Genomic DNA, 144,179 nt, shown 5'->3' with positions numbered 1-144,179 from the left:
TTATTTTTGTTCAACACAGCAAATATATCATCAATATACCGAATCCAAATTCTAGGAAAATATGGTAGTATTTTGTAACTAAAATTCGAAGTGACTCATGAAAATATTTGCTATGAAGCAAGGTAAAGGATTTCCCATTTCTGTTCCATCAGTTTTAAAATAAAATAAGTTTTTCAATTATTTAGGTAATGATGATATTTTGTTTCTCAACATAACAATAACCCTAGTAGTAATATACAACTAGTTCGCAATGATGTTGTGTAATATCTTAAAATTCACATGCTAAGCAAAACGACCACAGTTTAAAATGTTCAATTCAATTTTAACATTCTAAATATATCGATCAATTTAAGAAGTTTCTTTTTTTGGTAAGACACAGATATGAGTGTTCATGGAGGTGCTTGTAATTTTCCTCTGGCTGTCTATTCTACAATATATGGAGAACGAATAGACTCACCTTTAGACCTGAGATTTTGTATGGAGTTTCATTGTTATATAACCAGCTTGGAGTTCGTTATGACATATGCTCACTCCATGGGATGTTCAGAACCTAGAATGAGCAAAACCATCTGTTCGTAAGATATCTCGAGAATTCATTGAATAGTAGAGTTGAAATATTAAATAGAATATTAGTAAATACTATTACGCACGTGTACTATAGCGTACTCCTGCATTATAGATTATAATTAATACCAATTCATTCTATAATTTCAAATAAAAGTACAACTATAAAAATACTAAATAAAACCACAAGTGAACTATGGACAATAACCATAAAGATACGTAGCAAGAGGACGATGACGGCCACATTTGTCCGAGTGCACACAAAATTATAAATCTTATTACGAACTATAAAGAAAACAACGTATATATATATATATATATATATATATATATATATATATATATATATATATATCTTTTCTTATATGTCACAAAAATATTATAAGTGTACACTCACTACAGAAAACCTGCAGAAAAACATCACTCCCTAGTGATGCAAAATGTACACCATGATAATAACGGAGTCAGTTTCTTAAAATTACCTACGAAACAACATGTAATAAATCAGGAACGTAAAAAATAATAAAGCGAGAAGCACAAAGAAGTTGCGTAATGGCAAACAAGACTGAATAACAGAGAAAAGTATATGAATAAAGTACACCGCACAGGAAGAAACTGGGGGCGAAATGACGAAAACTCGGCTAGAGTAACAAAACATCAGACTCAAAGCCAGTTGGTAGACCTGTTCTCCCTGCACTGTTTTATGTGTAAATTGTGGTAACCCTGTCATCCCCTCGTCTATGTCTACCCTTCCTTATTTCGTTATCTCTCCACTTACAGATACCTTGATCTATGGTCTATTTAGCATAAAATATAAATTTCATATATTTTAATAATTGTTGTTCAACATGATTTTCAGCTTAAAATAATGTTTTTTAGAAATAAATATATCCGCTTTGAAAAATGGTTAAAATTAGTTATAGATTGTTTTAGGTAACAATCAAAAGTAAATATTACCCGAAAATAATTTATTCGTTAAGTTTACATTAGACTCCAAGCTCTCTTTCCAGTTCTCGTTCTTCAAAAAAATACTTGAATTTTTAATTAGTTATTACAATCATTACATATCCTGATTAGACAATTTAATGGTTCAAATTGTATGAAGCCAATAAATTGCAATGACTATCAGTTTGTTGACATAGTTTCATGTCAGATATGGTCATATCAATAACTGCAAATATTAAATATAAACTTATTCAGAGAAGTACAATTCAATATGTTTTATTGCAGGAAAATGTAAAAAAATTGTTAAGGTGACGTACAGTATACTTAATTGTACCCGATATGCTGAGGAGTCTTAACAATTGCTTATTTACAAAGTTGGTTAGTCGTTAATAACTAAATGAAATATTAAAGGATTAGAATTTAGATCGTTACGGGTAAAAGACTGCTGGAAGGTTCCTATGACTTTCCAAAATCATAACAGAGTGTTTATTATTCATATATAAAGTGGATATCCACGGTTTGTACTCTCAATTTGTATTTCCATATCCTCAAGCGATAGCTAATTAGATTCAATTTAAAAGGTGTCCTCTAAATATATACTATTACATACAAGTATAATAAGGTATCTCCGTCCCGTGTGTGTGTGTGTGTGTGTGTGTGTGTGTGTTTAAATCTAAAATGTTAAACAAACTTACCTTCAAACTTACTGAACTATTGTAATACAATACTATCAAAATCTATATGGAAATTAACTGTATAATCAATAAATAATGTATCTCCGTCCCGTGTGTGTGTGTGTGTGTGTGTGTGTTTAAATCTAAAATGTTAAACAAACTTACCTTCAAACTTACTGAACTATTTTAATACAATACTATCAAAATCTATATGGAAGTTAACTGTATAATCAATAAATAAAAATCTTGCTAAACATTTTAGACTGTACATTTTATTTTGAAATACAATAGAAATAAAAAAGAAGTATTTTTTTCATTTTTAGCTTTTAACCCTAGACATTATGTTAGATATTACAGTGCGTAAAAAGGCTGAGTCTGATCTGGTTTTAGTTCAAAATAAACGCAATTTAGTTTATAAATCCTGAGTCCATACTCAGTTTTCAAATGATAGTTTTCACTTGAGGTCTGACAACCCTTTCATTACGTACCGTACAGGAGCTGGTGGCTTAACGTGTAATCCGGCTAATTGGGGGTCGGACTTTGATGATGATTTGATTTGCTGAGTGTATTGGAAAAGGTTTACTGTGTCCCCTGATAATGTATACAATGAGTATTTCCATTCTTAAACTAATTGCTTATTTATAGTTTTTTTAACCTTTATTTAAAAAATACATAAATATTTATTAGTTTTGAAGCTGTACTTGTATTTAGGAGTAGAAGCCATAAGCAACAATACGTATTGTTAATTAAATACTAAGTTAGAAGAGAATATTATAGTAAATTTAAATAAAAAAGGTATTCCAGTTGAGATGAAATCTGTGAAATAATTAAAGAACACCCTGAACACTTTGATGTGAAAAAATACTTAATATTAGATAATGACTTCCTGTTAAGGTATTTTTGAACCTTTTCAACAAACGCTACAACAAACTTGTTTCGTATTGCCTAAGGCAGAGTTTGCGTTTCAGTAATTACTGCTTTCTGGCCGATAAAAAAATTAACACAATATAACTTGAAAAATAATGTTAGTTCCTTTTTCTTACAATTAGCTCGGATATCGTGAGACATTCAGAGAACCTCAACACCAGCACTTGTATTATCAATTCCTGTTGGTGACATGTAAGAGTCAAAACATGATTGTACAGGAACAGAGCAGCGTCCTCTTCTTCTAAGGTTATGTGACAGGAGGCGGCCCTACATTCAATATTATCCATCCTAATAATATATACCTCTGAATAATACAGTAAGGTCCTTTTAGACCTTAAGAGGTTATTCAGCTTCTTTTCCCAAGTAAAAAATGGGTATTATATTGAAAACAAGTCTTGAATACACAATTTATTGGCTGAAAGATAGCGAAGCCTATCACTCTACGTGGTTAGAACAATTTACTTCTGTCCGTCTGCATGATATCTAGACAACGAACTGACCTATAGACTTGAAACTTTCATGAACTTTCATTTCTATAGGCAACACTATGTTGGGTGCATAAGGTGCATTTCACTGCACGTGATTTGTTCTAAAGATTACTAATAATTTTACATTAATCTTATGCGCAACTATGATGGCAACGAAAAAACATCAAAATAAATAAACGTATAAACAAATTTCAGTACAATCATACAATATTTTCAAATATTACATCTTATATATACTAGTAGAGTAAATTCAGTGTTAATATATTGTTGTACCCTCCCTAGATCACCGGAACATACTGTAACTCAATGAACAAAAATGTGAATTTATCATGTGGCAAGATATCTTGCGAAAGATTGTATCCATATAATTTAATGAGAGACAAGAATGAGTTGCAATAATACAATATCTAATCATAGAATGTAATCTAGCGTCTTTGAAGCTCATCACTTAGTTCATTGACCAAATTTCTCATATCTCTGCTGGGTAGAAGTAAACATCTCTTTCCTGTAAAATGCCTGTCTATTTGTCTACAGGGCATATTAATAATAAAATAAACCATAGTCCTACAATTTTGCATGCAACCTCAGCAAACTCAGCGCAGCCTTCACCCGGCACTTCGTGTTGCGTACTCTTATTTTGTTGGTTAATAAATTAGTATGAAAACATTGTCAAATGTAAGTAAGGTATTCGGCTACTGTAAAAATTGCTTAAGGCTGTACAAGTCGTGCCACTTTAAACTAATAAATTATGGTATTTTATTTAAAAAAAAAAACTACTCACGTGTTATTGTTTTAAAGGATTACCGACATTGTTCCTATATCGTCATTTACGTACTGCTCTTGGGGTTTATGTTCTTTCTAGAAGTATATTGCTCTTCTGCATGCATGTAAATACTATGAAGTTGTCAAAGTCAGTACACGGTTATAAAAAAATACAAAATAGTTTTATTACAGGCTTTTGAAATAACTCAAAAATGGAATTTAAATAACTTTAAATCATAAACTACAATTTTTCAGTTCAGACTGAATATCAATTAAGGTTTTATATAAATTACTCATGAAGACCCACTGAGACAGGAAATGAGACAAGATGGGAAGTATTTGCTGTAACTCTTCACTGACTCCAACATTAGACTCTGAACATACTCGTACGTACAATACTTATTTCAACCTCAAATTTTATTCATAACATAAGTTTTGTTCTACCTTGATTGCTTGCAATTTATTTTAATTTGCATTTCGAAGTGCCTAGTATAAATATTATTTTTTTTTATAAGTAATGCTGATATTCTATTGATAATTTTTAAGTCATTTTGAATACATAGCAAGAGCGATGATTAATCAGAGAAACAAGTTTTAGTGATATATTGAAAAAAACTAAAATCATAATGCTATCAAATAGAGATAACTTCCGTGAGATTCAGCTACACTGTGTTTAACTAATTTGTATTTAAAATATTTTCTTTACTTTAAAAATAAATCATTCTTACTTAAATATACATACAAACACTGTATATTGGCCATTAGCAACAGAGACGTAATTATTTCGTTTTAATAAAATATCAAATGAGTCTATTAATTATATAACTTAGTTTACTACAACGTTTAAGAATCTATAAAAAAATTAAATTGTAATGTAGTTTGTAATTGAACTGGTAGGATCATTTTGAAAGATGAGTGCTATTTTTAAGATTTTTATTTGTGGAAGTTCATTCAAACTTATCCTAGGTTAGATTCCCTAGATCCTATACAAATAAAGGGGAAATTTAAAGAGGAACCGTGCGCAGGAGAAACGTGGCCAGGAACCTTATATAATCAAATACATTAATTATTGTTATTATTCTGAATTGTTTTTGTCTCCAACAAATTTTAAGCAAAAGTGTTAAACAATATAGTCTAAAGGTCATAAAATAATTGTATATATACTTACAATTTTGCATTAAGCTTATTTTCTATATAGTCAAATCATAGCGTTCAATAAAGTTCAATAATAGCGTTTCACTACATGGGTTTGCGTAAGCGCTTGCGAATTTTTGTTATAATTGTCTTATGGGTCATAAAAATGTCCACTAAAAATCACAAACTTCATGATGAGCAAACAAACTGAGTGCAGTCATATGTTATTACGGTAACACATGTAGCCTAGCCATTCGCAACATATTGTGAGAAACATTTTATCTGTAGACATCAAGTTTTGAATGAAAATTCATTTCTATATGTACAATAATGAGTTCAATGGTGGTGCATTTCTATCCATAGGATCTGGATGATCGTCTGTTATCACTCAGTAGGATAACACAATTTTTTTCTGCCGCGGGGAAGAAGAATTTCATCTCTGTATAACTTTATGTTTGTGTATATGTCTAACAACATTATATCTCCAGACTTAAATTATCTATAAATTTGGAATTAATTATACAATCTCAGCGAAACCTATATAGCGGTTCTTTGTAAAATCCAGTACATTTTTTATTTTTTATTTAAAATTGTAATAAAAAAAAATAGTCCTTGCAATATGATCTGTTTGAAGGTAAGTTTTATAAATTCAACCTATGAATATAGTTACTGGGTCTTTTTCATACATGTTCCCTGGATACTAAATTATTCCTGAACTGGCGTCCCCTTCATTACCCTTCGTACAGGAGCCGTGGAATAGTCCTGTACTGCAGCTGATTGGGGGTAGGACTTTGATGATGATTTGATTTGTAGAGAGTGTTTGGACCGTCACTCACGTCCCGTCTGTTTCAATGCACAACAAATTCTCCTTCCTTTCAAATATATAATAAAGTAAATTATTGCCAGACCATATAGTTTTCTATCAATTTTACTGGAACTATGAGTCGCTTTTAGAGCACAATTATTACTGTGATAGTAGTAAAATAAATTAATAGGTAGATCAAAACGAATTTATTTCTATTCCAATTATAAAATTTATCATAATTTTTCTTCTAATTATCTTATTTATAGTATCATAGAAATGAATTTTGCATCTTAACAGCTACACCCTTAGTATATCAGAGATTGTTTTGTCTCCTATGACGACAGTTTAGTTGTGTGTCATATCTTACTGAACTATAAGCGTAGGATTCTTTTTCTTTTCATTTTATTTATTTATTTAACAGTCATAACGGAACGTGTAATGTTATGATGAGGTAAATCTTGAAGACGAGTCAGAAGACGCACGCAATGATTCTGTGTTGTGGATGTCTACTATCAAATCCAATCATTCCCAAAATATTTTTTTGCTGCTGACGTTTCTCAAAACTGATGAGCCTCGATATTTTTATCAGCTATATTATGTAAAGTGGTGGGGGGGGGCTTACGTTGGTTTTTACATTCCAACATTTCAGTGTAATTTGTAATTTATATTTAGCCAATATTCTTCTTTAAGTCCTATTTAGTATATGAAAAGTTCAATAACCAATTTACCAAGATATATTGAGTCATTGCTTGGTAAAATATATTGTAAGAATCTCTTTGCTCAATGGTCTTCACAGATTTTCAACATATTTCCGTGAAACTGCAGTTGCCTCCCTTCTATTACTTCCGAATTGTTGCTGTAATTTTAAAAAAATACTAGGCTTTTAATTAGCCATTTCAGTATTGAAAAAATGTATATTATAAGAAGACAAATGTGCTTTTATAACATTTTAGTATTATTAGTTTATTTCTCTCTTCTAGTCCTGGTAAATATATTCCAAAATAAAAAAATCACCTTTATATTAGAGAAAAGTATCCTTTTATGCTACATACATTTATATAGGATCTCTTAGACAACTCCAAATACTAAAATATGTATTGGAAATAATCGTAACTAATTTATTTTTATAAGTAGTTAAGTGCTATTCTAAAAATATTAAATAACACACATTTTTATTTGAAAATTGAAAGTAATAATATCAGTTAAATTACATTACACTTCACATTGTGAATAATAACAGTCAATTTGTTTAGTTTACGAAGGTAAATAATACAGGAACACGTTACCTTCATTTATATGAACATTGAGGATATTTATAATGCATTATAGCTCAATTCATAGAGATTAGAATATATTAAAATGGATAAACTGTTAATACACCCTACACGTTTGATTAGTGAGTCTATTGGTACTAATAACTAGAGCTTACTACTCCCGGACTGGGAATCCCTTCATTACGTACCGTATTCTGTACCGGTGGCGTGTTAGCTTCTGTAACCAAGCTAATCAGAGGTCAGATTTGGAATATTATTTCCTGGGTGTTTTGGAACCGTGTTTTACGTGCCACTTACATCTGCTTTATTTAAGACGTATCGGTTAGTAAGCTATATTTTTATGAAAGCAACCAAATACGCAACATCATTTTTACTTGGTAAAAACTGTATTTTATACTAAAGACCTCAATCAGGACTTATAAAAAAAAGCTTACAAAATATCTCTGTGGGGAAGAAATTTAAATAAAATAATAATACCCTCTTTCACAAAATCACTGTCCACCTATCTAAAAGGGACTATAGCCCGGACATTACCAAACTTCAGTAAATGTCATCGCCAGAAATTCTATTCCCGAATCCTGTTTATGACATGTGGACTATACGTGGAAACGACACACACTTATAAGTTCTTTTAAAGGATGAAATATTTCGAAATCATTTTTCTATTACACAATGAATTAATCATGGCAGTTGTCCGGCGTTCTCTTTAAGTAAATTATACAGTGGTTTGTCTTTTTAGTTAAACTGTTATTGCGTGTTGTTTAAATTTCGCTGTTTAAAATCCGCCTTATTATATTAGTCCTAAAAAACTTTTTAAAATTATTAGAGAGAATTTCATGTCTATTACGAGTTTGAAATTCAATAGAAAGCACAGGCAGCATAGATTTACAGTAATCACTTTATTCGGCCAATCCGAGCGTGTATACTTTAGTCCTTTGGTGGAATCCCAAAAACATTAGGGCAGAGAAATTGATTATACAATATCAGTCTTCTAAAAATAGAAGCCATGAATTCATAAGATCAGCTTTTAGACCCAGCAAAATGTAAGTAATAAAAAGCGAAAGATACAATATTTTTGTAAAATTGTAAATATAATTTGTCATTAATTCTTCAAGTTCTTGAATAGTATTTGATAAGGAAAGTTATTAATCATTCTATCTAAACCTTATACTAGAAAATACTTATTTCTGTTTGTCTAACTGTCTGTCTGTACGAACTAAATCATAAGAATAGACAGACCTATAAACTTCCAATCTAGATTTTTTGAGCCTCAATTCTATAAAGACAACATCGAGTTCGATAATTATAAGTGTCACTTTCTGTAATTTAGCTGAGTTTTAGCAAACTTGCGCATATTGGTTTTCTGGGTATCTCTAATGTTAAAGAGAAAATCTCCAGAAGTAAATAAAAGTTTACCTAAACTCAGTACAATCATACATATTAAAACTTGACATAATAACATATGTAGCTTGACTGTCTACAAGATATATAAATAGAGAAATCACATGTACACGGACCGCACATGCAACATCAGCAAACCTTGTTACGTGAACCTGGTTTAATTATTACGTTGATTAAATTATTGTATAATCGCCTTATATAACTCGTGTAATTTAAACCATTTATAGACTATTTATTTGACTGTCGCTTGACTGCTTATTAATTTTAAAGCTGTTAGAATGTGTTTTACCAATAAAGTACTTCATACCTTACAGATATATTTCGTTGGTCAGTTCAATAATGTATAACTCTTTTTTATAACCAAGAAAACTAGGACAAATGCATACTTTCAACCCATTTTTATTTAGTACATTTAAGCACTTTGGTACATGTTGGAAGTAAACTATTTTTTTTTATTTATTATGGATTAAATCAGCAATTAAGTTTTAATTTACACCTTACATACAATTTGATTCACGTGCACAGTATTTACTACACTACATATAAAGTCTTAAATTTAATTTTATACCTTCGTTCATATATTTTAGCTTATCGTAACAATCTGTCTTGGAAAACGTGCAAAAATCGCTTGACATACATAGATATCAATTTTTGTATATTCGTTTTGCAATAAAAGTTCCAGTTCTGTGTTTATTTATTTAAAGAGGGTTACAGTAGAATAACTGTATTTTATGTAGGACTTAAGTAAAACATTAACATTTATCTAAAAGAAACTGAGAAAATAAAAAAAGCAAAGTTATTTTAAATATTAAGAATGAATGTATTATCCATGTCATATAGATTTTATCACCGTTTACAAAAATGGCTCCAGGGATGGGGAGTGTAGCAGTTCCTAACGACCCCTTTTTATAATATCAATATATCGTATAAAACAAATATGCTGTATAAATAAAGAAAACCTATTATTTAGCAAATTATAAAGGTATAAAACTGTGCGGTAGCAGCAAAGGTTGACGGAGTTTCAGGTGAAGTTTGACACTGCAGAGTTTGTAAATGTACACCAACTCAGGTGACAAACTAAAAGTTAAATATTTATTTTTTATTAAAGCAAATCAGCCAAACAATTGCCACAAAACAACAATAACAAGTTAAGTTTTGTGGTATATAAGAGAAACACAAATACTTGGTTCCACGGAAAGTGGACCCACGAATTTGAGTACGTTTACTATTTTTATAATGTAATTGAAGTTAGGGTTTTCCACATATTTGGCCAAACCCTTTTTGATACTGTATGATATATCGTTTTTTTTAATTTATACACACTTTATGGACATAATTTTATTTTACATAAATCATTACGTTTATAGCCCAAAAATGTGTTATAGAAAAATATCAGATATCAGAGTTTTTACACTAAGGTTATATATATAACATCACTGTGTAATAGGACAAAGCAACTTTCTCCTCCATGTCATTCTTAGAATATAATCTAAAGTTAAAGAACTATGTGGAGGATAATGTCCATTAAAATATAATATAAAGTCGAAGGAATATAAAGTAAAGTAAAGTAAAGATGTCTTATTTTACTAGGAATATCGAGGTGCACACGCCATATTCAGGCATACGCTCCCTTATTCAATAAAATCTTACAAGCATCAGCATTCCTCCTTCTGTATCATTGCCCACATTACTTTTAAAATTTCCGTTTTGGAAATCCTAAAAGGGCTCTTAATTCAATTTAGGCTATTGAACATCGCAATTGTCGCAGTACATTTCAACCACTTTCATGGCTTTGAGTACTTTTTGTACACAATAAATAAGACGCATCTTAAGCTTGCCGATAAAAAATTCATATTGCTGACAATATGTTTCATCAAATAATGATTATATCTGCTTTTACCTATATATTTCAATTATAGAGAAGTAAAACTATATAGGTGCTTTTCAGCTTATGTTTTCAACCTTAGTATATTAACCCAAAGTAAGTTGTGGCTGGTTTTCATTCCCCAGTTTAACCTACAATGGGCATGGCAAAACCTGATGATTTACTTAAATCTGAGCAACCTAACAGATTTCCAGGACCGGTACATCACTTATTGTACATATTGAGATATTAGGATAACAATGTTGTTTGATAGGTCTAGTCTACTGCGTAGAATGAATTTTGTAGCGGGAACTTTCTCAGTGTTGATGATTTAGGATCTTGCTAACGTAAACATGAGGAAGTACCATTCTCCTATCCTCTATAACTGAAGAGGCTAGAGCAGACCTAGGATCTTCTCCTTCAAAGGTATATGACTTATATATAGAGCTCGGTATCCCTCTTCATGGGATTCCAATACTATGCGCTCCATGTCACCAACCTTAACCATTCCGCAAATTCTATCACTCCAAGGAAAGCGTACAAGTCTTTACAGGACTAAGTGAAATGGGGGCTATTTCCTCAGATTCTTGCCCTATGTAAACAAAATTAACCTTATATTATTTGTGTCAAAAAATATAATTAGGTTATAGTTGAAAGTTTATATTATGGTGAGTAGAAAAATTAAACAAAATTAACTTTTAAATTTAATTATTTAGTTCACAAGTAGCTTGAAAAGTTGAAAAGGTAAGAAAGAAGCACCTGAAAAGTTATAATTCATAATAAATATGTTGGCCCAAAACATATTTAGTTGTAACATTCAACATTGGTAAATGTACGTGATTCTGTTTGTTGTTAAATAAAAAATACTAAACTAATGTAATTTTATTGTTGTTAATCACTTAGGAAAAGGATCTGAGAAACCTTACATTTTACATAGTCCAAAACAGACCTTTTCGTTTGTTTCCAGAATGGCAGGAGATTCAGGATGTATGGGTGTATGGGTAGAGACCTCCTGTCAAGACTCATGAGGAGGAATGGCATGCACATAGTATTCTAGTATATGTCACCTTACAAGAAGAGGAATCAGCTCAGTTTCAGTACCTCTAGTCAAAGCGAGTAGGGAAGACACTCCTTCATGTTCAGGCTAACAACATCCTTATAGAAATAAAGGAACCCTATTTACACTAACAACCATCCTTCGTAATAGACTAGACTTGTGTCCTGATCCTTCTACCGCAATTTTTTGACATTAGTCATTAGTGGATGCCGCTCCTGAACTTATTTTAATTGAATTACAAGTGCCTCTACAGTGCAATTGAGATAGATTGAATACAGCAATATCTTAAAATTCGTACTTTAAAAGTCCTATTTTATGTTCAAAACCACTTCTTATAAGGTTTACATATTTAAAATAATTAAAAAAAGGCAGCATATGGTAATAGTTATTGAATTAGTGAAATACTGGTTTCGAAAAGATCAGTCAATAAATAGCAAGTTTTATTTATTTCAATCCATCTAGAATATATCTAAAATTTTACTAAGTAATTTTTAACTAAAAGTGTTTACGCTTTAATTGGAAAAATAATTTATATTCAAAATATTTCACCCAAAATAGTTTTTTCATTCTAATAGTTTAGTTTGTTTACCTTAAATGCTGTCTTTCAAATGGTATGAACTGCTATATGTGAACTAAGAACAAATTATAAAAACAATAGTAATATTATTGAGCAACATGAATATATTTATTAAATTGAGTATTAAAACTGTTAAAATAAAAAATTATTAAAATACAGTAAAATTGAGTTGTAGGTTAGTATTTATAAAAATGTATCATAGCTGTGAAATGTTTATAAAACTCAGTTTCTCCGCCGTGCTTTGGGATCGTATATAAAAATCTTATTGTACTCATTTGTGTAATATATGAAATTACTAGAACAACACATCTTCTTGTATGTTGCACTGTATGGCTGATATCTGAACAATGCAAGAGGAGGAAAACTAGTTCTACTTCTTAATCTTCCAGTCATACTAAGATGATTCAACTTTAGGTTTTAAAACCCCTTTAACGATAAATGAAGCCCACGCAATCCAACAGTCACTCTTCATTGTCAACACCTGTTGCCTAGCCCTTTTTACTCCAATATCTCGACCCTTGCGGTTAGTTATTAGCAGTATTTTAACGCCCATTGGTTTGCCTAGATGTAAGTACCACGGTTCTTTTTTTACCGAGTGTAGATGTACTTGCATGTATAAACCTACCAGATGTGAACCCTCATAGGCCAGTCAAACACATTTTAATGTACACTATTGCTTCAGTACATACAAACTTTTTAAAAGTATAGCCTACAATAGCCTAGTTATAACATAATGAGTAACCATTTTCTTATTTAATTTGTAACCCATTGCAACGTAACCAAACACATTTTTATTATATAATCCTTATTATATCATTTGTTTTCTATATATTTCTGTATTTTTTTCTTTAGACTAGTTTTGTACACATAAACATTTTACAGTTAATTGAAAATATAGAGAGTTAATTTAAATGCTATAAAGTACAGCTTATTTTTAATTACTCACCATTCATATCTAAATTATGGATAAATATATAAAAGAATTGATGTTAAAAATAAGAAATGTAAATATATTACTCGTGTACATATAGGTATTTAAATCATTGTGAAGGAGTGTCTAAACTTTGGAAAGGAATACATAAACCTGTTAAGTATAAAAAAATAATAATAGCCTAAAACATTATTGTAAACATTAAAGTTCAAAGGTAATAATTAATTTTCATTTCGTACAAGATTAAAACGATGCATATAATATCTTTTTATTCTGACTGTACTAAAAGGAAAATATTTTGTCTCGGTTAATTTCACAAATGAGATGGTAATTTTATTAAATTATTGTATTTTGCTGTATAACAAGGAACATAGAAATTAAGGTAAAATTTACCATATTCCATAATGATGGCGAATTACATTCTAGGTTTTACTTTGAAGACATATTTTATTACATTCGTAAATTAATAATTAAATAGGTTGAGGTAAATAAATAAATAGAAGGAAGATCTCATTTTTTAATAAGGAAAGTCTTTGGATTCTTCAGTTAATGATGAGTCAACCCACTCTTCTTAACAATACTACAAGTGCTCTTGTTCTTACACCGGTTTCAATTTACTTAGCTCTTTTTAATTTAATAAAAAAAATTATTAAGGAGCTCTTTCTATGCTAAATTTGTATTAAGTACGAAAAACTTAGTATACTGGTGACAGAAATATAAACTTAACGATTCATTAATACACTTGATTTGTAACATATTACACAAGTTTAATACTGGTGTCTTCTCATAATTGTTTCCGGCTGAATATGATTTGAATAGTTTTAAGCTTGTGTAAGTTGTCTGAACACCGAAGCCTGGGGGTGAAAAAGTTATTCCCGCATTTCTGCCTGCCTCTACACACGACATCTCGAGAACGAACTAACCTACATGTCATTTTGAACGAAGCTTCATTTGTATATAATCAAAATTAAAGAGAAGAGAAGATATACAGTTTAATAAGTTATGCCTGAGTGAAAATATTATTCCAAATTATGTTCAATTAAAAAACTAAATCTACATCAAGAGCTGCACTAAAAGCATTAAAAAGAGGGAAAATAATATGGATAAAAGAAGAAATTAACAGTTTATATGCAAAAATGAATATAATAGTCAGATCAATTGAAGATATTAAAACAGAAATCAAATTAACATTTCACCAAGAGACCATTGAAGAAATTGATATTAATACACAGCAATGGATCAAACCTATTATTTTAAAGAAAAAACAGGTTTCATCTTAATAAGATTAATGAAATTGATTAACTCACAGGAAGACAATAATTCAAAAAACTATACATTTGATGATAATGAAGATTTCTACCCAAGAATAAAAAAACTTATCATCTATCCAATTTAATGTTGAGGAATTGGCCCTATTGGACAAAATCACTCAAATATAATATAAATCTGGACCATAAAATTCAAACAATCAAAGATGATCTAATCAATTTAGAAACAGCCATAAAGAAAACAGACACAGAACTCCAAGAACCTTTCCGATACAATCTTATCCATGAACTAAACAAAAGTAATTTAAAAGTACAAAATCCTAAATCAATAAAAAACGTCAAACAATGATATGAAGTTAGTAACATCCATATCAAGAAAACTAAAAGAAAATAATTGTATAATATCAAAGGCTGACAAAGGGAATACTGTAGTAGTTATCGACAGTCAAACATATCAAGAAAAAGTTGAAACATTCATTGACAGCAACAAAATTAAAAATTTAAAAAAAAGGATCCAACTCAAGAATACACAAAACTTATAAATGCCACAATAAGTAAATGCAAAAGTTTATCAAAAGCAGAACAATACCAACTCAAAAATGACAAATCCAAAAAGCTCCTACTCTAAAAGGTCAACCAAAGACACATAAACCAGATATTCCAATTAGACCAGTAGTAAACTTTCGTAACTCTCCTACTTACAAGGTATGTACATTTTTAAATAACAAAATAAAGACCCACATACATTTTGAAAATAATTACATTATATCAAATTCAAGTAATCTGGCAAATCAAATTCGAAATATTCAAATTCCGTTAAACTCTTTCTTCGTTTCTTTTGATGTTAAAACAACATGTACTCAAACATTCCAAAACAAGAAACAATTCAAATCCTAAAAGATAATCTAATAAAATACAGTAAACTAGATATGAATGAAATTAAACGATATCTTATCATTGACAAAAGCAACTGTTAATCAAAATTATTTTCAATACAATAAGGACTTTTACAAACAAGAAGATGGGTTGGCAATGGGATCTCCTCTTTCAGGCCTTCTTGCAAATATATATATGCAACATTTAGAAAAGAACAAAATAATGAGTGACACTACTAATCCATTAAAAGACAAAATAATTTATTGGTTTAGATATTGTGGATGATATATTATGTCTTTTCAATGGAGATGAGAACCAGGCAGAACACTTTTTAACATTTCTCAATTCTATATCACCAAACAATTAAGTTTTCTAAAGAAATCCAAAAAGTCAAAATTAACTTTCTTGATATAAGTTATTTCTAATCTTAATGGAAATCACTCATTTGAAATTTATAGAAAAACAACCCAAACAGATCTTCTAATATCATCATCCTCTAACCATCCTTGGAAATCCAAATTAGCAGCATTTCACTCAATGGTAAACAGAATGTTTAAATATACCAATGAGTGATGAAAATAAAATAAAGAAATAAAATAATAAAATTACCTAGCTGTCATAAATGGATATCAACCCCAAATGTAGACAAAATGATTAAGAAGAAAACAGAAAAATTAATAAAACCAACAAAATACTACCTAATCATAATACTACAGAAATTCAAAAATATATATGTGTACCATTCAATACTAAATTAAACAAAGCTGTTCGAAAAAATCCTTTCAAAATTCAAAATTCTCCATCAGTCACCAAACAAAGAAATAATAATACATTTAAACTTATTGAAAACAAAGTCAAACCAAAATGATGTCAAACAGGAATTATACAAACAATCTGGAGTATACAAAATTAACTGTAGTGACTGTGAAAGCTATTATATTGGGCAAAACTGGAAGAAATTTTAATAAAAGGTTTAAAGAACACATACAAGCTTTAAAAACAAATAACATGTCTACAATAAAATCAAATTTTGCTGAACACCTATTGGAGACTGACCATAACTACACAAATATTGAAAAGAACATGGAAATTTTAGATATCGAATGGAAAGGAGAGAAATTAAACACAAAAGAAGAATTACATATTTATCTAAAATTATAATAAAGATCCTCATAACATTTTAAATATTAATCTAAAAAATAAGACAAATCCAATTTTTGAAAAAATTAAAATATTGAATACAGATTACTAATAAGAAAATTACAACTGTGTCATTTAAATTTTAACATATGTTTAAAAGGTCCACATGTGTATATCTAATTGTTTATTATTTATTTATTTAGAGGTTAATGTACACTGAAGATGGTTTAAAAACCGAAACACGTGTATGTAATAAAAAGTTTTTAATTTAAAAGGGTTTTAGTTATTTTCATTACATTAATCAAAATTAAATTTGATGGTAATGAATGATACTCCATAGGGTTTGGCTGAGCGTTATATTGGTCATTATTATATTGGTCATATCGGTAATCGTAATAGCAATGAGAACATTTCAAAATAAAGAAATGTCTAAACAAACAGAGTACTATCATTTGATATTTAAACTTGATATTTAGAAACTCATACAGCATAACTACACGCAAGGTATCTAGAACTGATATCACACGTAGAACTAAAATTTTAAATTAACCTTCATGTAATTTGACAAGATTTACTTCTATGATGGTGCTTTTTCATACATGAGATTTTGCTGAGCGTTATTGAAGTTATTAATCCGACACTGAACACAATATATATTTGAAATAGATTTTAAAATCCTCAGCTTTCCGATTGTAAAATATTTTCTGCATTAAGGGCAGTCTGACCGAAGAAATTTTTTGTGTGTGATTTTTAGTTTATAACACTTTATTTTTCTTTAGAATCTCCTCTTTCTAACGTTATATAACACATATGGTACAGAAAATTCTAAGTAAGTGAAAAAAATTATTTAAAATAACCTTGCACACCAAAAAGTCGATCCAGCCCCGCTACTATAGTCAGACTCATAAAAGCAACCCGTGAAAATGATACCTATGACCACACCAAGCACTTCCATTTGCCTGATGTGATACTTCAAGAGATCAAACCTATATTCAGGGATCTTGCCAAGCCAGAACTGTTGCAAAAATGTCTCAGAGGTAAATCCCAAAACCCCAATGAATCTTTGAACAATGTTATCTGGAGTAAAATACCTAAAAGAACATTTGTAAATCTTGAAACTCTGAAATTTGGTGTATTTGAAGCTGTTTTGACATTCAATAGTGGACAATTAGCTAAAGTAAAATTAATGGAACACTTATTTTAAAATATTTATATATTAAAATTTTAAATTTTTAAACACAAAATTTTTTAAAATTCATAATTTATTTATTAAAAGAAAAAAACTAAAAACCTCTCCTATGGCACTAGAAAAATACATGATCTTCAAAATAAAACCAAAAGCAGTAAGCTATCTTAAATAGTCTTCAAGTTATGCAACATATAGTTAACATTGCGTTCTTATGGGAGTCGGACTCCCCTTAATCTATATCAGTTCGGGAGACATCTCCAAATTAAATAAACTTTAATAATTTATGCTGAACTTATCTTTAGTGAAGCTTTGTTATTTGACACGTAAAGTATGTTAAAATTAGTAATGTTATGTAATTAGTAATCATTTAATTAGGTAATTAAATTAATTACTGAAATTCTTTCATTTAATTAGGTAATAATTTAATTAGGTAATGTTAAATTTAGTTTATTATTACATTACCAGCATTGTCCTTATAGGTAAAGGAGTGGCTTATTGTTCATTAGTACCATAATGAACATTTTATTTATGATTATTCTTATTTAATTTATGTGTACTGTATGTTTCAGAAACTGTAGGTCATGAACTATCAACTCATGTTCAGCTATAATTTTCTCTAAGTAAGAGGCTGCATAATCTTAAATGTATATTTATACCAAAGTCTTAGTGGAATAAAAATAAGATGGTATTCTCGTAGCAACATACTAAAGCTAACTGGTTAAAAGATGCAACTTATCAAATTTAATGTCATTTTAAAGTTTGATGAAACAAAAAACAATTAATTAGGATACTCGGAATACAAATTTTGCTATATAAACAGTTCAATGTTGCAATCTATGTAGTCCATAGAATATCTTTGTAAAATTAATTTTTATAAAATACCTTTATACGAGTATAGTAATGTAAGACGAAAATACAGAAATGTAGAACTTCTTTAAAAAGTTAATTATATCCTGAAACTCTTTTGCCAAACATTCACTGAACATATTTTCATGACAACACCTTTTCAGTGGGAATTTACCAATAGGTTCACTAACAAAAGTGTCGCACATTAGAGGGTTTCAGATTTAAATGTCTGACTATTAGCAACTCGAGTGCAGATATTACACGACCATAGCGGGCACTATTAGGGATTTTCCTCAAATAAATCACGAATTGTGTTGCGTTGTAACGTAGTATGTTGTTAGCTACGTTGCACATAATTAAGTTACTCAAATTCAATAAAAGATATTTTTACAAGGATAGTTACGAGATTGTTATTTTTGTTGAATTTTGGTGTAACAATTATCAGTAAACCGACAGAAATTAGTTGAACATTGTTTTAGGTTTGTAGGTTTCAACCCATTCGGGCTTAGGGAACAAAGAAACTACTCCACAGAATTTTTGACAAAGACTTTCCGTTCTCATTATACTAAATTCATTTCCTATCATTTTTTATTAATACTAGACTACGTAAAACATATTATATGCTACGCAGCTATTTATTTTAACTGTTCTATGAAGATTATCTCAAAAACAAATAAACTTGCTAAACATTTTTAGTAGGAATGGCTACTTACTTTTGATAACTAGTTGAAATTCGAAAAGAAACAGATTTCATCTTTTTAAAAATTAAATATTTTACTTACTCGCTAGAGAGCACAGCAGTTTAAATAAATAAATAAGGACTTTATTTTGGAGCGGTTTTCAACAATAATTGCTGGTTTACAAAACGACTCATGTCTTATTATAGTTCTTAAAAAATTAAAAGCTTATTTTATAGTTATTAATAAATAAAACATAATATTAGACATACAGTTATATATGGCTATATCACCTTGTATTGTACATTAAATACTTGTATATATTTTCTTTGTATGTCGTTTCAGATACACCCTGGCCTGTTACGCTGGAGGACAGGTCATTATATAATTTGGGAGCAAAGTACGCAAATCGCTTTCTTTCAAATTCACGGCGAACGCGAGGCATCTCCAACACTTGATCCTGTATAGTACTGCGAGATCGGACTTGAGACCTGCTTTTTAGTTTTTCTCTCAGATATCCCGGCCTGCCAGTGGTCAGGATTCTGTAAACCAGGCATGAGGAGCGCAGGGTACAAGTATCAACTACAGTCAACAAACCCAGCGATCGTCGAGCCTCCGAAACATGGTCAAACCTTCTTAAACCACATACATACCTTACACACATATTTTGGACCCTCTGTAATTTTTCTAAATCTCCTTTAGCCACAATGTTGCCATAGACAGGGAGGCAATAATCGATCACAGAGAGCACAAGAGCCCGGACAAGGCGAAGCCTGGTCTCTCTAGGAAACATGTGCCTATGCTTGTATAGCATTCTCAGTCGACCAAGTGTTCGCCGACAAACAGCACTTACATGACCAGATAGTGTGAGGCCACTATCAAGCATGAGGCCCAAGAGCTTTGAGGATTCACACTCCTTCAGTCTGACACTGCCAAGCAACACCTCACCCACTGTCTCCGAACCCACATTGGAAGGAATCGACAACACACTACACTTTTCCTTGTTCAGTTTAATCCCATGCCTCTCAGACAAATCATGGACAATGCTTAAGTCAGCATTCAAAATGGAAACTGCTGAGTCAGCTCTTCCGGCTTCATATGAAACACACAGTTGAGCATCATCGGCGTATGAATACAAGCGACTATGTTGCAAGTCTGAACCCATAGTGGCGGAAAACAGGGTGAATAGAATGGGCCCAAGGCAACTTCCCTGTGGAACACCAGCAACTCTACTTAAAGATGAGGAGAAATCCATCCCAATTTTAACCTTTTGTCTCCTATTCACCAAATAGGAATCAAACCAAGAAACCACCTCTGGTCGAAAACCATAAAAATGCATGACAGCCAACAACATCCTGTGGTGTATTGAGTCGAATGCATGTGAAAAGTCCAGCATTGCAAGAAGAGATGCTTTCTTATCCGCCATTGCGTGAAGCAACTCGTCACAAACGAGCAAAAGCGCAGTTGCAGTGCTATGGTCCTTCCTGAACCCAGACTGTAAGGCTGGAATGATATTCTCCGACTACAGAAATTGTACCATTTGTGAAACAACCAGCTTCTCCATTATCTTCGACAGGGCAGGCAATACCGAAATTGGACGCAGCTCGGATACAGATGAAGGTGCTTTGACTTTGGGAAGAGACAGTACAATTGCCTCCTTCCATGCATCCGGAAAAGTGGAAGTGGCCAATGACTGGTTAGCTAAATGTGTTATGGCATCAATACAATACGGACTTATCATTTTAATCATTTTTATTGATATGCCATCAGCTCCAACTGCCTCTGATGTGATGCTATTCAAAGCCTCCTGCACTTCTCTCCTTGTAACACTCCTGAAATAGAAATCACAAGTGACACTCTCTGATTTGTTTCTTTCATAGAACTGTACGCAATCATCATTTGCCATGATACCTAAGCCCATACTAACGAAATACTTATTGATTTCTTCCAAATCTTTTACAAAGTTGGGTATGGCTGGATCGAATGGATCAGTGACACCACTTGACCTTATTTTAGTCCAAAAGTCTAAAAAGTTTACCAGTTTGTTGAAATTCCGCGTTTTTACTTGTTTCTTTTTGGAAATTATATCACATTAATTTCAACTGGTAAGGCCGCTACTATTAAGTGAGTTAGTAGCACCGTGCTTACGATCAGTAATATCCTTAGTGTTTTAAGGAGTAAAGTCCGAGAAAGAACAAGATTTCACAACGCAAAACCTTATAAACGATTGTTTTGGAAAGTTGTATGAAGTTATTAAAAATGTCCCCCTTACATCGGAAGCAGTTAGGAAGTAGGTAGTATTTTCCCCTATACCGCAACAGGCTTCTCGGTCCTACATATGTGTGTATAGTTTATTCATAGGGACAACAAAGCAAACTTATCTCATTAAAAATACCTTAGACCGAAGGATCTTATATTCTGTAAGATTTCGTGCAAAATATAGAGTGCTTTACTGAAAGTTGTTAGTAACTCACGATTCATAATAGACCAACTAATAAGCACCGTACAAACACTCCTTGACTTTTCAATGGCATTTTATTGTGGAAACTACATACTATTAATGGCAAAATTTTGGATCTTACATTTTCCAGAAAATGTCCTGCAGTTGCTGTGGACAGAATGCGGTGTGTACGCTAAAGTGACGTTTCATCCAACTGATTGAGTATTATGTGTGGTGTTCCTTTGGGTTCCGTACTTGGTCCTCAATTATTTGTATTGTACGTTAATGACTTAAGCTCGTTACTGGTAAAATCCAAGTCCCACATGTAATCCTTATTTGTAGGATAATATCCATAGAGAGTCTTCCTAGGTTCGTGGCGTCCTAAAGGAGCTCTACCTGGGACGGATGATTGGGACGGGGACGGCATAGATCTCTTCGCTGCGTTTGCACTGGCATAAGTATTGTGTGTGAAGTGATTACGTATGTAATATGATATTATATACGACGACATTTTCATTATTGCTTTGTATGTGAGAACGTATTTAAGCATACTTTCACTCACTTTTCTAACATTATAACATCTTGTAAGTGTATATTTTTCAATAATGTATTTTTAGTTGTTAATTTTAATTACATTCGAATATTTAGTGATCTTGTTATGTGAAGTAAGACAGTTTTATGTTAGTGTCTGTTTGAGGTTAAATGTAATAAAGGGATATAAAACTCAAAATTTACCTCTAATAAAGAATAATTTCATTCGTTCATTAATTCATTTCATTCATGCGTTCAATTTATTCTTTGAATGTCTAAACAGAAATCATGGGTTGTTGAAATTTCCCTCGAGCAAATCAAATTGAATTAGAATTTTGCATCCTATGTAGCTTTGAGTGAATGGGAGTAAAGCTATCAGAATAGATGGGAGTTCAGTTGAGAAGAATAACTGAAGAGAGACAACATTACACAAAAGATGTGCTTGAATCCTCCGCATCTGTTGGCAATGTTTGCCCCGCAGTGTCTCAGATCTCCGCGACCGTTTCCACAATCTTAATCTTCAAGCATCTTATCTTTAGAACTCTAGCTTTATTTAATTTTACATCTTGCTCGGCTTTGTTCTAGCTCTTTTATCATCATGTTTTATCTTGGTTTACTCAAAGTAGTGCAGGAGAATGTATTGTTTAGTATATTGCAGTAAATTGTACTTTTTAGTTAATTTTATATTCTATTTCAATAGTAATATTGTATGTTAATGGTAATTTGGCTATTATTCACAATTACTCTCTTTCATTAGATTCAGATATACCGGATTCTAGTGTAACTTGTGTTGAATTCAGCCACAACTTCGTTCAACTAACTTAATAATTCAAAATAGATATTAATGCCAATTATTTTAGCTTTTGACATTATTTAGACCCCATAATGTTAGTATACCTATATAATAGTCCTATTGGTAGGATATAGATGAATCTTAAAACAAATAAATTAGGTTCTATAAATATAATAGCTGTCAAACTTTATTTGACAAGAAAATTTATATATGGGCCTTTGTGACTGAGTGTTTCTAATCGTTTTATCAAAGGGATCTAAATAATTAATTAATTATTTGGCTCTATAACGTAACCAGATTGCCTGAAGAACCAGGTCTTTTGTGGAAAGTGATTTGGCGTGTAATATTAAAGTGGATATGACAGAAGTTTAGTTTAATTAAGAGAACTCTGATATAATATTAATGATCGCTGAAGGCTTTAACCACAGAAGCTGCATCTGACTAAAGGCTTGAGTAATACAGCGCTACGTTGAACAGTTTCCATTTAGAGTTAGCGTTTGTATGTTCCTGGAAGCATTTTTAAGCATAGGATGGGGATCCGTATATTAGCATCTTTGTTTAGACCAAAATGTTCCAAAAAGTGTATTCTAAACTTGTGATGAAACAAGATGCAAATATATCATTCACTTTTTTCTAGAAAAAGATAAACTTTAGATAGTCTTTAACAGACTGGCTGAATCTGGTTATGTTAGGGATTGGAATGTTCTAACTCATCGTAATCACTTCGATAAAGACTTCTTAAGGAGAAGTGCTGAATTGCATGCCCTATATTTTCAGTGTTTATGTACTGAGTAACAGGATGAAGATAAAATGTCCAAATCCATAAACGAGCTAATTGTTATGTACGGGAGACTGCTGCACTCATATTTCAAATGTTCTACCAAAATATTTTGAAGCGGTGCCAATGATCACGATAAATGCAACAGAGTTATGACATAATATATTCTGAAATTAAAAATATTCTGAAAATACCTTTAAGCTACGGCTTAGGGATTTCAACCTCAACAGTTGCTAAGCCAAACAATAATTTTTTACAAGAACTTTTAACTTTATAACACCTAAAATTTGTAATAAATATCAAAAAAACATAAAAAATGTATCTAGAAAAAAACATTCCTTGTGAAGTTAAAAAGAATTGTTGCTTGAAACTTATGTTCAAATAATGCTCATGCAGCAATGATTACAAAATGTGAATATATTGTATAAATAAATATTGAGATTTATTTTATATTATAAAGGAGTGTTTTTCTTGGTAAAATAACTAAACTACAGGAAAAATTGTATTGTATTACTTATTTTATTATTACTATTTAATAATAATTATTTTATGTTTTCTATTTTAAAAGATATATATATTAAATATTATACTTAAGAAACGACACAGATTTTTTAGTTTTAGACTACTTTATAAAAAAATATTAGTACTATTTTTGACTTATTAATTAAATATATTATTAGTAATGGTTGGACCCACTAAATAGGCTTAGCCTTAAAGACCCTAAATTTTCTCAAATTATGTACTGTATATATTGATATTTAGTTGTCAAATTAGTGATGAATTAAATGTTTTATTCATTTTATTGTCTACAACTGTTACATTATTTAATTCATGTTCTATAAGTATTTATATAAATAATTTAAATCATATTATTCTTCAGGTCAGACCTGGTTCCTAAGTAATTATTTTTGTAAATCATCTATACGTATATATGAGAAAATAAAAATTATTATTAACTATACAGTTAAGTAATAACTTATTCACAAAGAAACATCAGCTCCGAGGTAAAAATATTTTTTTAAATCTCTCTTTATTTAAACTAAATAAGGCAATTCTCTTTTATCAAAATGTAAATACAATAAAAAGCCAGTTGTCAGGTATTTTGTCTCCCGATTACATGTTGATTAGCAATAGGCATATAACACTGAAATATCAAAATAAATAGTAAGATAACAAATGTTTTAAAATAAATACATATTAATGTATATTAATTTTAAACCCAACTTAATTATCAATTTGATAATGATATTATTGTACGTGTAACAACTAATTCTCTCCCAAAGAGTAATGAAATTGTTATTATGAAATTCTAAACTAATTTAAAATATACATTCAAAGACATTAGGTATAACTTAAGTTTGTGAATGAAACTCAGAACAAATTTGAATGTTTGTAAGTACTATGCATTATTCTTCTAAACAACTTTTCGGGTATGTCTAACTTTATTGCCACAAGGTGATTTATCCATCCTTGCACTAAGTGCACTTCCGAAGTTCTGTCAGGAGCTCACCACTCCAAATAATGGATCGTGAACTAAATCACTGTTGTTGAAAGAATGCCTCGGGTAACTAACAAATACTCTTTTGAAGACGGGCTACCTTCAATAATTGAATCGTGAACTAAATCACTTTTGTGGAAATGTAGCTTGGGATAACTGACATCTATGCTTTCGAAGACAGTTACAGCTACGATACCCTCTTTCGGTGAATGTTTCCCAAGGCGTTCTAGGTACAATACACATTTCATTAATGAAAGGTAAAAGTAGAATAAAATATATAGGACCTAAGGTAAACTATAAAATGTTTGCGTCGGTGTATATAAATTTCTGCTGTGGTTCTATAAATAAAGATAAAAAATTACCGTGTTTACCTGTTAATATGAATTTTAAATCTATATACTTCAGAAAATCATGAGGATATAAGAGTCTTTTAACCAATTTGTTTACTTAGCGTTGTTATCATGAATTATTCCTTCATTTAATACAAAGTATTCATCTCATGCAAATTATATTATCTTATTATTCCGAGTGGTAGAATTAAAAACATCTTCTACCTAGCATTCCAATGAAATATATCTTTTCTTCCAAAATGAATAGTTTTCTTTCGTCGTGGTCGGGTCTTTGACACTGATCCAAATCAAAGACATCAATATTGATAATATTGGAGAACTAACATATAGGCGAAGTTACAATTCAATGGGTAGTTTAGTAACATATAATTGCCATTGGAATTATAAAGGGATAATAAAATATGTATGGTTTGAGTTTCAACTTTTCGAAGTACTAGAAAAATGAAATTCGACACAAATGTGTCATAAAGGAACATTTACTACTTTTCATTAAGATATTGCTTTTAAAATGGAGTTGCAAACCTAGAAGAACTATATTTTCTTTTCGAGCTTCTGAATGTTCTAGAAATGCACAACTGCTATAGGATGTGTACTTTTTTATTCATCATCTAGAAAAGAATACAATACACATACGTTATATTCTCAATAAACAAAATAAACATTTTTATTGAGATCAACTTAAAAATAGGGTTGCAGAACCTAATGAGTTTTTAAACTTGTCAACTTTCACTGTTCTTTACAGCAGAAATTTGACACAGATGTGTATTATGTTCTGAAAATACTACTAGCACCAGAAATTTCCTAGGCCGGAGGTAGATTGCAAAGGTCGGTAGTACACACTTTTTGACCGGAATTGACTTTTAAAACTAATATATACAAATACTGGATTGATCAGAATAATACAGCAAACGTTAATATAGCGCACATATACCCTAGACTGGAGGAAAATTACAATAAGATTGTTGACTGAAATAGACGTTTAGCCAGGTACAGGTACGACCGCGATGAAACAACATAGACCGGAAGTAGATAACTATAACCAAAATTAAACGTTATTTGACTGAAGCAGAATTTCCTGCCTGACCTATGTCCATAATTACTTGATTAGAATAAAAATGAAATTGCTACTATGGTGAAAGAAATTATTTGTATCAGAATCAAGGTTATTTGACGAAAGAAGAAGTTTTAGACCCTTGCGTAAATAGTTTTCTTGAAATGCGCAAAAATTACAACGCTTATCAGCACAAATATATATATATATATATATATATATATATATATATATATATATATATATATTGATCTAAAATATCTGGAGGCGCTTTTTGACAGCAAAAACTTTATATGTTTTATTTATTTATCGAGGAAACAACGCTATCGCGTTTCCGGCATTGGAAATGACTTTGACAACAAAATAGCTCACTTCAAATGGATGAAGACGCTTTTTTACCAAAAATTTTTTCAGTCCTATTTATTATATATTATCTTAAATTGGACAACAATGCACAGATTTCTATAACTTAAAGTAGCTTAGATTTGAATAGCTGGAAGAGACTCTTTTTACAGAGGAATATTTTTACGCTTTCTTTAACGGCACAAGAACGAAAGTACTACTTAGGCACCTTGAATGTCTCATACCGGATGTAGATGGCAATGACTGAAAATAAACACTATTTGCCTAAAGTAGGTTTCTCGGGCTGAATATTTCTAAATTTGTGTGATTATGACAACAATACAAACTCTGCTATGGCGTGAGAATAATTTATTAGAAGCATTTATGCTTTTTTATGGGCTAAATATGAAATAAATGAATTTTTAATTGGAATTTTTAACCTCTTATCAATGGATTCTGGAGTTATATTTACCCCACTACTTCTTGAGTGCCTTCTCTGAGGTTACTATGAACAGTATTCCTCAACTTAGGCATAAAATAGTTCATGTGTTATTGAAATTATTTCTGCTATTCACTCAAATACTATGGAATGTTATAAGTTAAAAGTAATAACTCTATGTGACATTTCAAACGCAACTGCACTACATTAGATTAACAACTTTAAATCTTTTTTGAGTCATTAATTTACCTTATTGGCTGAATATTAGTATACCAACTGCAATTTAAACAATATCAAACATGTTTAAATAAAAATATTTATTATTTAAAAGGATAACACAACATATTGAAAACGTTCCTCACGTGACGAAGAGGATAGATTCTAATGTTCGAAACGTTCTATTGTGCCTTTTGTAACATATAAAGATGGCAAATGTCCTAATTCAATTATCCTTTTAAATCATCCGTCATCAATAAAAAACTTTAAACAAAGAATTATTATTTACCATTCTTTAAATTATAAGAAAAGCTTTATTTGCAATGTGAGATGTCATATTTATTTCACTTTTTTCTTATTTCAAGCTAAATTACTATACAAATTACTCACTTTTTTAGAAAAATAATTAGTAGTTAATCTTCTTATCCCATTCGGGTTGATGAAAATCTTATTAATATCATGAAAACGTTGAACGTTATAAAATTGAAAACTATAAAAACATTATGGTCTATGAGTTAGGCTCAAAAACATTACAAGATTTGATACGGAGTGTTCTATTAAAGATTGTTACTTTGGCCACCAATTTTGAAAGTGGTGAGTTGGGTATTTCTGAAGAGTGACCAGTTATTCAATTTTTATAATGGAAATCTCCAAGGTTTGATATCTACTCTACAATATTTGAGGGTCTTAAGTATTCGTTATTTCTGTTCTTCATGTTATATTATCGTTCATTATAAAACATAAAAATCATCTTTGAATAATATGATCATATAAAATAGGAATGAATAAAAAGCTTTATTAACCGTTTAGTTCTACGATTATGACTTACAATTTGATGTTTTAGTAATTTTATAATAGTCATTAATTTAAGTGCATGTCTCTAAAGGTGCTTTCTGCGTAAACTGCAGCTAACTCATCATTTACGATAGTTTATATAGTTTAGTGTCCTATCTCTTGTAGGACAGATAAATGTAGCCATTAACTGAAAAATAAAAAGCGTAATTGTTCCACAGATATTTATTTATCAGTTCATAAAAGTATTGTTTTATTTCCGACTCCGTCCGTCAAAGTTTACAAACAAGTTATAAACAAACAACTTACTTTAGTAATTAACCAGGCTTTACGCTCTAATACTTTATTGTGGATTCATGTTTCTGGAGCTGTTGGATTATTTCCTTTATCTGGTTTACGGCTTCGTTGTTTTACTACCAAACAAAAAGGTTTTGTTGAAAAGAAAATTATTTTTTTAATTTCCATGTGCCAAATATTTTTTGAACTATAAAGTAGTTAAAAAAACTACTTTATAGAACTTGGGAAATGTATTTTTATGAAGTCCAAATTTGGTCTAGTCCTGTAAATAATATATAATACAAACAAATCTAATTTTCTTGATTATCGCAAGTCATAGCGATATTAAATTTAATCACTGTGGTTATAAATAGTAAAATAAAATCAGTATCGTGTTAATGAGTTGCAGTTTAAAGGTGTGTTTAAATGTTCGTAAAATAATATTAAATACGCAAAGCGATGCCGCATGAAAATTAGTCAGTAAAATGTGCTGTTTTGTAGGGTCTAAGGACGCATGGTCTAAGATACCTTGGGTCTGAGCGACCGTATGTTCAAAACCGATTAGGGCTGTGGCTCTTTAACCTAGAGGCCACGGGTATGGGAGGTCAATGCAACTTTGCAAATTAGTCAGAACTGTATACCGTTTAAATTTCAATGCAAGGGATAAAACACTTCATCGGCATAAAAACAAGACCTTGAGCAGTTTGCCTATGATGGGTGTATTTCTTCACCATTTTAATGTAGCCAGTATAGAATTTTAAAACTGAATTTCTCGAAAACATTTAAATAAAGCTTCGTAATTTTCATTTTAGGCTGGTCTGTGAGAGAGTAAAATCTTCAAAAGCTTAACAAAATATTACATGGAACATTAGTTGGCTGAGAATTACTGAGCCTACAACTCGGTTAAACATCACATACTGCATCCAATCAAAGTGTTAAAGTTTTAAACAACGAGTATATAATCCATGTGCTATTTAAGCCTCCATTAGCCGTGTACGTTGTACTACCAATTCGATTATTCGTGTTCTTTTTTACTAAGAAACTGTTACGTTTGATTACTGATGCCACAAAGGCGAATATGGTTACTAGCCTACTTCTTATTGTAACAGTAAGCTATCCAAAGCCGACGGTTATACCACGCTTTCACTATGCTGTAAGAATTTGGTATATGACTTCATTTAGACAAGACACGTACAAAAAATATTTAAATACCTGTAAAAGTATTGCTATTTCTTGTTTTGTTTCTAAATAAAGCACTTTTTCATTTAATCTAAAACAGTTGTAAAACTAGTTGTCGACGATGTCGGGACCCTGCACCAGCTCCATAATCTGTTTGTGTGTCAGCTTTTGTACAAAGATGTTGGTGAGAGAGAATGTGCAGTAGGTTAGAGAACAAAAAGGATATATTTTCAGGTCAATTAGCTGTTCTTGTTGAACTATGTTGTTGAGCAACTGACTGACCAACTAGAAATAGTCGCCAGTTGACAGCTATTAGCAGCATTACAACAATTAGCTGATTACTAATCATCAATTAAACATTAGTAACTTGATTCGTGTATTTGCGATTTTGGGTGGTCCAAATTTACAGACATTCAAAATGAAGACGTCTTTAAATATATAAAACAGCCCAAAAAATCTCGGCAATGACAGAACAAACGTAAACTAACGGAAGATTATCGACTGGAATGCATTTTCCCTATAAGATACGGACACGTTGGTGCATCCAAATGTGTATCTCATAAACTAATGGAAGGACAACAATACACTAACGATTCCAATTAGTTTTAAGTAGGTAGGTTATTTTGGGTGGAGTTAACTTTAAATACGTAAAGCGCATAACTTGATATGTTGAGAATGAATTGAACTATAAGCTTTGAATTTGTAATATTTTCCGATCCCAAAGGATACTGTACATATTCCTCATCTGTCTGTCTATGTATGAGATTTCCGATGGATCTAAAGAACGAATTTGGCTAAGAACTTCAAATTTTGTATGTGACTTCATTTCTTTGTAGTGAACGTCATATTGTGTAGTAATTAAAATGCTAAATATCCTTTTACCAATATAAACAATTCTTTGAGCTCCTTTAAAAAGACAAATGTACAGATTCTCAATTAAAGAATTCTAAATTTTTCTTTAAAAATCCTAAATACGGGGTGACAGTAAGTAAAAATTTTATTTCTGTCTTTCCGTGAGTCACATTTCAAGAACAACCTGACAAATAAACCACAGCTTTTATAAAGCTTTACGATTAGCAAACTTTTGCAAACTGCTTTCATAGGCATCCGTTCTAGTGACAAAAAAATTACAGATTTTTGTCTAAAAAGCAAATATGGCATTTGGACACGTAGCACAGTAACACATGTAGACTTACTCCTGTACCCTTACAATGTTTCATGCAACTCAGTGAGGCTGCTACCACGCACGTGGGGTGGTGTTCTGCTACCTTGTATTATAATAATGTCTGGAGGCAGCATTGCAGTATGGTCTAAGACTCTAAGACATTTGACTTTGGATTTGTGACGGTAGCTTTTGCTCAGTTTGTTTCGTAAAATTCTCTCCCATTCACATAGTACTTTTATAACGTACATAATACGTCTAAAAATGAAACTGCGTGCCCCTTTTTTAAATAAAATTGGTTATACATTAAACTCACTAAAATTTAGTTTTTCCTCCATTCTTTTCAATAAACAGTCATGTGCTTCCTGTCAGATTTTTTTCTAGATTTAAAAATATTAAATTATTTTCAAGGCACCCAACAATACTTTTAGTACAAACGTTGTTCAAACTATTTATGACTTCAACACTTTCATACATTATTTTCTTTAATTTGTACTGTCACTATACTAATTTACTGTATTTCAATTTTTTCATATAATCTAAGAATTAAAATGCATAGAACGTGAAGTATTCATTTAATGGATATCAGTAGAGAAAGATATCTCTAAAATAAATTGATTTATATAACTGATTCAGTTTAATCAACTCAAACCGCTAAATTTAAATTAATAAAATATATAGCAAATAACGATAATAAAATACGCAATTTTAAGATTCATCCACTTTGAGACCATATATCAAAGTTTATCCAGTGACTTCCACCTATAGGTACAACCCACTTGACAGTATATTCAGCTTTCATATTGTTTTATCCCTCAGTCAAATCTCTAGCTCGCGTCATCTATATTATGTAAATTGAACAACTGTCTATAAAGCGATGCTACAAATTATTGTCTTATACACCCCTGGTAGTTATCACTGCTCTTATGTTATACTCATATATATATATATATATATATATATATATATATATATATATATATATATAACGGCCTCTTGGCCTCTATCCAAGGCACATTAAACATATAAAGTAAAATTTGGTCTCAAATGTACAGACATTCCTCAGTCAGCACGTATCCTCTATACGCCTGTCATTGTAAAGTTATTACAACCAAAACACCACTTTAATTAACAATAATACTTGAAACAAAAGCATGATAAATCGCTTCCTTAATATTTTAAAGTACAGAGTCTTGAAATATACCAATACCTATGGGATATTTATGTTACCTATAAATTCATGTTTATGGGATATTACATACGGTATAAAATGTGCGGTCTGTAAAATTTGAAGATAACTAAAACTGATGGGAATCTGTCAGAGGAGAAATACCTGACGACAAAAAAAATGGAAGCTTCCAAAACTTGCATTTGTTTGATTAATTGTATATTTTTAATGATATTATTTAACTTTGAAATGTTTGAATGTACTTCAAAAATTAATTTGAGAAACAAATTTTTTTGCAAGAAAACCGTTAACATTTATATGCCAAAATTTGTTTGTCAACCTGTCAAACAAACCAATACCAAAAACTGTCAACTACGATTGGGAAAAATGTATTCAGAATAGGTTTATTGGCCTCTGGCATAGTTTAGGTAGTTTTAACGTACTTTTAGCTGTGCAATGCAGTGCAATAAAAATATATGTTGCAAAAATGTATCATAATTGAATTAGTTTGTTCTATTTGTCGGCTTCTAAAACAAATACGTTTATTTTGCAATTGCTTTTGTTGTAAGAGGTTTTATATTAAAAATTTATTTGAATTTATAGCCAACCTCTGTTACAAGTTAATGCATATGCGAGTTGAAAGCGTAGCGAAACGATGTTTTAGTAATCACACGTTTCTTGACATCAAATTTTGTTAATGGTTTTTCAAACTAAAGGAGATAACAGACACAAAATACTAATCACCTAGGTACACGCAGTGTGTAGTAAAATACTGCAATGTGACTATCCCCCATGTTTTAAAACGGTATATGTGAAAGCTACAATTTCATCAGCCCAGTTCGATGCCCACGGGGACATTTTCATCAGAGTTCTTATTTTGTTAACGTTAATTAATATTTTGATTAAAAATATAAGCTATTATTTGCTTTTAACATTGTTGATTTCGTCTGATAAATCCTAATAACTATAGATATATCGTGTTTCTCAAAATTGTCATGTTTCCTTCATTCTTAGCAAGTAATATGCAATTACAAAGATGTAATCATATAAAACTAACAACAATAGATTATTGTTTATTTTATACTGGACTGTATGGTGGTGGCTTAAATTTTTGGTTTATTATGTACTCTTTTTTATGTTACAATTTAGAACCTTTTCCAAGAATATCTAAAACTTTACGATAAAAAATCAAAGGATATATGTCCATTTTACTCTAAAACCATATTTGGAGTGAGTAAATGTTGCTTCGTTCGCATAACATTTTTATACTCCTTTCCTTCTTCATTATTATTATAAAAAAACTATTCTCGTTCCTTAAAAAAGAATTACATTTTGCAACGTCTGTCTGTACACTGCTCCTAGCAAAATCTCTGATTCTTACATCAAAGAACACAAATAAAATGCGAAATAATCTTATTTTGTCTTGCGTCTTTTAAAAGCTTTTGTAACATTTGTGTGACTTCAGAAAGAATAAATTCGGCGAAATTAGGTTTAGATGTAGGAACCTAAATGCTTACAGCTTCAACTAGAATTTTTGGACTGTTTACAAGCCGTAACAATAAACAGCGCGAAGTTCACAAACAATTTGACATTGAACGTTGAGAAATATGAGATTTGACGATATTTATCATGAATGACAGGACCTAGACAATCTCATGCTGATGGACGACACTAAAGGAAGCCTTAACTAATTTTTATAATTTTTGATGAAACATATATCAAGAATTATTATCAATGAGGATTCCTAATATTTACCGGACTATTATACGATATATGAGCTATAAGATTGATGTTCAACATATCGTAATGTTTGTAAAAATATAATATATTTGTTTTTTATCATAATTTATGATTTTATCTAACATACTTCTAAGTTACTTTACATACATGTGAGAAATGTATCATTTTCAATAGGCTAAGTGTCATTTTCACTTCACTTAAATCAAATTTTACTAACGCCCACCATTGTGGGTTGAGCAGGGCGTCTGCCCGGTCATTGGTTGTGGTTCGGTCATCTTTAAGCCGATGACCCCAAGCTAAGTGTTTGAAAGGGCTTTCAACTGCTAAAATAAAACATCCTTTACCCTTTTCATTCATATAAATTGCTTCAAGATGGTGGCCGTTCAAGTTTAAAAAATGTTTGTTCTTTCCTACCCTACTAGACATCGGGGTTATAAATCTTGATTTTAACATTTGGGGTTCATCAATGTTATGCAGTGACAGCTCAATATTGATAAAATATCAGTCTAAAATTGGTTCTTTTATTCATAGGTAAACCATAGCAGTCGAACTCTGATGTATTACAGTACATCACGTGACTTTATATACTCTAAATGACGTCACGTTCAACTCGCAGCCACAATAAGGTTATAACTCCAAGCTCAATCAGGACTCAGACCACGTACCTTATCCACAGTTATTGCCGCTTCACGCCACTATTTTATTACTTTCCCTTATCTAATCTGACACTATAGATGCGGCTTTAAATTTGCAAATATTTTATAGCTACAATGTAGAAAATATTAACATAGCCTACTAACGAAATACCAAAATAAGTTATATAGGGAACATTTTCTTACAACACTTTGTAATGTGGTTGTACTGCAGATATTCAAAGCTTTGTGCTTAATGGACACGCGTTCTGAATATAGTAAATTATCTCGTACGTTTCAACTACCATGGTGCAGAATTAAATTTGTGCAGGTAAGTTCCATACTTAACATGAAATATTGAAGTGAAACTAGAGAGTGTCCCTTAACTCATCTGCGTGAGCTGCAAACAGAATATTTAAAAAATACTAACGTTGCTGCACACTATTTCATGTACTAACAAGACAGTATACGATGTTAAAGAAAGCTTTATATGCTGGTCAGGAAAACAACATATCTCATAGCTAGGTTCAGATATAACCGTTATTTTATGGATACGAGTTCATTCATCGAGTGAAATGTTGAAGGTTATGTTTAAGAATTGTTTCATTATAAAATAACACTCCATTAAAATTTATAATAATTGTCTAAAGACACATAAACACAACGAAATTGTAAAAATTAGATTGAGTTTTCTCCTGGTAAAAGGGTTTTTGATGGATTTAGGTGAGACGATTTCCAAGCGGTCAAGGTAGTATGAATTTGCGATATCTAGTTGTAGAATTGAATCCTGTCTGTGACCGTTGCAACATTTACTTATCAGTACTACCAACCTTGCACTATAAGAACCCTTCTCCGTGCAGGATAAATATGATTAAAAAGGAATTATTTTGAAACTTGGCAAAATAAAACACATTAACCCACTCATAAACTTTACGTTTGCCGTTTTCCTAACTTGTTCATATTGAATTTAATAATACGTACAAAAAAAGCAATACATGTTTAATTCAAGTTTAAAGAGCAGATTTAAAAAAAAAAAAAAAACTCTTTTTGCGGTTCACCAGAGAGAGACAGAATCGAGTAAACCCATATTTACGGATGGGTGATCTTTGACAGAAGCGCGGAAAGGGGAGGAAAGTCCTCTCCAGGCTGAATATCTACCACATTTATCCTCAAATATCAATTCTTGTTAAACCCAACGTGAGAATCTCGCATAGATTTAGGTAATCTTTTTTCAAGCTCCTCACAGAAAAGAGAATACATTTAGTTTTTAATGTATTCTCTCTCTGCCTTTGCTTGATGAACTAATATTACTTCACCTCTAAGGTTTTAGTGTAATCTGCTCCAACATTCTGTTTGATGGTGCGGTTACGGAATAAAACATTGTATTGAGGGCTCTACTAATGAGATAATGTTTTATGGTTGTATTTTCTATACTAAAATGTTATTGTAATATTTTGTTCGTATTTTTCTTTTAATTGAGACTTTCAAAATTATTTTGATAAAATCCTCACATCACATCCCAATTTTATATCACAGATTTGATGTTCAATGTATATGTAGAGTATAAAGGTATGAGTTTATTTTGCAACCCAGGTTACGAATTATTTTGCTGATCACTGCAATGTGCTTATTTTACGTAATGTATTTTACCTTGTCTAAAATACAGCAAGATTTAAAGGTTTCCAGTTGACATTTTATTCTCGCGCTCTTATGGCTATCCCAAAATATACACTTAGAATAAGGGGTTCCTGTACCATTTTAAAAACCATTCAAAAATCAATGTAAAGTATTTTTTAAGCTCCAGAAATGAATAGAACAAACCTGAAATCTTACATTCTTTTACCGTAGAAATGTTCCATACTTTAACAACTAATGAAATATCTCTAACTATTTCATTGTTAAACTCTATATTTCTAATACGAACACAAAATGTTCCATACTTTAACAATTACTTTAACAATTAATGAAATATCTAACTATTTCATTGTTAAACTCTATATTTCTAATACGAACACAAAATGTTCCATACTTTAACAATTAATGAAATATATATATCTACTATTTCATTGTTAAACTCTATATTTCTAATACGAACACAAAATGTACCATACTTTAACAATTAATGAAATATCTCTAACTATTTCATTGTTAAACTCTATATTTCTAATACGAACACAAAATGTTCCATACTTTAACAATTAATGAAATATCTCTAACTATTTCATTGTTAAACTCTATATTTCTAATACGAACACAAAATGTTCCATACTTTAACAATTAATGAAATATCTCTAACTATTTCATTGTTAAACTCTATATTTCTAATACGAACACAAAATGTTCCATACTTTAACAATTAATGCAATCTCTAACTATTTCATTGTTAAACTCTATATTTCTAATACGAACACAAAATGTTCCATACTTTAACAATTAATGAAATATCTCTAACTATTTCATTGTTAAACTCTATATTTCTAATACGAACACAAAATGTACCATACTTTAACAATTAATGAAATATCTCTAACTATTTCATTGTTAAACTCTATATTTCTAATACGAACACAAAATGTTCCATACTTTAACAATTAATGAAATATATCTAACTATTTCATTGTTAAACTCTATATTTCTAATACGAACACGTTTGGAACGTGACGGTAAAGTGACTAGAAAGACCGACATTGGACAACAACCGTTGTCAAAACCTAATTGTGTTTCACAAGCAAAACGTGTTCCCTCGAATTATAGTTTTGAATCTTAATTCAGCTCCTTTCACAGTACTATCTGCTGTGGCATAATTCTGATTTAAAAATGTATGATTTTCAGTTCTATTAATATTTTTCTGCTACTACTGCAATATAATGCAATTACATAACAAATAACAGTTTGTTAGAAAGATTGTGTAATAGATATGTAATATTTCTATAATATTAAAGGAATTTATACACATATAACAATATCTGTAAACTTACTATTCCTTCTTCCTATTTGAGAAAATGAGTTAAGTGATCTTTGGGAGATAATTGTTTGTTGTAAGGACAGCATATTAAGGGGGGAAATGCACTTTTTGGATAAACAATTCGTAATTTTGTATTCCTTAAAAATATTCCTTGGTTTATGCTGATTAAGAATATATATACTTTAATATGCATATCATATCATTTTATGTTAAAAAAAAATAGTTTTTGTAAAAAACGTGCATTACTTTTGGTATTATTTCATGCCAGATTCCAGACGCCACTACTCAGTGCTAATGCCATTATCATACACAATAATTATGACCTCTAATATCATTTCTTGGGCTGTGTGGTTGGCTAACCTTATATTTACACATATCATACTGTATGTTTATTTATTTTCACTGTGCAGCTGTTTGCTACGAGTATTTATGAAAATGTTTTTTGTTTGTAATCTTACTTTTCATAGTTTGAAAGTTTTCATAACACTTTTTGTACAGTAATTGTGTTTAAATTCTTCTACAAATGTTGTTTTTTGTTGAGGAATAGTGCTCTCAGTCGCAAATATGCTTAGAACTAAGAAGTTCAACAAACGCAATAAGTTCAAAGGAAAAAAGTATACATCTATTGTTGAGTCTTCTAGACCTACTTTTAATTCACTCACAACTACAGCGGAGAGTAGACCTCAGAAATCTTCTAGTTCTAAGAAACTTAACAATAGTCAGCTTTGAAATGGGATTTTGTTGATTGTGATGTAATGCGATTTTTAACATAGATTTACTTTCAAAATTAGTCAATGGATTTACTAAATGTAAACATTGTGAAATCGAAGGCACTGTAAACACAGTGCTTCACAGTAACGTTTCTAATGGTTTGGCTCATAAAACCATAATTGGATGCTCTAACTGTGAACAAAAAGAAACAGGAATGAATTCTGGCATTATTAAGAATTTCAATGATATCAGTCTCACATACACCTATGCTTTGAGATCAATCGGAAAAGGATTAGCTGCCACAAGAATGTTCTGCTGTAATGAATTTGGCTCCCACGAATGCAAGATTTTCAAAAATATAATGAAAAGCTATTATCAGCTGCCACAGAATTGTGTGAAGCCTCAATCAGAAATGCAGCAGTACAAGCAACTGAGGACAATGATGGTAGTAAGGACATAGCTGCAGCCTTTGACGGGTCCTGGTACGAACGCGGCCACACCTCTCTGAACTGTGCTTTGAGTGTGACATCCTTTTACTGGACAAATTTTAGATTGTAAGTGTTTTTCCAAATGTTGTACTTCTTGTGTTCACAAAAGTATAAAAGGAAATCCTGCAAAAGAATAATCTCATAAGTCTTAATATTGTAATTCTAACTTCACGGGTTCTAGCGGAGGCATAAAAGTGGAAGGGGCTAAAATTATTTGCGCAAGATCTGAAACAAAGTTAGGGGTAAGATATACACCTAGGATATAAGGACTCAAAGGGTTTAATGGCTGCTTTTAAAGTGAACCTTATTGCCCAGATGATAAAATGTCCAAATTTGAGTGTGTAGACCACGTTCTAAAGAGATTGGGTTGTAGACTACGGAAGCTACGTATAAAAAATTAGGTACAAAAAGGTACAAAACTTAGTGATGTAAAGTGTCTCAGCGGAGAGGGAAGATTAACAGATGGTCACTTTAATAACTTTCGGAGGTACTATGGGTTGACAATAAGAAATAACTTAGGCAGTACAGCAGAGATGAGGAAAGCAATATGGGCCACCTACTTTTATCGCTTGTGTACTGATGAAAAGCCTCAGCATTCTCTTTGCCCTAAAGCGCCGAACACCTGGTGTGACTACAATAAATCTGCCATGAGCCATACCCTTTAAACATACAAAGACAAAAATTCTATTCCTGAGTCAGTCCTTCTGGAAATTAAGGCTATATACAAGAAACTCACAAATACTTGAGTGGTGCCTTCACGGAAGAACACACAACCCGAACGAGAGTTTTAATGAAAAGAATTCCTAAAACTGAATTTGTAGACCTAAAACTCTAAAGCTTGGAGCTTCAGATGCTGTTCTACGTTTCAATAAAGGTCCAATAGCAAAAACAAATGTATTTCAAAGACTGCAACTAAAACCCGGAAAGTTCATGGTCAAAGTCCTTCAAGCTATTGACAAAATTAGGCTTATCAAGGCAGAAAGGAAGCAGAGGAACAAACTAAAGAAAACAGAGTGAAGAGGAGGCTTCTTAAGAAGCAAAAAGATAAACATGATTAGAACTACTCACCAGAAGAGTTTTGAGTCATGGTAAGTGAAGTTGTACTTTTAATGTCTGATTTCCGTAACCTAATTTTTTTTTAATTGGGTACAATTATCTGCTAAGCCAGCAATCCAAAACACCTAAATTTTTTCTGGTTATTTGTTATTATGGTACCAACAAAGTGTACTAGAATCTGTAATATATACCTAAAATTCATCTTGTAATAAAAGAAATGTCAAAAATAATTTTTATATTTTTATATAAAACAGTTCAGTACAGTTCTGTTTGATATTTTTTCTTGAAACTAGTATATGTTATGTGTCATATACTCAACAATATATGTTGAACATATCATGACAATAGGTCAGGTAGTTTTAAAGCTACCGGTACCTAACTATCTCGTTAATTCCGCATTTATAAAGCATTGAGCTGTAAAAGTGCATCCCCCCTACCCTTAAGTCTGTCTTTCTTACGCTTAGTAGACCAAGTTCACGTACATTTCTCTTATAAGCTTGAAAATCTATAAATTTAACATTTTGCTGCATACGTTTATTTAATTCTAATTGTTTAACGGTATACAGGTATATATTTCAAATTTTAGTTTGCATCAGTTTTTAAACTATTAAAGCCGTTATTACGAGAGCTCAGAAGAGAATAGATATTTTTTGAGTTAGTATGTATTTTAAGACTTTCACATTAAAGAAATACTTCTTTTGAAATGTACTTTAAATATGCAACCTTTTGCTACGTTTTTAATCCAGCTGGCCAGCTAAGAAGCAGTTTCATGTTTTGAAAGCTAATCTAAATTGTTTTTCAAATCATGGAATTGTAAATATTAAAAGTAGTATTGTATCTACTTATTACTCTTGACATTGAGATTTATTATCGCACATGTACAATTTTTTTAAGTTCAAAACTCTGTTAAACCTAAATTATACAACGACCGTTGTCTAAAGCGAAATGTATTATACTCGAGAAACGTGCTCGCTTGATTTTCAACTTTAATTTTTAATTCCAGCCACAACTCCGTCTGCTGTTGTACCATTTCATTATTTATAATTCCATCACAAATAATTTATCTTTAATGTATCTACTACCGTCATAAAACCATAATAGCTAAACATTTAAGGGGAAATATTCACGAAACATTGAAACCAATTCTGGACATAATAGGAAATTTTCTATATGCAATGAGGAAAAATAAACTGTACAACTTCCTTCTTGACTGTTACTTGTGACATATTTGATGGTTTGGACGTGCGTCAGGAAGATCTGATCTGTTGTTTAGAGTGTTTTAATACTTCTGAAAATGTAACTTTTTAGGTTTTACTTTGATAATTCCCAGTTATATAATAGACTCACTGGGGGGGGTTCAACTTAGTCCCTTCCCTAAGAGGAATTTAGAACAGTTAAATTTTAACTTCAAATATATACAGGTTTTTAAATTAAGTATCTATTTTTTTATAATACGAATGAGAAACTGAAATAAAGTTATGAGTATAATTTATAAATATTTGTTAAAGGAACATACAAACTGAGTTCATAACATTACACCCTGTATAGCATTAAAACTTTCTTTCATTAGTATAAAATATAACTTTACTGTCCACATTTATTATATTTATATTTGTATACTTGATTGTATATTGAGATTGAGCTAGCTGGCTGCACAGCACTGTATTGACGACTACATAGAGACTGGTGATTACTCACTGTTGGCTGAGAGAATTTAATATACGCCTCAATACATTCTAAAGAATGATTTCTCACATCAGATGATCGGTGGCGTCCTTTCCCGCGTTGATACCCTGTTATCATTTAAAAATATGAATCTTCACCTGTGTGTGCGGGCACAAGTGTCTCAAAACTCTTTTTAATTTTACCCTGAGACTATATACTTCATAAAGAAGTTTTTATAACCCCCTGTAGCCACATTATATATTGTGGAATTGGACATCTATTGTTCAGGACAGATGTTGATGCCCATAAAATCGCTTTTCCCCCTCAATTCCAGGGACCCTTTAGATCAGCTGTGTTTATATCTGTGGTTTCTTTTCGGAGGATGAGACATCACAGCGTGTCATTTTAATTTACACTTATGTTCTTAATTTTTTCTTGTCTATGTTTTTCTTTAAAGCAAAAATAATATAATTAGTCTATGCAGCATTCATTGCTCACTGAACCACATGCTTTAGTCTCAATCTAATCACCACCTGTGGTTTATAATTTATAATAATAAAATACCGATTACTTTACGTTAGATACAAATATTTATTACTTAACAAAACTGTACAATGAATTTTTAAGCCCCTCATAATTATTATTAAATTAAGTAATATCTATAATAACGTATTTCCAAAATTTGAATATAATGCACATGTATGAAACAGTTATCACTCATGAAACAAAGTGAACTTGTCATCTGTTTCATAAAAATATATACCTTATCATTATTTGAAACTTTACTTAGTAACAGCCAAGCTATATAAGCAGCTCGCATACGAGACTATGTTTAAATACATAAAACTTAAATGGATGTGGTTGCATTGACTACAGCTGTTTGCATTTGTGGCTCCAATGCAATTTAACTTTGAAAATCGATCATATACCACTGGAATATCTATAAACAGGAAATATCATGAATAAAATTACTTATAGACTTGTCGTTTTGCATGCAACCTCAGTGAATTTAGACTAATTTTAAGTCTATGAAGTAAAACTATTAGTCTAAGTTGAGATATTTGTTTAGAATATTGCTTTTCAAACAATTAAGTTTAAAGCTTTACCACTAAAAGCTTTAAAATTCCGATTAAAAGTAAAGCAAAATATCATAATTAACCCTCTATACCCAGTAGCTATTACCCCAAATCCAAACCTTACTTTTAAATATTGCAACAGGCACTATCTTAAACATAGAATTATCTTCTCACCAAAGAAGAGTCTCTCACAAAAATACTAAGGCTTCTTGAATATAAAAATCTAGTGAACCGTGTAGCACATTAGCATTTCCGCAGAGTTTCATTCTTAAATCATTACAGCGCTATATCAAGAAAACTAGAACTCAAACGAATTGACAGTAATAACTAAATACATAATAATAACAACAAAGCGTAACACTTTTGAACTAAATGATTTGCTTTTCCACTATTCCAAACTTACAATTCTACGATTTTGTCCATTCCTATTCCATCTCTTCAGTTGTTATTAAAAAATACTACAACGTTTTCTAACAACACAAATCTTTTTGAAATTGAAAGTCAAGATAACTTACTTCCTTACAATTGAATGTCATTTACGTGGTTCAGTAGCTTAAGTATCTGTCTCATTATCCATTAACTGGTGTTAACACCTCATTACCGATAATTTCCATAAGTTAGTTTTCTTCTCCGTAAAGGCGACATTTTAGCGATCTTTTACGACTTAAAGTGACATTATTGTTCCTATATATATTCTCAACTTTATTACTGCAGAACCTCTTTTCTTTTCTTTTAGTTACCACCAAAATTATTATTGATTACGAATGTTTTACATCAAAATATATAGGTATGTTATTACACTGGCACTAGTCTATAATCAAACCTGTTTTGGCGTCCTTCTCCAAAATTGCAAAAATTTCATAAAATGAAAACTAATTGCATGAACTGGATGAATTGCGAGGATAATACCATCTCAAGAGTAATTTTGGAATATCGAACTGTATACTATAGCTAGAGAAGTATTTGTATTCGAAGGAGTAGTTTAGGTAAATTCATTTTTATGCGATCCGAATTTTGTTATAGAAACTGTTTTGTTGTAAATCTGTTCTGCTGCTCCAATATTTTACCGGGAGCACTCTGGAAGCGCTGGGGCGGGATCTCAGGCTGACGGAGTTGATGAAACGGGAGGCGGCAGTGAGTGTGGCAGAAACGCCTCTTTCTGTTTTAGACAATATGATTGTCAATATGCAATATGATCTTCAATATGCTCAAGGGCATCTTGAAGATCATCGTGAATTTTGATTACAAGATTGACAATCTTCGAAATGCGTTACAAGGTTAGATGAAGAAATGACATTCTACATGTTGAAAATAAAGTCTGAATTCAAAGTTATAATCAGTGTTAGAAAAAACTCAATACCACACCATTCTTTTAATGAAATAACATAAAATTGATCATCTGTATAAACTGTAATTCTTCATTCAAGATGGATGGTATAAGAGGTATACCTTATTCATGGGTATTATTTGACTGAAAATGCTTTTATAGGATATCCATAGACTTAATTTCACATTTTACGTTCACCAAAAACTATAGAAATTAGAAAAGGGAGAGATTTGAAGAGGTTGTAATGTTCCGGCCAGATTGTAAGCAATCGTTGCTCAATAAAATTATGGTATCAGAAACTTTTATTGGATTCGTATGAGAAATAAAGATGCTTTGTGATTTTCAGATGTGATTATTGTCATCTTTGCATACATTTTGTATTTCAAAATCTAATTAACGATATTTAATGTATTTTTTGTATACATTGCAGAACACTAACTTCTAAAAATGTGAGCAATCTTATCGTTGCTTTATTGATTTTAATGTCAAGTATCAATGTCTAGATAGTAGTTTAAAGCTTGTCAAATATTTCATTAAAGTTATTTAGTAGAAGATTGAATTTGTTAAAAATGTCTCTCATCACACAATCCTCTTAGGCGAGAGAAGAACGTGGATATTTTCAAAGCAAAAAACATATAACAAAAAAGTATACATAATAGGCAATATAATATATTATGTCAATATTGAAATTAATACCCGAAAGCGATATGAACCTTTTTCTAACCGATATGAACCTTTTTCTAACCGATATGAACCTTTTTCTAACCGATATGAACCTTTTTCTAACCGATATGCACTTTTTTTAAACCGATATGCACTTATTTTAAACCGATATGCACCCGTTTCAAACCGATATGAACCTTTTTCTAACCGATATGCACCTATTTTAAACCGACATGAACCTTTTTCTACCGATATGCACCTTATTTCAATCGATATGCACCCGTTTCAAACCGATATGAACCTTTTTCAAACCAATATGCACCCGTTTCAAACCGATATGAACCTTTTTCTAAACCGATATGCACCTATTTCAAACCGATATGAACCTTTTTCTAACCGATATGCACCTATTTCAAACCGATATGAACCTTTTTTCAAACCGATTTGCACCTATTTCAAACCGATATGTACCTTTTTCTAACCGATATGCACCTCTGACTCATGTTCAGTATATTGGAATAAATTATACACTAATGTAATTGATGTGTTGTTTTTAATAAAACAAAAACATATATCATAAGTTTCTCAAATGAACAGTTGAAAAATAATAACGGTAATTTTATGAACATTTAAGTAATAACAGTGATAAATTATTAAAATATATTTAAACTAACGATAGATAATAATTAGATAGCAAGATAAATTTGGAAACTATAAACAATTAGTGACAATAAACATACTAAAATTGTATTCAAAATAAAATACATAAACCTATTACTATTCATAAGACTTACGTTATACATTAATACTATACATTAATTATGGAAAGCGTTATAACTGTAAATGTTACAGGAAAATGTAGATAAAATTAATATTATCCAAAAGGAAAACTAACTGCAATAAACTTGTAGCCTTACCTCGATACAAAGATTGAGTAGGTAAGTATTATTTCTAAATCTACCCTTGATTTGTAAACAATGACATATTTACGAGTTCATAAGCATGTAGTATTACACCTGGTTTAATATCATGGAACTACTTGCAACTACGCGATGATATGAAGTAAAATAATTACATTCAAATAAAAAATACTTAAATGTAGTACACTTCATGTAATTCTTAAATATCAATATTAGTTGTTTATGGAAATCTTGTTGTTACAATTTTGTTAAGGGTGTCTAATGTATGTTATTAATCTGATTTTTCTAGATAATTCAGCATCAGTATATCATGGATCCTTTTGTTGGAATACTCACATGTGCGCTAAACATCACGGCCCTCTCAGAAAACGACGATATTCCAAGAAGTGTAATTAAGATTAAGCGAACAGGAGAACCAACAAAGGAGATTCTCGACAGGGACATTATGCAAAGCTCTTGCAATTACATTTGCAAACTTACAGTGCGTATCATTATGCAATAACACGCTTTGAAAATATAGAATTCCCGTTTATCATTGTCATATACTTATTGTTTGTACTTAAAGTTAAGAGGAATCTATTTGCACATCAGGTTGCTGTTTATATGTAAGATTATATTGCCTTGTTAATGAAAGAAGTATATTTTAAGTTATGATACTTAAAGTTAATACCAAAACACATTTGATATCAATATATCAGTAACACATTCAACTCCTTCTTAGGCCATAGTTGAATGAATGAATATGCATATAATACACTGTAATCAGTACTTTTTTACTATAATAGTTTAATTATAATGATGTGTGAACTTTTTAATTTTCTTTATGAATATTTAAGTATGTTAATTTAACTAAAAATCCGTGTAAATGTATGATATTTTTTATAGATTCAATCATTTAAAAGCTATTTATTAAATTTTATATTACGTGAATATGTTATTTGTACTAACAGTTTTCATAGAGTGTGAAAAAACTTTGGTTTCGAGATATTTGTTCGGAATAAATTTGCAATACGTCAGTGATTTATTTTATTTTAACATTTTTTACTTGCTTTGTAAAATTTTAATTTTAAATTGGCGCCATCTTAAGACAAAATTGTTCACAGTTGGTAACTGCCAACATCTTAACGTCTTTATCGGTTGAGGTTAGTTAATAAACCTATACAATACATTATCTAGTAGCAGTTTCAATTTTTTGAATCGACTATACAGTAAATTACGAGAATCACAGTGTTTATTACTATTCCTGAAATATTACTTGGGGCCTATAATATACAACACAAAACTCTGTACAGCTGGTAACTGAAAACCTTATATTATTTATAAAACACTTAATCAATATAATTATTGTTAACGATATGAGAATTTTAATATTTTTTGTTTTCCTCTACGATGCACAATAATCGACTCGGCTTTTATATCAATAATAATCAATCTATCCAAAAATGTAAATAGATGCCTTGTTTAAAAATGAATAGTTATGGAAGAATGTTTAAAACAGTAATTTATTACAAATTTATATAATATTTATAATAATGTTTTGTTTGGGCCAATGTGGAGGACTGAACTAGTTAAATATTTTGCACAAACTTGAACGCCTGTTTCGTAAAACCTAACAGACTCTCTAAACAATGTGCGAGAACCGATTCAGCTAGAAGGTGATTATTAGTCTATTACTGATTACAGCAATTATCATGTTTTAAAATGATTTATAAAATGTTGTATATGACTATTTAACTGGTGCTCTCTAAAAACGTTGGAATACATAACCGTATTTAAGCAAACATCACTGTCAATTACATGACCATTATAAAAAAACCGTCGCCGTTTTCCTTTTCTAGGCAATAAAGAAGATATAAAATATTTCCTATTTTACTTTTATTACAAAGGGTCCTATAATACCCTTAAGATGTCTTCGCATTCAAGACGTTTGTATATATGTATATTTACACTCAGGCAATATATTTACTAAAATAATTCACAATATATACTCGAACAGATACAATTTCTACTTATACTAAGTAATTACAACTAGGTTTTATATTTTCACTTTTTCGATATCTTTTAAGGTTTCAGTTTTGATTAGAATTGTGAAAAATAGATGTTTATATATCAGTAATTTTGCTTCATAGTGTAAAACAAAAAGTCTTTTAGAGTTCTCTTTTCATCTACAATAATCATTGTTCAACGAGGTTTTATTTATTTCTTAATCACTATGGTTTTCGAATAACGGGTGTACAATGTTTTAACTAGTATACAACGTTACGGAAATAATTATTAACACGATAAATAACGTAGCATTTAAAAGATACTGAACTTCGTGCATAGGCAGTATTTGTAAATACATTGGATGAATTCGTTGATCAGTCTTAACAGATTAAATGTTTAAAGACGGTGGTCATTTTCCAATTTTCCTGGGCAGTCATACAGACAGACGGACAGAAATTAAATTAGTCTAACTCCTAAAAAGATAAAACTAACCGTCACTCAATAATATCAATATCATGTGATATTTATCACCAGTGCATAACTCGTAATTCTATTCATATGTATTACACATTCCCTCGATTCTAACGTAAAATATATATATATATATATATATATATATATATATATATATATATATTACTGCATCGATAATTTCTGTCTATGATGCAGTAAAATAAAACTGTCGTCGCTCCAAAAACTCCATGACATTAACTTTTGAAAGAGAACTAGAGATCAGTTTAATCTCTCCACAAGAGCATCCAGTCACCAAGTTATTAAGCACTGCTTTTTCCGAGGCAATAACATTCTCACGTCATTTTTTAAAATGCTCTGATTATTAAAGGTAATCTAATACCTCTAAAAATGAAGCAACATGGTATTACAGTATAGTGGCTCGGCACTTAAAAAGTATAGCAAATAATTAGCAGTATACAGAACACTATCGACCCTTTGTGTTTTTATTGATCTAATTTTATAATGTGAGTTCGAATTCTATTGGCTGCGGATTCCTTAATTGTTAGTATTATTTATTTGTCATAATTAAAACCATTTTAATTTAAAAGCTTTGTTCTAAGTTCTTTGGTTTATTCCAAATTTTAAATTTTGGAAATAATTTTTTAATTTTTTTAAACTAAGCGTTACTTTTAAGATAACAACAGTATTAACTAACTATATGCGAATAACTAGAATTAATATTTTAGAAGTAAATGTAATATTCATTTACGTATTGTAAACCACAGATGCCACTAGGTCATTGAAAGTATAAAAAAAGTAAATAAAGAATTTGTTTACTTTGACTTTGTATGTAAGCAGGTTAAAATATAAAGAGATACCTTTAATGAAAATGCTTTCAAGGTTTACTCAAATAATTAGTATTTCCTGTAGAAAGTGAATTCTTATTAATTATTTCACATAAAACACCTTGAATACCATTTTCTGTGTTTTAAAGGTTCGTTTAAAATAAAAATCCGTTTAGCACATTTCATTCATTAGTTTGAAAAACGACTAACTAAAAAGAATAATATTGTATGAATTACAATAGTAGAATGAACTATTAATTCTATATAATCTTTCTACGACGAGTAATTATTTCTTGAATTAACCGTACAAATATTTATATTACCGTATAATAAATTATATTATACTTCAAAGAATAACATTAAACATAAGAGTACAATTGGTAATGTAATATAACACATGGTCACGCATACAGTTTTAAATTTTTAGATCTAATCCTTTTCAAAATAAACTTCAGGTTCTATACAAGTGCTACATATTGGATGATAATGTTTCAAGAGAATATTTAATACGTAAGTTGTGTCACCGTAGAGTATGGTTAGTTCCAACGCAAAGGATCTTTCGAGTGTTATGCCTATAATTCTTCAGGCGATACTTTCCCTTTACTGTATTTCTCCTGAATTAATAAAACTAACCTTTTTGCTTTAAAATTTCAAAGTTAATTGAGTGCACTACGATGTGATAGACACGATCTCTGTGCGGGGGAGCAACAGAATTTTCTACACATAAAGTAAGTATGGTGAGAAGGGTTGATTCTATGTGATTGTTGAGTTAAGTTCCAATTCACCCTCCTCTCAGTGCAGCGTCTGGGATCTGACAACGTCTATCGCATCGTAGTGCACTCAATTGTGCACCTGATCGGACAATGAGGATACCTCTTCACCTATATCACACTAAACCTTTTGTTCTAAGTGTCTCTGACGTCAAAACGATGTAAGGAATTCATTTTAAGTTTCATCGTTACCGAACTATTTTGGATCTCTCGGAGAAACGTGACTCCAGATTTTAGGGGTCAAGTCTGTAACCGTGTCAAATCCCAAACGCTATACTAAGAGGAAGATGAACTGTAGCTTAACTCAACATTCACATTGAATAAACTTTTCCCACCATACCTAATTTATGTGTATAAAACAAGATACAATAAGTAAATTCTCAGAAGCTCAGAATAGAACAAACAAAAATAGCTAAATTTAAAAATTGAGCAGTTATTAATTTATTCTGGTTACAACAGAAAAAAAGAAACAAAGGCACTTTCGCATTTATAATACTACCAGACATTAGGGAAATTCAGGATTATTTATACACTTTTTTGGATAATTGTGATTACACTAGGACAGTGTAAAAAAGGTTCTCGATCACGGTAATATTCGTCTATAATATTTAAGATTATATGCTTATACAATGTTTCCGATATTTCTGAGTTTTAAGTCCTGCCAATCTTTAATTTAACTCCCATATGTAGTCATAAGTACTAGGTAACATTTACTATCAATCGCATGTATCATGTCATAGTCATGTATTTCATTTAGGCTGAGTTATTTTTCTCTTATCTATCGCCTAATCCCAATTGATAAAATAATTCCAGAAGCGGTTTTTACCTTAAATAACTATATTATTATCTCTTACCATGTTAATGGAAAGTACTCTAGATAGTTAATGATGGCACTAATTAATAATTTTCTTAATTAAAGTTTTTAATCCTTAAATGTCCGGTATGTTTTGAAAGTTTAGATTTTCAAGTCATATGTGTTGGGTGTCACTGAGAAATCGCAGGTGAAGTTTATAGATGATTGGAATGTGTCATAAACCTCAGATGTTAATTAAAATACGTTATTGAAATAACAACAATTGTTTTAAAATACAGATTTAACTTAAAGAAAAGTGTAGTACTACTATAATTTTTTAAGAAAATCATAACTTTGATTTAGCAGGATCAATATGCAACTCTTTTACTGATTTAGAATTTAATCTATCCGTAACTCAATGTTAAACATGTTTTATGTATGTGTACAGAAAGTTCAACATTCATCTACAGCGCAAAGTTCTTATTGCATGAATATATTTTACCGCCGTAAATAGGCATTTTTTCCAACAAATATCCACAAAATACGTTTAAATAAACCAAACTGAGCTGAATAAAAATAGAAAACGTGTTTTTCTCAATATTGAGACACCGACGTGCTCAAGTGTACAGACGTGTCTGAATTGTACATTTCTAGGCTCTGCTGATCTGGAAAAATATTGTCGTATGATTTATAACTCTGAGGGCTACACAGTTGACTGATGTTTCTTGAAAGAGAATCCTACCAACAGCCCCACTAATTAATATATTACTAACAACGGTATCAGCCAATATAACGAAGTTAACGTACAAGTTGCCTTTAATTGCGTTGAACAAACCTCTTTGTATTTTTAATTTTAAAAATTAAAACTACTGATAAATGAAAAAATTAGATGATCACACTAATTTTTTGAAACGGGTCAACCAGAGTATGAGAGTGACATTGTTTCCTGTAGTAAAGCGGAACAATAATTAAACGCCATAGGACTAAGAAAGGCAAAGAATGTTCTTTTAATTGCGCTATCTTGTTATAAAGGGTTGCTTTTAGTTTTATTTCTGATCTTAGGTTGGTGGCTATAAATAAAATATAACAACCATATCACATATAGTCGATAAAACTTCTATGAAAAGCATAAGCACTAACTTCACTTGTATGACTTTGATAGAACACTTAAAAATATTAACTCACTACCTCCTTTTTATCTTAAGTTGATTCTTTACTTCCGAACAAATCCAACGTAAAATCTACGTAACTATTAAGAAACTCAAAAGTTAATAAATACTTTTTTACATTTTTACAAATTGTACCATTACTTTATATTAAGATGTAAATATAAATTTCATCACATTCAATTAAAGTGGCGTACTTTGCGTTTGGGACTAAGCAAATATTAGTACTAAAGATGGGAGGAATACAATTATTATGTAATTGCTCCTAGGGGAGTAAGATAGAACCCTAGTTACTGCACATTTTTGTAAGGTTTTTGATATCTAACTTGAAAAATTAAAATTTCTAAATCAATATATTACTCTTTATGAGCACTGAAATAGGTCTTGTGCATTTTTTATGTTTCAGTGGCCTAAATGTTTACGTTAGATAGTGTGATTAGTTTTATTTTAATTCTTTAAATATTATTTGTGCATGAGATGATAAAAAGTGAGAAATTTAAAAGTATTTCTCAAATAAAATATAATAGCTGTTTTTCATTGTATTATACAGTATACAATATTACAAGGTATAAATCAAACAAATAATGTTTTTGTTCATTTTCTCCTGACAATCATAAATTAACTTACTTTAACAATAAAGTATGAAGCATCTATCTCTATATACTGAACTTTTCTAACTTGAGTTTAGAAGACATGATACATGAAAGACAAATTGTAAATTATTACATTTTAAGTTTGAAATAGTTTTTCCTTGCCATGGAAAGTATTATTAAAGCAAAAATTACTTTTTAAAGATATTTTATTAACACATTCGTTTCAGTTACTACTGAAGTTAATAGTTTCAGTTAATAGTTTACGTTTCAGTTAATACCGTTAATACGAAGCCTATCAATCAGAGGGTTGGAAAATCGCACAATATATTGAGAAAGAACTGGCCGATAGGCTCCAATTTCTGCATGAAGCTTCACTTTTATATAACCACCATCGGATTTGTTGATGATTTACATCTCTGAATGGGGTTTATCTGTGCGTTACCTAAAATTTGTATCTTGTTAGCCATGATAGCAATGAGAAAATCCAAGATCGAATAGGTTTCTATGCCACCTGAGTGCACTGATGTGATGTTTCATATATGACCAAGTAAGTCTATACAATATATTGGCAGGAAAATAGTTCGAGAAACAAAATATCCTGTGGACCTTTACTGCATGACTATTATTTTGTAATGAAATATTTCCCAAAAAAAATCATGAGTTCGATGATTATGCATGTTGCATCTCTTAGATGTATCTTAACATTACTGAAGCCTATCAGTCGGTAGGCTAACACAAAGCCTCTGTGGTCCGCCGGGGCTGTAATTTTGTGTGTGTACCTTCATCTCTCTGTCTTCTGATCAGCTAGAGACTGTATGAGCTATACATTTTAAAAGTTTTCATGAACTTCAGCGAAGCTTGTTACGCGTTATTTGGTCTCGCGTAGTAGAAAAACCAGTAAAACCAGTAGTAACTTCTATATAGTAAAACAAAAACTGTTATTCTGTTACCAATTTTTTGATGAATACATGACACTTGCCGCGTAAGCTCAAAAATCTTGTGAACTATTAGGCTGAACAACTCATATAGCCATTGCAAGAGGATCGTCATTACGTGCAGTTGTTTTTTGTATTAACAAGAACATTATGTTAAGATATGAACAATTTTAAAACAAATACATTGCCTACAGTGCTAATCGAATACTCTAGTAGTCAAATCCACGTAGGATGTAAATTTAAATATATGTACTAGGTTAATAACAAGAAACAATCAATATTATTACCAAACATTAAAAACACAATTAGTTTGATATATTTCACGTTTTTCTAATTTTTACAAATATCATTTATTATTTCACTTCTTAGTACTAACATCTGTAGCAGGTGCTGTGTTCATAAATCCAAATAAATCAAACTCAGTAATGTGTTTTCCTGTAAGGACAACAAAGCAAGCTGTCACTAAACTGTTTGGAACCAGGCTAACGTCTTACTTTATATATCCAGCGCTGGGAGCGAACGCTTTAATATACTAAAGCTTATACATTTCATCTCTGGAACTTGCACGAAGGAAATTGTGCTAAACAATTTGAATATAATATTTTATTTACTTCAAAAACATTTGTACTGAATTACTCCTTTTTCCCAATACCAGGAAGTTTTATTAAACACTCAACAGAGCTTTAATTAAATCATGTCATTACCCATTCATGTTTCCATCTGTCCGTCCGTTTGGACTAAAACTCTCGAAATAAAGGTGTTTGAGACTTGAAACGTAATGCAGGAGTTTATGTTAGCCCAAGAAATGTTGATATTGTTAGTGGACTTAGAGGGTCAAAAGAAAATCCTTCTGTCTGTACATCTGTATATCCGTTTGCCCGATTCTTCGTTAATACGTGAGAGATTTTGTATATAGCTACGTATTTGACCGACGAATAATTCATTTTGTTTGTGATTCAAAAGAGTAAATGACAATTCGAAGGTTTATATATCTTCAATATGCCTTTCAATGCGTTGAAAGGTATAGAATGTTGATAGAACTCCTGAGAGAAAGGTCCTTAAGACTTGAAACTTGCCACATAGGTTCCTCTTGGTCCAAGGCAGAACACTCTTGAAGTTAAGATGGAAGTCCAACCATCTGTCTGACTGACTCATTCGTTCTGTTCATTCTTTATATCAGGTCATTCGATATCCCGTTACGTCAGCTTATTCCAATATACAACTTGTAAAATCAGAACGCTATCCTCCACATCAAATTGATAATGATATTTCTGGTTATGCACGTAGTAGAATTAATTTTTATTTGGCCTTGAGAAAGAGATGAGTCATATATATCATCCCTGGGATATATATTAATAATAAACTTACGTTTTCAATACTGAGAAAGTATTGGATGTAATTCTATATTACATGTATCTTAATCGCTCTTACAAATAAGTTTATAATTATTACATTTAATAAAGTTTAGGACTACGATGTATTCCAACATTATTCACTAATATATCTTCAACTAAATAGGTAACATATACTTGAAACTCATTAATAGCGTAACGCCTGTTTTATTAATGGAAGAGTTTTCCAATTTTTCAATTCTTTAATTTTTGTACACAATTAAATATGGAAGCTTCACTTAAGTACACTTGTGTATTCAAAGGTAATTCATATCAGTTTATTTTCAGTGTTATTTTATTTATCATATTTCTCCAAAATCGAATTTGTTTCTCATCAACATTAATTTTGATTCTCCAAGTACACGTACTGATGAAATATTAAGATAAATCAAGAAACGTTTAAAGTAATTTATGAATTTAACTCACTTCATGTTTCTAACATTAAGCCCTGATGAGGTTACCTACTCCCCTGGTTTTTATCTCTCGATTGGGTTTCCTCGAACCGAAAAAATGCTGTTTGTATATTCAGTAATGATTAGTTCTTCTTACCTATAGAATTTTGTTTATTTTTAAAGCATCGAGAATATGTTTCTAAATAAAAATGTTAAACCACTTTAGCTTATTCTCAAGCTTATTTCAACGTGTTATACGTTTCATTTATGTACAAACACATTACTTTCCTTCAATCATATCAGCCGAAAAGTGGTGTAAGTACTATGCAACTTAAGGTAGTGGTTTTAGAGACATACGTAATTATTAGTATGACAAAATTCATAGAATCAATGTACAGATAGTTGCTGGAAAGGAAGTCTTGTATTACAATTCGAGACAAACATCCTCCGGATGTAAATGGATACGCACATCCGCCCAGACACCGATGATTAACAAACAGGAAATGCTTGTTTAAGCAGCGGAAATGCTTATTTCTAAAAAATCATGCGACGATGTAAGGGGGTGTCATGCTGATATGAAATTGTACTTACCAATTATGATGGAGAGATTTGGCATAGGCGCGGTCAGGAGATCTGGCGGGAGAAAAACATCAAAAATGAGGAACAACGAGGGAGAGGCAAGAAGTCGAGGACTGGATTCGAAAAGCGACGTTCGGGAGTGCCAGTGCTTGTGATTGTGTGCGAGGAAAAATCTTTTAGGCGTAATAAGTGTCAAGTGCAAACAAAACGTAAGTTAAGAAAACCTTGTATTTAATTTTAAGAACGTATTATTATATATCAGGGTTCATTAATCATTTTAATACGTATCAGTTACAATTCAAAGGTTCCCGTACCTAAAGTAATGAAAAGAAAAGATTATAATGTGTAGAAATCAAATGAATAGTTTAATATTGAAATTCATATTTTCCTATTCCATATATTTTATTTAAATGTTCTCAATTTGGAAAAGTCACTCATTTGTTTTAATCATGTAAATTTATGTAAATGTTTAGATATTTTAAAAGAAATTTTTCTCAAGTTAGTTCATGAACACATATTTATTGCAACACAACATAAATTTTAATGAATAATATTAAACATAATTGGTATGAAAGTTGTGTTCAATATGTCGGTTGATGATATCCATTGTTATTTAAAATTTTTATCAATATAATAAGATGCTATTACAAGTAAAATATGTTTTGGTTCATTTGAGGGTGTTGTATTGCCAATCGAACCTATTATTTAAATCCTCTCACAAGAGCCCCTGCTCATAATACATTATAATATTTCACAACCTCAATCTAAACAAAACCAACCTTACAGGTAAACTTAGTGTCCCAAATACTTCGTTTTAGTGTACTATAATAAATGCTGTCTAAATACGTATTTTAACTTTCAAAATCTAAAATAATCTCAGCATACAAACAATTCAGCACAGGATGATTAAGATGACAAAGTCTTATTAGTTTTTTACAAACAAATTATGTTATATTAGTTAACTATGCAATATTACTCTAGTAACTTGAAAACATTTTATTTAAAAGTAATAAAAGATATTAATGAAGAGCTATATTATATGCAACGTAGGGAAAAGTGTTACAAATAACAGTAATTGAAAGCGCTTTAAAAATAATATAACGCTAATATTATAGAATGGTACTAAAGATGCTTACGAAAAATTCCTCCATCAATTTTTAGTAAACCCAATTTTTATGCTATTACAGTCAAAATTGGCTCTTTGCTATACGCCTATTCTTAAATTGTGAATCGTTCTTGTATTATATGAGTAAATAACACAAATCACTTTTAGAACATATAACTTGTTTAGTAACCCAGTTCAGCATTTGCTTGATTATCCTGAAACCAAAAGAAAAATAATTGTTTTTAATATGCAAAAGTTTGACCACCAACACCCAGAAGTGATGTAAAATGTTCTCCTCTTGATTTTAGCTTCCCAGAAACCACGATTAAGAGATTTTGTTACATTGGTGTAACCACATAGGAAAAATGATTCTTTTCTAGATGAGAGTTCATTTAACCATCCAACATATTTTCTTGATTATACGAGAATTTTTTTTTAATTAGATATAAATCAAACAAACTTTATTTTATAATCCTGATACAATAACTATTTACATATTAGTTAGAATATGAGGATATAACTGTTGTTTTAAACAGTTGTATGCAAAAACTTTATACAATATTATAAGTATTCTTTAAAACTGTTTCTAATATCAATGTATTAGGATTAATCTAGTCATTCCTAAAGTTTACATCTGGACAGAAATCAAAACCGGAAACTAGATTTAAAACTTGCACTCCATCGTTATGTAGCAAATCCTTGTAAAATATATAAACCCCAATGAATACATGGTAATTCTTCTTTATATTTTGATGCGTTTCAGACTGGTTACAAAGAACGACAGAAGGTAGAGATTATATTAATATTCACTGGCTTTGTTCCAGTGAGCGATATTGGGTTGTAAATATGTGTGTGTGTGTGTGTGTGTGTGTGTGTGTGTGTGTGTGTGTGTGTGTGTGTGTGTGTGTGTGTGTGTGTGTCACGGTGCGGGCTAAGTCAATACCCTGACACCTGCTGCTGAAAGCTGATACTTGTCTGATAACATATAACCGCCATTCTACACACTGCCAGTTTCTGTTTCAACATGAGAATATTCGCTTCCTATTAGAGACCAAAATTCATTGTCATTTATTATAAATGTCATTCTGAATGGTAAATTCTCTCTTCTACAAAATTGTTTTTGACGTGACAACGTCTTAAATTAGGTTGCGGCTCGGAGTCACTCATGAAAAAGTGTAACGCCCGATAACGTTACGATGCCCGTCCAGTGGGTCCGACGCACGGGATCCGCACGGGATAAAGCAGATAACTGTGGGTCCGCCGCACGGGATAAAGCAGATAACTATGTTTATTCGTGAAAATGTGGAGTGCTTAGATTCGTCATTTACAACAACTACAACAATAAAGGTAAATAATTGTACACTGATATTTCATTATCGTAAACTATGATTGATTGATTAATTGTTAGATTGACACAAAAGTTGAGAAACTGAGTTTATAGGTTATGTCATACTATTGACAAATGTTGATAGTGTTAAGTAAATTATTAGTTTAAATCACTCTGAATCAATCGTAATTCAGTCGATTGAGAAGAAACAGCGCGTATTGCTAGTCAAACATTTAAAATAACAAATTATAACCTCTAACCTGTCATAACAGTGCGACCAAACAAACGAACTAAACCGACCAATCACCACGCGCGGAGTTAGAATTTAACTGTGTTTAGCAAGAATTTCAAATTCCAATTTTAGTAAATGTTTTATTCAACTTTACCATTTACAACAACAAATTTTAATTAATTTCAAATTATGTACAATGTTTTAGTAAACAAAATACATTTCTATAGTTAAAATTTGTGCAATTCTTATTTTCATTCAATTCCTTGTTCCTATTGTGCAATTTAATAATATTCATATCAATAAATATTCTACCGAGAAAAAGACGTTGTCACGTAAAATCTTCGCCCGTAAAACCGACTTTACAGGCAACCATAATTTTTTTTATATTCAAGTAAGGAATAAAAAGCATAATAAAAATATAAAGAAATTAAACTAAACATCCGTATAGTATCTTCCGTTAATTTCTGAGTCAGCTTTTATTATGTTATAAAAAGTTAATAGTCCTTATTTTCTTCCTGAAAGGCTTATGAATATCAAATAATTATATAAACTTTCTTATATTATTAAATACATTATGACCAAGAACGCAAGAGTTATAAACGGTTTGAAAATGAACAGGAGAGCAGAGTGCAGGCAGAGTCGTTGTGACGGGCGCTGTTGGAAATGTGAGGGCAAATGAGGGATTGCCTTGGAGGAGTGCGGGGTATAGCGCGGTGGAGTTGGTGTGCGCAAGGCAGACGGAACACAGGCACCTGAACATCAGTCGGCCGCCAGTCGCGAGTACTTGGGGATAGTTATATCGATGCTTTGGTAGCTAGACAACATTAAGCGTATACATTCACAATGTTCTATACAATTAAGCTGGATCCTTAAGTAATATACATTCGTTACTGGAACGTTTATTATAAAATAGATTAACAAATATCTTATTAAAGTTATAGATTGTTAAAAAAAACATATTATAATGATTGTATAAAAGTAACCACTAAAATAATGTTTTGCGCAATTATAGAGATTTAGAATATTTTGGTATGATTAGGACAATAAATGGTAGTAAGATGTGATACATTAAGCTTCAAGATATATATACACAATCAAATATACACACTCACACACACACACACACACACACACACACACACACACACACACACACACACACACACACACACACACACACACACACACACACACACACACATTAAAGCAGCACCGGTATTGTTCATGGCGGTCTACGAAACATGTCTCAAAGAAGGAACTTTCCCTCGGAATTGGAAACAACAACGATTGGTATTACTTCCCAAGGGGTAAAACCACCTGATTAACCGTCATCTTATCGGCCGCTCTGCATGTTGGATAGAGCGGGTAAGATACTGGAAAGGATAATCCATCAAAGGATTGAAGCAGTAGTAGAGCCGCTCCTGGCCGACAATCAATATGGCTTCCGGAAAGGGCAATCAATCTTGTCGTCAGTACAGCCAAGGATGCGATCGCGGGGACCAAATGGAAGGGTCGTACGAAGAAGTATTTCTTAGTGGCCACATTAGACATTAAGAACGCAATTCCGCCAACTGGGACCACATTATGCGGGCCCTTGAGGAGAAGAATGTACCAGGATACCTGTGCCGGCTGGTAGCGAGCTACTTTACGAACAGACCCCTGAAATACGACACGAAGAACAGTCCAAGTGAATATAAAATAACTGGAGGAGTACCCCAGGGTTCAGTTATAGACTCTCTATTGTGGAATATTATGTATGATGGTTTGCTGGGGCTAGTCCTTCCAGGTAATGTCAAACTTGTGGCATATGCAGATGACGTAGCCGTGGTTATCATCGCAAAATATCTCGAAAAGATAAATCTCGCATTTCACACCACCTTCGAGAGAGTTAGCGAGTGGATGTATATGATGAAACTGCAATTAGCACAGCACAAGACCGAGGCAGTGCTCATCATGAGCAGAAAGCAGTTGGAAATCATCACATTGGGCGTTGGAGAGCACAAAATTACATCCCAACCATTTATACGGTATCTTGGAGTGATGCTTGATGCTCGGCTCAATTTCAAACAGCAAGTGGAGCATGTAAGTGCCAAGGCGTCGGTAGTGAGAGCTAGCCTATCACGTCTAATGCCAAATATCGGTGGCCCAAAGCAGATCAAGAGGAAATTACTCTCATTAGTAGTCACTTCAGTACTGACCTATGGAATTTCCATCTGGGCTGAAGGTCTTGGAGTAATTGAAACAAGAAGAAAGGTCGCATCAATATATCGGTTGAGTGCACTAAGAGTAACTAGTGCTTTTCGTACAATATCTGAAGAAGCGGTGTGCGTTATCGCCGGAATGATGCCTATCCGAGTGCTAGCTGAATAACGACGAGTCCTTTACAGTCGACGAAAGTCATCTGCGTCGAGTCCGGACGAACTTCGCACTGAAGAACGGCAGCATAGCATGCGTCGATGGCAAATGCAGTGGAATGTTGCAGATAAAGGTAGGTGGACTAATACCACAAGTGGATGCTTGGATGAATAGAGGCCATGGTTAGCTATAACATCTTCAACGGATATGCTTACAGCATAATGTTTATGGTTATATTTAGGAATTGTTACATTTAGAAATCATCTGTAGGAGAACTTACTCATATATTTCCTACCAATATTTTTTATCACGTAGCAAAGATCTCTATACCGTAATTATTACCATAAAAATTCTTTTACGAAGTAAATATCTATAGCATCAATATAAAGATTTTATAAAAAATATATTATTCTTAAAAAAAGATTCTGCTTGGTTATTATTTTCTCTGTATTTGTTACCATTAATAATAGTCCGATAAGTACCTAATAAGTACTTCAAAATATTCATTCTCAAAATTCACCTTAGAGAGAATTGAATACTTACATCAAGTAGGTAAAGATACAGTTTTATCCATTACAGATAATATACGCATTATAAATATGTTTGAAATTTAATATGTAAGTATAATGTGTATATATGCACTCGTATTTGAGTGAAGAGACACGTTTTATAACACAAAACCTTTCGAGTGTAAAGATTTGTAAATTTGAAGGCTTAAAACTGTTTATTGAACATATACAAGTTCCGTGTGAGTCACTTTGCGATAAACATAATCACAAAATCATAATGCCGTAAGACTTTGATTTTAACATAGCATTTACTTATGATGCACTATTAAAGTACAAATTTATCAATAAACACCTTTTGCTAGTACTATGGAAACATAACAATGTAATCGATATCATATGAGATCTTTTAGGATTTTTTTTATTCAGTCTTAATCCTGGCAATGTCAATTACTTATAAAATAATGTAAATTACGTGATTTTGCCACAGTACAGTTCTAACGCCAGCAGCAGTATATTGGTTATCCGTTAATTATAAAACTACTACTACTAATGTTATTGCCTGTTAGATAATGGTAGCAATAGGTGCTCTGACGTCTACCATCTGCTCGTATATTTAGCCTTCTATTGAATGTAGGCAGACACGCACAAAACATGTTCTATATTAAAAATACATCATGTCTAGATTATTCTATATCATTTCTATGAAATCACAACGTCTAATTCTCCATGTTCTATATTAAAAACACATAATGTATAATTAATTATTACATGTTTCTCTGTAATATATTTTAACGTTACCTACATAAATCCCTATTTTAAATTTTTATATCGATACAACTCTACTCTAGAAGTGTACCTATCATAAAAAATAAGCGCACACAACACTTTCTACCTTATGACGGTAGTAATTAGTAAAGTTACCTGGAGACGTCGGCTTCTCCTCTACGAGAAGACTAATAGACAGCCCTAACACACACCAGATTAATCAAATAGACTAGAATATCATTATTAGTTTGAGTATTTGTGTAAAATTTAGTGTGTTAAATATTTTATAAGAAATAGTTATTAATTTAGTATGTTAAAAACTATATAATAAGTTTATTTCAAGTGTACAGACATTTTTATTCTCATTTAGAACAGTTGAATAGATGTAATTGATTTTACGATCTTAGAAAACAGCTAATAGTGAGTGATATTAGCACACTTAATTACAAAAACTAATGAGTATTCTTATTTGATAAAATAATAAAAGTGATGAAAACTAACATTTTTGTGAAAATGTGTCGATATTTTTACCATATTTATTAATTATAATATAAGATAATACGATAAATCGAGGCATAAGCGCTTCTTTTTTATGCGGGTGATTAAACGCGTACCTCCAGGTTAAGTGGTGATATCCGACAAAATGGGCTGACTCAGCCTTGTGGCTCGTGCCAAGCTAAATCCCGCGAGCTGTAACCGTAAAGCATTACTTTACATTATTACGTATAATAAATAATTACTAAACCAACACTCTGTTTTAATTATTAATATTTGCGTACTGTAGAGTAAATGATAACATTAATGAGCCAAATTGTAATCGTACAACTGTACACTATCAACTGCGATTATGAGAACTGTTAAGTATATTAAAATAGCGAAAAACTATTTGTAGGCGCTAAACTTTGATGTATATTTGTCTTCAAAATACATTTCTGCTTGAACTTAAAGCTTGAGTGTTAGACCACTTTATAATAAAGTACATGTACGTAGACAATGGCTATAAACATACAATTTTGCCAGATTTTCTTGATCGTGGCAACAATACAAACTCTACATCGTCGTTGGAAATATAATTCACTTGAACCAGACGTGCACATACACGGGCAAAGCTTTACGAAAAGCGTGCGAAGCCGCGGACACAGCTAGTCATCTATAAAGCTTGAATGTTTTGCACATAAGGTTTATCGAAACTGGTTGTCTCCCTTAATATTTACTGTAGTTGAAGAAAAAGCAAAGGGATAGCACACTCTTCCCTTCATACCAGAATCAGAATACAAATAATTTGTACGTAATCATTAATCTCGATTACTTTCCCATGAATCATGAACTAAAATTTTTTAATAATGTACGTTTTGAAAATTTTTGAATTGTAAACGTAATTATGCAAATAGGAAAGATGAAAGCTACAAATAGGAACATTTTGTTCCAAGTAATAACAAAAAAAGTTAATTGGTAAATACAAAGTTTTATTCACGAGGGTATATTAGGCCTGACGATGCCCCTTCAGAGCAACTAAAGACATACATAATTAACAATAAAGTAAATAACTACAATAACAAAATAATTATAAATTATAAAACAATTGCACAGGCTGTAGAGCCAGTATTACAGTCAGACTAATAACTTAAATATATCTGTTTTATGGTTCAGCATTAGAGGAGCATATCATTTGAGGAACTTTAAAACTTTATTTCTGTCTGTATGTCCATTTGTTAGTCCGTCTGTCTACCTGTTACCACGATATCTAACAAACGGATTGAACTAGGGACTTTATATTTTGCCTTATTCTCTTTTCTTTGCAGATAATATCGTATTCAACGATGGTGTATTTCAGTTACTCCATAGGATTTTGGATGAGCGTTAACGAATACTTTCACGTCGGTCTTATGAATAAAATATGAAGGCAACAAGGTAACCTCTACATAATTAAATTTCTAAACAGAGAACAATCATCTAAAATTTTTAAACTACGACATAAATACACACTTAGCTATAGATTTGAAACTGTCATACAACATCAGCGATGCCTGTTACAGGACTTTGGGGTTTGGCACACTCTTACTATGTTTCTATGTGGTCTCCACCAATTATTTTTTCCAATTTAATATTAATTAATTTGTTACAACTTCACGAGTAAAATAACGTGTATAACAACAAAACCTGAGTAACATATACATTATTATCATATCCAAGCATTATAATTGTATATTTTAAAAATTTCACTTTTTTTATTATTTTAATATTAGTTTATTTACCCTCTATGCTGGGGTGATTTTGGTAGCTATGAATCTATATATGATATGTTTAGTGTATTATAAAATTATTAAAAGCTAAAATTAATATGTGCATACACATATTATTAACACCAAACCCAGTCAGAACTGAAGCCTACTCTTACTACACAGTGAACACTCTTGCAAATTATTGCAGTGTGACGTCATTTTTCATAGTTTGAAAGTGGAAATGTTTCATATAGATACAGGGTGGAAAAAAAGTATGGGAAACGCTTTTCACTAAATTTTGTATGGCTTCACTTATACAAATTAAATTTTTGTATATCACCACTTGTATTAAGAACCTAGTTTTTGAGACCAGTGGGGACATTTTTTATCTTTTCAGGGGGACGGCCCGTGAGGAGTCGGACGAAAATCTTAAATGTAAGCATAGGCCGAGTTTGGTATCAAATTAAAGGTCTAGTAAAGAGAAACTCATTACCGCAAACCGCACTTAAAAAGGTTGACCCTATCCAGAGTACGGGCCGTATGAAATTTCATTACAAAGAAATTTAGTAATTTTATCTTGTGAAGTCACTAATTTTACTTTCAATAGTATGTTTTTATGTCGGTTATGTAAATTTGAAAAACAATTTCCAACAAAAAAATTATTTTTTTTACCTCTAACATTTGTTAGGATAACAGTAAATAGGGGTTTTTCCTGTCTTGTCTTCAAGAAACTGAGAGTATTCAATAATACCACCGTAACTCCTTATCAACATGAGGTCAAGGTCCAGTCCCTCCCTCCAGCCCTTTTATCTGACTGCAGTAGGTTTTTATAATAGACTAGCTCATTGCTAACAAGTGTTCGGTGAGCAGTTTTGAGCACCTCATTTAAAAGGTTATGGTTATTTTTTGTAATACATAGATAATTTTTAATTTAATTCTTTTGGATAATTTTGTTCCATAAAGTGTCATTTTCAGTCAGAACAGTTTTACTTGAGACTGTGAAATTGCGGAGAAATAATAATTAATCAAACGTTACTTATGAAATTCAAACGGCCCCTACTCTGGATAGGGTTAACCTTTTTAAGTGCGGTTTGCGGTAATTTACTAGACCTTTAATTTGATACCAAACTCGGCCTATGCTCACATTTAAGATTTTCGTCCGACTCCTCACGGGCCGTCCCCCTGAAAAGATAAAATGTCCCCACAATAACCTAATATAGATATATATAAAACAATAACCTACAATGTTATTTACGAAGTGCATTTACAACCAGAGACCTCCTGTAATTTATTACACATTTTAGACATTTTTAAATGGATCAGCCGTTTAAAAAATAAACCAATAATAAATTGTAAAGCTTAAGTACCATTCTAATAATTGAGCTCATGGAGTAGGAATTAACAGCTGTTTCTTCTCAGTCAAATCCCTTTCATATCACGTAAGGTCTCTGACGCCGTTTTTAACATCGGTCTTCGATTTAGCTAAAAAATTGTAACACTTACAAAATGACTATTTCGTTCTTACATTTTTTTGTCTTGAAACAAATTTAGTAATAATAATGTTATTATTATTATATTATATTATGTAGTTATTTGTGTTATATCAAATTCTATAAACTTTCCAATTTTCAATTAAAAAAATATTTCTTGACAAGGTTGATTAAAGTGAACTAAAACAATTATACATACGTAACTATTAATATTTCCTAAGGTACCATTATACAAATAAAATCCATTACACGAATTGTGGCTTCACAACATTCATTTTTATAAATGAGATTATTAAATTAGTATTATTGTCAAACAGATTTTTAAAGATGACGTAATATTAGAACAAAGTAACTTTTATCTCGCGGACCAAGTTTCAGAAAGCCCCGAGAGTAAGTTTATTTAAAGTTTTAGTATAGCAGATATTTTTTTACCTCCACAAAATTGTATTACTAAAGAAGTTCCGCCTTTTAGGGTATGATCAGTTATTACACTATAGAAAGACTGATGTTTTATATTTATATAAACATAAAATACCATAACCGACGAAAGTACATTTGTAATAACATTTCGCGGAGTTGACGAAAATGTCTTTATACTAAAATCATACTACTTCCATTTAAGCATACAATTCATAAAATTTATTAAAATTCACGAAAAAGTTACAGTTTAACTGAACCAAAAACGGTACACCTAGTGACTGATCATTCACTCGCTGATTCAAAATACAAATCACACAATTAGCAGATTGTTTTATATTGAATTTATAACATGAATGCACGTAATGTATGCAGAAGTATAATGATAAGTATTTATAAAAATATCTAGTACCTCATCTTTAATGTTTAATCGTTGGGGTTGAAACGTATGGTATAATGTGACCTCAATCGTCTAACTTTAAATATACCACACTTTCGACGATGGTTCGCCACTGGCCGGTATTATTATCCTATCGCAATAAGAACAGGCTCCTTATAGGGCTACGTGAATTAGGGTTTCCTCACCTTCTTTTGCTGCTATAAAGTGTAAATAACATATGAGAGATATTTTAAGCTCACTTTAAAAGCCTAACTCTGAATGTCACAAAACCTAATGTTTGTCCCGGTTGTTTATTGATTCTTGCCAGATAATTTTAGAAATATTTTAATTCATAAATTATTCTAACTAGTTTGTACATTTGCTTGTATTTATTATAATTTGTTTTGATTCCATTAAACGTTTTCTCTAGCGAGAGCCAAAGTTTAAGAAACCTTACTTATTGGATTTAAATTGTGTTTATTAGCTGTATTTTTATCCTTACTGGCCTTTTGTTGATATTTCGATGATATAATTTTATCGACCATATGAAAAGGTTGTTGTTATATACGAATAAAGAAGTCAAGTACCTACAAATATAAATAAATTTAGATAAAAACCTATATATATATATATATATATATATATATATATATATATATATATAAAAATTCTTCTTTATTTTTAAATACCGCGTCATATATTTAGTTTGGAATAGATATTAATATTCTGTGACTTATTCCAAATAGGAGAGATGCGTAGATCCTCTTCAACACACATATTTACGAGATTTTGAGTGTCATGTTGTATAATAAATATTTTATGATAAGTAACATTAACATTTTATACCCTGTTTTACGTCCTTCCTTGTGGTTTATGCTGACTCTTAAACATTTCCGTTTACTCAGTACTCATCTTTTTAAAAAAGAGTGAATGATTTACAAAAAAAATCTAAGGACAATAAATAGGTTACTTCACGTATAACTTACCATATACATTATTTTTACCTGAATTAGCCGAATGTTGTAGGAACATGAGATGAGAACTAAAACATAGGGTATAAATTTTACCTTGAATTTTAACATAATAAAATTCATTCCAAAATTTTCAACAATAGAATGCTAATATAATGTAATTCTAAGTAAATTTTGTTATATGAACAGTATACACATTAATTTATGTATTAATTAAATTTAATATTCGTAAACTATTACTCAACTAAATCAAAATAAACATGAATATTCAACGTCCAAGTAAGGTAATAAATTATTTATTTTATTAATGTCATTCATAATGAGATAGGCTCTTATAACTTATCTCTCAAATTTATTAAAGTGTATAAACTGAAATTTTTAAATAAACACTGAATCTAGCTAATTAAAATTGATCAGTAAGATATCCATTAATATAATCGCATATACTGTATATTTAAAAAATTTAAGTATAGGTTTTTGCTGTAACCAGTGTATATGGAACGTTATCTATCATTGGTACTTATTGAAAGTCTTTCTAAATTCACCCACAAGTGCAAAGAATGAGATGGTGATTTTGTATTCTCCTAACAATTACTGGTCACCTTGCAATTAGTCATCTTGTTGAATGAGTCTAGCTTTCCCAATATAGCCGTGTTATGATTAGTTACGTAAGTTATCTTAATAACTACACTTTTCCTAAAATACAAATATTTAGCTTAAGTACTGGCTTTAAAGCATTAAGATACAGATAAAAAAAAGCACGATATTCAGTATTTGGTGAAAAATATTGTAAAAAGAAAAACACGCTGTTTCTTATTTTCATATTGTCTTAATTTCATATTGTTCTTTAACAAACATGTCAATATACGAGTTACTCCACTGGCCACTCTCTGCCTAAAGACGACAAACATCAAGCTTAATTTCTTGATAGCTGGAATGGTTATAAAATGTTTGTGCGTCGTTTAATGTTTTTTTTTGACCGGGTAATGTAAAAGGATATCAGCTACAAATCTGCTGTCTCAGTATTGACACACTTTATGGATTAATTAATCATAAATAGTACTGTTTGTAATATTCCTTTTATCTGTATCAACTTATGAGTTTCGAAGTGAAACTTCTAACATTAAATTTAATTTTCCCATCGTTTTTTAGTTAACCTTGCAAAACTGCATATGACTGCAATGTGTTATCTATGACGTCACGCTGCCAAACACACAAGTAATCGTACCAAAAATAAATATTTACATCCCTTTGGCAGACAAGTTAGGAAATATGCCCAGCCCACATATTTTGATAGAATTTAGTAACGCTCAACCACACATTTACGATAGTAAAAAATCGTCATCATAAAAAAACTCGTTCTTGATTACGTAAAAATATGAATTTTCGTCTACATATACAATTTTGAGAAAAGAATCTTGAAATATGATTCGGATAATTAGACTTCATGATTTACTATGTTACATATCATAACTGCTGTTATAACTTTACTCAGTCTGTTTACAATTTTATTTATTCTGCTAATCTCTGCAAACCTTATTACGGTTATCATAAAACAAACTTAAAAATGCTGCATAACACTCAGCCAAATCCCTTTAAGTGGCATGCATCACTATTAGGCAAAGTTTCCTATTTAGAAGTGAAACGTCCTACAAAGTTTCAATTAAATAGGTTTGTTATAATTTCTAGATATCATGCGGACAGACAGTCTGAAATTACATTTTCTATCCCCCCGTGTGATAGTCTTCGCTGACGCTGAGCTAAAAATAAATAACACATGTTGCAAAAATGTAATGTAATACTTTATGATAATGTAAAATATTACATATACAAAGTATTGACACAGATATAGACTGTGTCAATAAATAACTGTACCAGTATATTGACAATTTGGATCAATATACTTTAATATATTTTAATCACTATGTTTTAATTGACTGTCTTATATCTTTTATATCTTTGAGTATATAGGTCACATTGTAATATATAAAACAAATGTACCTTACTTATCTTTTGTACTGATAAGTAAGAAAGTTTAAGAACTTATATTCACACAGGATAAAAAACAAAGTCTACACAAAGGAGGAGTTTGTGAACTCTATGCATATTAAGTTAAAACTTGCGACTACAAAGCTCTTCACCACAGACTCTGTTACTTTAATAATTTGGGCATCCTTTGGCCAAGGCTACTTTAGGCAATGCATTACACTTTAACTAATAATTCTGGTTCAGTTAGCCAGTTTATTTCGACCAGTATTATTTAGTTGATTTCCACTAAGGTATTTTGAACGGATTCATTAATGAAAAGTTGGTTATTTGTGGGAAATGTATTAGAGGGATTTTTCATCTGAACGCCAAGGTTCCCTGATAAAATTTGATTTTAGAGGTATCATTGCTGGACTCCGTCAATGAAGTGATTTTCGTAAACCGGGATATATCCTAGGCAGACACAACGCTTGGTCATTATGCAATGCGATACGCTGAAGAACTCTCATGAATATCATGGACTGTATCTTTAAGCATCTCTGAAGTTAGCGATAATCTTTGCTTGAAATCCCTATAAAGTATATTTTGCAAAAGTAACAGGGCAGTTTGACAATATATAACATCTCGAGTCAGTGATGGTAGTTAGAAGAAATAATCCCTACCGTTTTGCACGCTATTTACAGATAGTCGTATATGGACAAATAATTATAGATTTCTAGGTCAGACATGATTGGGAACTCATTCCTGGAATCACCATAAACATTTGTTTTGTATAATAACGTATCATAAACATTAAATCTTCAATATTGGTGACACGTGTCAGCTAAGTAATTTGCAGCCAAAGTTAAATGAGACATAAATTGACTAACTTTGTAAAGTTTCACCGCAATGCAATTATTATACTCTGTATGAAAGTAATTTACTTTAATGATGACTTATTTTAAATATTATGTTAATATCTTATCAAGATTCTGCTTTGGCATATTATGATCAGTTAGAACATTTTTTATTATAGTTCATCATGAAAGAACAATCACTATACCACAACTTCACTAAGCTTTCTTGTGTATGCCGTGTTTAAACAGGTGTAAACGGAATTATAAATGAAGTACATATTTTTGATTTAGATACATGTAATGTAAATAAATTGATTTTAGTGAGAACTAATTAATATTAACAGAATTATAACTGTAAATAAAATAATTTTATTTATACTGGTCTAACATAACCATCAATAATACAAAACGTATATTTCCATGAATAAGACTTCACTATCATTTTAGACGTATTCTCTCACTGGTAAAAATGTACCTCACTGAAACAAATAATTACCATACAATTTTTGGCGAGACTTAAAACATAAGCCTGTTTTTTGTCCTCCGTCAAGGTGAAAATAAGAATAATAATTAAATAAAGAAAATGTGTCTTATAAATCTATACATTTTACAAACTACAATATAAATTTTATTTATATCTCAAATTAAATTTAAAAAACATTAATCATATATATATATATGTGTGTGTGTGTGTGTGTGTGTGTGATGTGTATGTGTGTGTGTGTGTGTGTGTGTGTGTGTGTGTGTGTGTGTGTGTGTGTGTGTGTGTGTGTGTGTGTGTGTGTGTGTGTGTGTGTGTGTGTGTGTGTGTGTGTATTGATTTTATTATTTTAAGTACATTTAAATATCCTGCCCATCTCATGTTGGAATTTCTGGAAAATTGTTTTAGTCAAATATCTTATTTGTATAACTTAGAAACCAAAATGGCCATAATCCGAAAGTTCATATATACAGGGTGAGTCAGAAATATGGTAAAATATTTTAAGACGTGATTGTAGAGCTAAATATAAGAAAAGAATATTTTTTTATTACTTTTTAACACAAATAAGGTGGATTTATAAGTAAAATCACCTGAAAAATCCACTCTAGAGATTGTTGTGTGAACAGGTTTTGAGAAAAAGTATGAAATTTGCCAAAAATCAAATAACAAAAATACCGTCTTAAATGTTTGATGTTCAATAACATTGTTAAATGACGAATAAAAAATTGTTTTTCCTAATACAGATTGTAGAGAATTTAATTCTGAAACCAACATTACAACCAACCATAATAAGCTAACTAAATGTGTAAAAAAGTTATGAAATTGACTCCTCACGTATTACACTAAACAGCAAACTTTTTTTTGTACTCTCTGTATTTCAAATTACTGAAACAGTGGAAAATATAATAGTTTGAAAGCTTTTTAGGGTTAAGCTTTACAGTAGTGTTTTGCGAACACAAATAAATCCCAGAGCATATCGTATGGCTCTGACAGTTTTGTAAAAGTACAATAAGAACTATTAATGACTGTTTGTGCACAAAATTGATTCATGTGACGAAGGTAATAAATGATATCAACACAAATAAGCGGACGTATTTATGTACATTACACTAAATACGAGGAACCTTTCTAACAGCTGCCACCTCTTTGTTGTTATTGGTGTGGAGAATCAATGATAAGAAATTTACATCTCAAAAGTAACAGCTAAAGTGTAACATTAAAAACTTATAAACAAATTAAATAGGAGTCTCTAAATAGTAATTATAAATTAATTAACAATATATTTAATAATCTCTGTTCCTTTCCAGTTTTATTCCAATTACTATACATAATTTCGATCTTGTAATCCATACGAGCCATATAATACTTAATTACTTAGTACTATTTATCTACAAAGTAATATTTTATATTCGTCGAATTATAAAAAATATAATTTAATTTAACTTGTATTTTATATCCCTCCAACTGTTGTTCATAAAAAAAGATCGACGAACAAACATTCCCTTGCATAATCACTCATTACAGTATATTCCGGCAACGCATCGATTCGATTCATGCACCATTGGATTCGGGAAAAAAAGCCTAAGGAATACTATAGTTTTATTCCTCTTTGTATTGTAGTTGCAACGTACCAAGTTCGTAGTTTGGAACGTAAAAGAAGATGATGATGCAATTCACTGCGACCGCCATGTTGCCGATGCCGTCTGATTTGTTTATGTGACGAGTCGTGTTTATTAGTAAGTTTTATTAGGTTTATTTGTGTTTTAGTGTTGTGTTTAGTGTGTGGTGAATTGTTAAATATTGCAGTAGTGCAAATAAATATATTTTAGAATAAATAAATTTCTTTTTACTGAAATATGTTTGATGAATTATCGAATCTGTGTAGGCTATTGCAAAATGACTTGGCTAAAATTCATTTCACGTAGTTTGTTATTGTTTTTCACTCACTAAACGTTATTTTATGCACTCTTTTAGTTCTGAAATAACAATTTTTACAACCAAATATATATTTACCGTAATTTCTTTGGTTATGTATGATAACTGTGTGGACCATTCCAGGCTCATTGTTAGTCATTGTAAAATATATGTAATATATTTAGACACAGTTTATGGTTTTCTAAAACTACATAAAATTTCCCATCAGATGGAAACCATAGATTTATAAATTTGGATACAATACAAGCTTTAAAACACATTTTATACTTTGCTGTTTGAAATTTTTTCGCAAAAGTTTTGAGTAATGACAAAATGAATCTTTTTTCGACTCTTCAAAAAAAGTTATGGAATTTATTTTACTACTGGTGTATAGTTTACTTCATTCTGAGTAATAAAATATGCAATATAATATGTATTGATGTAAAACTGTATTAGTAAAACTTTTATTAGCAAACTCTTACATATACACCCTATTTTCACAATTTATGCGCATCGCTGCTTTTTGTTATATAGTGTTATTATAGTTTCATAAATTTGTATACTGCTTATGTGTTTCTGAAACTAGAATAAATTTGACACTAAATGGCAATCTCATTTTTATAGTTTTCTTACTATAACTTGGTTTGCTAGGTATGGTCCCCCCCAAATTAAAAAAAAAATGTAAATTTTGAATTTCATGGAAAAACATTTTTAGTAAACATTTTTTTTAAGGCCAAATTTAAATACTAATATTATTATATGTTTAATTCTGAACACAAAAATATATACTTCTATATATATATATATATATATTACTTTTAATTTATATTTTTAATAAATTTAAAAAAAAACCCTTGCATGAGGCTCGAAAACATGCCGCCACTACAGGAAAAAATGACCGCCACTTGGAGGGATATTATACAGGAGGTCATAAATTAATCTATGAAACTTCACCATTTTCATTTGTTAGCTCAAAATAAGTAAGAAATATAATGTCAATTATTCTCGTATTCTTGTCTTGATTATGTCTTTCTGCCCGTTTGTTTCTTATAAGGGAAAAAATATCTTTAAAATGAATAAATTCATAAAGTTCATAATTTGCGAATTCCTTATAATTTCTTTATATTATACAAACAAGAACTTTTTAATAAAAAAAGCTCAAGAAACCTTTATCTCTGATTTAAAACTTGACGAGAAAAATAAATATTTATAAAGAATGTATAAGACAAGTGAACTACGGAATACTGCTAATAAGAAAAAACATAGTAATAAAATTTGGCAAACCAATTACTAATATGATTTTTATCTGGTATTTGGTAACAATGCATACCGTTAAAATCAAATCGGCAAAACAACATGTATGGCATACAAATTTTATAGCAAGTGTACCAAATTACAACAATTAGCAAGTGTGTTCAGCTTTTAATTACAACAATCAGGTGAATATAAAACCGAAGTTAAACATTTACATCTCGATTAGTGTATTTCAATGAGAGAAGACGCTCATTTAAAAAAACCTTTGCAACTCCGTTATTATTATCGTAGCTAAGTAAAATTTCTTCCTAGGAGTTTACTTTAAAGTAATATAAGCTTCATAGTAAAATACACCAATATATCGTAATGGAAATAAATAATAGCATTTGAAAGCCTTACATGGCCACCGTTTCGACACTATAGATAACATTTACTGAAACTTTTTGAAAATAGTCTTCATTAGAAAAAAGAACAAATTTTGTGAACATAAAATTGATACCTTTATTCAGTTTAAACATGTAAAGTTATTTGTTAAAATATAAATTTACAGACAGGCAGTATATAGCAAATAAGCAAGATAGTACTATACTATATTATATGACATTTCCTACTTATGTTGACCCGACAATCATATCTTAAATTTTGATAGAGTTTGAGTGGTGAACACCTTGTATGCATTATTTCTTGCATGATATAATGTGACCAGTATATATATACACGTATATTTGTTACTAAACTATCAAATACAATTTAAATACATACCAATTGATTATATTCTGGACTAGTATCCATTTTCTGCTCTGCTTTTTTTAACTTGATGTAGGATTGTACAAGAATTTAATTACATTATTTAGTATTTTCTAAATATAACATTGAATGTGATTATTTTTCTATATGAAACTTTTTGATTCAGAATGATACGCCTTGGATATAAGTAGCAGTCAAACGAATAAACCTGCTCTTCAAGACATATAGACTGCATAATGAGACTCCCACAACTTCCTTAAAAGTGGTTGTTAAAGGAATAACAACCTCTGCGTTTCACGTACCTCCTACGAATCGACATCGTTATTAGGGAATAACCCACAATATCTAGTCTGAAGCAATTTCCCTTCTTGACTTTTTAGCATCCTTCCCTCATAAACAGGCTACATCGTAAAGTTATTCTTAAATAAACCTGGAATGTAATTGATTCATACAGCTAGCTTTTGCATTCAATCAGTAATGATAAATCATATTTAAATTTATATTGTCTAATCTTATCAATAATAAGCATTATGCATTCGTCATGAAGTCATGTGTTCCTTTGGTATAGGTTACTAGCCAACCATCTCATCTGCAAAGAAAAGATATTGCAAGAGCATGAATCAAAAGAAGCCTACTCAAAGAATACAGGTATTTTTAATGCATAGAAACAGTGATAATCAAACGATTAGGAAAATTAAAGTTCATGTCCAAAGGGTGAGGAGTTACACTGTAATTTTACCATCTCAGGCGATTTAAACATGGGCTCTCCTTTTTTTGAACTCTAGTAAACCTTGTGGGCTATTTGAAAAAATTTATTCGTTTGTCTTTACGAAAGTCTCCACCTATACTTATTAGAATAAACCTAAGCGATATCTTACTTGTGAATCTAACATTCATTATTTTATACGATCTTATTTTACGCGTGAACGGAATGAATTAGTATTTTAATCCCAAAATACTAAAGGTTTTCTTCGTTTCGTTTCTTTTAGACTGTGCCTTTGTCTGTAATATCTGCTTTACAGTACTTTTTAATAAATGCATACATATTTTATCAAATTTACCATTAAAATATATAGTTACTACAACTTTTCATTCTTTTCAACTTCATCTGGATAGACTCAGGATAGTGCTCAGTTGTTATAAGAACTTTTGTTACAATCAGGTTTTCTGCATGCTTTCAGTACCATAAATTTAAAATAATTTAAAATTTTAGTTAAATTAATTAAGCATATAATAGTTGTGCTGTCATTATGCAATGCAGCATGGAGCAACTGATAACATTTAACAGACTGGTAAAATTAATAAAATATCTTTGGAACAATACAATGCAATCAATCAGAAATCAGAAAACTAAATTTAAATCCTTCATTAGTGTGCCTCCAGGATACAAGATAAGCCTACGTACTTTTGTCTATCCTGAATGGCTTTTTCCTGGCGTTCATACTCGATCATTCAACTCCTTTTACATGTATATTATATACGTAGTTTGGTGGTAGAACACTCACCCGGTAAGTGAGAGATCCGAGTTTGAGACCTGTAATTTTTGTAATTCAATGTTTGTTTGAATTAAACTAGGCTATTACCATTTACACAAATTTAATTTATATATTCTACACATACGTGACAGAAACGGCCAAATACATAATAATTGAATTGGAAAAAGATAGTGCTCTGGATTCGAATCTCCTCGGAGCAAATACTTTTAGTGATAAAATGATTATATATAATTATATATATATATATATATATATATATATATATATATATATATTTATATATATATATATATAATTATATATATATATATATAATTATATATATATATATATATTGTATATTATAATGTATGCTGTCATCGTGTCAATCTAAACAGCATTTGGTACTGTTTCGATCAAAGTCTTTTTATTACCTTATGAAAAATCCATGTGAGTCTCTTTACAGTACACTTAACACTTGCCTTGGCTTATGCCTTTAGCTTATAAATGGGATTACGGAAGTTCAACATCATTAACAGAGATAGCAAACATCTTCAGTCACTATAAGACTTTAAACGTACATTTCTACACATTATGTAGTTCGGTTTGAACTCCTCACAAGTCCGATTTATTCTTTGTTTAAAATCTGTTATTGACGATGGAACGGACGTTCGCGTTAAACATCGTTTAGTGAAACAAAATTTATAACACTACGTTTCGAGGATTCACAAATAATCTCTTCATCATATTTAAGAAATTTAATTCCTAAATATGTTCCCTAAAATGTGCGACATTGGACTATCAAATTACCATACCTGACAACAGTTTGCCGGCTATTGAACCCAAGCGGTGTTACTGCCCAGACGTTAAGAGTACAAATACACGAACAAGTCACACCCGCAAAAGGAATAGTTGAACTCTCTAAAGAGTAAACTGTCGATACGTAAACTTGTTATTTTATATACACAATATAGCTATGGCGGGGTAGTTTTTATTTAATGTGAATGATAAGTTTATCTCCAGTTCATCTCCCGTTTAGAAGACAAAGAAGAAATCTAAATCTTTGCATCGTTTCGACATCAGAGTACGAAAATTTCAGTTTTCTGAGAAGTAGCACTTTAGTGGACAGTACACAGAAATGATAATAATTTAATCCTAATTCTGATATGAATGGCACCAGTGATAGTTTATTCAAATTATTTAGCGTATTCTGTAGGATATAATTTTAAAATATTCATACAGTTTTATTACGTGCGCATTCAAATAATATACATGACCACGATAGATATTAGAGACTGAGTTCCTTCGACATTTGGCACTGATTATGTGGTCTCATTGAAGCAATAAAAACAGGGATCTGACACAAACCAGTCCCCCGTGAACTGTAACTTATAGGTGATTGGTCGGTGGGTTCAGACCTAATATGAGCTGTATTCTGTAGTTCAGGTTTAACAATAATTAGTGCTGTGTTTTGTGTTCATTGAGTGTATTTGTGTATTTTAAGAGTTATTGAGAATGGAGTTGATACGGAACATGGTTGTTGTGATTCCTAACTTACGCGCGTTACAAAGATCTGGTATTATTTGTTTATGTTAACCTTTATTGTAGTTGTTCGTTAGGTTAGTTATTCACCTTAGAAGAGATTAGATTGCAGATCTCCAAGCGTAGCGTTACTGATTCTTTTCTATCACTGTGTTATCGAAAATATCCGGAAAATCGTGTTTCCTTTACAATTTTGATATCTTTAAAAATACCTCAAAGAAGAATTAATATATAGTATGAAAACATATTTATACAAGCAATACGGTGTCCCAAAAATGAAAATAATTTATTAGCGAACACATCTAAGGAATGTGTATAAGTATTACTCTGAATTCAAAAACCAATTACGGGAACTATGTCATGAGGCAAAGAACAGTAAGTATATTAATAAAAAGAATATCAATTGATAAACTTGTAATAATTACAGATTCTTCAACCGATCTTTAACATTAATATCAGTTGTTTATGGAGGTCTCCAAGTAAGTTTAATGCATCTAACTTAGTAAATTCAGTTATAGAATTGCATGGATCTTTTATTGGATACGTATGCATTAAATAATAAATCCTTATCAGAATACGAGAATATTCCAAGAACAGTAATTAGTAGTACGCGAGCGGGAAAAGCAAAGCAGATTCTCGTTACGGACATCATGTCAAACTCTCCCAATTACATTTGTACAATTACAGTACTTTATCATTATGCAAAAGCACGCTTTGTAAACAGAGCATTCCACGTTAACATTAATAACTTTGACTTAAAAATTAATGTTTTTCAATATGACATTGTTTAAAATTGATTAATATTTAAAGTTTAATAGACGTATTAGATTATCTGGTCAGTAGGTTTTTATTGGTAGCTTTCCCCATTAAAAAAGTATTTTCGAGATGGTTGGAGTCTTCAATTAGCAGGTAATCTCTGGTGATACTAGCTCTTATTTCCAATGTAAGCCCAAAAAAACAAAGTTTTACTCAGGCTTTACTATTACTACTCAATGTTGAAAATATTGGTGGATAAATTACTCACAGTTTTGAAATTATTGAATAAATAAAAAACGTAAAGGTAATCTTGTGATTTCTTAAGTCTATGCTTGCATAAAAGAACGAAAACATTTATGTTACTCTGAGTAGTCTATAAGAGGTCAATTGCAAACCATTAAACTAAATTTGTACTCTTCATTAAGTTTCAACTTGAAAATAATCAACTTGAAGAAATAAATTCTTTAGAAAGAATATAAATTTGTATGATCCTCTAAAATTACAAAAACATTACAAATTGTATTCGAGATGCATTTGCAAATAGATTCTCATCTATACTAAAGACGATAGCTCTTAGAAAACCTTATGAATAAGCTAGACATATAGAAATTGACAAACCGAAAATGAATAAACTGAAGTACCCGTCAAACCGGAACAGATAACTGATTCTTGATGAACAATAAAGCACAATAGAATCAAACAAGTCACATTTGGTTCAAACTTGAAAGAAAAGTGAATTAAAATTGAACTTTGTTAATAACTTTGATTGCATTTTGGAAATTTAGTAATTTATTAATATTTAATTTGAACTGTTGTATTGGTAAAATTCAATTAATTGGAAATTAATTGTATTTTAATAACTGTTTGAGAGAGTTGTATCTGAATTTCAAAGACATTAAAGTTAAGGTACAACTAGTGGAAAGAGAAGTTTGATTTTTATTTTTGAATTTTGAGTGAACTTAGAAGTGAAACTTTTTATTTTAGTTATTTCCAAGTATAATTTGATTTTTATTTGAAAACTTTATTATATTATTTTAGAAGAGAGCTCTGATTTTTAGTTTGATATATTTGACTGAAATTTATATTTCTTGCCAAAGGACCTTTTTAATATTAATAACCGGTTTGTCAATTCTTTGTGGAAAATAGAGTGATGAAATTTCTGAAACATTAAACTTTTAATATGCCAGTTTAAAATAAATCCATTATTTCTATTGAGAACTGTGATTTTTATTTATGATAATATTTAATAGTTAGAAATCTAGTAATAAATTTTACTGAATATTCACTCGGAGCTTACTAATAAAAAAATATTTTATATCGTCTTGGATGTCTAAATATTAATATCTACAATCCAAGTTGTTATAAATACTGCACAGTTTCTTGTGGTCTACACATCAACACAAGGCTGTTGTTGCTGTTTGTGTGTCTGATTTAATATGATAGACACTGTGTGATCAAGTGTCAACCTAAAAACTCCACACACAAGGATTATGGTAGAGAAGGTATAGGCTTAAATGAGGACATTCCAGGAATACTGCACTGTGTCTTGTGGTCTACACATCAACACAATGTTGTTGTTCATCCTGCACTATGTGTTGGTTATATGCTTCTGTTCAAACTGACACCAGGATCTCAAATCAAAGCAGTGTTATTGCAGCGACAATAGTACTTTGTATAGCAAACTTCATGGATTTTAATCTAAGATTTCTTATGTACCGATTGTATTAAATTGTAATTCTGGGGTAACTGGATTACCGGTGGAAGGAGTAGGCCCAGAAGAATGATAAAGACTGGACAGTACAAAAGAGGCTGCTATCACCGAGGCGCACATCGCAGATGGCAGTGTTTGATAACAAAATTGCAGGTGGGGTGAGGTAGACGTGCCGTACCTCCCGTCTCAGTTGATCGGAAGTTATACTCGTAGTAACGAGTAGACTTTGAAAGTGCTTAGAGTTAATCTTTTGCTAATCGTCATCGAACCTGCGGGTAAGTGAACCTTTTAACTGGACTCCAGTCAATATTCATTCTTAGTTATTTTGAATAACTTTGGGGAAAGAAATATTGTAAAAATTAAATTTAATGGGAATTTAGGAACTTTTCCTTTTGATCTGTGCAATATAAAACTTGTTGGTGCAGTGAGCACATGTATATAAAATTTTATGTAAAAATACTAAAAGAATTTTGTGGTTGTTACAGATGCTTTCAGCAATATTTTTAAATCTCTAACACTGAAAAGAAGTAATATTTAAAGTAAACTAAAGAAAATTAGTAACAAAATAAAATTGAATTTTGATGATAAATTAAAGTGAAGAATTGCCAGATCAGATTAGAGTGTGAAAGTTTTGAATTTTGAAAATTGAATAAAAGACAAACTGTAAGAACTTTGTACATTTTTGGAGTGACGAATATATTACAAGTTTGAATTTAAAGTTATCAAGAAGTTTTTATTTTAATTTTAAATCCTGTAATTATTTTCAAGAAGAAGTTTTATTTTAGTTTCAACCTTATTTATTTCATAAGAATTTCGTTTTCCTTTTTTTTAACCTTCACAAACATTTAAATTTCAAAGCTAACCCCTCATGTGCCAGTAAAACGGTACACTTACATTCATATCACAAAATTCTCATTCACACATACAATTTTATAATTACGCCCCTTTCATTATGCGCCAATATAGCCCACTTTAAACAACAGAATCATTCGTCTAACTAGGCGTCTCGCAGTTCATATTGATCGTATTCTCGTCTGTGTCGTTTCAGCTGGTATTGCCGAAATCATTATGTTGTAATGTCTTAACGACCGATTTGCATGACTTAATGAAGTTATTATTTGGTACAATTCACACGGAGCCCACAGTTGGAGTCTTAAGAACAAGATTTAATGAAAAAACCTTGAGTATTTCACATAAGAATAATGCTAAACCTCTTTAAACTTGTACGCTCTTTTTTATGGAGCGCTATGGTCGATGTCGCAATATGCATTCAATATAATATAATCAATACAGTTGCAAACTCTTTTTAGTTTTAAGTATTAAGTATAAAATTGTGTGAAAATTATTCTGACTAGTCCTTAAAGGTATCGAAAAAATTAATAAAGTATAATGTGAATTTAATAATTGTTTAAAATTATCCGTCTTCTATAGCTCAATGATTAAAAATAAGGCCGTAAAAATTTATTAGTTTTAAAATTGTTCTTATGAGTTATAATCAGTACACGGACCGGCTCTTCATAGATGCATACGAGCTGTATCTAAACTGGTCTAACAAACAAAGAAAATTAGAATTTATTTTATATTTTTTTGTATTTTTCGGTTTTAACATCAGAAAGAGAATTAAAAATCGCGATTTCATTTAATTAAAAAATACTAATCGGTCCTTAGACACAGCCTTCCTTAAAAGAACAATTAATTAATACTTTTCTCATTTCCCTAGATTCATGTCTAGTTATTTCGAACAAGACAGAGAGATAGATACTCAGAAAAATTAAACCATAACTCATAATGGATGTCCCGTGATATACTTTTTTATGAATTCGAAATTAATATTAGTTTAAGAACTACACGGAGCACCATAGAAATAGGAAACAACACGTCACTTTAAAATGATCACGGATAAAGTATGATAATAAATATATATAGTTTCATTGTAAGTTGTCTAGTAAGAATAAGCATTATGCGACTGTAATATATGTGTCCATGTTATAGCAATAATGTATTCAGGCCTGCAGGCAAACATGTTATTGCTAAAAATACGCAATGTCATTTGTACTATATTTTTTAATCGATTTATGAAATTGCAATCTTAAATTTATTATAATTTAGATCGGTAACATGCTGTAACATATTATTGGATAAGCTTATATTATTGCTGAAAATCAGGAATAAATAATTTGCCTTAAAGGAAAAGTGACATTTACATGTAGAGTTTATGCCGAGAATAAACCAATATTCTGCAGGAACGATGTAAACGAGCCCATTCAAACAATATAACGTTTACTATAAAGGTTATTTGCCAACATACATTAGAAACTGATATACAATACTGATATACACAATACCCTCCACTACACCCCTATCTTTTTCAATATTCAGCATGTCTGTCTTTATGTATTCTTTGTTTAGAATTCTCCTTTATGTTTCTAGAAAAGAAGGACTTCCTATGTAATGAAACTGCCATTGGTCCTACCACTCTTTATAACATTAAGGTAGTAAACAACCTGGGGGTTACAAAGGGAGATTGGGGAAAATACTCGGTTGACTCTTTAAAATAGAAATTTTTACGTCAAAAAGTGAGAAAAGTTATTCCATGAAACTTTGCATCAAGGGTGACTAGTATGTATCTCTACTAATTGCATTCTACACGAGATAATTGCACATCTACAAAGCTGAGCTTATATAAACCACGTGTGTGTTTTATTAAAAGGCTATATACATCAGTCTAAACATAACACGCTATCAAAAGGTGTAACATTGATCTAGTAAAATGCTTCTGTTTACCTCCCTGACAACTCATGACACACTATTGAGGAGTATTATTATTTTTTAGTATCTGACTTTGAAAGTAATAATTTTGATTTTTCAACAGTTGTCTAAGAAGTCGCAGTTCTGAGGCTAAATATGAAAGGCTAACTTTCGTAAAGTACTCTTTAGTATATTTGGATATGCTAAGAAAAATTTCATCACGATTAAAGTTGCCATCAAACATTAAAGAAGTAAATCATCAGGCTATTTGGATGTCACACAGAATAAGTAGAATAAAAGATAACATTCACCTCCTTTTTACGTGCGACTGAGCTCAAATACAGACGTCTGCAGAAAATCTATTATATTGCAATATGTTCTGGAAATATAATATTTAGGGGAATATTATATTAACGTACCTATTCCATGAGATATCTTTGGTTACATTTTAGTTTTGTAATAATTTAGAAACTACTTATAAATCTAACACGTTGGTTTTATAGTATGTTCATTTTTATATAAACTAATCATCATCTCAGTTAAACCCTTGACTATGGAGCCCTCATAATCAAGGGTCAAACTCTTTTACTTCAACTTCGATTGATTTACTCCATTTATCAATCAATTTATTATGTAAAATTTGTAATAGTGTTATCTGTTTAGATGGCTAACTAAACAGCCGCTAATTAAAACAATAAAATAATATTCCTTCCAGTTCAATCGGAAGATAACTAATTTTCATAATTGGCCGTCATCTCAAAAAGTCAAACGGAAGATTCGATATTAGTTTAGATGTTTAATTTGCTCAAAACTGATGGGATAATAACTCTCAATGTTGATATTTAAATATAATCATAACTCTTTCAAGTATTAGGAACTCCATAGTATAAATATTACAACGCTATACATTCTTATGTTACATTACTATTAATAAGAAATTATGTTGTAAATTTATTTCTTACAACGGTTAAATTGTATACTTCTAAACGTTAGAACGGCCAAAATTTTGTAACTGCAAGAGTTATGAAAGAAGAAAGTAACAGTAAATATTGCCTAAATGATATAATATATAATAATTTGATGGAAATAGTAGATTTTTATTTATGTTGCGAAGAACACGATATAAACATTTTGCACGAATATGAATGGCTTGAATGCATTTTGCATCTTGAAACGTTTGGTTGGTTGAGAATAGCTAACGGAACCAACGTATGTACAAATACGGTTTCTGTACTAATTTTAGTCTGAATCAATTAATAATCACGTCAGCTTTTCCACATATACAATAAAATTATTCCCGTAACGTTTTATTATACTCAAAAAAATAAACTATTAAGGATGAACGATAATGTAATAGCTTTAGAATTCTAGAACAAATTTTTTGCCACCTTGCAACATTCCATTATAATTCACATTATAATTTTATGCCACAAGCTCACATTATAATTCATAACTGGATACATATAAAATTAATTTTAAGATTTTAATGGTTTTGGATTATAAGTTTCATGTCTGGAAAAATAGAAAATCTCAAAAATTCCACGAGGGTGATTATAACAGGGATATTTACATTTACAAGGAAAGTATAAGAAAAATAGAATATTATAGTAAATGTAGCATTTCCAGTGAACCCCATCTAAGCCTTCATAAATTATTTACGAATAGAACTCTGTTCAGAAGCATATTTAAGAAAGTGATATACAAGGAGATAAGACCTATCTAAGAACCTAAGCTTGGACAATCCTTAACTACTTGATAAATGAGAGAATGAAAAATCTAAAGAACTGAGTAAAGAGGGAAAGATCTCCCAAAATAATATTTGATGATTTTCAACGTTTCAAACGGACAGTGATCAATATGCCACATATTTTCACTATTTTATTTTATATACATATTTATTTTTGCTGAATATTGTACGATTACATGAAACAGACTTCCTTATCTTTTACATGTGCTATTTTAGGGGAAACATAAGGATAAGGGAAAACAAGCAAAAAATACAAAGAGGTAGTTATTATCGTTAACTGTTTGCATCATCCAGGAAATAGTGAGTAAACTAAACAAAATAAACATATCAGACGAACAGAGTAATATAGTTTTATTTTGTTTTTATTGTAAATTTATTTATAAAAATCTCTAGGGGTAAGAATGAATATTTTACGTGTTCCTCAATGTACTGTGAGAAATAAATATATCCATTTTGACCTTGGAATTGCCATATCATTCAACTCTGTTGAGCAGGCTCCACATAATATAGAATGTTATATTTATGGAAATTAAATGCATACAAATAATTACCCTAATGGCAGATTCCGAAATTTTGATTGGTTTTTGTCGTTAGTTTGTGTTTGACCTTACACATTAAAATCTAATAAACTGAAAAATTTAGATAACAACTACACCTAACTATAACTAAATAAAAAAACTGCAGAAAATTTGAACACGTTACTTACCGTTTGACATCACAATGGATATATTTTATAATAAGACTATATAAATTTATTATGTCTACGAGTTCTCTACTCTTAGACTACATAAACAGGTTATAATACAGCAGTACTGATGTTATAATGAAAACCGCATCCCATATGTGTGTGTGATGCTCACTGAAAGATATTACAATCTCCTAATCCACTGTAGAATAATTTAATTTTTAAAAGTCGAAGAGTGAATCGGTTTTATAAGTAGCGCAATTAAGCATGACAGGTTAATATAGTTAGATTTCATTGGTCATATCAGAGTTTGTATTATTGGCCCGTTCAAAACAAATACTTACGTACCAGTTCATGGGCGCCTTCTTTGGTTAAAAAGTTTCTACTTTTGGTTCTTGTAATCTTCTTTCTGTCTAACTTATTCCGAGTGTCCAAGTTACGTTTGAATTCTTGGCCCGATCAAGAAAAATATATATCAGTATATACGTAGGTCTGAAAAATGCAATTCTATCAAAAAGGTAACACCTCCGCTCATTGTAATATACTCTCGGACTAAGATATTTCCAGTGCTGTATTAGCGTTTGCATTATTGCACGAATTGTGGAAATATATACATGCGTTGCTCATAAATTTTACTTTGGTTAAAAAGTATCTACTTCCTGTCATAGTACTTGACTTCCGGTCGAAGGTTTTTATGGTGTTGAAGCAGCGTTTACACCGTTTCCCTAATCAATATATAGACTAATTGACTTGTTTGTTGAGTTGTGTTGTGGTTTCACAACATGCATTGGCTCATAACGAAATATTTAATAATTGTTACACATTAAAAGGGATTTGTAAAGTACCAGAAGATTCTTCCGAAATTCAATTAGAAAATTTTGAACAAGCGTATCAATTTATTTTGACTTAGTGACTCAGTCAAAATAACCTTTTGGTTTAAATAAGAAATGATCTGTTAAAAATAGTCTAAAATAATCTAGCAAATCTAAAATAATGTATTGTCTATATTTTATATATTATTATTTTATATATTAATAATTATTATATATATATATATATATATATATATATATATATATGTATGTATGTATGTATGTCTGAAACATCTTAGATGAAGTGGCATCTACTTATGGAACTTGAAATCTAATGTAGTTTAATGCAATTCCGGGACCAGTAATCTGTTTAGTGCATAATGCACATACATGTAAAATTTCACGTTTCTAGGACACTGAAAAGTTTAAAAATGGAAACCACTTTTCCTAGGGGTGCACCCCTATTATAGCCCCTATGGGTAGTTGAACCACATGGTATACAATTTTACTATTCTGTTAAAAGCATGATAGCACATTTTTTCCAAATGTCATCTTTCTTGGTCATAGATAATTTGGAAAACAAAATATAGTTCTGTTAAGGGTGAGTTTTCAATCCCACTTCAACCACTGTGGATGTTTGATAAAATACCTCACGTTTTCTATTTAAGTCAGTAGTCATTATTGTGCCAAATTCCAGATATCAGAAAGTTGGATCAATAGTGATTTATAAGCGACTCTTTTGATTTTTATACAGTAGACACTCGTTAGTGGTTATTCTATAACTTTAAGAATCTGTACTCAAGTTAGTTTTGCTCAGTATAACTTCAATACTACATACTCACAAAGATATTACAGGTGATGTTTGTATGAATCGCATAAAACGCAGTCAAAGGAAAGTTTCCGGGGGCTATTTAAATAATTACTGTCCCGTAAAGTGAACTGTGACTGATGCAGGTTTTTAATTATTGCTGGAAGCCTTTCCGAGCATACAGACCCGACATGCTCACAATGCGATATTTTATGTTATTTTAAATATGAATCCGTAACACCTGGACGATCAATGAAAAATGATTCGGTATGCTATTAAAATGCTACAGCTATAACAAATAATAATTAATATTTATTATTATATCATTATATTGTGTGTGTGTATGTGTGTGTAATTTCAATAAACATTGAATAATAAAAAGTACTTGCTCCGCCGGGACTCGAACCTGGATCTCTCACTTGCCGGGTGAGTGTGTTACCACTACACCACAGAACTATTTCTTTTTAAGATTCAATTATATTTTATTTTGCCATTTCTGTCACATGTGTGTTTAAATAATCAAACTAACGTATGATCGGAAGGCCAAATACCTGTCGAATCACGTTAATTTACATTACATTTTTATAAATGGCAATAGCCGAATTTAATTTCAATAAGCATTAAATCACAAAAAGTACTTGCTACGCCGGTACTTGAACTCAAATTCCGGTAAAAATAACTCTCGAACAAGCCAACTAGTTTACTCAGAATATTAATATTTAAATTATCAATGAGACATCCAAGACGATATAAAATATTTTTTAATTAGTAAGCTCCGAGTGAATATTCAGTACAATTTATTATTAAATTGTTAACTATTAAATATTATCAGGTTTTTCTAAAATAAAAATCACAGTTCTAAATAAAAATAATGGATATATTATACACTGGCAAATTAATAAGTTCAATGTTTCAGAAGTTTCATCACTCTATTTCACAAAGAATTGACATCCGTTTAGTAATAAATTTTAAAAGGTCCTTTGGCAAGATATAAAAATATTAACCAAATATATCAAACTAAAAATCAGAACTCTCTTCTAATATAAAATAATAAAGTTTTCAAATAAAATCAAATACAACTTGGAAATAACTAAAATAAAAATTTTCACTTCTAAGTTCACTCAAAACTTCTCTTTCCACTAGTTGAACCTTAACTTTCAAGTCTCTGCAATTCAGATTACAACTCTCTCAAACAATTATTAAAGTTCAATTAATTACCAATTAACAATTCACAATAAAACAGTTCCAATTAGATATTAATAAATTACTAAATTTCCAAATTTCAATAAAAGTTAATGATAAAGTTCAACTTTAATTCACTTTTCTTGCAAGTTTGAACCAAATGTAACTTGTATGATTCTACTATGCTCTACTGTTCATCGTGAATTAATTATGCAGATTGCTCTGTAGTTTCTATGAATTTAATTTTGTCCTATAAAAAGACTAAAAAATTAATTTAATATCAGATCTGGTAGAATATTTCAATAAAACGTACAATAAATTTGGTGCTTACCTCAAAATCCCTCGCGGAAACAAATTTTAGAAACACGGCGCATTGTAATCAACTTAATTCACGAAAATTACCAAAAGAAGGGCGAAAATTATGAGCTGGCGCTTATATACTTCCCCCTTCCAACCAATTCTGATTGACATCCGCGGTGTTCTCTCATTGGCCCAGCTGTATCCATCTAGGAGAACAATAGCCGTAACAAGACAAGTTCTGATCAATTTAAGGCAGTGAACCGCCTTCCTAACATTTTAAAACTACCAGTACTAACTTGCCAAAGGATTACATATTCGTTTTTATCCTAACTTCTCACAATCTAATTTAAAATTAAATTCCAATATTTCTTTCCCAAAATTTTTATTTAATTTAAGTTTTAATTAAAAAAATAAACCAATGTAGCTTCAAAAACGCTGCATACATCAAGGAGGTTTTAAATCTCATTATTAAAATCATTATTCTAGAAGTCTCAGCAACAATTTAACACCTGTTAGAAGTTTATTTTTATGAAATACAATGGTGTTTTCTGTTGAGAGCATAAAACATGTGTGGTAAAAGGGAAAAGCAAAATATACTTCCTCTATATGTTGCAATCCCATTTTAACCTCTCTGAATGTTTATAACAGTATTTGTTTATTCTATTTAAATCGTAATACGTGTAAACATTTTCAAATAAGTAAGATATTGGAGAATTTTAGAGTTAATGATGAGTGAGTGAGTAAAAAGCATTTAATTTGTTTTTCCGTGTATCGATTAAAAAAGGCTTTCAGATTCTGATTCCAATATATAGTGAAGTGAACTACATGTTTTTTCTGCATTTTCTGTCGTAATAAAAAGTACCTTACAGAACTATGTCGAGAACTTTTATTAAAACCCACACCCATTTGCAGCACTATACTTACTCTTATAAACCACTTACTCTTGTGGTGGTGGTGGTAGCTTAACCACTTACCTTTTTTATATCGTAAAGAGAGGAATCAATTTTCCAGTACCCAAACTTACATATACATAAGACATGTAATATTATTTAATGTTATAAATATCAAACAAATATCGTCGTTTGAAGAGGTGTTGTAGCTATAGATGTAAATAATGTAATAACAATGGCAATGAAAAATATGAAAATTAATTTAGTAATTATAAAAATATTATTAATGTTACTCTTTGAATTTAGTTTAAAAAAACTATTTAATGAACAGCGCTATCCTACATTATTAATTGAAATAACAAACCACCTCAGATTAAGGCATTACCAATCCTTTATCATCTATCTTCTACTAATATTTTTGCTTATATGAATGCTGAAATATTATACAGGGTGATTCATGAAGTTCTCCCCCCACTTCTACAGCACATTGTACTAGTAAAAATAATGAAAAAATGTTATATAAACATAGGTCCGAAAACGCTTCGTTAGCGAGTTACAGCTAGCGAAAGATTTCGCCTGAATTCCTGGGTAAAGAGTAAAATAAAGCCATACTGAACTTTTGGAAAGGTTAATTAAGTAAGAAATATCGTGGATTCTTATGTATTTTTACCTGATAAAGCTAATAAAATAGGTTTCAGAACTGTACCTGTAGTAGTTTTTGAGGGATTCAGGGTTAAATGCAAAAAATTGGGGCACGAAACAATGTTTTTTTAAGTTTGATGTACAATAACTTTGTTAAATTGGTAATAAATACATAAAATCAACAAACATTAATTGTAGAGAATTTAATTCTGAGAAAATTTATATAATCAAAGTCTAAAATAAACAGAAATAAGTACCAAAAAATCGATTTTATTCAGTATAATACATTACTAGCTGTAAAGAAATACCGTACGGTATTTAGTTAAAATAAAACAAAAACAAAATGTTTGTTCCTTAATGATGAGATGAATTGAGAAAACAAGATTAACTGTTAAATAAATTTGTTTGTAAATAAAAATATCATGTTTTATTTCGTTGTTTTTTTTTTTTTTTTTAATACAAATTTACATCAAATGTTCGAAAATAAATGAAGCAAACATTTTCCCATTATTGTTTACTAATCATCGAAATGCAGTTTTTTGTTTTATTAATTTCTAAGTTGGTAACGCACGAATAACAGCTGATCAACAATGGTATTCTGTACTGTTACGTTAGAACTGTGTATTAGTGGTGTTTTGCAAGCTACAGCAGGAGATCGGGTTCTGTGAATCGTGTTATTAAATGCAATTTTTCTGTGAGTTATAATTCGATTGTTTATTCAGCGAAAAAATGCCTTACTTATTTACATCAGAGGAATACGTTGATATGGTTTTTATTTTGGGTTACTGTAATGGTAATGCTGGGGCTGCTGTAGAAGAATATGAACTACGTTACCCTAATAGGAGGATTCCAGATACCAAAACAATTTCAGGAACTTTTCGTACTCTTCGGGAAACAGGATCACTACCAAGTACTAGAACCAATTATGAACGAGCTGTCCAACTTGATGATGATATTGTTATTAATGCTCTTCATCGCAGTCCAGGTGTAAGTACACGACGTATTTCTAGGCGGATAGGAGTTTCGCAGTCAACGGTGTGGAGGTCACTTAATCGAAACACATTTTATTCGTTTCATAAAAAGAAAGGTTCAACATCTACAGCTAGGGGATGGTCCGCTTCACTTGGAGTTTTGCAACTTTTTGAATATTAATAATCAACTCTACAAGCGTATTTTGTTTACAGATGAGGCACAATTCACTCGGGATGGTGTCAATAACTTGCACAATGAACACTCATGGGCAGAAGAAAATCCACATGAGGTATTGGAACAGAACTTTCAACACCGATTTAGCGTCAATGTCTGGTGTGGCCTTTTGCACAATCGGCTGATTGGACCTTTCATATTACCTGGACGCCTAAATGCTGAGTTCTATTTGCATTTCCTTCAAGAAGAGTTGCTGCAGCTCTTAGAGACTGTTCCTTTACATCTCAGACAAAATTTGTACTTCCAGCATGACGGAGCACCTCCCCACTTTTCACGTGCCGTTTCTGCTTACTTACATCATCAATTTCCTGGACACTGGATTGGTCGTGGAGGGCCTCACCCTTGGCCACCAAGATCACCAGATCTATTTCCATTGGATTATTGCATCTGGGGATGGATGAAAGACATTGTTTACAAGACAAAAGTGAATTCTCGTGATGAATTAATTGCCCGTATTATGGATTCGGCTGTGCAGATACAGGGAAGTCCTGAAAAATTAAGAAACGCAACAAAAGCAATACACAAACGTGCTGCAAAATGTATTGATAATGGTGGCCTCATTTTCGAACATCTATTATAAAAAGGTGCGTACGGTTGGCCCAACAAGATTAATTTTGCTTAAAACTAGTAACGTATTATACTGAATAAAATCAATTTTTTGGTACTTATTTCTGTTTTATTTTAGACTTTGATTATATCAATTTTCTCAGAATTAAATTCTCTACAATTAATGTTTGTTGATTTTATGTATTTATTACCAATTTAACAAAGTTATTGTACATCAAACTTAAAAAAACTTTGTTTCGTGCCCCAATTTTTTGCATTTAACCCTGAATCCCTCAAAAACTACTACAGGTACAGTTCTGAAACCTATTTTATTAGCTTTATCAGGTAAAAATACATAAGAATCCACGATATTTCTTACTTAATTAACCTTTCCAAAAGTTCAGTATGGCGTTATTTTACTCTTTACCCAGGAATTCAGGCGAAATCTTTCGCTAGCTGTAACTCGCTAACGAAGCGTTTTCGGACCTATGTTTATATAACACTTTTTCATTATTTTTACTAGTACAATGTGCTGTAGAAGTGGGGGGAGAACTTCATGAATCACCCTGTATATATATATATATATATATATATATATATATATATATATATATATATATATCTTTCAAATTTTTAACGTAATGCATATACCTCTTTACACTAGCAGTTTTCTATTGAGAAATACTTCATATAATTATGCATTTTTGTTTTTTTATACAATGGAATTCAATTAGTTTGGATTGTATGAAAGATAAGTTAAAATTTAACGGTCATTAACAGTTACGTTTAATCATTTACACAATAAATTGACGTTTAACTTCAGGCAACTACAAATGTTGTATTCCTCGACGTTCCTTTGTCGTAGCTATTACTCGTCCAAGAGCTCCTTTCTTTGACTTGTCGCATGTGTAACATTTGTCACGTTCCTTTCTTAAGGTCCTTGGATTAGTGAATTCATTTCTTTTAGCATTCAATCGCAGACGTTTTATTTAAACATGATTACCATGTAATCTATTTTTCTCCCTATTCATGGTTAATATTAATGTTTTACAGCTTTCATGTCAAAGTTACATTCATAAAACCCATCCTGTTCATAACTCTCGTTTGTGTACCCGTTGTAGTTATTATACCAATAAAGTGTATTTCTTTATAAGAAGCTTTATGTATAAAACCACTGATGTACGTTTATTTTTTGAAAACTTTGAATTACTGACCTAATATACATTTGCTGTACCTAAATTTTATATTTAATAATGGTGCATACAGGTATTTCATTGCATCCTTTAAATTTGTCAGCTAATGTTCTGTCTGTTTTTTTATTCTCAGCCATTTACGGAATATTTGTTTTTTTTATAAATATATTGAAACTAGTGTAACATGTTACTTTTTTTTAACATACAAAATTAAATTTAAATTTAAAATATTCATTAATAAAATTGCAAAATTAGAACAGACAATTTTTTACATTACGAATAACGACTTGAGTTTTATTATTATCAGCGAAATAATTATTTTACTGACGATGAGTCAGACGCTACCTGGCAGGTCCGTGCCCGCACGGATATCGCCGCTTCCCCTCCGATCACGGCGAGAGGAGAAGGCTTCCCCCACCCCCGCGATCGCGCGAACCTATATAATGACGGCCGATTGAAGACACGGAGAGACAGCCAGTGACCGCGACACCGCCGACGACCGCTGCTCACCACTACTTCGACCCCTTCCCCCGACCCCGCTCGCTGAAACGACTACATCGCGACTCGACGCCCGCCGCCGATATCCAGCACCAGGTAAGGAACAACGACCCTGTTCCTTACTAAAGTGTTTTATCTCCGCCATCAACAATTCTTCCAAATTTTTTTTTATGTGAGACAGAATTTAATATTTTATTTGTCATTTATGAAAATTAATCGATCTGAAATATATTAGTAATGTTTGATGGTTATAGATTTATTTTGATAAGATAATTGTTTGATTTTAAATATACTCTTAATAATTTATTTGATATTTAAGGGTATCATTAAATTTAAATAGAATATATTTGACTTTCTCAATTTACTGAAACTTTGATTACTTTTTCAACCTGAATTACTAAAGTTATTCTTTTCTTCAATTTAACTTATATTTAGAATTTCAATTACTCAGATTATTTTTTTTTTGTCATTTCGACTAAATTTTAATTACTGTGTTAAAATTTTCCTTTCTAAATTTTTCAGATCTCGCATTTCTTTTCCTGGCGATCGATCTGGCACCTCATCCCGAATTTCCTTTACGAACTTTCCTACCAATTATCTCCTACCCGAAAAAAAATTATAACAGTCGGGACTCGCCTTACCACTGCTTTCTTTCCGGCGATAGTACTGGCATCCTATACCCACGACTTCCTTTTATAAATACTTTCTTCCCACCGACCCCGTCCTCATAAACTAAATCTTATGTTCAATCGATGTAAATTTTTATATTAGGTATAAAGTTTTCTCGACCATCATTCTGCTGTCTGATTATTATCACATTTCTTGGCGAATCTCTAATCTACTCGGAAATATTTTTCTTTCTTATTGAAGTTCAATCTAATTTTCATTTTATTAATTATTTATATCTTTGTAAGTGATTATCTTTATTTTTCTCCTTTATCTATTTCGGGACTCGCAACCCTTTCTTTTTATTTTTGCGAACGTCCTGACACCCTCACCCCGATAACCTCCATCAAAATATTTATATAACGATATTTTAGTTTATTTTTCTGGTGAACTGTGCAGATAGGGTGAGTGTTCAATTTTTCTTTGATATTCATAGAGCCCTAATATTTATAGTAATTTAGCTTAGTAGCCTTATTGCATAGTTTAATCATTTAACTTTATCTTAGCTTGCATATGGTAGGGTAATTCTGCATGGTGTGTTATAAGTGATTACTTTGTTTTTTTATTTTCCAAAATTATATGCCTGAGAAAGTAAACTTGATATTTTATTTTGGAGCTATACACTTGCCTAGAGAAAAAATACAGTTTAGTCTATTTTTATATTATAAATTCATCTAGCTTTTGCATCCCGTAGAAATATTGTTTGTTAATGGTTAGTGCTTGCTTTATGTATATAGTAGTTGCACTGTGATATTGGTGCATGGCTAATCTTTAATTTATAAGATTGTATATTTGCTATTGGTGTTATTTGAATATTGCTTTTGTTTGCCATTGCTATTCATATTTTGCTTTGATTTTGTATTTTGCTTCTACTAACCATCATTATTTAACCGATTAATTATTCCAACCCCGGGCTCTTACAATAATTACTGTATACGACTCCCCGACCAAGTTATCAGTGGAGACTACTCAGCTTACTTGTAATTCCTCACTGACCGACGTATTAATAAACAATACAGTTGTTTTCGAAAATCGGACTCGCTTGAACAATAACTTTCCTAGAACAAGAAATTTTTATTTTTCTGAGCAAGATTATTTTTTTTATTTTTTTTCGTCTTCAAAATTTTATTGGAGTCGACGTGATGAAGTAAGCCCAACGTTATTTTGGAAGTATCAATTTCTTCCGCAGGGCCCTCTGATTCGACTCCTAACAATAAATAATAGTTATATGAAATTCTCGAACCCTGGAATTTTCTAACCCAGCTCGACTGGCTATCTGGCAAGTTGCGAATATTTTCGCTTGCCCCGAAAATAACATCGCAAAGTGGCGCCCGAACAACTGGGACTGTAATATACGTTAATTTACGAACTTTACGATTTACTTTACGCTTTTTTGTGAATATACTTTACAATTTACGACAAAAAATTGTTAAAGTTTTACAATAACTTTTTGTTTAAGAAAATTTGAAACATACAATAATGATGTACTTATTGAACCTCTTTCTCCGCCCTTATCAAATATTATTCTTTATGTATGTAAACGGAAATGATGGACAAGGGGACGCAAACAAACGAAAAACAACCACAACCACTACGACTTCAACTCGTATTACGACATCACAGGCTTCTTCTGGTGGTACAGTGCCAAAAATGAGTCCTCCTACAGTCGTAACATCAGTCGCACCGATTACTACCACTACTACTGCTACTATTACCACCACCACTACTACTAGTACTACTGCTACTACAATGGGCCTACCGATCCCTCCTACAACTATTCCCAATCCCCAAATTATGCTTCCTTCCCCTTCGGAGAATGATCCTCGTGTGGGCTGGATTTATAAATTACAAAAGAACGACCTTCAGGAAGAGTTGAGAAAATTTAATCTGAATCCGGATGGTAATGTGGCTGAACTACGAAAGCGACTTGTGACTTTTCTTAGGTCTGGAAATACACCTCCTGAACCTCTTCCACTAAGAACAGAATTATTATCATACGAACAAAACCTCGCGACCAATGTAGTGTCCTCAGCATTAGGACTGATTAGTGCCTCTCATGTTGATGGTCATATACAACATGAGGAAGTTAGCATTCGAGAAATGTTAAACCTCCCTCCTACAGCTAGTTTTAGATTAGTACAGGAACGATTAGCCCTTTTAATGCACGAAAAATCTGTAAATGCCGTAGCCCCAACAAACACACAAGACATAACAACACCTCACCCGTTGAGAATGCCGACAGCAAGATCCCTCACAGGTGATGAGCCTTGTGACCCGAATTTTGGATTGGACAGTGGCGCTAACATGGCAAGCAGGCCTACATCTGAACTTAGACATCCGGATATCTCTCATATCTGCAATCAAGTTCGGAAATGGAATTTGAGATTCGATGGGGATGGAGACCCAGTCTCTTTCATTGAGCGTCTCAATGAACTTGCCGAATCTTATGAAATACCTCCCGATCGGCTACTAAAGGCATTACCGGAACTTTTTAAGGGAAACGCTCTTTTCTGGTACCGAAATAATAAGTCATTTTGGACAAACTATGACGACTTTATAATCAGCTTCGAAGAGCAGTATCTTCCTCCAGATTACCGACGTAACTTGGACGAGGAAATAACTCGAAGAACTCAGGGCGAGAATGAGCCAATGCGAAAATTTATTGTAGCCCTTACGACTCTAATTCGACGACGTGGTGGCTTCTCTGTAAACCAAACACTGAACCGATTATATTCAAACATGAGACCTGAATACAAATTAACGATCAGAAGGGAGAGTTTTCACTCGATTAGTGAACTAATTCATCTTGCCGAGGGATATGAAAGTTATTTGCGAGAGAAGAATAGTTATCGACCTCCTCCAAATCCGGCTCAATCCATGGTACCTGAGACGGCATACGACTCAAAACGTAGAGTTTTTAAGTCATACCCAGTACAGATGATAGATAAGCCAGAACTGTATCACGATAAACCCAAATCTTTTACCGATAAACGAAGGTTCGAGCCCTCTACAACTGTCCCGACTAACACTACTCAGCCAAGGCATCTTACTACAGATACAACGACTACCATTCCTACTTGTTGGAATTGCGAAACTAAAGGGCATAAATACCACCAGTGTCCTCTCCCTAAAACCATTCGCTGTTTTAACTGTAAGAAAGTAGGAGTTCGAACCGTCCAGTGTCCTTGCAGGCAGGGAAACATTTCCGGAGCCCGGAGCGTCAGAGGTGTCCCGGGACTCTGGGGCAACAAATCACCTCAATCGAATGGCCCAAGTGGCTCAACCAAATAAAAGAATTTAACAAAAGCAGCTGTGCAGAAGTTAAATCGAACGATCCTAGAACATTTGTATCCATTAAGATTCAAGAAACTACCTTTTGTGCACTGCTTGATACGGGATCAATGGTGACTATTATAGGGGAAAGAGTAGCTCATCATCTATTACAGTTAGGCGTTAGGCCTAAGAACGTAAATGTTAATGTTAATATGGCCGATAGCACAAATAGCCAGATATCTCAGGCCTTCGAATTTGACTGTGAAATAGCCAATATTAGAACTAAGGTACGCGCCCTGTTTCTACCAGGCTTAACTACGCCAATGATTTTGGGTATGGACGTCATAACGCCTTTAAAACTGATCGATATCACTTCTCATGAAAGTACTGCAGAAACAGTGACTAGATGCGATAGTTCAAAGACTATTCATACTGATGCCGTTATGACACTAACAGAAGTAGAAAGTAAAAAACTGAAAGAATTCCTTGATTATCAGTTGAATTTGTTCGATGGTTTTATTGGTCGCACGACATTAGTGGAACATAAAATTCGCCTTAAAACTGATACACCCATAAAACAGAGGTATTATTATCGCAACCCGGCAATGCAGGCGATCATTAACAAAGAAGTTGACAAGATGCTGGAGTCAGGCATCATTGAACCATCATCTAGTCCTTGGAGCTCTCCACTAGTGCTGGTTAAGAAATCGAATGGAAAAGTAAGGTGTTGCATCGACTTAAGGCGAGTTAATGCGGTCAGTGAGAAGGATGCATATCCCCTTCCCCAAATAAGTGCGATACTCGACAAACTGAGAAATGCTTGCTATATATCCACGATCGACCTAAAGGATGGCTATTGGCAGGTACCTCTCGAAGTTAACAGTAGACCAATTACGGCTTTCACCGTTCCCGGCAGAGGGTTATTCCAATTCAAGGTCATGCCATTTGGCTTACACTCTGCTCCGGCTACCTTTCAGAGATTGCTAGACCAAGTGATAGGACCTGAGTTTGAGCCTTACGCTTTTGCCTATTTAGACGATTTGGTGCTGGTATCCCGAACTTTCGAAGAACATTTAAAACTTCTCAAAGAAGTGTTCGAACGCCTTAGAAATGCAGGATTATTACCAAATATGGAAAAATGTACTTTTGTAAAAAGGAGTTGAAATACCTTGGCTACGTAATAAACGAGAAAGGAATCCAGACGGATCCAGAAAAGGTTAAATCAATTGTAGATTTTCCAGCACCTAAAACTGTAAAACAAGTACGGAGTTTCTTGGGACTTGCGTCTTGGTACAGACGATTTATCGAAAACTTTGCAAACATATCTATGCCATTGACGAAACTCTTAAGAAAGGGGAATAGATGGAAATGGACGGATTCTCAAGAACGAGCATTCAATTCCCTTAAAGCAAAACTTTCTACCGCACCGGTCTTAGCCTGCCCTGACTTCAAGGAAACTTTTGTGGTCCACGTGGATGCCTCCAATGAAGGTTTAGGGGCTTCGCTTACTCAAACTATTGGCAAGCGGGAGAAGGTTATTGCATATGCGAGTCGACTTTTACACGAGAATGAAAAGAAATTTTCCGTAACCGAGAAAGAATGCCTAGCTCTGGTATGGGCCGTTCAAAAATTTCGTCCGTACCTCGAAGGGTACAAGTTTATTGCGATAACTGACCATCAAGCTTTAAAGTGGTTGATGAGTTTGGAGAAACCATCTGGAAGACTTGCTCGCTGGATGCTGGAACTACAGCAACATGACTTCGAAGTCCAATACCGCAGGGGAGTCCTGAACCGAGTAGCAGACGCACTCTCCCGGTATCCGATCGACACGTCAAGCTGTGATCCTGTAGTCGGTTCAACCGTTGGTTGTAGCACCGCCAACGAGAGTTCGAATAACTCTCGGAGGCAACTATCGCTCAAAACCAAGGAACCAAGGCTAGAAAAAGCTTCAGGCGAACTTATGCCCGATTGGCACTCGAAAATGCTTCGGAAGGTATCTGCAAGTCCGAATAAATATGCAGATTACACCATTCGAGGAAATAAACTATACCGAAAAATCGATAAATCAAGTACCGACCCAAAAACAAATTGGAAACTTTGCGTACCAGATTCTCTAAAATCCGATATACTGAGAGAAAATCATGACAGCACAACAGCTGGCCATTTAGGTGTAAACAAAACGATCCAGAAAATCAGCGCCAGATACTTTTGGCCTGGATGGAGAAACGATATTCGAAAATACGTAAAAAATTGCGACACTTGCCAGAGATACAAGGTGGAACAATGTAAACCGGTGGGGAAAATGCATTTCAGACGCCCCCAAGGACCTTGGTTCACAGTAACCAGCGATCTGATGGGACCCTTACCTCGATCTCGTAAAGGAAACAGATTTATCCTGGTGTTCCAAGATACCTTTACCAAATGGGTAGAAATTGTAGCATTACCATCAGCAACTGCTAAGAAGGTGGCAGAAAAGTTCGAAGACCTTATATTGATGCGATATGGTGCTCCAGAAGTAGTACTGACAGATAACGGAACGCAATACCTCTCGAAAATCTTCCAAAAACTTACAAGTGATTGGGGAATAATTCACAAAACAACCGCACCTTATAGTCCGCAGAGTAATCCAACAGAGCGAACGAACCGCGTATTAAAAACTATGATTTCTCAGTTTGTGCGAAAGGATCATCGTAGTTGGGATCAACATTTAAATGAATTTAGATTTGCGTTGAATACATGTTGTAGCGAGTCAACAAAATTTACCCCGGCCATGCTCAATTTTGGTAGAGAACTTAAAACTCCAAACTGTATCTACGGCCAAGTATTCGAGAATACCACTCAAGGTGCGGTTAAACCTAACGAAATCGATATACATGAAACTCGAATGAACTTCATGCTAAAATTAAGGGAAAAATGTAAGCTAAACATGGAAAAAGCACACACTCGCCAAGCTCATTACTATAATCTCAGAAGAAGAGATAACAGTTTTGTAATAGGCCAACAAGTTTTGAGGCGCAGCCATACACTTTCCTCAGCGGCTGAGAATATAGCAGGAAAATTGGCACCAAAGTTTGAAGGACCATACATCCTATATAGAAAAATAGGATGGAATATATTCGAACTTCGAGATCTCCAAGGAAAAGACGTAGGCCGAGCCCATACGAAGGATCTGAAGGCATACTCTTCCTTGGAGGCACACTAGATTCCTGTTGCCCTGTTGTGTGCCCATAATTTCCTTTCTACTAACCTATATTATTGTATGATTTCTTGGTTGCCCGATGTGTTTTTTTTTTTGGCGCCAAGAGTTGCTTTAGTAGACTAGTATTCCTACAACAAATCACCTTTCTATCCCAAATTCTTCCTTGTAAGACTGCCACTCTCCTGTACCCGGCGTGTCTAATATCCTTCCCTTAGAGATTTTATATTTTCGACTTCGATTTTTGTTTATTTTTATTAGTAAAGCGAGATCTGATTTTGTTTTCTAGCAATTATATGTATTGTGAAAGACTGTGCCCGTAATATATTTTGGTGTGAATTTTGGTTTTGTTAAATAATTTTTTTTGTTATGCAGATTGCAATTTGTTTTTAGTTATATTCTCTTACCAGAATATGTTATCATTTTATTTTATTTGTTGATTAAAACATTAATTTCGTACGAAAAGAGTCTTTAGTTTGTTTCATTTCATTTCAGAAACTTTCAAAACGAATACAAGAGGAGATTAAACTACGGTAACTTTTTTGTTTATCTATATACAAATACCACATTTAACTTTTTTTTCTTCTTTTTTTGTTTCCCGAAGTACAGATGGGGTGTAACATGTTACTTTTTTTTAACATACAAAATTAAATTTAAATTTAAAATATTCATTAATAAAATTGCAAAATTAGAACAGACAATTTTTTACATTACGAATAACGACTTGAGTTTTATTATTATCAGCGAAATAATTATTTTACTGACGATGAGTCAGACGCTACCTGGCAGGTCCGTGCCCGCACGGATATCGCCGCTTCCCCTCCGATCACGGCGAGAGGAGAAGGCTTCCCCCACCCCCGCGATCGCGCGAACCTATATAATGACGGCCGATTGAAGACACGGAGAGACAGCCAGTGACCGCGACACCGCCGACGACCGCTGCTCACCACTACTTCGACCCCTTCCCCCGACCCCGCTCGCTGAACGACTACATCGCGACTCGACGCCCGCCGCCGATATCCAGCACCAGGTAAGGAACAACGACCCTGTTCCTTACTAAAGTGTTTTATCTCCGCCATCAACAATTCTTCCAAATTTTTTTTTATGTGAGACAGAATTTAATATTTTATTTGTCATTTATGAAAATTAATCGATCTGAAATATATTAGTAATGTTTGATGGTTATAGATTTATTTTGATAAGATAATTGTTTGATTTTAAATATACTCTTAATAATTTATTTGATATTTAAGGGTATCATTAAATTTAAATAGAATATATTTGACTTTCTCAATTTACTGAAACTTTGATTACTTTTTCAACCTGAATTACTAAAGTTATTCTTTTCTTCAATTTAACTTATATTTAGAATTTCAATTACTCAGATTATTTTTTTTTTGTCATTTCGACTAAATTTTAATTACTGTGTTAAAATTTTCCTTTCTAAATTTTTCAGATCTCGCATTTCTTTTCCTGGCGATCGATCTGGCACCTCATCCCGAATTTCCTTTACGAACTTTCCTACCAATTATCTCCTACCCGAAAAAAAATTATAACAGTCGGGACTCGCCTTACCACTGCTTTCTTTCCGGCGATAGTACTGGCATCCTATACCCACGACTTCCTTTTATAAATACTTTCTTCCCACCGACCCCGTCCTCATAAACTAAATCTTATGTTCAATCGATGTAAATTTTTATATTAGGTATAAAGTTTTCTCGACCATCATTCTGCTGTCTGATTATTATCACATTTCTTGGCGAATCTCTAATCTACTCGGAAATATTTTTCTTTCTTATTGAAGTTCAATCTAATTTTCATTTTATTAATTATTTATATCTTTGTAAGTGATTATCTTTATTTTTCTCCTTTATCTATTTCGGGACTCGCAACCCTTTCTTTTTATTTTTGCGAACGTCCTGACACCCTCACCCCGATAACCTCCATCAAAATATTTATATAACGATATTTTAGTTTATTTTTCTGGTGAACTGTGCAGATAGGGTGAGTGTTCAATTTTTCTTTGATATTCATAGAGCCCTAATATTTATAGTAATTTAGCTTAGTAGCCTTATTGCATAGTTTAATCATTTAACTTTATCTTAGCTTGCATATGGTAGGGTAATTCTGCATGGTGTGTTATAAGTGATTACTTTGTTTTTTATTTTCCAAAATTATATGCCTGAGAAAGTAAACTTGATATTTTATTTTGGAGCTATACACTTGCCTAGAGAAAAAATACAGTTTAGTCTATTTTTATATTATAAATTCATCTAGCTTTTGCATCCCGTAGAAATATTGTTTGTTAATGGTTAGTGCTTGCTTTATGTATATAGTAGTTGCACTGTGATATTGGTGCATGGCTAATCTTTAATTTATAAGATTGTATATTTGCTATTGGTGTTATTTGAATATTGCTTTTGTTTGCCATTGCTATTCATATTTTGCTTTGATTTTGTATTTTGCTTCTACTAACCATCATTATTTAACCGATTAATTATTCCAACCCCGGGCTCTTACAATAATTACTGTATACGACTCCCCGACCAAGTTATCAGTGGAGACTACTCAGCTTACTTGTAATTCCTCACTGACCGACGTATTAATAAACAATACAGTTGTTTTCGAAAATCGGACTCGCTTGAACAATAACTTTCCTAGAACAAGAAATTTTTATTTTTCTGAGCAAGATTATTTTTTTTATTTTTTTTCGTCTTCAAAATTTTATTGGAGTCGACGTGATGAAGTAAGCCCAACGTTATTTTGGAAGTATCAATTTCTTCCGCAGGGCCCTCTGATTCGACTCCTAACAATAAATAATAGTTATATGAAATTCTCGAACCCTGGAATTTTCTAACCCAGCTCGACTGGCTATCTGGCAAGTTGCGAATATTTTCGCTTGCCCCGAAAATAACATCGCACTAGTTTTTTTAGAAGAGCACTTTATTACAGATTGTTTTATATTTTCAGTAATATTTTAAATAGCTATATTTGTAGCATTACACTATTGAAACTTTGATAATGTAATCGTATTATTACATGTATGTTTGTACTTTTATTTTTGTTTTTTATTTATTCTTTGGAAATTAAATATGATACAAGATTTTAAATGAAAAATATAAATTAATTCAGGTTTTTTACTGTTTTATACGTACTTTGTGATATAATCTTGTTAACACATAACGCGAGATATTATTTTAACATTCCATACTTAGTCTATTTGCTAGTGTACTTATGAACATAACTGGTTCAGTTTCAGGATTCACATTCTATTTGCTATTTTGAAATATTCAAAAACAACTTTTTCAACACTGGGTAATTTATGTTATTTAAGTAATTCTGTGAAGATAGTTAGAAGTTATATCTAAAAGTAAATAAAATCTTGATAAATAAGAAAAAAATCAAAAAATAATCTCCAAAATCTGGTGTTATTAAATCTTCATTTATGTGTGATTTTTAAAATGTATCATACTCCCAATTGAATGATAAATAATTTATAAAGACCTAACGCAACCGGAGCCATAATATGAGACAGTTTAGACAAGAAGAGTACAAATTACCGTCTGTAAGTGGCTATAAGGATTTAAAGTGTTGCTTAAAACCAATTTTTAGATTTATTTTATTTTGTTATTTTAAACAGTTTACAAACTTTTCACACTAATACTCAAGGAATCTAATCTAAAAGGGTAATATGATTTTGGATATTTGACATCGCTGAAACAAGAACAGAATATGATTATTTGTGGATTGGAATGTATCCTCTTATGTAGACATCAAAAGCTTGTCAATGTAGACTTTATTGCAAAGTAACTTAATCTGAAAAACGTTTTACCTGCAACTTGTTTACTAATCTTACTAGAAGAATGGGGAACTTTGGGTCAATCATAAGCGAAATGTGAGAAATTAATAAACTTATGCCATAAGGATATGCAAATTCTTTGAGAGATTTATAATGGTTCTACTAAAAATGTTGATTTTATTTTTTTATAAATATTGTTTCAGTACTTCCCTCATATACATTTTGGCACACAAATTCAAAAATACGTCTATGGTTAAGCGAATAGAAACACTAACTATTTATGATATATAAAAAATGTTTTGTGCCTCCAAAAGGGAATGTGGTAACATTGTCAGCCCCGTATCACTACCAGATCTAGTGTTGTATGAAAATAGTTTAAAATGCTTTAAAATCACTATTGTATGGCAAACTTATAGTCTGTAATCATTTCATAAGAAGTATCCTTATAATATAGATGTTAACCTTTACAAACCTTTAACTAATTTAAATGTATTTCGAGCCTTAGTTGTTCAAATCTATAATTATTACCTATATTATGTTGAGTTAGAATTGAATTATTTCTCAACTTGACAGACCAATTAAATTGTGGAACTACCGTAATTTATTTATTTATAAATTAATAAATGGCACCAAAGTGTGGGGAAAGCGCTTAAACTCCTATTAATTCATCAACAACAGCTCATTGCTCCGATGACAAAGCAATCTATCAGATCTGGGTACTGGAGATATTAGGTGATTGGACCTCAAAATTCGATTATGTTTACCCATCTATATTTAGTACTAACACAGAATGTAACATTTTTGTCTTCTCTATGTCCAGTTTTAGGCCTACTTTATATCAAAGTAATTTATTATTTTCAATTGTATATATATATATATATATATATAATTATAAATAGAATATATATATATATATATTAATAGATTCTATATATATATATATATTGTTTATTGAAATTAAATAAGGCAATTGCCGTTTATACAATTTAATGTAAATAAAAGTCATTTGACAGGTATTTGGTCTTCCGAACATATGTTAGTTTGCTTATTTAAACGCATATGTGACAGATACGGCCAAATACAAAATAATTGAATCGGAAAAAGTAAGCGCTCTGTGGTGTAATGGTAACACATTCACCCGGCAAGTGAGAGATCCGGGTTCGACTCCCGGCGGAGCAAGTACTTTTTGCGATTCAATGTTTATAGAAAAAATTAAATATAAGGCTATTGCCATTTATACAAATTTGATTAATATATATACCCGCAAGTTATGAGGTTCTGTCTAGAGAGTATAATAAAAATTATTATAACGACTTGGATTGTAGATATTAATATTACAGAATATTAAGATTTAAATTATCAAAGAGACATCCAAAACGATAGAAAATATTTTTTATTAGTAAGCTCCGAGTAATATTCAGTACAATTTATTAATAAATTGATAACTATTAAATATTATCTGGTTTCTCTAAAATAAAAAATCACAGTTCTAAATAAAAATAATAGATATTTTTTAAACTGACAAATTAATAAGTACAATGTTTCAGAATTTTCATCACTCTATTTTCCTCAAAGAATTCACAAACCGTTTAGTAATTTCAAAAAGTCCTTTGGCAGGAAATAAACAATCATTCAATTTTATGAAACTAAAAATTAGAGCTCTCTTCTGAAATAATATAATGAAGTCGCTGGGAAATAACTAAAATAAAAATGTTCACTTCTAAGTTCAATCAAAATAAAAAATCAAGCTTCTCTTTCCACTAGTTGTACCTTAACTTTCAACTTTTTACAATTCAGATACAACTCTCTCAAACAATTATTAAAGTTTAATTCATTTCCAAATAATAAGACACAATAAAACAGTACAAATTAAATATTAATAAATTACTAAATTTCCAAATTTCAATTAAAGTTATTAATTTAAGTTATTAAGTAGTCAATTTTAATTCACTTTTCTTGAAAGTTTGAACTAAATGTAACTTGTATGATTCTATTGTGCTCTATTGTTCATCAAGAATCAGTTATGCAGATTGCTCTGTAGTTTCTATAAATTTATTTTTCCTATAAAAAGACAACAAGATTAATTTAATATCAGATCTAGAAGACTATTTCAATATAACGTGCAATAAATTTGGTGCTTACCTCAAAATCCCTCGCGGAAAAAATTTCAGAAACACGGCGCACTGTAATTAACTTAATTTACGATAATAACCAAAAGAAGGGCGAAAATTATGAGCTGGTGGTTTTATGGTTCCCCGTTCCCCCCCTTCTGATGGACATCCGCGGCGTTCTCTCATTGGCCCAACCGTATCCAACTCCAGAAACAATAGCCCTCTCAGATCTGACGTAACTGTAGTACACAAGACAAGTTCTGATCAATTCAAGGTAGTGAACCGCCTTCCTAATAATTTAAAATTAGAAGCACTAACTTTCCAAAGGTTTATATATTCGTTTTTATCCTAACTTCTCACAATCTAATTAAAATTAAAATCCCAAAATTTTCATTTGATTTAAGTTTTAATGTTAAAAAATCAACCAATGTAGCTTTAAATACGTTCAATAATATAATATATATTTATATATATATACTAACTGCTCCTCTATTGAGTTTGTAATACTTGTCTTTTAACCCACGCTTTCTATGATATTTAAGTTACTTTATACCCAAAATTAGTAACAGACGAGGTATACAAATATGATGTTTAGTATTATGTCTGTATCACAGCTGGATAAATTCACTACATTTATTTGTGTATCATATATACTTCCTGGAGAGAGGATCAATCATTTATTATAATCGATTCTTGTGTAAATACGATTGGTTGTCTCTCAAGTGACAAATATTGAATCAGTGTGTTCATTTCTTTAACCATAAGTAAAAAGCCTGGATTAATATGGAGCCCAGAGCCGATTTGCCCGTTATAACCTTGTTTTTTATAGTAATTTCCCCTTCAATACCTTCGAATGTCGACCCCCACCTAAATAACGTGAATGGCAATAAATTTCCATTTAATACAATTTTTCTAAAATCAATTTCATCAAAAAATACATTTGCTCATTAAATTAAATTGACTCTTGGTCCCTAAACTACAAAGCAAAATTATTGTAATAACATTTTAAACTATACTAACCAATCACATGAACGCAGCAAAATTATATTTTTATTACCTCTAAGTACTCGTAAATAATTTATAAGAATTTTAATATAAAGTCAAGAATCTACATTTTTATCTTGCTCTAAACTGTTTTACAGCTTACTATGAACACTGCATAAGTATTTGCTTAGTATAAATACCCATTTAAAACGATAATCACAAATGTATACAAGTTTAAATTTACTTAATACTCTCTATTCTATTGAATACAAAGGCAATAAAAACTAAACAATTACGGGCATAATAAATTCAAATGAATATTTCAATATCGAACCATAGGATTTCCAAGATTTATATACTATTCAATTTAGAGAATTCATACATACGCTATTCTTTAAATTTTAGGCAAGCTTTAAACCGTGTCATTTATCGTCATGTACTTTTATGCATCATTACTTTATAAACATAATGTTTTATTTTAGCTTTTTAAGAAAATAAATCACTTACTATGATAATTATTTAATTTTACGGTGCAGTTAAAAACAAGAGTTTATAATTTGAAACTGAACCGTAATGGGTTTAAAGCAGCATAAACCTCAATTGACGTAAAGTTGGGATGGTTGAAATTCAATTGAAACTAAACGACTTGTCCAAATCAATCTAACTTCGAGTTTAAACCTTGGCCTACCAACTTTTCTAATATACCAAATAATTATAACAAGTTACATAAATTATCTTTATTTTAATAATTCTGCATTTACATAAGATTGCATTAAATATCTTAAATAATCACCCTGTTTTCTTGGATTAACATTTATGTCTACAGTGCAAGTTTTGTGGAGTTAACATAATAGTATTCTGACATACGCCATCACTAATTGACATATGATTTTTAAGTTTTCCTTCACTTTTGTCTGATTTATTATTATTTGCTTTTTATGAATGCTCATTTTTAGAGATAGTTGACACAGATATTTGGTGGATGGATGTTACAACGCTCAGGTATTATTTGTTTATTATGAGCCCAGACAAGACTTATATGTGTGTCATATTGGTTAACCACATGAAGACGACATCAGATTGCAGATCATGAAAAGCAGTTATACTGATTTATTGTATTACCGAACGATGATTGGATGTCCAAAACATTCCAACTGAAGTATCCTTAAATGTATTATCATATATTACTATTAAACTTAGACTGTATAAATTTCGATAATTGAGACAAATTAGTGTTATATACTTTGTTTTAAGGGGAGGCGGTACCCCTATCTTTGTAATGTTAACATAGGTACCATTTATCTCAGAAACTAATGGACCAAATCAACCTAAATTTTTTTATACAACATATATAGGTATTTAAGCAACTACTGAGTTTTTTTGGTGCTTGTATCTTAAAAAATAAATTTTTTATGATTTTTTTTTCAAACCCATATTGAAATATCAAACTTGGAATTTAGAATATTTTTTTTAGGTACCTAATTATAATAGGAGGCATCTCAAAAAAACTCAGTAGGTGCCAAAATACCTATATAAATGTGTGTAAAAGTTTCAAGTTGATTGTCCAAGTAGTTTTCTGAGAAACGTGTACCTTTGTGTGTGCAAAAACTGTAAAAAAGTAAATTTGCGGGAAATCGCAAAAATAAAAAAACGAATATAATGACCCTATTTAGCTATGTTATATAATATTTTTACCTATATATGATATGTAATTGGTTTTTATAATTAAATGTGATCTTTATATTAATAGAATAGGCTATATATGCTTTTAATATTTAGAATTATCTATATTTGGAAAATTTGTATATCAAAAGTAACGCGATGCGGGTTAGGCCTATAGTCATAACGGAGTGAAAGATAATACAAAAAAAATTAATTAGGCTATATTATTTCAAACATTTTTGAGTTTAGAATACATTTATAAGAGAAATAACAGAGAAAAATTATGAAATAGAACTTATACCCAGCCACAAATAGAGTAAACAATAACAAAATTATAGAAAAAAAACATGCAATTTATTTACCGTAGCATTAGTGCATTCCTGGATCATATGCAGGCTCCTCTTCAAAATCCTCCTCAATCCTTCTTTTTAAATTCCTGGTTTGTCTCCTTGCTTGTCTTTGAAAGTCACTTATCGCACAATTTTGCTCGTCGCACTCGCTCGTAGTCAAAACTTTTCATTGCGTCAATTGTCCTCTTGCAAGGTTCAAATGCCTACTGCTCTAAGCATTTTGCATTTTGCTATGTTGCCATCATTAAAAGTAGAAATAGCATCATAAGCACCAAAACTCAAGTGTGTTCAATGTCACAAAATCTTTTTTTGGCACTCTAGACCAGATGACATTATTGATGCTTTCCATTGACATTCTGCGTCTTACCGTGTAAACATTTTCGAAGAAGGTCAGGATTTGCTAAAGCCTGAAAGATTGGTTTCAAGGCTAACATTATAGCTGAAGGAATGCTGTTCTTATGAGAATATGGCTCTTTAGTGTGCTTTGCCTTGTTGTATTTACACCATGTATTTTTTCTCCTGACGGGCAAAGGCCATGCTGAGGATTGTCGTCCGTAGAAAGTTTATGAAAATATATGGCCCAAACCGCTGCCTTCATGTTCTGTAGGTTATCAGTATTTTTCCTAATAGCATTTCCATAATAGGTTTGCAATTGATCAATTATGCCATCTGTTAGTCTATTCTTTCCACCTAGTTTGCCGCCATCAGAAAGTGTTACGCCTTTTGAGTCTCTTTTTAGTTTCCTTAGCCTAGACCCCATTCTCTTTTGAATATGGCCTATACACTCCAGTTTCTGTATTTCCACTTCACCATAAGGTTTACTGTCTGCAATAGTTTTGAAACTATTTGTATCTCCATCACCTAAATACTCTAAGTACCTAACATTATACTTATTTACTGATCGGTGAAAAATAGCTAAGGCTCCAGCTGACTCCATACCTCCGCTCGAGCCTTGATAATTTGCCGAACAAATAGCCTCATGTTGTTGTTTGTCCAAACAATTACAAAATTTAGATAACACTTCTATGTCCATAACTTTTCCTGTGTCAAACACTTGTACAAGTAACAATTCCGTTTAGAGAGCTAAAGCCACGCCGTTGCCAAGTGCCATCAATACCTACTTTTAAGTCGCGTTCGTTCTTACCTAAGGTTTTATTTTCCTCAACAGCCTCATCCACAGCAGTTTTCATGGATTCATCCATTACCTGTTTAGCCTTGTCTTTTAAAAATTTATTATATCGAAACGGTTTTGTTGGAGGTTGCGGAAGATTCATTACGCCACATAACATTTTGCCTGCAGCCATACCTTTCCCGATAGACCTCAGTCCATACACTAGTCTAATATTTACATCAAATAGAGTCTTTTTTTCTAAATTAATATTCCTAGAACTATTAAATTTATGTACATATTTACAATGGCAACAATAAATCTCCATCTCAAAAGCCAGGCCAAAATGTTGAGCAGCACGCACTTGTAAACCACTTTTCTTTGCAATTTTTACAAAGTGATGAACTAAAAAAGTTGATCTGATAAAATTTGCATGTTAATAATTTCATTGTCATAGTTTTCATCACAATTAAACATCTCATACTTATCTATGTTTATTTTCTTTGAAGAGCTTGACTGAGATTGTGTTGACATTTCAGGCCTAGGGGTAGACTCATCTTTTGACATCTCATTAGGGTTAGGACTGGCTGGTTTTCTTTTCCTACCACCAACTCCTTTACGGGGTTTAGCATAACTACTTTTAACACGAGGCATATTTATACATAAACAATCTTGTTAAGCAATAATAAATATAAATTACTAACTAACACTCACTATATCACTTCACAAAGCACCAAAACACTAAGCAAAACAATAAACAAACAGTATAAAGTCAGAAGCAGAACTCAAAGCTGATGAAATAGAAGTTAGTTCAGGCCTGCCAAACACAACAAAAGCAAATTATAGCACACAAAAAATAAAAGGTCATATGTATAACATAGTACATGTGTGAATAAACGCAAGCGCTGTCACAAATTTCTTCCTGAAACATGATGTAAGCATATTTTAAAACTTTTTTTCTGTAGGTTTACAATTTTCAAATATACATGTATTATATATCATTGTGTGCAGAAAAAGCCGCTTAACATTTTAAAAAAATAAAAAAAAATGTGAAAAAAATATTTTTTCTGGGGTACCGCCTCCCCTTAAATAACTAACTCGCATAAGAGAGTTTAATTATCCGTTCTGATAGTTTCAGTTATCAGTGACCCGTATGTAACATATTTATTGCGGGTTACATTTGAATTTGTGCTTTTTACACGAAATATCAAGTACGACACTTCAACCAGAATTTGCCCATTAGCAAGAGTTGAAATACAGCATTAGACTACTTTCTATTCGGTACCCAGTAAAATTTTCATTTCGATTAATTTAAACAGTATACTTTAAGAATTTAATTTAAATTATTTAGTCAGTAATCATCAGTCTTAGTAATAAATATGCTAAAGTAAATTTCTTGAACTGAATAATAAGTTGTATAAAATATTACTGCAAGACCTTTTGAGCTATTAGATGCAGATAAACACCCATATGGGAATAAAGGTTGGAATTAACCGCTAGGATTCCTGCGTCCTGCAAAATGCTTGTCTACCTCACAGGATCAGGCTAGGCGTATCCTTGATATTTTATTGTGACAAGCATGGTTTAGTTAAACAAATTATAATATGTAAGACAAAAACAAAGCTATAATGGACTTCATTACCCTAATTTATAACTCATTAAAGTTAATATTAATTGATTATAAAAATATGGAATCAAATCACAAGAGGTATAACTGCAATGATGGGTTTTTCTTTTTATTGGTATGATAATAAAAGTTTATTCCAAGATTTGGAACTAAAATATTTCCTTCCATTAAGCTTTATTTTTTTCAACTTACTCTTTATTCATGTTTTGGGTTTTTGATATTGGGTATCGTTATTAGAATAATTTTACATGCGTTTTCGCCTAGTTTTTTTATATCAGACGTTTAAGAAGTATGGTTATATTTAAAATGTATGGCGTTAAAATGAGACAAAGGCATTCAAATCATAGGATATTGTTGGTTCGATTTTCCTTTGTTTCTTTATTTGTTCTTTTAATAACACATTTAAATGTACGTACTAATAAATGCATATTTGTATACAAGCCAGTCACCCAGGAGTGCAAGGTCTAACTTACTCTGGAGAACGTATGTTGAAGTGTGTGGAAAAAAGTGTTATGAACTGTAGATGTAAAGAGACTGGAACAGATCTGGATTTTCATTCTTCAAATGTACATGACTGACATATAAAGCCTGCCGTCCTGCCTTATGGATCTTGACATTAGGTACCAAATTTACATATTCTGAATATCTCGTCACTTCGGATTCACAAAGCACAAAGATCCTTTAAGGACTACGTACAATAGGTAATTCCATATGAGATGAGCTTCTTTTACTAATTAAACCAAAATATTTTTTCCTCAACCAACTTATTTCAGTAAAATACTGTTTTCTCTTTCCGTATTTTGGTAGGAATACGTTTATAGTTTCACTAGACTTTTGAATCATAACAACACAAATATCTTAACATAGAATATTTCAAGATTCCCTGTATAAAAGTGCAGGCCTTTTTGCTCATGTACAGAGATGTATAAATATAATAGATAAATGTAGGGATAATATGTTCAGTAATGGGTATAAATTAGTTATGAAATAGTTGGATGAAATAGTTCACTACAATACAGTTAAACACCGCTAGTAACGTTATCATTGAATAGTATGAAACATCAGATCAGAGTAGAATTGATTTGTTCTCTTAATAAAGGTTTCTTTTTTGGATATTTTACTAAAATAAGGAAATATTTATTTAAATTCACTAATATTCTCAAATATCATTTAGAACAACACTACCGTGTTTGAGTCCAGTTAAAATATGCAGACGCTTTAACTTTATCCATAGCAGCTGTTTATTTTTATTTCAAACATATGAGTGAGTAATATGAGTGCATTCAATATTCCAGTGTAGGCCTAGTGTGATGTGTGATTGTGATCCTCGTACTTGTGATTTGTGTTCGGGACTTACATCCTGTGGAGTGAAGACGCCTGGACTGAACTCTAAGGAAGAGGATGTATTTTAAACCTCGAAACATTTTGTAACAAATAACGATGTCAAATATCCGAAATCTTTTTATAATTTTAAACCTTCCATCGTCAATAACAAACTTTAAAGAAAGAATATGAGAATATTTCTAATGGTTTTGCCACTTATAATGTTTTTACTTAAACTATATTTTAAAAGAAAAATGATTAAAACTACTATTGAATTAATACTCTCTTAGTGCTAGACTAGACATCTTAGTTCACGAAGGCTACAACTAAGAATGTATTCTACAACGCCTTATATTACTAAGACAATCTATGTTTAAGGAGCTACGTCACAGGAGCAGGAGACGAGTCCTTTAATCTGGCTAATTGAAGGTCGGACGTTGATGATGATTTGATTTGCTGGCTTTATTGGAATCGGGTTCCTAGTGTTCTCAGTTCACAGCACATCCTCTTTGGTACTATCAAACCTCTTGTAAATGACGTACATTTTAAACAGTATCGATTAAATCCAAGGTGTTATCCATACACTTTCTATGATATGATCCGTCAAATTAAAATATTTATGAAAAAATCTATACATAGAAATGTAGATCAATTACAATAATATTAGTTTAATATTTAAAAGTTAAAACAAATATGTAATTTTATGAACTGAAAAGTTTATATGAAGAAACCAAAAAGGTTTTGTTACGGGTAAATACCTTTCTCTGTAGGTCAAAAACAGCCTGTGGCTCAAGAAGAGAGATCAAGGCAATGACCTGGCCTACGCAAAACATACCCAATAGTTTTCTTCCTACAATATTTACATATAGATGATGACTTCCATTCGTTGTTGTGTCCATATCTGACATTAGGTTAAAAATATTAATCAACCACCGATACAAATATTTCCATAAGAAGTACTTTTAATTATTCAGTGTTCATTTAATTAAATTAAAATACCGATTTCGCTTTACAAAATATAGCGCTTACTGCTTAAGGTCTTTGAAAGAAGATTGTTTAAGTGATATAATAACAACGATATTAAATGATGGAATAGATCTGTAATATGATACACTATGATTACTATAACGAAATAAACATAACATGGTACAATAACATTTCTTACACTATCCCTGCTACTTCCTCGTTCCTGATAGTGACTTCAGCCCGGACATTGCCATAATTCAGAAAATGATACAAATATTTCCATAAGAAGTACTTTTAATTATTCAGTGTTCATTTAATTAAATTAAAATACCGATTACGCTTTACAAAATATAGCGTTTACTGCTTAAGGTCTTTGAAATAAGATTGTTTAAGTGATATAATAACAAGGATATTACATGATGGAATAGATCTGTAGTATGATTACTATGACGAAATAAACATAACATGGTACAATAACATTTCTTACACTATCCCTGCTACTTCCTCGTTCCTGATAGTGACTTCAGCCCGGACATTGTCATAATTCAGAAAATGATACAAATATTTCCATAAGAAGTACTTTTAATTATTCAGTGTTCATTTAATTAAATTAAAATACCGATTACGCTTTACAAAATATAGCGTTTACTGCTTAAGGTCTTTGAAATAAGATTGTTTAAGTGATATAATAACAAGGATATTACATGATGGAATAGATCTGTAGTATGATTACTATGACGAAATAAACATAACATGGTACAATAACATTTCTTACACTATCCCTGCTACTTCCTCGTTCCTGATAGTGACTTCAGCCCGGACATTGTCATAATTCAGAAAATGATACAAATATTTCCATAAGAAGTACTTTTAATTATTCAGTGTTCATTTAATTAAATTAAAATACCGATTTCGCTTTACAAAATATAGCGCTTACTGCTTAAGGTCTTTGAAAGAAGATTGTTTAAGTGATATAATAACAACGATATTAAATGATGGAATAGATCTGTAATATGATACACTATGATTACTATAACGAAATAAACATAACATGGTACAATAACATTTCTTACACTATCCCTGCTACTTCCTCGTTCCTGATAGTGACTTCAGCCCGGACATTGTCATAATTCAGAAAATGATACAAATATTTCCATAAGAAGTACTTTTAATTATTCAGTGTTCATTTAATTAAATTAAAATACCGATTACGCTTTACAAAATATAGCGTTTACTGCTTAAGGTCTTTGAAATAAGATTGTTTAAGTGATATAATAACAAGGATATTACATGATGGAATAGATCTGTAGTATGATTACTATGACGAAATAAACATAACATGGTACAATAACATTTCTTACACTATCACTGCTACTTCCTCGTTCCTGATAGTCCGGACATTGTCATAATTCAGTAAATGATATAACTAATACCTCTACTCTATGTTCGACTTCTTCTGGTTACATTTAAAATTCTGAATCCGGTTCGAATTGACCAATTTACAATATTTATAACAGATTTTAGTTTCACTAAATAATTCTCGTCACTAATAATATGGAATGTATTATATTTTAATTTGCCAAATTATACAGCTAATGTTACTTGTGTAAAACAGGAGTTTTCTGGATTGTTATACATTTTTATCCAGATATTCTACACTAATATTAGTTCAATCTGTATAAATTTTACGTAAAATTTTGTTGCTTCTTTAGTAAAACATTTCAGAATGTCGGTCATATATTTTATTTTATTATTTATGAAAAAGTTACATAAAATTCATACTTATTTATTACGATAATCATAATATTGGCATCTAAACTAGGAATTTAAAACTCTCTACCACCGGTCGTTTTTACTCAATAGAAAGTGTGTATTTGTTAAATATTCACATTATTTTGTTATTTTAACAAGGAAAAGGAAGCAAGTCTTACTTCAATCACCTTTAAACTTACAAGGATGGTCTAAAAACTATTAAGTGTATATAAAAGAATGAATGAGGTATTTAAGTAATTATTTATAACTTATAAGCTGTATTTCTGAATCAGATTTTTTTTTAAGTACAAAAACTACACTGTACACTATAATTTGAAACAATTAGTAAACATTGGTTTGAAAAACTAAAACTTTAACAGATGAAAACTTTGATTCCCTTAAATTACCACTATAAACATAAACATAGTAGAAAACCTTTTCTCAGAAAAGAGATTTTATTTAACTTCCAAGAACCCACTTTCACCTATTGTAGCAATGTTGTTGTGATAATGCCAGATGATGTACTTTAAGAATGAAATATGTAATCATCGATATATTATTCATATGCAGTCAGTAGAGCTCTCATGTTCATGTTAGTAACGGCACATTGTGCGGTTACATATGTAACCACAAAGCCTTACATTGTAGTCAAGTTGAGTTATTTATGAGTGCCCACCTGACCTCTGACGGCTGCCGGGACCCATTTATCTAAGTTGAAAATTACTCTCTTCCTTTATATTCCTTTACATTCCAGCCCTCAGAGATAGATTTTAACCTTTGTAAATTTAATTTTAGTATAAGAAGGCTTATGATTATGTTCCTCTCAAATCATATTTAATATTTAACATGCAAAAAAGATGGTTTCAAAATAAAATCGCTATGGTATATTCATTTCCAAGAAAATAGAAGCGAGTTTTATGTGTTCAATGAAAAATGAGTTTTCGTGTGTGTGTGTGTGTGTGTGTGTGTGTGTGTGTGTGTGTGTGTGTGTGTGTGTGTGTGTGTGTGTGTGTGTGTGTGTGTGTGTGTACGAGGCAGGAAAAATAACGTGTACTTCTTAAACCAATATAATGTCACCGATATTCTCTAAAAACTGGAGTGTTTTTTTAACTATTTTGTATCTCATTTGTGCCTTAGTCTGTAATGAAGTAGACAGGACGCCTACTCTTTGTTGATTACAAGGTGGGAGTACGCCATATTACGTATCGTGATTGCAAACAGATAGACAGACAGACAGACGACAATTAGAGAGAAAAGAAATCCTTAAAGCCTCTAGGTAGACACAAGTTATTTTTGCAGCTTAATGAATGCAGGCTTAAATAACATTTAGTTAAATTATATAGAGTGACATGTGCCATCATCAAACTCATTCTTGCCTATCTATAAATAAACTGTCACAACCGACCAGACAAAGTATAACAAAAGTCTTATCGATAAATCTAACAAAGTACCCTCGTTACATCGTTACTATTTAATCTTTTAAGATGTCGTTTGACAGTACTCAAGTTTGCATACAAATTACTTTTTCTACGTTTTTCACAATACAACCAATGTTTACGTTAAGAGCAATGCAAATATATTTACTAACGTTCAGCCAGTCATGGGAACAGTAGTACCTTAAGGAGAGACTACTGTATCGGGATCAAGTGTCACAAAGGGTCTCTCGTCACGGAGGAAGTCTTCATCTTCCTAGAGTAAATTTAGAGCTCGGTGGAAGGGTTTCTCCTATTTCGGGCCAAAATTGTACAATGGCCTTCCCGATTACCTCAAAAGTCTAGTCAATTTAGCTTCATTTAAGAAAAGTATTAAAACTAAATTATGTGAGTAGATTTTGTTCCTGTAAGTAGCCATTTAATATAGTTTCAATGATTTATTTGTATGTAGTATTTAATGTTAGCTTAATTTAAATTATAGTATTTTGCGTATGTTGTAGGATTGACTTGAGTTGTTCTGTAAAGAAGTTTGTATACTTAGAAACGCTCTAATAAAAAGACATGTTTATTTATTTATTATTTTTATGTATAAGAAAAAAGGAGCTTCATACTCGGTACAAAGAACCTTAAGTTTGGAAAATTACAAGTTCGTAACCAATGCAAGAGGTTATCTAAGGAGTGTCAATCAATAAAGCCTAAAATCTAGCCCTAAGATTTTCTAGAGCTATGTGCGAAACATTAATAAGACATTACTAATACCTAATAGCCTTTATCTAGATTAGGTCCATGTATGAGATGTTTTCTGATTTATTTTCCATATATGCAACTCCGTCTGCTACAGCCCCTAATTACTCATATGACACTAATGTTAACATCTCTTCCACACACATATATGCTACTGAGGTGGAGAGAATTCTAAAGAATATTGATTCCTCGAACGGTCCATGATCTCTGCTGGTCCACTCAGGTTCTACGGTGAATTGGTTGCTCCTCATGTTCGACTTTTTTCATGACTTTCGCCGCCTTGGAGTGTACCCTTCTAACCTTCCACTGCAGGGATGTGGATGTTCAGGACATTCAATGCAGCCGTCAGCATCCTTCACTTGCAAAGCGAAGAACAATGATGGAAATAGTCTTGCTATTCAAACTATTGACAATCCTGTCCAGAGATAATTCTTCAGGGGGATCTTCATGTTCCTCGTAGGATCAGTTACCAATCAGCTGTTCGGCAGGCATTATCATTCGACTAACTACCACAACCATTGCACGGTTCCAAGGTTTCTGAGAACTGGTAATGACATCTGCGAAGAAGTCGAATTTTTCTGTTCTTTCCTCAACGGATTCAAGGGGAGTTTGCCTACTATTGTTTGAATGATGTGTACAGAACAGTCTATTGCTGAGTTATTTTATGTTCTATAAATCTAATATGTTTATGTTGTATGTTTTCTTGTCTTCCATTATACTTTTGTTTTTTTTTAGTTTATTATTTTTGCTTTCAGTTGTTAATAACCCTCATTAAAGTCTTTGTGTGTTGTCATACTACTTCTGCTGTTAATTTATTTTTGAAATTTTGAATCTTAAATATGTGCATTTTTTACTATTAATATCCTTCATATTATTGATATTTTATCCTAATATTTATTATGTCGATTATTTTGTTTTTCATAGCGGCCATTGTTAGTAAATAGGTATGTATGAAACTCTATTTATCCTTTTGTAATCTTCCTCATTAAAATGTATGTATACAGGTATATTGTCGATAAAGAAATAAATAATCATTAAACTAAATGAATCGAAGCTTTACAAAAATTGCAATCCTATAGTTCAGTTACCAATTATCGATTAATACATATATTTTAAAATTCTTATACTTTAAAACAGCTGACATTCAAAGCATTATTGTTACGTACTACATCAAGAGTACAATTTAAAGATTTTGATAACATCGAATAGTTTATTTTTGGCTGAGCTTTAGTAAACCCTGAAATTAAGCATATGCAGAACCAGATAAATTATCAAATACCTTAAAGAAAAATAAATATTATGAATACTAACCACCCCCAAAGCTACTGCTAAGTTGAATATTTATTTAGGTACTCTTACACAATGTAAGAGCTATATAATCACAACACTAAAAGCTTTCAATTTAGTTTTCGTTACTCGAAAGGAAATAATTGTAATTATTTTCCAAATTTTAATAGTTTTTTTTTTTTTTTCAAAATGTACTGATGTCTATACTTTCTGTATCAATAACATGGAAAATGTAATATGGTTTTAGTAAGAGAACATATTTGTATAAGTGAGTGAAGTAAATTGATAGCTTAACTAGATATTAAACTGTATATCTTAGAGATAACTATATCAAAACAATCTTATTACTTCTACCTTACAATAATGTAAAATTTATTTTGCCTGAAAATTTATTTCGAGTATTATTTGCCTACATAATAAAAAAAATATTAAAAAACATTTAACAAATTTTGAAATACATATAAAATATTCACAGGTATATAATTATTTAAATTATATTTTCTTCCCTTCTGATATATGGTTATTACCATGGAACCACGGCTATCGAGTGTGACTCCTAGCTGACAACTTAGATTATAAATTGTTACACTGAAAACACCAAAAAAATATTAATTAATTACGGCTCTCACAACCAACACCGGTGCACTATTTATCCCCGACCATGTTTAATTGTTTACACGTTTTGTAATACACGTTTACACGTTTATGATATATTGCAAATATTCGTAGTTAACATCAAAACTAATTAGCACAGTTGTATTACAACAGTTTTAGTAACCCCGAAATAACTTCGTACTTTAGACATGAATGTATAACTAGCTGTTTCCCGCAGCTTCCCACGCTTATCGTAAGCTTAGTCCGTGGTTGAGCATTTCTGGTTCAAGCGAATTATGTTTACAACACCGATGTAGATTTGGCCTTGTTGCCACGATCAGGAAAATCTGTCAATAGTGTATATTTTTATATTTGTATCCTTACATGTACTTTATTATAAAGTGGTCTTCTATTCAAATTTTAAGTTCAATCAATAATTTATTTTTAAGACAAATATACATCATCTTAGCGCCTTCAAATAGTTTTTGGCTACTTAACATACGTAACTGTGTCGTGATTGCAGTTTATAACTTGCAGGCGCTTTGAAAACTTTTATGTTTTGTAGCACTTCCTGGTGGCGAATTATACCAATGGGCATAAAATATAAACCTTCTCCATCGAAAAATACATATGCATACAAATTTTCGTAACGATTGGTCAAATAGTTCACGATTCCATAAAAGACAAACACACAAACATTCGTTTTATATATAGATAGAGAATATTGTAATTTACTATAAATGAAACGTTACCGTCATTTGAAATGCATTATACTACACAAAATAATCCGTAATATATAATCTACATCAATACCTTATACAGATAAATTTCTTATAAATCTTTACAAAAAATTCTCAATTAAATATTATTAAATTAAAATTGTTACCAAACTCTCTTAACTGAACATTTAAATCTACTGAATCCATATGAAGAAAATTTAGTGCAATAATTTCATGCAATTTTTACTAATCTCGCTGCATATATCTAGTATAGGTTTAATACGAGAAGCCCCGATTCCCTATTACACGGAACTATGAGATAAGAAGCTGTCTTTTTGGAGATATTTTACAGTATATTTAATTATTTCCTAAATGTTGTGGGGTTTTTCCTGCTCACTTTTTTAAATTAAGAAAAAGCCAAATGGAATAACCACCTATAATTACAACGTTACTTGTAAAAGGTGCTTTACAGCGAGATTACGTGATGATACAACAGTGCTTTTGTTAATCTCCTGTAAATTGGAAACCAATTGCAAGAGTCACATGATTCACACACGCCACACCGTGCATCAAATATTGAAATTTAATAATCAAGGCATCCTTTATTTTTACAATCAACTTTTTTAAGGTTACAATTTAAATCACTAGCAACTTAAGCAACTCGTATACATTATTTTATGAGGAACGTACACTGTTACTTATGATTCAAAGAATTTTAAAGATTAGAATTAATTCATTGATAATATAGCATTAGCGTTTGTTAAACGCTGTAAGTAATAACTATGGACTTTAGAAATATTATATGAACTGTATCCAATTCTGCTCTTATTTTTTAAGGAAGCAATAAAAATGCAAGTATAATACAATTTGCAAAAAAAATTTGTCTAAACGATTATGTGCTCTTTTAGCGATTACCACTTTTATTTTGGTGGTAAGTAGTCGGACAAGTAGCGGTACTAAGCCGCCTTTCTGGCCGTAGTCAAAGGCGGTCGCTTCCTATTAAATAGGTTTTATAATCATGCCCAGTTACGTTTCCAAATTAATTTAGTGCCCTAACAGTAAATTTCTACTCTGGTTCCACTTATAAAATTCTCTATAGTTGGGCCACGGGCGTAAAATAACTCCTCTTTTTAAATTAACCTATCCATTCTGTGTAATTAATTATACTAATTTACCATGAAGCTGAAATTTCTTGTAACCTTACACTCTAATAAAATTTGGATAAAAAAACGTATATGCTATACATTTTTTATTAATTCGTCGGTCAGACCATTTTGATTTATAGATAGATGCGGTTGCGGTCTAAGGACCACGCATCTTTAATTTCTGATATTGAATATATATTAATATTTGTGTGTTTTTTTTTTTTTGTTTTTTTTTTCTTAAAATATTTCACACAGTAACATAATGCAACAAATAGATAATTCTTCTTGTCACCGGAATGATTTATAATGAGCTCAATTTATTGCATAGGGAGTGATCCAGTCGATCTGATGTTAGTCGATAATAACGAATCATCCAACAAAATTGTTGGGAAATTTTTTTTGAAACGAAAGGGTCCGACAACAAATAAAGGCTATAAATTGTAAACAATTAAATCCATACTATTTCAAACGAATACATTTTTAATTTTTTTCGGAACTCCATCTGTTTGTATGCAATAAGTTAGAAACTTCTATAAAGCAATCTTATTGTACAGGTTAGAGAAACAACTACGAAGAAGGTGGTAATATCGACCAATAAACTAAGTCCAAAGTTGAAGTCAAAGCTAATGGACCTAAGTTCAAGAGTCACTTTACTTAAATTAGCACACTTTAGATATTTAATAATATAGTAAGCATTACTGAATAATAACTATACCATCAACCATAGTAAGCGATTTGTGTATTTATCAGTATCAATAACCAAACAAACCTTCAAACAGTTGGTAAAACTTGTCAAAATTTTTCAGCTATAGAGGTCTAGGATACAGTCAAGGGTTTTTCTTACATTCTCTTATTGACTACTGTGGGACATGTAGTGGTTCAAAAACAACTTATTTAGTTGTGTGACAAATTTATTTTTTTATTGTTTGTTATATAGCCAAATGACATAAACCCCAGTAAATTATTAGTGTCAACCTGAAGCAAAACACAAATAACAATCAAAAATAACAAAGCATGTGTAAATACTCACCACTGTTTCTGCAGTACTCGGTTTTTAGTAAAATATATATTAATAAGCTGTCGCTTGTTTTATCTCAGCACGTAAATAGTGATAGCAAAACATATCCGTCAGGTACAAACTGGAACAGACTTTACACTGCGTTGACACTGTTTATTTAATTCTTTTGAGTAAAAATGCTTTGGACTTGTCAGAAAGTAAAAAAATTCAAACATTTAACATTAGTGATAACAAGAATAATGTTCATTAATATTCTAAACATTGTTACTTTTTAATAACATGTTTAAATTGAAAGTACGCTGTTAAAAATATATTTTAATTGTTTCCAATGTACAGCGTTCATTTTACTGTTTGTATTATTCAGTCGTAACAATTCTACTTAACAAACATATACAGGGTGAGTCAGAAATATAGTAAAATATTTTAAGACGTGATTGTAGAGCTAAAAAATAAGAAAAATATGTTATATAAAAGGTAGGTCCGGAAACGCTCCATTACTGAGTAATGTCTGGCGAAAGATTTTGCTTTGTTTTCAGTTCACCTGGTGAAATTAAGTGATTCTGAAAGGTTTTGTTCTTACTTTTTAACTCAAATAAGATGGATGTATAAAGAAAATCACCTGAAAAAATCAAATAAAGTCACTCTAGAGGTTGTAGTGTGAACAGTGTTTGAGAAAAAGTATGAAATTTGCCAAAAATCTAATAACAAAAATACCGTCTCAAATGTTTGATGTCCAATAAGTTTGTTAAACGACCAATAAACAAATTGTTTTTCCTAATACAGATTGTATAGAATTTAAATAATGAAAAACAAGAATAATAAACAAAAGTTAACTAAATGTGTAAAACAGTATGAAATTGACTCCTCACGTATTACACTACACAGCAATGTTTTGCTATTTTATAATAAGGAATGAGTATCTGATTGGTAACAGCTGGTAATAATTAAATTATTTTAAACAACAACTGTTTAAACATTTTTAAAATAATAAATAATCAGCTTGGCATTTATTATTAGATGACATAATTATGTCACCTCATTGTTGAACAAAACAACAAACTGTAAAGATACTATGTGCTTGTGTTAAGTATTTTAACCAGTTTATTTCCATCCATTTTATTAGTGATTTTGTGTTGTGTGTTTGATTTATTAAAAATGGAAGGTAATATCCATCTGTATTCAAACTCTGATTTAGAAGACATGCATTTTAATGTATGGTTTGGGACGCTGCAATAGTACTTCAGCAAGACGTCTGTCTAGCAAGAGAACTTTCCTAACCGCAGGTGTCAAAGCGCAAGATTTTTGCCACTGTTCATCAACGCCTATCTGAAACAGATTCTTTGAAGTCTTCGGAGCATAGTGATGCAGGCATCGCCGATCATGTAGGACTGTTGAATTAGAAGAGTTGTTTCTTAATAAGATTTTCAGATTATCCTGAAAAGAGCACTAGAGAATTGTCACTACAGTTCAATGTCAGCCAATCTAGTATGCGGAGAATACTACACGAGTACCAGTTACACCCATACCACTTCCAGCATGTCCAAGCAACTCCATGTTCCAGCAACTCTTTTGCCACAAGACTACGCTCCCCATGTTGTTTTTTGTCGATGGCTTCTGTTAAAATGTGCTGATCCAAACTTTTTTAATACAATTTTGTTTACCAATGAGGCTCACTTTACAAGAACAGCTATCATTAACTTCCATAACAACCACATTTGGGCAGACAGAAATCCTCATGCTATCAAACCTAATCGCCCACAACATCAGTTTTCAGTAAATGTTTGGGTTGGAATCTTAGCAAATCATTTTTGTCGTATTCGTGCTTCCTCCCAAGCATAATGGCGTGGTATACTTGAACTTTTTAAGAGACGAGCTACCTAACCTGCTTGATGATGTACCTCTGAATTTGGGCCCAAAACATGTAGTTTATGCATGACAGGGTATCTGCGCACCTACTCTCTGGCTGTTCGTGGACACCTAAATGAGAGTTTCATAAATTAATCGATAGGCCGAGGTGGACCAGTTTCATGACCAGCAAGATCACCGGACTTAAATCCTTTGGACTTTTTTACCTTTGGGGACATTTAAAAACATTAGTTTACTCTTCCCCAATAGATACCATTGAAGAACTCCGATTAAACGTTTCTAATGGAATAGAAACCATGAAGCAGACACTGAGTTTTTTTGAACGGGTCCGAAACTTGATGAGAAGACGCCTGAACGCGTGCATTTTGAACAATGGAGGTCATTTAGAGCATCCTTTTTAATCTTCCAGTGAGACTAAAAGTGATTGTAGATGTTTATTGTATTTAAAAATAAAATTTTGAACTAAAATGTTTATTTTTCACCAGCTGTTACCAATCAGATACTCATTTCCTTATTATAAAACAGCAAATGTTTTTCTGTGTAGTGTGATACGTGAGGAGTCAATATCATAACTTTTTACACATTTAGTTAACTTTGTTTATTATTGTTGTTTTCATTATTAAATTCTCTACAATCTGCATTAGGAAAAACAATTTGTTTATTGGTCATTTAACAATGTTATTCGACATCAAACATTTGAGACGGTATTTTTGTTATTAGATTTTTTGCAAATTTCATACTTTTTCTCAAAAACTGTTCACACACTACAACCTCTAAAGTGGTTTTATTTGATTTTTCAGGTGGTTTTCTTTATACATCCATCTTATTTGAGTTAAAAAGTAAGAACAAAACCTTTCAGAATCACTTAATTTCACCAGGTGAACTGAAAACAAAGCAAAATCTTTCGCCAGCCATTACTCAGCAATGGAGCGTTTCCGGACCTACCTTTATATAACATTTTTTTCTTATTTTTTAGCTCTACAATCGCGTCTTAAAATATTTTACCATATTTCTGACTCACCCTGTATAGAATTTAAAAAACACAAAACCCAATAATTTATTGACAGTAAATTTTTCTCGGGTTACAGTCAAATAACATATTGCGATTTCTGTAACTTTTAAAAATAAATACAAATTATAGTTAAAATACTGCCTTTTCGTGGGTTTATTTAATTTATTTCGATATATTAAGTAACTGCAGGAGTTTTATTTGGAAAAGTTATTTAAGATATTAGTAATTAGTAGTCCATTATTGATTATATTTCAATATTTTTAACATACAGTTTATACTATCTAATACATTGCTTGCACACTCAGCACATATCATTCACAGTTTTTATTTAAAGTTTCAGATGTTACTCTCTGGTATTCGTTCCAATCATAGTAAAGCACAATACGCTTACGTGGTAAAATGTCTGCCGCTTCCCGAATCACTACATAAGCAGTTTCCTGATACACTGTTTGTTTTCTTTACCACATGTACTCAACAGTATGTACTCAGCAGTATGTACTCAGCAGTATGCACTCAGCAGTTTCTTATCATTTATTCATTTCAATTTCATAAATGTTCATTTGCTCCTAGTGTATTTGTTTTGACTCGTTTTAAAACCTGTACCTATTTTCAACGCTGCAATCACTGTTGGTTGGCAACACCAAAAGTCACCTTAGTGATTTATCTTGGCCATGGGCTTATTTAACGTTTATAAGAAATCAGTGTGAACCTAATATGAATAAAAATTAAAAAGTGCGTAAAATGACATTTTAAGTTTTTATACAAAATTATTATTGTTCCATGGCCGTTTGATATTGGTTTTTTTTTAAACGGATTAATACAGTTTTTAAACAAATACGAAAAATACGATGATATTAAAGCTCTATTTTATAAATGATTGATATATGATATAATGATAAAATTTCTGATGATCATCCTAATGGATGTGGGTCAAATCAAAAATCAAAAAACATCTTTATTTCCATTATGGTACAAAAAATTTAGAAATCATAGGAGCACAATTTTCCATTTATAATATAAAATTACTTCAGTAATTAACACCAAAACATAAAACTGCAAACAAATTAAATACTTATATATATAGTATTGTATAGACTGCTCTAATGATTGTGGAAATGTTTTCTCACATAGGTTCATAGCACCTGTGCGTGAGAGAATGAGTCCCATTAATTCAAAAATAATTTTCTTAGGGAAATAAGATGTTAAAATAATGTTGTTTAGTAAAAAAATATATATATATAGAAAAATAATTCATTTAATAATTATAAATAGTGATAACGCTCATAGTGGTAAAGAAGAAAAAGCAATATGAGGTTACAGAAGAGACGCAATAGCAAACATACTACATATACATATATATTACAAAAACGTTGTGCAAGACGTATAGAATGCAAATTACAATGTGTATAATATAACAGCTTTTTCTACGTATATTATTTCCATTATAGATTATAAGAAGATTTCATCATTGTGGGAAGATATATATATTATTATACAGTGCACCCACAGGTGCACGTGTTAGATACGTTAGTCATACATTATTCATACTTACTAAACGATTAAGGTTTTGTTGTCATGAATGTTAATCATAAAGTCCGCATAACGTACTGACTAGCCTGATGGAATTCAAGTTGGAATCTTCCCACAATGATGAACTCTTCTTATAATCTGTGATGGACATATAATATACATAGACAAACTACTGCTATATTACACACATTGTAATTTACATTCTATACGTCTTGCACGTAACGTTTTTGTAATAATTCTAAAATATTCTGTGTTTACTTTAATAATAATGGTTTTCTGCTGTACATATATACAGTTTTAACGAAATATATTAAAATTAAAATAACTTGAACAGTGATTAGCACTATCTGTTTATTTATTTACAAGTAAAGTTTTTGAATAGTTGTTTTTACATTTTATCGTTATTACTGTTTTAATATCAGCCTAAAAAACTACGGAATATTTTGTAATACACTCAAAAAATGGTCAACTGTACTAAGAGTAACTCAATTTTCTATGCGTTTATCGAATGATATTTTTCTCATGCATTATTCATTATTTATCCATAAATCTTTCTAAAGAATGAAAAGGACATCTGTATAATGGAACACATTTGAAACTATGAGTAAGTTCTTACCGTTTACGTGCCGCTTCGGAGAGTATGTGCGAATAGTGTTTTTGATACTGCGTGTTAAACGATTTACGTTAGATTTGTACTGCTACTTAACCGCTGCCAAAATAAGTTATGTTTACTTTTTAATATATACATTTATGAATCGTGAAATATGAAACACATATAAAGGTTAATAAAAATCAATATGGTTTGTAGCCTCAAATAATTATTATATTTGTGTATATTTACAACTTATATTCCGCATTAACACTTTTAAGTAGTCATTATAATGTACAAATCTTAAATAAAGAACTTATAAATGCTAAATTTGTATTCTTCTACATGAACATATTTTGCTTCACCAGTATTATACTGTAGCTCTAATTTGTGTAGGGTGATGGAAGGATTTATTCTGCCTCTTGACCTCTACCTCTACATACATCTTTACACCTCCTAACATATGTTCATAAAAAAAAAATTTTAAATTTAAATAATCCTCGTGCAATATTTTTGATAATAAGAGCTGGTTATGTTGTAAGGTAAAACTTCTCATGGCACACATGAAATCAAAAAGCTAAGCATAACGAATATTCATAAATTGTTTAATAATATCATTTCCGACATTCCTTCATGTCTCAACCAGAAATAATTAAGCGACAACTTACAATGTTCTATATAAAAGTAATACTAAAACAAATGAATAAACAATACCGACAACATCTGTCATAAAATATTGTTAAAACAGACTGGAGGTGTAAAGTAAAGAGTCGTGTCTGACTGTAAAACCACATCTCTCTCCATTACAGCAGAACGCTCTCTGCCTAACAACACCACCTGAAAATCGTATCCTGTTTGAGTTCCTAGCATTATCGAACAGATCAATGTTGTTATAAATCCTGTTCCAGCTCTTATTAGTTTGAACACATACGGATAGTTGAAGCTATTATAGAAAAGTCCTCAGATGATAAAATAATTCTTCTTGGAGTTGTTGCGTCCAGAAATGTCCTTACGCTGCACATGAAAATAATCCCATTGCCATATAATTAAAACTTAACCTTAACGTACCATGAGTAACTATTGTTATTTTGCTACACAATTTTTAATTTTTTAGATATTATGTCAACTGATTTGAATTATCAGATTCAAAATTATTCTTGGAGGTACAAAAAAAACATGTTTTTCATGATTTCTAATATTTTTCGTGTGCGATTTACTAGATAGATACGAAGGAAACTAATATATTTTGATCAAATAACTACTGAAAGCGCAATGGGTGTTATATCTTATCACAGTACCATTTACCAATTTTTTGCTTCCTCATTAGGCCATATATAGATGACCCACGAGTAACCCGAAAAACGTCTCAGATGGTTTCCTCTCATCAAAATAATGTCTCATTATGTTTTTCATATATTGATTTAATTAAACATGTTTTTTAACTTTTTGTTTGTTTATTATTGGTCTATTTTACATCACTCTCATCAGAATTGGATTCTCTACAAGTTTTAGTTAAACATTTTGTGTGTTTTTGTTTATGTAATGAAGTTAATATACTTTAAATGTAAACAAAGCATGTTTTTCAAGACCGAATTTTGTGTATTTTGTCATATCTTACAGGTCTGGGCCATATTTTATTCAATTTTCAGTTGATTTAAATAATATCCGATAAATTTAACATATAACATGTTTTAAGCCATAAAAACATGAGTTTCGCTTTATTTCCGTCCTCTCCCTGAAAATCATGCGTAATCTTTCGCTAGCCGTAGTTGGCTAAAAAAGTATTCCGACATATGTTTATATATAGACTTTTTCATTATCTTGATGAGAGGAAACCACCTGAGAAGTTTGTTACTCGTGGGTCACCCTGTATACAAGGTAGGAGTATGCCAGACCAAATTTCGTGTAACAGGCTTTGTTGAAGTTGCATGAAAATTTCTAGCCTGTAGCTCTTTTCATTCTCAGAACATCAACCTGCTATGATGAGGCTTTTCTATCCCTCAGACAAAAGCTATTGACCATCATCGAACTCTGTCGTTTCTATACACAAATAAACTGACACGACTCAGTATTGAAGGAAATGACAAAACGTAACGAAGGTCTTACCGACCAAACGTCCGCAGTTTGTAGGCTAATCGCATGTGTTTCTATACACAAATAAACTGACACGACTCAGTATTGAAGGAAATTACAAAAGTAACGAAAGTCTTACAGACCAGTCGTCCGTAGTTTGTAGGCTAATCGCACGTGTTTCTATACCATGTATTAAACAAATGCATGATCGTTCCTTGCCAATTTTTTTTATTCAAATATTTTCTACTTGCCTTTACTGTTGCCTACGTGTAATTTAATTTAAACTATTTAGTTTTCAGTAATACATTACGCTTCAGTGTGTAATTAAATTCAGTTAATTCATTTGAGTGTAGAAAAATGTCAAAATCGTGACGAACAATACCAAAGATGGAATATAAACTATTTAAAAATTTTTAGTTTAGCCTCATATTTGTATTAAAAATGCCTAAAATGAAGACTAGAGTAACATTTATAGTGCACTTCAAATTGCTGTAGTTCAGTCTGGATTTGGAATAAGTTTAGATGGAAGTTGCTCAAAAGGCTAAAAGACAGGAAATGGGAAAATGTAGGAACTATTTTTGAGCTCTTTCAGTGACTGCTACATTTTTTATTACATTAGTGCAAACACAAACTTAAAATTTCATATTAGTGATATGCTGTTCAATACAAAAAAAAATTATGGTTGCCTGTAAAGTCGGTTTTACGGGCGAAGATTTTACGTGACAACGTCTTTTTCTCGGTAGAATATTTATTGATATGAATATTATTAAATTGCACAATAGGAACAAGGAATTGAATGAAAATAAGAATTGCACAAATTTTAACTATAGAAATATATTTTGTTTACTAAACCATTGTACATAATTTGAAATTAATTAAAATTTGTTATTGTAAATGGTAAAGTTGAATAAAACATTTACTAAAATTGGAATTTGAAATTCTTGCTAAACACAGTTAAATTCTAACTTCGCGCGTGGTGATTGGTCGGTTTAGTTCGTTTGTTTGGTCGCACTGTTATGACAGGTTAGAGGTTATAATTTGTTATTTTAAATGTTTGACTAGCAATACGCGCTGTTTCTTCTCAATCGACTGAATTACGATTGATTGCAGAGTGAATTTAAACTAATAATTTACTTAACACTATCAACATTTGTCAATAGTATGACATAACCTATAAACTCAGTTTCTCAACTTTTGTGTCAATCTAACAATTAATCAATCAATCATAGTTTACGATAATGAAATATCAGTGTACAATTATTTACCTTTATTGTTGTAGTTGTTGTAAATGACGAATCTAAGCACTCCACATTTTCACGAATAAACATAGTTATCTACTTTATCCCGTGCGGCGGACCCACAGTTATCTGCTTTATCCCGTGCGGATCCCGTGCGGCGGACCCACTGGACGGGCATCGTAACGTTACCGGGCGTTACACTTTTTCATGAGTGACTCCGAGCCGCAACCTAATTTAAGACGTTGTCACGTCAAAATTAGGTTTGTAATTATATACAGAAATATTAATATAAACTATGGTTTATTACTTACAAAAACGTTTTCTTCGTTTTTTTACTTATTCCTTACTATATGTAAAATATGCTTAATTTTATTAGGCTGTTTTAATCTTAATGATGTGGTACTAATAATTCATTACTCCCAAGCTATACTTTATAGCTTATTTTGTATGTTTATGAGTTGTCCCAATTTCTCTTTATTATGCAATATTCCGAAAGTCCATTGAAAGAGAATTTTCACGTAATATATAAAATTTACTATGGCCGGTCTGAGAAAAAAACCAATAACTAAGTCCAGATTTTTTACAGTTGATTAACAAAACTAATAAAATTTGTTACACAAACTATTACTTTCTTAGTTTATTAATAGAATATTTTAATTCGTGCACTAATTAAAACGTATAGATTGTTAATACGCCGTTATTAAACCATGGTTTTAAATAAATATACATTAGTTTATAAGATAATGTGGTATTTAAATTACAAAACACAAGCAGTAATACGAATCTTCTTATTAATTAAATACAAAGTTAGAAGTTAAATGTAAGTAAAAATATTCCAGTGAAGACCAAATCTGCTAGATAATTAAAGAACACCCTGTGTAAACTTTGACTAATTCAACATAATACTGATTACTGACCTTCTGTATTATGTGCCCTTTAATAATCCGCTTAACTACTAATTAATTTAACACTTGTAATCTAATTTTGTTATTTTGCCGAAAAAATAGTTTTGTTCAAACATTAAGGTTCTTGTAAGACTAAATGCAGTGAGAGATTTCATAACTTATTTTCCCAAGTAAACATCTAACTAGTCATTAAAACAGAATCAACTTTCGTTTGATGTTAAATTAGAATAATTGGCATTTTTTATTTTAACTGGATTTTCTGATTATTACAAAAAAGATTGAACTGATTTAATTTTAATTATAATTGCCTATTGGTTATGCAAGATTATTTTGTCGCAAACACATCTATACTAATATTTTAGAGACGAACGATAATAATCAGATTTAGCAATTGATTAACCATATTGCACCTTTTTTACTACCGGAGAAACATTCGACTCTTTTAATCCAATACCAAAAGTGATCGGTACAACAAATTCAAGAATTACGAATCAACAAAGATAAATAAAAAAGAATAAAAGTTGTTTTAAATTATACTTGCAACTTGAAGCTTGGTGAAAATTAATTAATAATTATTGTTTATCCCTCTCTGTATTCAAAACACATACATCAAAATCCAATTTCGTGAATTTGGTCCGAGGCCGGTAGTCTCAGAATGTGATCCTGCCATCATATTAGCAGATTCCATTCTAAGATTTATGTTTTTAGGTCTTTAGCCAAGTATCGCCCAACTCAGGTTCTGATGGCTGCGTACTATGGCTTGGGTTGCTTACCTACTGAATGGCATTTTGGGTTGCTTATGCCAACTACCAGTTTGCCATTTAAAATTTTGATCAGAATTATTCTGTGGGCCAGTATAAGGAACGTGTGTACCAAGTCAAGGATCTTTGTATCAAGAGTTATTGCAGAGATTGACAGAAAAAAGCACGATCCTTTGGAACAGGTATTTATACGTAATCGTAAGATGTGCTATTCGAAGTGGGCTTTGTGTTATTATATTAAAACCCGTATATGATCGCCGAGGTGCGTTACAAAGCATATATTAGGATAAGAGCAATAGTTAAATATTACTTGTTATTTAAATAAGCGTATATGAGAACTCGATGTTCCTTCATGCGAAATTTAAAAGCTATGGAGGGTTCGTTCTTGAAATAACCTCAGATAAACAAAGATAAAAGTTTTCTAGATGCTTACCTAAAATGCTTAACTTATGGTTAGCCCATAAAATTTGGATTATGTGTTCTATAAATGACCTACTTCAAATTAAATTTTGTTATATTTTTAACAGAATAATTACAGAGAATTCGAGTTTTAATGTAATGTAAATAATTAAAATTTCTAATCGAATAAACAATATAAACTAAAATCATAAATATTTAATGCTACTTGGACAATCTGTGTCACTCACAAGAAAACATATAGTCTTTAATACTCCAAAGAAAACAGAATGATTTTACAGTTGAAGAGGGGTCATATTAACGGCGTAATGAGAGAAATGATAGACAGGAAACTCCAACAAAGGATTTCAGGACGCTATCCTGCCCAGTACAATTAGGGTACGACTGTCTCGGCTCTTTATAAAGGGAACAACAGTTTTTTGTACTCTTTCCAGCATTTAATTTTAGTTTTACTTCAGTGTAAAATCCTTACTTAACACATAACCATTAGCAGTTATCGATTTTGAAACAACTAGGTATGCATGAAGTAAAAATATAAATGTCATAATAGTGTTAATTCAAATTTTTCGAATTCTAAATATTATTTAGAAATTATTATAATTTTATTTGAGATATATATTTTTTTACATTACATGTAAAAATGTGCCAAGAAAATTCTTGTGACTCGACTTGATTTATTTTAATAAAAAGAATTTTTACTATCCAAAGCTTAACCAAAAACACACATGGACAGTCACGAATCGTAGTAAAACACGGCATTTTTACTTAATTATTGTAAGCATTTACAGACTTCTTTTTATTTAGTAATATTTATTCATAAGATTCCAAAGCTTTTAGCGTAATCATACTTTGTTTTAGAAGTCTAAAAAAAGGTTTCAATAAAAACTTGTGTCCATCTTACTTACTTTGTAATATTTATATCTTTTCCAATATGGTCTTAATTTTTTTAATTTCCGTCAAATATAAAACAAAATGCCCAAATCTAAATCTCACTTTTGAGAGTGCAACATGCGACTATCGTAAACATGGAAAGATTTTTTTCTCTAAATAAGGGTCTCTCGCAAATTTATTTGGGGCTCCTTGAAGCCCAAACCTTCGTGGCACATTTGCATTATACGTATTCTGCATCATTTCATCGGCATCTCAAGAGAAAGAAACACGAACGGATTTGACCGAGGAAAGCAGTGTTTTGAAGCTTTTGGATTTTCTCTTTCCTTTCCAAAGATTCTGGGAATAAATGGACATTACCAGTATAAAACTCCGCCTCTGATAGGTAATGTTTCAGTGAATTTAATATTATTCCTCGTTATTAATCCAAGAGTTTAAACACACGTTGTCACACATGCCAGTCTCAAACCCAAGTCCAAATATTTTCCATCCATAATTCCGGTAAATACAACTCAAGCTCTATACCTTGCCGTGTTGTGCAAAATTAAGATTAGTGAACTTACTTACGCTGTTTCAGCACATACGTAAGAAAGCATATCACTATTCTAGACATATGAATTAATATGAAAAATAGCTATCACAAGGAAGGCGTTTTCATAAGGCAAGTGAGTATGCAAATGATCAGTATATAACCCAGGCACCTGCCTTGAGAAATACATCTCTGTAGAAAATAAAAACATTATATCTAACTATATAATTTGCAAATCTGCAGTTTATCTCCATGATTAATACCATTCATTTTTCCGTCAAAATAATAAAAAAAGTGCTTGTCACATACTGGATGATAGTGGACTACTCTTGATCGTTTGACCCCAAAGTTAACAGGGTTCTTTCCTAAATCAATAGGAACGTATTTATCTCAATAAAGTTAAAATTTTCATTTGAAACTAACCAACTTTAGGTAAGCAAGGTTATAATATCGGTTCTATAAAATATACATGTACTTAAAAGCTACAACGTGTAGCCATGGACTGCTACTAAAAAAGAATGAAAAAAATTAAAGAAAAGAAATGTAACATATCCTAAAACTGCTTGTAGTCCACAAAAACGAAAATTAAACCTGGCGTTGTCACTGCACAGAATGCAAGTCACAAGCACGATAAGTCAAGATCACACAAACTTACGTCACACTAGCGCAAGTGAAAGTGTCCTTTCATACCTTCCATTGTCAGTTACAAACTTCAAGCAAAGAACAAGCTGTTAGTTTTCAGGTAAACGAACTACACATATATATACATGAGTACACATATATACATGTGGCAATAAGCTTAGTAACTACAATAGACATCTGGTATGTCGGTCTGTACTCCGGATATCTCGATGTCAAACTATTCGGGGAGTTCATTTTGAGCTTCTTCGTTCTTTGTCGCCGACTATTTTGGATCCCTTCAGATGAACTTGATTCTAGTTCATAGTCGAGATTTTAGGAGTCAAGACTGCAAAAGCATCAGATTCCAGATACTGCACGTAAGAGGAAGGTGAACGGGAGCTAAACTCTTATCAACATTTGCTCTTAATCTAGTTGTATAAAGATGTACTCGTATATTCATGAATGTATCTGACTAACGGTTTTAAGTGTATCGAGGTAAAAAAATATAAAAGAAAAAAAATCGTTTCATACAACTCTTCGATACCTTCACACTTCTAACTCCACCAAAATAGCGTAATTTCTTAAAAATCATTTCTCTTTTGATTTCAAGAAAAAGTGAGATGTATGCCCATACAGTGAATGTTGTCTTCTACTAGCAATTGAATAATAAGAGATCGTATTATTAGGGGATTTATTACAAAAATAATATTTTAATAATAATATATATTTATGTGTATTGTATATTACTAATTTTCCTGTAACTCGTTGTATAAGGTGAATTTCTAATTGCAATGCATTTATATAATTTCTAAAACGTTCTCTAAGCTAGTTGTGTTGATACTGACAGAAATAGTAACCATTAAGTTGCTACACCATGCTCATAATTGAATGTAATTCGAGGTTCATTAGCTTAAGTATCTGTCCCAAAGTGCATGTTCCACTAAGTGGTGTTAATATTTCATTAACGTCAATATCTATAATCTATTTTCACCCATCGTAAAGACGACATTTTAGCCAACAACCACGACTTTAAGCAATAACAATCTTTCCATAGTTGTTATCAATTTAGACACTAAAGGGCCACCACTAGTGTTTACTTTTTTAGTCTTTACTACCAACAGTTATAGTTTTTTATGAATTTAATGTAGACAAATTTATAATTTTTTCAATAAATTAAGAAAAATTGGTTCAATATTATTTCCAAACTTCCACGAACTTTTTTCCCAAACTTGAAAAGAGCAGCCCGCACCAAACTAGCTGATCTACGACGGTTCGCCTGATCCTCCCCCCCCCCCCCGCTACATTCCACGGCCATCAATCTTGCTAGTTTACGTGAAGGAAACAATAAACATCAGCTGTCACTGTAAAAATTTACGTACGTTTGATTTCAAATATTCGTTAGGCAAATGACGCGTAAATAAAAAAAAAACATTAGTGACCTCAGCCACCTCAGAGAGAACAGCCGGGGGTCCGCAGTGCCAGGTCAATGCCCATGAAATGTCAACGAACTATTTTGATGAGGGCTACTCTAGTTTAAACACAAGTGACTGCTTGGACAATCTTTTAAGGTTAAGGAGTATTTCAGGTAACTAATTTTCTATAAATTCACTCAAATTTTGATATGAACTATACTGTCTCGATCTGCAGGTCCGTAACAGTGCTTGTTACTCATTCAGGTAACTCTTATTTTCTATATATAACCTCAAATTTTGATAAAAACTATAATTCTTTGATCTGCAGGTCCAATATTTTTAACTTCACTTAAAATTAATAACAGTGCTGTTACTCCGCACAAATTTCTGGAATGTTAGTCCCTTGAGTTAAAAGAATTCAAATAACAACAGAAACAGCCCTACTAAGAACTGCCTTTACCATCTGTCTTGCTGATCCTACATATTTATCTGAAGAAAAATGCATAATTTATTTTAAAGAATGATGTTTTAAAAAAATGTTTCATGTATTTCAATCTAACAACTTAGTAAAGTAGCTTTTGGTTTCCTGCAAAAAATGTCCTCATTAAAATAAAACATTCAGATTGAAGAGGCAATGTGCTCTTGTATAGCAGCTTATTTCTAATAATAACTGAAGTTCTTCGGTAAAATCATTCTCTTCTTCTATGTTTTACTTGCCCCATTGCCGAGGTAGAGCTGGACGTTCGCAACTTACTCTCAAGCCATCAGCAACACTGCTGGTGTAATCTTTCTGTAGATCTCTAAATCTAGCTTTTATCTAGACCTTTTTCTAGATCTTTCTCCTTATGGTCTTTCGTAACTTTTTATTAATTAACCTCCATTCCAGTTTTTTTTTTATTTTTATTTTTTTTTTTTTAGTTAGTTAAATTTCAGAGATATGTTTTCATTATAGACTTGTATGAAAATAAAATTGAATGTATGACCTTAATGGTCATATCAATATCTAAATTATAATAAAGAAATATTAAATATGAGCATATAATAGTAGTGTAACATTCAGTAATATCTTTACCGTTACACTGGCTTTACATAAAAGTATATAATGTATTGCAAAGACAAAAGACAGAGAATTTATTCATACAATTGAAAATTGTACAATTTTTTTACAAGTCGATTACAAAAAATTCATACGTGTGACTAAAAAATACTCTAATTTGAATTCAAATAATGTGAATGGACAACTGTAGCAGTAAATTAAAATTAAAATGGACTTGCTGGCCTCACAACCCTATTGGGCCTATCGCTTCCCCAAGGCTGTAGAAAGCTGTCTCATTCAAAATTCGTTTTAATTCCCATGTGAAGAATTTTAAATTTTCTGAGTTTTTAACCTGGTTTTCTATAGGCAACCAATTAAAAATCTTTGGAACGTAGTAAAAAATGGAATTTTTGAACAGACTAAGTTTGAATCTGTCGGATATTAATTTACCTTTGTGTCGGGTAAAGTGCTCGTGTTGAGCTAGAGGGAAAAGATTGCGGTTTTTAAAACAAAAATTGATGAGTGGTAAATCAAAAGATTGGTTAGCGTGAAAATTTTCTTTGAAAGAAACCGCTCTCTACAGCCTTCGCCTGGTCTTAGTCCCCAAACAACTCTCAAAGCTCTCTTTTGTAAGATGAAAATCCTATTAAAATGTTGGAAGGTCGAGAACCCCCAGAAAATAAGACCATATCTTAGCCTTGATTCGGCCAAGCCGAAGTAAGCCGTGGCTAGAGCTTCCTGAGAGGAAAATTTTGAAAGACACCTCAGAGCAAAGATTGATGAGTTGATATGTTTGAACAAGGATTCTATATGAGTTTGCCATTTCATGAAAAATCTATATAAACTCCTAGAAATTTATAACTGAAACAATTACTAACATTTTGATTGTTCATTGAGTATATGTTCGGAACATTTAAGCTTTTTTGAGATTGTAACTCCATAACCTGTGTTTTTAACGTGTTAAGAAAAAGCTTATTTACTGTGAACCAGTGAGAGAGCGAGGATGACACTTCAGAGAACTGGTTGGAAAGGGAAACTGAATTTTTTTTTGTTGCTGAAAATCAGGCTAGTATCATCTGCAAAAAGAGATACTGTGGGACAGACATTGTTATTTTGATTTAGAAGGATTGTATCTGGAAGATCATTAATGAAAATCGAAAATAGAAGGGGACCAAGAATCGAGCCCTGGGGTACACCTGTTTTGACGATAGAAAATTCGGAAAAAACACTGATTGCCGTTATCCTGGATTTGGACATATTGGATACGACCTTGCAAGTAACTTTTGAACCATTCCAAAGTAACACCTCGGAAACCGTATTTTTGCAATTTGGAAAGTAGCATTTGATGATCAAAGGCCTTACTAAGGTCACAGAACAAGCCTAGAGCCTTCTCACGGGCGTCGAGAGATGAAAGGATCCTTTTAATCACTGCAGCAATGGCTACTTCAGTGTTCATCTGCGGTTGAAAGCTATATTGAAAAGGAGATAAAATGTTGTGTTTCTTTAGAAAGTTGAACATTCTATTGTGTAAAATTTTTTCAAAAACTTTGGAGATAACTGGGGTGATGGCTATTGGTCGGAAAGAAGATACATCACAGGTATTTTTTGATTTGGGTATTGGAACAATTTTGGTTATCCTATTGTTATTCTAAGATCGGTAGGGAATTTTCCTTCTGAAATTGATGAGTTAAAGAGATAGGTTAAAATCGGAGCCAAACCTACCGCGAAGTCTTTAAGAAAAGAGGCTGATAAGTTGAAAAAATCTTTTGATGTGCTGTTTTTCAAGGCTTTACATTGGCTTGCATTGACAGTATAAATATACTTTCGCTTAATTGACTGTCTCAATTATTATTTGAATTATTTTGAGTTACTGTGTTAATAAACCATTAAAAATTCCTGTTATTCTAAATATAGACTACAGTCTAACGGAAGCAAATGCTAATTTCATTGTGCAGGAGCGCAACCTGTGTTTTGTGACATCGATGTACGAATTGTCTCTAAGATACGCTAAGTATTTTGCGAGGTAGATGTAATATATTTTAAATCGACCTTCGGAAATGTAATAATAATTACACCAGCGTCAACCTACGTGATCGAGAAACTGACAATGAAAGTTTTAATAAATCCCCAGTGTTTTAGGCATGCAAAATTTCGTTGATTTGTTCTTATCATGTGCGAAAAAAGATTCGAATGTCGATTTCAAAAGTCAGTGACAATATTTGATTTCAGCACCTAACTATTTGAAACCAAACGTAATGAACAAAAATGTTAATGCACGTGCTCGATGTGTGTGATGCTCGAGAAATACTTCATCTGTACACTTCAAATTTTACATGAAATTTTACTTGTACTTAGATTTTTGTGGTGGCGCATTAACAAATATAGAATTTGGTTGTGCGTCATAGAAGACTGGTACAGTTTTGTCCTTTATCTGCCGGGAATGTAGACCATTCTTTCTGGTCTTATTGTGTCTGTATATCTGGCCGAAGAATATTTCTAAAAGAAATTAGCTATAAAATTGAAATTGTTCGTGGAAAACTGAGCGAATCTTGTTACACATTATGTAATGTAGCGATCTCTTGTTCAAATATTTTAGAAAATCTTTATACAAATTTATATAAATGAATTTGGTTGATTTTGGAACAAAAATATCATTGTAACAAATAATGTTTAAAGCAACCTAATAAAACTACTCGTGTTCTTCGAAAGATGTAACATTGTTCTAGGGACCTAATCACATACAAGCTTATGGTCAATCTGCCTGACTTCTATTATTACAAGTGCTGATAGATTGTATTTGGCTCCAGTCTGTAGTAAAATCGATTAACTTTTATATAGCAAATAAATTATATTTTCTATATTAAAAACCAACTAAATATTTCTATATATTTTGTGTGGTATTTTATTGTCATTTTAGAAAGGTGATTCCAAAAGTTTCCTTAAAAATCATTTGACAACCTACATTTTTGCCAGTTAATACTTTGCTTCACAAATAATAATTACCATAATGTTGGGGCCGATTTGCCCGAAAACGAAAGGCCGAAATGGATGACTATGTCATATTCACAGTCAGAAATTATAATTAAATATAAATTTTAAATTAAAAGTTAAATTGAACTAAATTGCTCTCTTAACGAAACGTAGTGTAACGTGTCTGCATATAGATGCAAATAATGTATCAAAGTGATGTAGATACCATCACGGATTCATGTTATATGGATACTTTAGATACAAGCTTCCCTTATAATTTAATAATTTAAAACATTAACAGTTAAACATTTTTTAGTTGTGAGAGCGACTATTGTATTTAATTCGAATATCTAGGTCCCTATTGAATAATTAAAGATGAATCTTGGAATAATACTATCGTCAAGCAATATCACATAGAGTTTTTAACGTATAAGGGTGAAGAGTGAAACAATTAAATAACGTCTTGTAGTAGAATATTCTTCATTTGCTTTACGAAATTCGTTGTGGAAGATTTACTTATACAATTTTAGTTATTTAATAAATTAAAGTTTCCTTTTTTTATTTATTACCAGGAAGATGATAGTCTTTAAGCGAAATCGATAGTCTTGAAAGTCATATTATTATATTTTTCAATTCATACTTCGTAACATATTGATAAAATGTTTTCAGAATCTTCAAAATTGTATCGCATTAAAAATATTTACTAATATTTAAGAGATACACACAAAGTTAGTAATGTAATTAGAACAAGAACCTTTGAGACGACTTCTATAAATGAAAGTTTTTTTATTAAACATTTTAATGTTAGTAAAGGTGAACAGAGTTAAGTGTCCGACATGTTGACAATGTAGGACATGCTCTCATGTAATCCGCTTTGCAGCAGGACAGGAACTTGCTTGTAAGATTAAACGTGTTGTAAAAGCTCCCGGGGCAAAATGTCCACTAAAAGTTTGTATTTTTAAGAGCTCTGTAATAATTTTAGTACATAATTAAAGTCCATAAGTTTAAAGTCCCTTACAATAGTTAAAATTATAAAAAATTAAATTTTTTATATTTTAATAAGTAGACAATCTTTATTGAAAACTTTTCAAGGTTTGTATTTTAGTCCAAGATCAGTTAGTTCATCTAGAGGGTAGGAACTAATCAAAAAGTTCCAAATAAAAATTAAATATAGCTATAAAAAATCTATATATTTTAAAACGTGCAAGCTAAATGCATTCCAAATTTTCAGTCAGAGAATGAAAATGTTAGGTTCCTCTAAAGAGTACAGTTTTTATGTCTTAAAATTTGTAGGGTTTCTCCAAGATTATGTATCTTGGCAATTATATTTTCTTTAGTCTTGTACTATCTAGGAATGAGACTAACGAAATGTTAATTATGCATTTAGGCCACCATTAATCTATCAAAATTCTGATGACTACAAAGTAGGTACACTATTTAAAACCACCTAGGACCAGTACAGAAGGTTACAGTTGACGATTATACCCGCATTTGTTATCAACGAAACATAATGGTTGGCCCAGGCACAAGGAGACGTAGGAGTCTTTTTATGTCTCTTTTTTATTCTCACTCAATACGTGGTTAAACTGAGTAGTCTTTTTAAAACAGTGTTCAAAAATTGTACTTTGTAACTCCACGAGGATTTTAAGGCATTTAGAACATTATTCGTAGACATCTTGTAATGTGGCCAAAATAAAACTTTTTGAGATAAGAAGATGGAAATTTTACAGAACTTACATAAGAGTTAAGTGGAGGGAGTAACATTTTTATTGTTTACATAAGTTGATAATATCTTTCAGAAACTTTTTTATTAAATAACATGTAAGTTTTGTACCGTTATTTAGTTATATTTTACTAAATTATAGTTTCAACCTTTGTAAACCTACTAATCTCACAGCAAGGCCTTTAATAAAGATGTTTCTGAGAACCTGCAATGAAGCATCGTCAAGTTTACTCAAATTAAGATTCGGTTGTTGAAACCCTAGTCTCACACCAAATCTTTAATCAATCACAAACTTTATCACGGATTGTATCACAACATTTGTACCTTCAGTACTGTCATATAGCTTAGAGAACTTTCACCCATTTATATCAAATCATTTGTGTAGTTGGCGATTAGGAGAACCAGATACTCTGAATGTTGTAAGGTATACGAGTATTTTATCAGGATGAAAAGCTAACAACCTCCAAAAGTGTAAGTTTGGTTTAAAACTAGTTTTATACGTAACCATCCATTGCATATTCACTCACAAACACTCAAAGTTTACAAATTCATCTTCACAATTGCATAAGTTGTATCCTTGGGAGTTATAAGCGTTTATATACTGTACGTTGAAGCTTATAAGTAATTTAGGCTCTATTTTTCTTTATACAATTGAGGAATAAAAGAGATAATCAAAGTAATATAATAGCAAAATGTGAGTGGAAGATATTACCAACAATTTTTATGCAGCAGAATACAAATAATATTAAGCAATATTTTATTTAAAGAAGAATGTTAATTATAAACTCACCACTAAATGGTTTGAATTGGTCTTTAGTATAACTTTATATTTGAAATACAGGTAAAAATTGAAATTAGAACGCTAAAGTTCCATTACAGTGATGGTTTTGGTAGAAATCAGAAATTCCGAATCTCCTACAAGGATTGAAGCCGAAGAAGATGGAAAGCCGAGGATGACTTAAAAGGGTGCTCTTAGTTAAAAAATAACTTTTTATATGTATCCCTCTAAAGTTAAGTCACTTCTAGATCTTTCCTTAACACGAATTATAGTAAAACGTCCCAAACAAAGAACGCAAAGTAGTGGGTTCTTCTCTATTACAGTGATGGGTATTCGGGGAAACTGGAAACTCGGAATTTAATATATTTTTGTCAAAATAGAATTCCATACACTCTAAAAGTATCCCTTCTTTTCATTAATTTTACATTCTGCAGCAGAAGTATTCTGTTAATTCAGACACTAATTGTTATTAATATATCCTTATATTATATCCCTAATTATCTTATTCTAAAGGTATTGTAATATATACTAAAGGTTATATTTAATATAAAGGTACGAATTTAAAATAATTTGAATACACAACAGGAAGAACAAAAAGCATTGACAATTACGTTCGTTACAGATTGATCTATTCAATAACTTAGACCATAGGGTAAACTGTTTTGCGACAATTGGCATATGATTGGTTCCTTTGTTGGAATCAGACAAGGAATTGTGACTAGTGTTTGTTAGCCCAGTTTGTCGTTGGGTGGATCGGAACCGTGGCTGATCCCGGTTAGCGGA

The sequence above is a fragment of the Homalodisca vitripennis genome, chromosome 8 (genome assembly GCF_021130785.1).
Source record: "Homalodisca vitripennis isolate AUS2020 chromosome 8, UT_GWSS_2.1, whole genome shotgun sequence".
Classification (NCBI taxonomy): Eukaryota; Metazoa; Arthropoda; class Insecta; order Hemiptera; family Cicadellidae; genus Homalodisca; species Homalodisca vitripennis.
Note: the sequence above shows the minus strand (reverse complement) of the source record.